The sequence below is a fragment of the Sander lucioperca genome, chromosome 17 (assembly GCF_008315115.2).
Source record: "Sander lucioperca isolate FBNREF2018 chromosome 17, SLUC_FBN_1.2, whole genome shotgun sequence".
NCBI classification, from domain to species: domain Eukaryota; kingdom Metazoa; phylum Chordata; class Actinopteri; order Perciformes; family Percidae; genus Sander; species Sander lucioperca.
The window spans coordinates 30339084-30459247 of NC_050189.1; the positions used below are offsets into that span (position 1 = coordinate 30339084).

Genomic DNA, 120164 nt, shown 5'->3' on the forward strand with positions numbered 1-120164 from the left:
CATCTTGACAGTATGGGTATGAAAGAAATTTAACTTGGTTAAATAGCGATAACGGTCTATTATTTCCCGGTGTTTCGGGATCAGTAGCCCACGGCAGGCTAATTACGGTCTTGGATAGGCTATTTATATGAATTGAATCTCTATACAGTTCAGTAAATTGTGATAGATGCAGTTTGGTATGTGGTGGTTGACTTTGGCTGAAAACATCACTCTAGAAAATTTGTCAGCACCCCCAATTCAAAATATGTTCCCGCGGCTCTGTGTCAGATTGTTTACTTCCTGCACATATCAGAATGACAGGATTGTAATTGTTTTTTTCTTTTCAGTAGCTTAGCTTTAATTGATGTGTCTTTGCAAATGTTCTGTGGTTAATTTGCACTCCTTTTTTAATTGTTTCCACGTTATTACGGTAATAAGAAATTCTAGTATCCAAATCTTCTTCCATCTGTCTAAAATTGCCACTCTGCATTCTTATTCATCTTCCGTCTGTCTTTTTTTTCTCCTCTAAATCATGGCAACATCCCGTTTTCAGCCAATCAAACTTTCATAATTTTCCTTTTTCATCTCGCCTTGAAATGTATTTTTCAGGGAAATGAGTGGGTTGTGTGTCCCTCAGAGAATGCATCAGGCCGAGGTGGAGATAATACTGGAAACAGTGGAGAGATAGGAGGTAAAGGCAACAGTGTGTGTGTGTGTGTGTGTGTGTGTGTGTGTGTGTGTGTGTGTGTGTGTGTGTGTGTGTGTGTGAGAGAGAGAGAGAGAGAGAGAGAGAGAGAGAGAGAGAGAGAGAGAGAGAGAGAGCGAGCATGTCAGTGCGCAACCAAAACAAATGTATAGGAGGTAAAGGTGACAGTGTGTTTGTGTGTGTGCGTGTGTGCATGTGTGCGTGCGTGCGTGTGTGAGCGAGAGAGAGAGCATGTCAGTGTGAAACCAAAACAAATGTCTTACAGCACGAAGGGGGAGAGAGAGAGAGAGAGAGAGAGAGAGAGAGAGAGAGAGAGAGACAGAGAGACAGAGAGAGAGCGAGAGGGAGAGAGAGAGAGAGAGAGAGAGAGAGAGAGAGAGAGAGAGAGAGAGAGAGAGAGAGAGAGAGAGAGAGAGAGAGAGAGAGAGAGAGTGTGAAATAGAGAGAGAGAGAGAGAGTGTGAAAGAGAGAGAGAGAGAGAGTGGGCAGAGAATGTGTAGAGAGGCAAAGGAGAACGTAGTAGCATTAAGCAGCTCAGAGATCAGTGGATGCTGACAGATGCACAGCTGCTGACGGGAAGAGGGGAAACAGAAAGGACAAGATTCTCACACTCCAGAAGAGAGAGAGAGAGAGAGAGCGAGAGAGAGAGAGGAGGAGAGCAGATATACTGTCCATGTTCATTCTCATCATCCCGGGGATTAGGATTGGAGGACAGCAGCCTTTCAGCAGCCACAGACGGACGGTAAGTTACCAACACACACCTGCACGAATCAAAGTTAATCATCAGATTCAGTGAAGGTCAATGCAACCAATACGGTGTTTATGAACAGGTCCAGTTGGAATTTTGTCTTTTTTCCTCTCAATTTTCTATGATACTATTTGAATAGAATGATCAGTGCCAATTAATGTTTTTGGAGATTGTCAATATTACCTGCAAATGCCAGCTCAAACTAATATTCAAAATGAAGATTCAAATTCAAAATGTCTTTTGTATGGGCATTTCATCGCTGATTTCATCAGTGACAAGCTCATACCAGTCTACTGTGCCTTGGTAACTGCTGTCAGAATGCGACTATAATTTGGTCAGTGGAAGTCATTAATTAGACCTGCCCAATGTAAGACTGGAGTGTTCTTTGAAGGACAGCAAATAACAGTTACTGTCTAAAGTGATTAAGTTATTAATCATGTTTATAGTAGAACATAGGTTTCAGGAGTGGAGGGTGACAACATGTACTTAAAAATGTGTATGTGTATATACTAGTGCAGTGCCCATTCAAAGCGTGCCTGATCTCCGGTATTGCTGCTTACTGCGGTCTCGAGAACCGGCCGCTCATCCAAACGAGACATTGTACTTCCTTGGGTCCTGTCATATTTGCGTCCGCTAAGAGAATACTAGATCAGTTGTTCTCAGCCTAGGGGTCGGGACCCCCCAAAGGGGGTTGCGGGATAATTTCTGGGGGTCGCCAGATGGTTTGGGTTAAAATAAATGAAATAACATATTCTAGACTGGGGAATGGCTTTTACATTACGGTGTAAGTTAGGTACATTCCATGTGTTGTATTCAGAGCTTGATTTGTAAAGCAGGAGGTCCTGGAACACATAAAAGTGGTCTAAAGGCGGGTCAGGGGGAGAGACAAAGTCACAAATGCATCAAAAGTCCACAGAGCCTGGAGCACATTGGACAAGGCTAGGTGCTAGCTGCTAAAAGTCAACTGGCATTACAGCAAAGCATTATTTGTTTACATGTATTGATCAGAGCGTTATAGCGAAAAATCCCTGAAAATCAGCAGGGGGCGGCGTGTAGAAACAGCAGTTTGTCAGTCTGTCGAACAGACAGATGGACAGACAGACAGACAGATGGATGGATAGACGGACAGACAGAGACTCCTTCCATTTTAGCTGCATTTAAAACAATTTGAATGTATACATGTTACAAATGCAGGGCATATCTATATCTTTATACTGTATGTATATAGATGAATCAATCTCGTAAATAACACTTCCATAATAATGGTAGTAAATACAAAATGAAATACAAATTAAATGCAAACCTCTGTATTGTTAATGCACTAACACCTCTTAACACCATGTTTACTTTCCTTGGTAGAGACTTGACACTTTTCCATGAAAGAATATATTTAGTACATACACACCGAGTTGCCAGTTTAGCAGTCTAATACAACAGTCCTGCAATCAATCCTTTATACATGTAGAATGCTCAGTTTGTCGTACTGTTAAACCGTATTACATTATACATAGAGGTGTTTGTTATTTAGCCTACCCACATTGATTTATGGGCTGGACAAAATAGTGGAAACTGGATTTATTGCAGGACTGTTGTATTACTCATGTAGCTGTATTACTACACATGTGTAGTGTCTTCTCCTCAGGCTGCATACTGCAACCTCCACCAAAAAGGTAGGCACACTGTATGTAGCTTGAGAGATGGAACCCAGGGCAAAAAAAGAATCCAAGCACTTGCTTCACCTCTTGCTGTTGTACCTTTGTACCTTTGATTTTACTGACAATTATCACAACTGAAGCAATTGTTGTGAGATGTTCATTTGACATATAATCAAACTAGCTGATAAGAATAACAGAAAAATAAACCCATTGTGTCAAGCAAAAATGCCAACCATCCCCCACTTCCAGCTTCTCTTTAGTGATGATTTGCTACAAGAAATATGACCTTGGACTCTCTGAACTTGCAATGGACATTTTCACTATTTTATTGCCCAAATGAATGATCAGTTAATCAAGAACATAATTGTCAGATTAAATAAAAATGAAAACAACTGACTCTAAATCAAACATATATAATGGAATATGAAATAGTCATTTAGCAATTTCGATCACAACTAAATCTCAGCAAAGCTGTCGTGTCATACCAATGAAAATGCTATATCATAAAATGAATTATCTTGTGATCGTTGTCCGTCTTTCCTACCAGGCATATCAAAACCAGACAATTGCTTTGAGAGGTGTGGTAGAAATGCATTACAACAGCATCATGTAGAATGTCCAGCAGTAGCTGTAATCATCCTAAGCATCAACACTGTGTCATTTTCAGCGTAGGCAGAGAATCTGAGCGGGTCAGATGTCATGCTCATCTTCTCCTCAGCTCTGCGATTGTTAGAGATACAGTAGCTAGAATGCAGACTTCTCTCAGTCAGTTGTAAGGATGTAACAATGCCTCCTGAATCTGTCAAAAATCGATTTTAATTTGCAAAGATTACAACCGATTGACAAAAAATAAATCGCGATGCAATTTTTTAAACAGCCCAGGGCGTGACGCTAGCTAACATTACACAGCAGGTTACGTTAGCATACCTTTAGCTAGTAACGTTAACTGGCTTAAACATGGTTAAACGTGCTGACAGTTAAACGGTGTAAAGTGTGACTGTATTTCACTGGAAAGCATTACACCGGGATGTACAACAGTCTGCAGCTAAAGACACAGAGGACTCGCTGCACTTTGAGAAAGCATGACGGGACTTAGTGTTGCGTTTGGGTCCGGCTCCGTAAGCATGTGTTACGTTCAATGTTATTGTAAAATACCCTTCTGCCTTCTAATGTTTCTTCTTTTTGTCGTTTAACAGCAAACGACTGGTAAAAGTAAAGTTGTTCTTAAAAGTTATTCGTATCGAACTGGAGTTGAGTGTATTGTTACATCCCTAGTTAGTAGGCTACTGTGCGTCAGCACTAACATGCTGCTTACTGACTGCAGTTGGTTCAGGTCAGCAAGACTCAACAGCATGCATGTCAATTAGCTTATCGATCAGCTGATCACTTGTATTGACTGACTAGAGTGGCCAAGCATATTCCATGTGCTAGGTCTTGTGTAGCCTGTTTCTGCGATTCAGGGCTGTAGCCCGGATTTTACAAGTCCTGAGGTAGGAACATCAAATAAAGAAACACTAAAGCCCCATTTACACAGGAACAGTATTACTAGGGGACTAGTCTCGCATTGCCAGACCTACCTCCACAGCGCTATGGAGTAAGGTCTGGCTAAACCACAGATACGCTCTGGGTTGTTTGCATTTCTTTAAACCAATCACAATCGCCTTGGGTAGCGCTAAGCTTCGGACGCAGCGACAGTGGCTCTGTAAAATGGTTTCAGGAAGGAACTTGATTTGGTGGAACATTTGTACCCCGCCGTGTTTACAGCAATCCCCGCCAATTGGTAGTGATGTCCAAATGAGGCTTCGTGAAGCATGTTCTGTATTTTCTGAGCCCAATGGATGGTGCTCTCTGTTCAACAAAGGGTTGAGAGCACACTGAATTGCCATTCTTTGTGCCTTTTTTCCTTAAACCAAGAGCGCCATCTAGTTGGGTCAACGAGTACAACTAATGGTTCATGAAGCTTAATTTGAACATCCCCAATCAGTCCCAAAACGTCCCAGTTAGATAGTAAATGTCGTAAACATATTCTTTGTAAATCTTTACAATCATTCCCTGAAAGAACCAAGCAGGCCTTCTTCAAAACTCGCAATATTCAGCATGTAGCTTGCTAGCTCGAAGGTTGTTGTTGTTTCCCAAAGTGAAGGGAGTTTGAGAACAGCAACACACAGAGAGTGGAAGGATGTCAGGCTTTATCTTGAAAATGTACTTCCGTTGATCCAGACTACTAGGGGACTTACGTACTTAGTATTACTAGGAGTGATTTAAAAAGTATGCTGTGTTCTGATAAAATGCAATTCATAAATGCTTTTGTAATGGTAGTTGTTACTCAGTGCATTACATAACATGTATTCTGTATGTGTGCTATGGAGGACATCTGTTCAAGATCATATATGTTTGTGAGACGGAGGCCCCAATGTTTTTGACCTATGACCTAGGGAGAGATGGCATAGCCCTGCTTCTCATGGTCTGGGAAAAACAAAGTTGTTATGATGTGATTTCCTGAACATCTGGAAATCATTTAGATGTTGGACTCTGTGTGCCCAAGCAATATATATATCTATGTGTATCTTTACTGGGAGAGAGAGAGAAACGATGGCAACATGTTTTAACACCATGTAACACCCAGTGCACTGATGAAACTGTACCTAATAGAAGATCTGGAGCTGTAGTGGCAAAATCGAAACTCATATTAAAGCTATAGTGCGTAGTGCGTAACACAGGACTTTCACCCAGGAGACCGGGGTTCATGTTCCATTCTTGTCCCGCGTGTCACTGAAACGTACATTTTATAACCCCACCCACGATATTTTCCTAAACCTAACTGTTCCGTTCTTGTGCCGCATGTCAGCTAAACGTACGTCCCGACTCAAAAAGTGACGCCAACAGTCTCGACCCAGAGCGTCAAAAAGTGACGCCCATAAGTGAAGCCCATAGTCCAGACCCAGAGCTTCAAAAAATTACGCCAAGAGTCTCGACCCAGAGCGTCAAAAAGTGACGCCAAAGGTCCCGACCAAGCGCGTCTAAATATGACACTATGGGAGTGAGAATGTGTTGCATCTTTCGAAAGGTCCCTCTTCTGATTGATTTGAGCTCGTTCTTTCTGCAAATAGGTCTTCATGGTGGGTAGTGACGAGCCTCCTGAATTTGCACCCAAATTGCTGTCGGAACTTTACTTTATAATTGCCAACAGAGCCTCCATTATTCTCGAACGGGAAAGGGGCAGAAAAAAGGTGTGGAAAGAACTATAAAACTTGCAACAACAAAAATACAACCTCAAATTACTGATATGCCAGTTTTCATTATCCCATTACCTCTGTGTATGGCAAAATATGGCATTTAATTTAATTTAATTAGTTTGTCAATTTTCATCACATCCCCATGATCAAGGCCGGCCTGCCGACAATGTAAATGGTGCGACTGCTTTGGGGGGCCAGGCCCCTGAGGGCTCGGACAGGCTTAGGTGTGCCAATGTTTCAGTTGGTTCGTGGCAATTTGATTAAATTCAGATTTCTTTGTCAAAATGCAAATAAATTAGACGATGAAGAATACTAAGCTTACTAAGTGCACTTACTAAAACCAAATTAGAACTTGGATGGACTATGGATCATTATTTCAGACAGGTGTATTGTTTGGTTCATTGTTTGGTTTCTGAGGCTCTGAGAAAAACATAAAGAAGCTGCCATGCTGTAGTCTGCTGTGTGCACTGTAATCGATGGGTACTTGTGGGGAATTTTATAGGTTTAATTTATAGAATTGTGTTTTGTTTATTTTTCATTTACTCTGCAGCATTAACCTACTTCTCATCCTCACAGTACAGGTTTTCTTTCTCTCTCTGGGAAATAGTTATTGGGAAAAACTATACAAATACAGCTCATTCAGTTTGACTGAGGACCTATGTATATTGGAATAATTCAAAGCATTCTCATGAACGGGATCGTGTAATATTGTATGAAAAGTTATGCACAACAAGATATCCTACGAATTTATGGCGCACGTCGGCTGCTCATGTGACAACCGGTCGCGTGAGTTTAGCCGTCTTTACAGTTAAATTTAAACGACAAAAGGTGACTGTGAGCCGGGTACAGTGCACCGTGAGGTTACGGTCGTTTCAGCGGCCGTTGAAGTTAGGTTTAGCTGACAAAAAGTGACCATCCTGTGGCGACGACAGTTAAGTTTAGACACTAAAATAACTACTTAAGATTAGATAGAAGACTGTGGTTTGTATTACATGGGATTTCCCACTTTCTGATCAATATATCCCTGCCTCTGCTGAATTATTTTTATCCCCGGTGGGGATGCTACTTCACCAACAGACCATATATTACATAGCCAAAATAGAAGTATTTTAAACTACGTAACTTAAAGCACTGTAACGTGAACAGTCTATAGTGTGATAAAATCAGAGTTGCTCGTTGTATTTAGCCGCTCAACGCATTCTCATGAACATTCTCTATGATATTGTACAAAAATGTATGCACACCAAAATGTATGATATCCTACTAAATTAGCAGACTGCCGGCTGGTCACGTGACACCGGGTGGTCCGTGACGTCGGCTGGCTATGAGCTCATGAGCTGTTTAAGCCGCTACAGAGCTTTGTGACGCTGGCTACAGACCTCCGTTGTATCAGCGGTAGTTGGTGGTTCAGTTTTCCAAAAATAGGTGACTTGGAGCCGGGTACAGAGCACTGTGACCTGCCAGTAGTTTCGGCGGACATTACGGTTAAATTTAGTCCACAAAATATGAACGTTTTGCCGTGACGAAAGTTAAGATTAGGCTCCAAAACGACTAGTTAAGATTAGGAAAAAGACCATGGTTTTTGATTAAAACACTCCTAGGGAACACTTATTTTCTGGGTGAAAGGCTTTAGTTTTCCCCGGGAAGCAAACTCCACTCTCTGGCTTGAAAGTCCTGTATGTTTTGCTTTTTGTAGCTTTTTGAACGAATGGTTCATGAGAACAGGCTGGGCTGCTCCAGGACGCAGGCTACCAGTGGCAGTTGTTTAGCCTCCAATAGGTGACTGTGAGCTGGCTACAGCCACTGCCAGATGGTAGTGGAGTTTAGCCATAAAAAGTGAGCGTCATGTGGCGATGACAGTTACGTTTTGGCACCAAAATGACTTGTTAAGTTTATTAATAATAATAATAATAATAATAATAACTTTTATTTATATAGCAGCTTTCATGAAACCCAAGGACACTTTACAGAATTATAGTGGCTATACTAAGGGAGGTTGTAGGCTGTGGTAAACAAGTGGTGTTTCAGGAGTTTTTTATAAATGTCCAGAGATGTAGCATTTCAGATATCTGCAGGGAGGGTGTTCCAGAGGGATGGGGCTGCAACACTAAGGTAGAGTCTGGTGTGGGGAATGGAGAGTAGGCCAGACTCTGAGGACCGCAGGTTTCAGAGTGGGGTGTATGGATGGAGGAGGTCGGAGAGGTACTGTGGGGCCAGGGCATGGAGGGATTTGTAGGTGAGAAGGAGGATTTTATATTTGATGCAGGACTTGTTTGGGAGCCAGGATGAGAGTTGGGGCGATGTGCTGCCAAGTTAAGGAAAAAGATGAGACACTACCGAGGAACGAACGAGCGTTTCCTGGGTGAAAGTATTTTGTTTGTGAAGTGAACTCCGCTCTCCGGCTTGAAAGCGCACCATTAAAAGGTACCCTACAGGTTGTCTCATTGGAACTACAGCCGCGCGAGCTGTTGTTCCAATGAGACAACCTGTAGGGGGAATGAAGAGGGAAAAGTTACATAGTATACCTTTAAATACATGGAATACATACGAATTACAGTTAATTACTTTTTGTAGCTATATGTACGAATGGTTCATGAGAACAGCCTGAATAATTTAAATATGAAGTATCTTACATCAGCAGTTGTTAGGGGGAGGGAGTGTACGGAAGTTAATCTGTGACAAAACTATTGAGAAAGCACTAAACACATCTGGATTTCAATTGAAATGTCCAGATTTGAGAGGTCTGTGTGTGCAGAACAGGTTTTGCATCAGTGTAATCAATATTTTAAAACTATAAATTGTCAGATTTGAGTGAGCAGTAGGATTTCCTTTGCTTAGTTTTTTCAGACTTGTGATTGGATAATGTTGTTAATGAAAACACTGATGAAATATATATATATATATATATATATATATATATATATATATATATATATATATATATATATATATATATATATATATATATATGTTTTTTTTATATTTAGGCTACATTATTTTTGTATATCTCTTCTACAGAACTTGATTTAGCTGCTTGAGTTTTTGGGACTAAAGGCGCAATTTGCATTTCAGTCACGCCGCGTCTCTGCCTGTTATGTCAGCTAACGTTGCCAGTTGTTGGATGGATGTTCATAATGTTCCAAAACATAATCAAACAGGAAAACTGTGTGGGGTAATGTTTGCTTCCTCTCAAAAATCAACGAACTGCTCACGCTCTCCAAACATGGATTGCAGCCTAATTATGGCTTCAATCTGCTTCGTGCTCACACAGTAGTTTTCAGTAGTGGAATGTAATTAAGTACATTTATTCAAGTACTGTACTTAAGTACAAATTTGAGGTACTTGTACTTTACTTGAGTCTTTTCTTTTCATGCCACTTTCTACTTCTACTCCGCTACATTTCAGAGACAAATATTGTATTTTTTACTCAACTACATTCATCTGTTACAGCTTTAGTTACAAGTAACTTAACAAATTAAGACTTTTGCACAGAAAAAGCATGTAGTTTATAAAATCTGATTAGACTAACCAACAATGTACAGGCCTACAAGTCCAGCTGAAATGATTAGACCATTAAACACAACTGTTTGGATCCGTTACACTTTCTACAATGTGAGTATTTTTCTGCATTGAGTACTTCTACTTTTAATCCTTTCAGTTCATTTTACTGATGATACTTACATACTTTGACTTAACATTTACTTGTAACTGAGTATTTTTACACAGTGTGGTATTAGTACTTTTAATTAAGTAAAAGATCTAAATACTTCTTGGTTCTTACTGGTAGTTTTGTCATCAATTAAACTCGGCAATGGTGTCCCTCACTCAGGCTTCACACTCATATATATACTCTGCTCAGAAATTCACAAGCCTACATCTTTGTGTCACCAGCCAGTGGTTTAAGGGAGTTATGAGGGGCCCCACTGCACACTATTATGAGGGGCCCTTTTATGTTTGAAAGACATGACTGCTCGCTTGGCTTACAGATTTTCGGTCTTGACAAATTCTGCGCCTAAACTACCTATCGTATATTGTATCATCTCGTCACATTATCAAATAGAGACTTGACATTGGACATCAACATGCATATTAACCAGCAATCATCGTGGCATATCTGTATATGACTCCCGCACACTGTCTAACTTGCAAGAAAACATGTAATAACTGGCAACGTTTTGTATGTGTAAGGTACCAGCAAGATTTGCGAACATGTCTATCTATGAATGCATTTAATTTTTGCAATCATTATACAGAACTCTACATCTATCTATTATATATTTCTCTGGGATGAAATATTATTGTTACTATAGAAAGTGTTATATATGTATATATATATATTTTTTTTTTAAGAAACTTTTTTGGGCATTTTTAGGCCTTTATTTGAACGGACAGCTGAAGAAATGAAAGGGGAGAGAGAGAGAGGGGGAATGACATGCAGCAAAGGGCCGCAGGTCGGAGTTGAACTTGGGCCCGCTGCGTCGAGGAGTAAACCTCTATATATGGGCGCCCGCTCTACCAACTGCGCTATCCTGGCGCCTGAGAGCGTTGTTTTTAAGTTTGAGCTATCTATAGTTATGGAAATGTGAAAAATGTTATCATTTTGCCTTATTTCATGTGAAGATTGGTGATTGGTGCAGATAAACAGTCACCTCCTATAGAAGATGGCTTTTCTGTATGTAATACCATTTGCCTGATGATGGTCTAGTACCGAAACGTTGCAAGCTATTAAATTTATTCTTGCAAGTTAGACAGCGTGTGTGAGTTTCTTCCCTCTAACCCAACTTTTGACCTACTAGCCCCTCTCCGAGGCACCTGTTATATAGTGTGAAGTATTTTTCTGTTCTGATATCTGTATATGACAAAAATATATCAAATTAAGACAATAAGAAATAATTCATCCATGTAAATAGTTTTTATATAGTTCATATGGAATAAGCATATTTTGATATAGATTTCTAGTGGCGGATTCAGTGGCAATCTGAATCGCTCGCAAGGGCCCATTCTGCGCCCAACATTGTTGGCGGGGCTGCACTGTCTACGCTGGTATTGTTTTTTTTTTTTTATTGTCTTTTTTTTTATATATATATGTGTGTGTGTGTGTGTGTGTGTGTGTGTGTGTATGTGTCATCATGGAAAAATGTGGTCTTGGAGACACCTACTGTACATATACGTGAGCATTTTAGGTGTCACAGATTTAGGAGACGCGGACCCAAAACTTTACAGGTGTGTAGTTGAGATCATAATGAAGGCCAAGGTCGAAGATGGGTGTGGTCTGAGCAAAGAGGGGGGGGGGGGGGGTATAAAGTAGAGTATGGGCCATTGACCCCACTACTTTAAGCCCCTGGCTCAATGTGGCGTTGCAGGTGTGATCCCATCGTTACATTGCCTAAAACTTTTTTCAAAGGGCTTCCATCCCTTTGGAAGACTGTTGTTTTTCAGGAAATAGGTCGAGCAGGGGAGGAGGAACATGTTTGGTGAATAGTGGTGTTGACTGATTGGGTGAATGGTATCTGTGTATAAAGCTAAACAGTGTGGTTCCGGAAGTAAAAATCCCATTGATTTTCTCCATAAGGATTTTGATTATTAGCCATATTGTCTTAACCATCCAAGGTAGACTGAAAACGAGCTACGAGATTGTGAAACGAAGGTTTATGTTCCTGTAGAAGACACAGGTCTGTGTGAAATCAACCTTGTATTGAACAAAAACATGTTTTATTTGCAATCTTATGGAGAAATACTGCACTACACCACAATCCTAAGCGTAAGAGCAACATCTCTGATTGGTCCAACTTGCTGTTACCATCTACCATTTGTGAATGCCGAGCACCTTACATGTTTAGGGTTAATCAATGCTATATTTAAACTGGCAAAGCCCTGCGAAAGCTAGATGATGCAACAAATTAAAACAAAATTGTCTTCCAATGGAATATAAAAGCATGGAATTATTATTTTAATGCATGATAAATGTGTTTCTTACTAGAAATTGCATCACTCAATATAATTTATGCTTAACCTCCTAAGATATATTATCCGGTGTAAGTCATAAATAACAGACTGATGGTGTTATTTTAAGGCTTCTCTGTGTTATTTGTGAAAAGTGTGGCAGTGCTTAATTATACAGTTCTGTCGTTTTAAGTGTATCCAGATAAAATCCAGATGAGATTTAAGACATTTTCATTTACAATAATGTACAGGATGTTTTTTTTTTACACCTATAGTTTGTTTTCTCTGGTCTGAATCGGTTCATGAGTTTGTAAACTTGGTTTCGTTTCGTTTCACACATCACACAAACTAAAATGCATTTCTACAAACCACGCAAGAATGTTCACTCCGCTTATTGGTCAGATGTGTCTGGGGCGGGATCAAGAAAGTAACTACAGGAAGAAGGTCCTGTGTTCTGGAATAGTGCATATTTCATATTCCTCCCAATGAGAGGCAAGTGGGCAGGAAGGAGGCGCGAGAAGCGGGCGCAATCCCTTGAAATTGTCTCGTTTGTGCTCATCCCATGCCCGCCTGCTGCAAGAGTTGAATTGTGTGGTACTTTTTCCTACGAGAGCGGCGCGCAGTGCAAATCAATGAACATGATTGACTGATTCTTGCTGTTTGTTTTTTAAACCGTTATCAGGACAAAGACAGTGGGGCTTTTGCTTGTCAGACAGCACAAGACTGGAGCTGTGTTCGAAACCGTTCCCTCATTCACTCACTCATTATTCCCTATATAGTGTTTATTAACTAGTGAACTATACGACCAAACGAGATTTCGGACACTACACTGAAAACACATCCTTGCGTGACTTACGTCAGTAAATGCGCCTGTTGTTTGTGTGATTGAGGCGGGTGCACCCAGCCTCATGTAAACAAACCCAAACTAAAATACTTTAATACGTCCCTGAAACAAACCGAGCACTCTGGAGAATAATAAAAGGTTGTATATTGGTTGCATGTTACATTTCCACTGATTAGAAACGTAAGCCCGCTCCATTTATCCTTTTTAGTTTTCGCGGGTTCTTCCGCTTCTTCTGCTTCTTCTTGTCCTCGGGGAAAACACGGCCGCATTGCATTGTGGTTTACAGTAGTAAAATGTAGGGTACATCGTATGTACACTCAAATTAGCAGTGCATTGTGGGTATTCATTAGTGGACTATATAGTGAATGAAATTAACCGCGGAGAATTCGTACACCACTACAAAATGGCGAACACACTATATAGTGCACTATTTCCCTGATAGGGAACGATTTCGAACACAGTTTGGATGTATCAGTTAGTGTCAAGTTTGAACTTAAATGAGCCTATAGATTTACGGCTATGCTAATTTAGCTAACTTTAGCTATAAAAAACAACAGTCTGTGGTTAGGAAAGATATAGTCTTTATCGACGACGTTTCATTTCCGTGATTGTTCAGGTGCCGCCGGGAATTCCGCCGGATGTCTGTTACCTTCTGCTTTCTTTGTGTTGGCATTCTAAACTACAGTGGTATTAATGGTGACTAACTGCGGTCCGGTAAATCCAGACAGCAAACTAGACTATCTGTCCAATCTGAGTTTTCTGTTGCATGACAAAAACAACTTTTGAAAGTACACACGTTCCACCAAAACAAGTTCCTTCCCGAGGCTATTTTGCAGCGGCACCATGGCTCCGTCCGGTACTTAGCGCCACCCACATCGATTGTGATTGGTTTAAAGAAATGCCAATAAACCAGAGCACGTTTTTCACCTATCCCAGAAAGCTGTGTGGACTAGCAAAGCAAGACTCCTCCGCAGTGCTGTGGAGGAAGGTCTGGCAATGTAAGACTAGGAAAAATTGGATTGCCACTATTTTTTGTAAATCGACCTGTAATTAGGGATATATGATACCACCGCAACTGTCATTCAGTTGATACAGTAGTGCACAGAATCCCAATGATTTCCATGCATTGATCGCCTGGCGTTTACTCACGGAGCGTTATCTGCCTGTCTGTTCACATGAGGGGCACAATGAGACCCCGCGATCCAAGCGACTACGCAGGCGAAGTGTCGCTTACCGTCTGAAAAGACCTTTTTGCATCTTCACTGACACTGCTCGCTTACCCACACAACTAATTACAGTTTTATTTTACTGTACCATGGATGAGTTAAGAGAATCAGACAGTGAGTGGATATTTCAGATCATACCTACTGCTTACTAATGTAGGTGCACAATGGGAGGAGTAAAGTGAAAGAAGGTGTTATATGAAACAATCCGACAGATGAGAGAGGCTTTCTTCAGCGTTTTCACAGAATGGAATGGAATGTATTCACAGCAGTAAGCGTCTTGGAGAGACGAATGCATTTACATCTTTTCAACAAATGACAAATGCTTCTCAAACCATAATTCCTAATACGCAGTTGTCAAGACAACTTGCAGTTGACTGACAGTCTCTAAAACGTTTTAATGATTTAGATTTCTCAGATTATATTTACTCAAATGACTTGATTATATTCATTTAGAAAGGTTGAAAGAATATGAGCCACTTAAGAGGCCCCTCTTGAGTGCCTCAGATTCCTTCAGCCGTTCTAAAGTAGGATCCCCAAAATGAATAGCACCAGAGGGACACTTTCTACAGCACTCCATGCAGACTGTATTGTGACGGGCTTAGATATATTGTCTGTCATTTTGAAGTTATATTTAGACTCAACGTGGTATAAATGCCGGTTCCAATCCCTCTCTGCACTTCGAAATTCAAAATTATTTGAAAGAGAAATTTCGAAATATATGAGAAAATTTGCGAATTCCACAAATGATCTTTATCTAAATGATTGTGGAGTTTAAATATCCTATGTTACAGAATAAACTTCAAAAATAGGAGAAAAAAAAGACTTAAAGCTATAGTGCGTAGTTTCTGTCGCCCCCACGAGGAAGTCTAAGTAATGACAACAACACTGTCGTTGCATCCACATGATACAAGCCTTCCGTGATCGCGGGCCGCCCCCACCCCTCCTCCGAGCAGTTGCTAACACAGAGGATTGAAAAAAAACATGATGAACGCTTCAGAAGGGGTAATTATCTTTACTCAAATATCTACGCGCAAAACTCGCCGGACGCCACAATCTTCTGAACATAGTCATACTGAGAAATACAGAGAGAGTTGTGTGGAGCTGATAGTCTTAATTAGCTTTGTATCAACTCATTTGGCAATGGCTTGAATTTAATGGACGTTCATTAATATGAAATAGTTGCGCACTAAAGCTTTAAACATTTCTACATTCTATTATTCCACACTTCCACAGTGTTTGCATGCATTTGTCCTGTCATTATCCACCTGCTGGTAACTCATTGCAGGTTAGAACAGCTCTGTAGCTCTGCTACATCCTGGATTGAAGTAATTTCCTATTTTAACATGGTAGTAGTTTATTTTATTTATTCCTAAGCCTAAAAGACTGACAACATATGTGTCACTTCATTCTCCATACTTCACTCCTAATCCTGATTTTCTACTGTGAAGTGTGAAGTTTTTACTATTTGGTATCATTTTCAAAAATGTAACTTGCACACAAACAGAGCTAACAGGTTCACAGGGTAATTTTAGGGCCATCGATTATGAACATGAAACTCCTCATGAACCGGTGGCATTCATCAGGCAGAAACGAACGATTCATGAAAAGTTTGCATAGTTAAAGGGTAACTTTGTTTTTATGTTTTTGTGTCTAAGTGACTGATGGAAACAACAATCTTTGAAATTGTTTCAAATATTTTTATTATGAAGCATAAGAAAAACAGTAATACAGTTGTTGTGGAACGGAAATCCTGCTTCTTTTCAAATACTGAACCAAAAGACAAACCGTACAAAGCCATAAAGGCCCAGCATTACACAAATAACACCAACAGACAAACAAAATAAAACAACAACATAGGTATACAAGTAACTGAAAACAAGAACAACAACCACACAAAAAATAAAAAATTACATTAAAAAAATAATACGTTTCTTTGCGCAGAAGAGGCCATAGGACAGGAGATGGAGCTGTGTGGTCTGTAGTTTTTGTGTGAGTGTTCTGATGCACCCAGTATAACCCAAAGTGGATCCGGTCTTATTTAAACTTTAAAAACCTGTGAATAGAAAATATTGCCACCCAGAATTCCTGTAGCTTAGGACATAGTGCATAACTATGTAGTAAATCTGCATCTGCTTGGTTACACTTTTCACAAATTGGGGACACATCTGGGAAAATTTGATGTAACTTCACCTTTGAATAATGCAACCTGTGCAACATTTTGAACTGGATCAGACAGTGTCTGGCATTAAGGGAGCACATATTAACATATTTCAGACCTTTGTCCCAGGTGTCCTCTGCTATTCCCATCCCTAATTCTTTTTCCCAGTCCTTTTTTATACCCTCCATATTCACTTGCTCATGTTCTTGTAACACATCATATATAAATGAAATTGCATGTTTTTCTACTATACAGTCTCTGAGACATTGGTCCAACTTATCAGGTGTTGCAGTCTCAAAATTGTCCAGATGAGTCTTCACAAAATGTCTGATCTGTAGGTACCTAAGGAAATCTTTCTTTGACAGTCCATATTTCTCCTGAAGCTGCTGGAAAGACGCAAACACACCCCGAATATATAAATCCCCAACAAAGCAGAGTCCAAACTCTTTCCATTGATCATAGGCTCCATCCATAATTGAAGGAATAAATGACGGATTTGCTGATACAAGCAGTGTAAAGGATAGAGCTCTAAGCTTAAAATGTTTTGCTATTTGTTTCCAGATCTGAATGGTGCTATGAATTATAATTGTAGTATGATTTTTTGAGACGAATGGGAGACATTAGGATAGCCCCAATCGAGTAGGGAAGACAATCCTCCCGTTCCATGTCCAGCCAGCTGGAGAGCGCAATAGTCTCATCCAACCAGTAGGAGGTGCAACGGACGTTTGCCGCCCAGTAATAACGCATAAAATCCGGAAGGGCCAGCCCACCACTTGTCTTACCTTGTACAGATGCCCCTTCGTGATCCTATGGGATTTATAGTTCCATATATATGGTTTTCCAAAACTCCAATTTATTCCTAAACCTGTTCAATATAGCCATAAAATTAGCTTCAAATAGTTATATTTCTTTGTGATTTCTAACCCCAAATATGTGAATTTGTCCAATTTGAATGGAACCTGTTCAAGCACAGCTGAGTCTCCGCAACGCACAGGCATCAACTCACTTTCCCCCCAGTTTATCCTATATCCCGAGAAGGAACTAATCAGTTCAATTGTCTCCAATAGAACCGGCATAGAAGTCTGTGGCCTAGTTATATACATCAAAATATCATCCGCGTAAAGCGATATTTTGTTTGAAGTGTATTCCGTGTTGTAACCATGAACCTCACCGTTTGCACGAATCGTTACAGCAAGGGGCTCTACTGCAAGTGCAAACAGCAAGGGACTGAGAGCGCACCCCTGTCTAGTGCCCCTGTGCAAATTAAATGCATCTGAAACTGTCCGATTAGTAAGGCATTAGGATTTGTGTATAGTAATTTAATCCATGCAATAAATCTTGAGCCAAATCCAAATGTTCCTAGCACAGCATAAAGGTAAGACCACTCTACACAATAAAAAGCCTTTTCGGCATCTAAACTTAAAATGAGCAAATCTTCCTTAGGGTGTCTGGGGGAGTACATAATATTGAAGAGGCACCTGAAATTATGAAACGAGTGCCTGTTTGGGATAAACCCTGTCTGATCAGGGTGCATCAATTTGGCCATGTGCGGACTGAGTCTTCTTGCTAAGAATTTAGCCAAGATTTTCTGTTCGGTGTTTAATAAAGACACTGGCCTGTATGAACTTTAAGTCTTTCCCTTTCTTTGGAATAAGCATTATGGTAGCTTCATTTAATGTTGGTGGTAGTGTGCCGCTCTCAAAGGCCTTCTTGTACATTCTATGTAAATATGGAGTTATTATGTTACTGAACTTTTTATAAAACTCATTGCATATCCTCTCCGGCCCCGGGCTCTTTTAAGGAATTGATTGTTCTTCGTATCTCCTCCCCTGTAATTTCCAGCTGTATGGCACTCTGATCCCTCTCTGACAGTGTAGGTAAATTACATTTATCTAAAAATTGTTTCATAGCCTCAGGCGCACATGCTTGGGAAATGTAAAATTTTTCGTAAAAATGACGAAATGTATTCTATTATATCCTTATGTGAAGTAAGAGGAGCACCTGATTCTGATGTTATTGTGTGGATGGTCCTATCGCCTTCCCTTTTCCGCAGCTGTCTTGCTAGTAGTTTGTGTGGTTTATCCCCAAATTCGAAATAGGTCTGCTTAATGAATGTGAAGGCTTTACACATTTTTTCATGAAGTATCCGATTGAGCTGGTATTTAAGGGCTGAGATTCTGTTATGTGTCTCCATAGATGGTTGAGTGGCGTTTTCTGCATCAAATTTTTGTATTTGCTCTTCTAACTGTGCTTGTTCTAATCTGCTGCCTTTCTTCTGTGAGGATTGAAAGGAGATAACACATCCTCTCACATACGCCTTGAAAGTCTCCCATAACAGAATTGGCGAACAACTTTATCTGAGTCTCTAAATACTCACAAAACTGTTTCCTTGTTAGGGATCGAACCTCCAGGATATATGAGTTCCCGTCCCCTCCAAGCAGCCCCAACGAAACAGAAACAAGACAGTGGTCAGAGATGATAATGTTGTGATATTTGACATTATTAACTCCAGACATCAGTTTACCATCCAACAGAAAATAATCAATTCTGGTGTATACATTGTGAACCCGAGAGTAAAATGAATACTCTCTACCTGTCACGTTTAATGTTCTCCACACATCAAATAGGTTTGTATTTTTGATAAACGTACTCAAAAAGTTAGAAGCGTTAGATGGTGCTACCCTCTGAGTTGATGATCTGTCCAAATAAGTATCCAGGACCATATTAAAATCCCCCCCAATAATCAGATTTGTAGTAGAAGTATCTGGGATCAGGCTGAAAGTTTTCCTGAAAAATTCTGAGTCATCCAAGTTTGGTCCATAGATATTCAGTAATGTAATTGGTGTGAAGTGTATCTCACCTATGACCAAAATATATCTCCCCTCTTTATCTGCAATCGTAGATTTGTGTAGAAAAGGAACATTTTTGTGAATTATTATAGCCACTCCTCTAGCCTTTGCTGAAAACTTGGAATGGTATACTTGACTTATCCACTTTGTTCTAATTTTCCCATGAGCCTCATTTTTTAGATTTGTCTCCTGTAAGAAGATCACATCCGCCTGTAATTCTCTCAGATGAGACAAGACCTTTCCCCTTTTTACTGGCTCATTAATTCCATTCACATTCCATGAGCAAAAAGTTAAATTTTCCCCCGTTCCTATGTGTCCTTCTACCTCAACAGTGGCTGCAGCCATACTGACAGATCAGTCTTTTATTGCAAATTCTGATGCAGTGACATTTATCAGTATAAAATGTAGTCTAAGTAGCACCCCTGCCCATCCCACCCTGAATAAGTCTAACAAAACAACAAAAACACTCAACTTCCTCTGAACGCTCCTATAGTCAAACTTCTGGAAGTGGGACCAGCCCTCCTTCCCAGAAGTCCAACTTCCCCACCACCTACTAGTCCACCACTTCTTAATCCCAGTCATCCTGTCCGTGTGTAGTTCCACAGATATTTAATAAACCCAAAACCATGATTACTGGTAAATATATTAATTGGGTCATTTAAGGAAACAGGTGTTAATTATTTATTAGTTGGGTCATTTAAGGGAGAAGGTCTTAGTCATATTTCAAAAAATATTATTGTTGTTATTAAGTCCTTCCCTGAGTTTCCTGCTTAAGTAACACCCTTAAATAATTTCCAACTCAGCTTGAAAGATAAGCTTATTTGCCTATCGATAACATCCAGTAAGGAAATCATAAGAGAAAAATAGTAATTATCAAGTAGTTATTAATTTCACGAGAGCCCAAATGCGTTATAAACAGTAACAGTGCACGTTAACCTTACATGTAAACAATAACCCTCTGCAAGATCCGCCTTCCATGTTCACCTGCATGAGGCTCCTGTTAGAGACCTCGTTCTCAGTTTTTCCCCGTAGGAATGAAAAGTCTACATTATCTGGGGTTCCATTATGATGAGTCTTCCTACTCATACTTCACCTGAAGGTCCGAAGTGCCGCTCGGCATACCTCCGGATCCGTGAAGAACCTCTCTGACCCGTTGTGTGACACCCGGAGTTTCGCTGGATACAAAAGTCCAAATCTGACCCCGGGTTTGTCACGTAGCATCCTCCTAGCTGGCGTGAATGCAGCTCGGCATCTTACCACTTCAAGTGGGAAGTCTCTGAAAATTTGGATCCGTTGGCCCCGGAATGTCAGATTTTTGGAGGACATCACCTTCTGAATTATGTCTTCATAAGCATAACAGTAATGTATCCTTGCAACGAGGTGTCGAGGGGGCTCGCTGTTGCCGGGTCGTCTCCAGAGGGCTCTGTGGGCTCGGTCTACCTCTGGTGCTTCTTCAAGGTGTAATACCTCCTTTAACATCTGAGCCACAAAATCCCTCGTTTTTAGGCCATGTTCATTCACCCTCTTTAATTCCAGCCATTCTCAAGTTCTGTCACTTCAAGTGGCCCTCCAGGTCAAGACATTTTTCTGAGAGTCTTCCAGCTCCTGCAGTGTGTCCGAAGTACCGTTAGCCGAGTCAGCTAGCTCTTTCAAAGTTTGGTTTTGTGAGTCCATCTGGGCTTTTAGCACCGATATCGCTTTGTCATTGTCGGCTCTTAGTGCTACTATCTCTCCTCTCAATGTAGTGATAACCTCTGAGATCTCAGCTTCAATTTTCTTACAAATCTCTGACTTGACGAGTGTTAGCTCTGAGTGGAGCGATGCTATAGCCTCCAGCACGTCGTCGTCGTCTGCTCTATGGGCGGCCCCTCCAGCATTTGCTTCTGTAGTCAACCCGAGGCTTCACTTGGGCCTGCTTCATCGTTCAAGTCCACCTTCGCATTGATCTTTTTCGGCATTTTCCACGGTCTTCTTTTCTCTCAGAGGGATTAGGTTATATTTTGATAATTTTCTCAAGTTGTCATTCGCATGGTTTTGTCGAAATTAAGTTTTAAACTTAAAATCTGCCGGAGCTACCGGTGAGTGTGTCCTACTCGCTCATCGCTCGACAGCGCCCCCACAATCTTTGAAATGTATGCAGTATTAAGTAAGATCACTGCCAAAACAAGCTGCAATGTAGCGTTAATGTTTAACGTTAATTGTGCACATTCAATTTACGTCCACTAAAAGTTCTGTTTTTGCCACTGACAGGCTCGGATTATTATTCTAAGTGTCTGACAACATTATGAAAAGGATTCCTACAGAAATAGACCTTTTTGTTAAAGTTGTTTAACATGAAACAGCCCCAAAATGGCTATTGCCAAACCCACCCGACTCCATTTAAATAAACATGAATTTTGTCATCAGAAAATGCACTTAATTTAAAGTTGTCAGAAACAAAATAAATATCAAAAGCCGTCTTGGTTCGTCTTTCCGCTGCTCCAACAATCACCACTCTGGTTTGGTTGAAATAAACCCTTAATTCACCCATTTAACATGTAATAAATATGCTGGCTCTATACACGCTAAAAGTATTGATTATTTAAATGGAGTCTGGTGAGTTTGGTTTTACACAAAAGGATCTTACTCTAAAAGGTCGACCTCTGTAGGGATCCTTTCCATAATGTTGTCAGGCACTTTGTCAGGTTTGCTGTAGTAAAACCCAAAAGCAGATCGGACCATGAGAGTGAGTCAAGCAGTTTATTTACAGACCAGAAGTGTGCAAACAGACTGAATAGAAGAGTCCAGCTGGGTTCCAGTACAGAGATGGCTGGCGGACTTGAGTGTGGGTCTTGATCCGAATGAGGGTAGATCCAGAGGGTGTGGGTAGGCGACAGGGTCTCCAGAACCGAGATTGGAGAATGCTTTGCTATGACAGAGAGATCAAGAGTCAGTTGCAGACAAAAAACACTTGCAAGAAATTGAGAGCTAAACTGGCAGAAACAGGCTGGCATCGAAAGCTATACTGGTAATGGTTTAACAGACGCAGTACTTCATAACAATCCGGCAGGGACTGGATGTCTGGCTGTTCCTTACATACTTCTTTCGACAAGCGGATGAGGTTCAGTTGTGGTGATTGGATTAGCGCCAGGTGTGTGGTAAACCCAGGCCAGGCACGCCCTCTCAGGGGAGAGATAGAGGGAGACACACTCACAGAATAGACATAACACATCAAGCATACTACTAGACAAAGACAAATAAAACAGACACAATCACTCAGTGTTACGGCCGGGGATTCATGACACACTTAGAATAATAATCTGAGCCTGTCAGTGGCAAAAACAGCATTTTTAGTGGACGGTAATTGATGATGCACATTTGCCCTATAGGATTACGTTGCAGCTTGGTTCACCACTGCCGATTACAGTGGTCTTGCTCAATACTGGACAAATTTCAAAGCTTTTTGTTCACATTTGCTCTGCAAGTCCGTCTGGCCAAGAGCCCATTCAAGCCCATTTCCAATTTTTCCAAATCGAGGCACCAATCACAGCCGTTGAGGTGGGCTTTACACGATAACATTGAAGCGTCATCTCTTTCATCGCTCTGATTGGTTTTAGGTCTAACCAGGCTAGACGCAGACAGCAATGCATAGGAAAATAGGGTCCAGATTGAAAAAAACAATAAATTAGCCATTAACAAAGTTTGGTGAAATCGACTTGAAGAACTCGTACGAACATACCTCAGATAAAAGTAAGACAAGTTTATATATAAGAATATGAAAAAGGTCCTTGCATGAGGCCCAAAGATTAAAAAAAATGCTGAAATCAGTCTGTAATGCAGTCACAATATGTTTGTGAGAGTGAAGCCATTAAATCTTACTGACCACATTCCCTATCAGATGCTCCTGAAACACCTCAGCTAAGACGTGAGTAGCTGGAAGGCAGAGCTGGAGCCTTTTCCATATTTAATCACAGGCTGCACTCCAGACTGCGAGCTGCAGATATGTCATATGAAATGAGATGAAAATAGGACCCAGCATACAGCAGCTACCACAGCGGAGAGGGAATGGAATGCAAATGAAAGAGAGAAAGAGCTTTTCAAAGCACCCTCTCCCTCACCGTTCATTTTTCCTGCACTGTGCCACCGGCTACATGATCACGTAAAATGGGGTGAACATTTTTCAAAGGGTGCCAATTTCAGCTCGGCTCTGGGGAGCAATTATCTGATGGAATGCTCCTTTAGGTTTGGCAGATGATCATTAGGGCAGCGGAGGCAGGGTTTCTGGGAGCAATTGATGTTTCAGAAAGGTAAAAAAAAAAAAATCAAATAATGTGTGAAGGTAATGGAACTACAGTAAATGTACCTTAAGACATCAAGTATTGAGAACAAATAACTCCCCTTCATTTTACAAGCAGAAACCAGAAACTTAAAGTGCTCATAGTATGCTTTTTCCCTTTCCTTTATTGTGTTATATATCTTTTTTGTGCATGTTATAGGTTTACAAAGTGAAAAAGCCCAAAGTCCACCCCAAAGGGACTTACCATCTCCAACAGAAAACACTGTTCACAAACTGCTCCAAACAGCTCTATTGTAGTCCAGCCTTTACTTCAGAGACAAACGTGGTCACTTTGGAACACACGTTATAATGCTCGCCTAGCTGCTAGCATGGCACGCCCTCCTACTCTGCTTCTGACTGGCTAGTAGTCCTTACCTAGCTACTGTCACTGCACGCCCTCATACTCTGCTTCTGACTGGCTAGTAGTCCTTACCTAGGTACTGAGCATGTGCGACTCCCAACAAAGATGGAACAGAAGTGAGATGTCTCACTCTGTAGCTAAAACAGAGAGCTCAACACACAGGGTGAAAAGAGGAGCTGCAAACTATGTAAACATATTCTGATATAACCTCTAAATACAATTATGAACCTGAAAATGAGCATTATATGAGCACAAACACTTTGTGTGTGTGTGATGGCAAAAGTGTAGCAACCAAAGCACCACAGTAGTTTCAATATGCAACAGCAAATTTAAATAGTTCCAGCTCATAACTTTCTCTCAAAGCAAACATTGTCATTACTGCTTGTGTATGAATTAACCAAACGAAATAGAACGTTATGCTAATAAGTGAGCTTTAGAGGTGTAGGTGTATTTGTGAACTTTGGACGGAGCCATGCTAGCTGTTTCGAGATGAAACTGTTTTAGAACGTCGCAGAGAAAAGTTTCAGCGGTTTGAACCGGCCCATCTCAGCTCGACTCAAACCAGCTGATGGTTTCGCTGCGACTCAGCTGTTCAAGTCGCAGATGCTGGTGTTAGAACGTAAGGGACGTCACCTGTTTCAACAGCCAATAGAGAAGTCAGCTGGTAAAGTCAGCTATAAACTATAGAAATTAAATTATCCATAATCCATTTTATTTTTATGTTACAAACAGCTGGCCGAAATGGCGACGTTTTAGACAGAGCCTCAACGACCGCCCAAAAGCACGGAAACGTTATACGGTCAAGCTGGATAGAGAGAGACTAAAGAGAGAGAGCACCCAGCAGAGTTAGAACAAAGCAGTGAATCTGAGAAATAAAACGTGTTTTTCGCCGATTCATCACTAGAAATGCAACTGTAGCAAGCATCTCAATATCACTTACATTAACCACATTCATATTTAAATGAAACAAATGACATATCCAGCTACAAAAAAGTCTAAAAGTCGGAAGTTAAAACGGTAGTACAAAGAGGCGTTGCTATGGAGATGATACACCGTCTGGTCTCGTCTCATTGGTGTAATCTGGCAGGTTTTAGAATGCAGCAGAACAGCTCGCTGCAAGAAGCTGCAAGTTTCAACTCGTCTCATCGCACTGGGGATGTACTTGTTGTATGCAACACTAGTGTAGAGGTCTTCACAGCTCCAAACACTTGTGCCGAAACCAAAAAAGACCCGAAAATGTACTACCTGACCGGACTCAGGAGATAGTCCCGATCTGCACCGATTTCACAGCTGATTGCATTAATAAACTAACGCAAATTTTGTCTTAACGTTAGTGGCCTTCTCCCCTGGCCGTGTCGATATAAACTGCCTTCCATACAGTAGAACACTCTGAAAAGACTTTGAAAAGTCTAAAGTCTGACACCATCTCCGTCTAAACACAATATGGCATAATTCCACTGAGTTTTTAGTCCACACAGTTTTATGCAAAATAAGTAATATCGAATGACAAATGCCTTGTGGAAACAGTAAAATTCAATTGATTTTGATGAATATCGACACAAAGTTTGTAAGTTCAACCTCATCGGATATTCTCTTAATCGGGAAACGGCTTATGTGATAAACGCTGATGGAAACATTATTTACAGAGTAAATAATGAATTGCAATATGGTTTATGGTTGCAACCCGCCTTAAAACAAAGAAGAAGAAGTTTTAGGTCATTTCCGCCACGTATTTCCACTTTCTTTGCAGACATGGCGGGTGTTAACAAAGACAGATATACGTAAGTGGATGAAAAAGACGAGAGACTTTTAAAATTTAATTTACAAGTGAAACGTATGGGCTAATTTAAATAGCAAAAATCCTTGTCTTGGCATACTTTGATTTACCTACATTTTTGCAGTTGGTTTGAATGTTTAAGGGAAGGAGAGTTTTTTTTTTTAATCTTAGATTTTTATGTTCTCATTCTGCACGTTTATCTTGTGAACTGTGCGAGTTCATAGGCGTTTTCTTATGTTCATGTTCCTTCATCTGCATTATCACAGTGATGTTTTGATAGCGTTGTTGTCTTATTATAGCTTGATATATCGCTGTCAGCTGGCACATAAGCACTATTACAACTTGTGCAGTATTAATCATTTGTATGTAGACTGCGTGATCCATTTTGGCTAGCAAACTTTGTCTGAAAATGTTAGCTTGAATGTTGTGCAATTCAGTGCGAAAATGAATGGAAACTCCTTAAATTGTCTCAAATTCGCTTTGAAACCGTTGGATGGAAACACACTTTCACCGACTTTATTCCCATGAATGTTTTTAGCGATCTTCAGATAATTTTATTGTTTATAAGTGGATGCAAACATAGCTACTGACTATAAGATTTTACTACCATGACTTAAAACTTGAAAAAGACGAAGACAGCTTGGACTGAGTTTTATGACCACCTTACACCAAACGATTGAGACGACGGGAGCGCGCCCCAACTTTAGCAAGACTCAGGATTTCATTCCGATATTTGAAATTTGTCTGCGACAATGGAATCGCTTGAAAAGTCATTTGGTGTAAGGTTGGCATAACTTGCACGGCAGCTGAATTCTTGCAATACCACATATCACACGAAAATCCATCTCGTCAGCCTTCAAGTAATGCATTTGTGACCGAACAGCAGCTTACTGAACCAATCAGTGCCCTGTGAGAAGCTACAGGCAGCTACAGGCTTGGTTTAGGGGTATGTGATGACTGCGACTGTTCGTTCAAAACAACAATGGCGGATGTGATAGATGCGTTTTTATGGATCCCACTACAGTTCTAGGCAAAACCCGCCCTACGAAGCAGCCCGATTGGCTGAGGTTAGGCATTGACCTTGAGTAGTTGAGATTAGGATGGCCAATTGGTCAGGGGATAGGACCTGATCAAATCAGGTTCCGTAACCTGGCACGAGTATGGTCGCCTGGCCAATCGTCGCGCAAAAGCTATTGAAGGGCGGGTCTTGCCTAGAACTGCAATGGGTTCCATAATAACGCATGACCTGCCAGGTATTTTTTTATGAGATTTATTTGCATTTGATCTCAAAATGCCTTAAAACTGATTGTGCTGTAAATAACACAAAGCAGGTTATCAACTGGCTTGGTTACCTCTGAGCTTTCCAATCTGGCTAGGAGCGTGTTTACGTAAAAGAGGTGTAGTTTTAGTTACATGTAACAGAACAGTGAGTGAAGTGCTTAACATGACATGAGATGAAACGGTGAAACGTGCTGGAAATTAAGGTTGTTGCAAAAAGTGATATTCAGCAAGGTACAATATAATTAAACAAAAACTTTTAATAATAAACTGTGGAAACAGATTACAATACAAATATTCATAGTAAGGTTATAAATACTATTATGGTAGTAATCATATCTGCCTTTCTAAACCTGTAATAACAGATTTGTTTTTGGCCACTTGGAGTCGTGTTTGTGTCCACCTGATGAATGTCCTATATTCTCTTTCTTTTAGCTGTTTTTGGTCTCTTAGAGAAATATCTGACTCTTTAGCTGCTAGATATTCCACTTTGTTCACTAGCTGGTCTCTAACTGTGTCTGTTTGGTGCTCAACAGGTAGAGTACAGTGGCTTTTTAGAGATTATTTATCTAAAAACAGCTGCCTGCTGCGGCTGAAAATTACACTATATGAGAGTGAACCAAAACGGTAAGACTACGGTGGCAGATTCCATGCAGCAATCCCATTTTTATGGAGAGGGGATGGTGAGTGGAGAATATCATCAGACACAGTAGTAGGGTGGATGTGGGGGGTTTACTCTGCTGGAGAGAAGAAATGCAGAGAGGAATGACATATAAAAAGAGACAGCCAGATAACTGTGGGATAATGCAGCATTCTGTGAGCTCTTCGGTTCATTACTTGCTCTTCTAGGTGATTTTAGGCATCGCCAGAAGCTCTGATGAAGTTTCATAGTGATCTGCAGCTAGCTATTTTCACTGATTTTGTATTGACTCTCACATAAAGTATACACTGTTAAAGTATTTATGTTTACAAAGTCGATTGCCTTCGATTGGACAGCACTACATTGTCTCCTTGCAACAGCACCGTGCATAAGGTATTTACTAGCTAAAACATTACTTATAGGACAAGGCTGGTGTTACTTAATCAGGAGGAAATAATGCTTTTGTTGGGGACTATTTTCAGCGGCAGATTAATCCACATTTGTTGCTCTAGTGAGTATTTGGGGCAGCAGGACAGTATATATGGGATTGAGTCAAAATATAATACAGCGTGTGTGTTGTATGGAGCTCTATGGCACATTGGAAGAAGATACATCAGGCTTTGATACACACACAATACTTGTTAGCAGATACATTCATTGTTGGTTTGGGACGAGAAATATGTCATCAGTATCACAAAGCTGGCAGAAGGGAAGTGAAGGTTGGAGTGGAGCTAGCAGCCCGTCAAAGAATGAAAATACTAATTAAGACTTCGGACTCCTTGTTCTTCCTCATACATCATTGATGTTTCAGAGGGGTAGCGTTTATACTGCAGATTAGCAGCTGTTAGATCTGAACCGCAAAACAGACAGGCCCTCTGAGATAAGTGTAGTTCTCTGGTTGGCCACCAAAGGGCTCTGACTCTGTACTGACATGATATTTGGATGCATAGACAGAGCGGGAGTGTACTTTTTGACATAGACCAGCTCTATCAAAACAGATCTAGCAATTCCAAACTGATCTTTTGTTTTTTGTTTAGATTTTTTTATTGGAATTTTAGGCCTTTATTGTATAGGACAGCTTAGACACAAAAGGGGAGAGAGAGAGAGGGGAAATGACATGCAGCAAAGGGCTGCAGGTTGGAACTGAACCCGTGGCCACTGTGGCGAGGACTGAGCCTCTGTATATGTGCGCATGCTCTACCAGCTGGGCTGCTATTTCCATGCATTGTCACCAGGGCCTCAGGTTAACTTTTTTGGCTACCAGCCACTGTGGCAAGTGGATTTTTACTAGGGGTGGGGGGGAAAAATCGATACAACATAGTATCGCGATATCTTCCGTGGCAATACTGTATCGACACAGACGCCAAGTATCAGTCTATTATTATATATGTGTTGGTCAGTTTGTCTGCCTGAAAAATCCAATTGTGCAGCAAAAAAAATTGAAGTGAGATGAACAAACAGAGAAATTTATCTTTTTAGATAAAACAGATGTTGACCAAGTTTCCTTTTGGGGACATAATATAAAATTGGGAAAAATCTGAAGTTGGAAAAAAGTAATAAATTACAATATATTGTAGAATATTGCAATATGTTTAAAATCGCAATAATATCATATTGTGACATAAGTATCATGATAATATCTTATCGTGAGGCCTCTGGTAATTTCCACCTCTAATTTTTACCAGCCCATTTTTTTTGCCTCATAAAAGGTGTAATACAGGCAATGCATGAGCATCGTTCATGAACTTGTTAAGAATACACATTAAGTGTTACTTAGTTACTTTTTACTTTTACTTTTAAATGACTCGTGGTTCTTAAAGCTTTGGTGCGTAACTTTTTTTATATTAATGAACGTCAGTAACATTTAAGCCATTGCCAAATCTCTGTATTTCTCAGTATGGCTATGTTCAGAAACTGGTGTCGTCCGGCGACTTTCGCGCAGAAACTCGAGTGAAGATAATTACCTCTTCTGAAGAGTCCAAGTTTTTTTTAATCCTCCGTGTCTTCCTTGGCCACTAGCAACCATGTGGAGGAGGGGGGGGCAGTGCGCAATCACGAAACGGTGTCATGTGGACGCGCCGAAAGTTTTGTTGTCATTACTAACTATGCCCTGTAGCTTTAATTGCTTCTAATTTTAAGTTTTTATTCCCGATTACAAAAGGATTTTACTTTGCATTCCCTGAGCCTTACAGAGAACATTACTGCAGTTAATTTGTTCTGTACAGGCGACGTAAGTCAGCCGCTCATGATCCTTGCCGTGGTCACCAACTGTCCACTTGGTATTAAAACGTCTTCTTTTACTTTTCTTTGAATCATCCTCATCTGTTTGTTGGTTGTGTGTTTCAGCCTGGCCTCTTCACCCCAGTAATGTGCCACAACATTTTTTAGCTCAAATCCTAGGAAATGACAGACTTGGTTAAAAATGTGAAAGAACAACAGTGGCAAAAAACTAAGACTCAATTCTCATTGGCTACCTGCCAACATGCAGGATTGACAGTTTCACCCGCTAATGGCAAAATTCACCAGCATTTGGCGCATGGCCGGGTGCTAATTTCAGGCCCTGATTGTCATTATACCGGTGCATGATGAAGTAATTCATTTCCTGAGCAATGTTTACAGGCATCTTTTGACTTTTTCAAGTCCTGGTAGTCAAAGTTATTTTGCAGAGAACTGGGAAGTTCTTGACCATGGCGATCAACTTTTCCTCCATTTAGTTTGACCTGTTTTAACCTAGTTGCATGGAGTAGAAAACCACTTTGTGGATCTGCTTAACAAGGGAATCGAAACAAGCTTTTGTCATGTTGTTAGTCCTGTGTACATGACATTTGTATAAAACTGGAACTCTCTCAACCTGCCCACGTTGCACCTCGTGGGCGCCCTTTAAGGCTTTTCAGTAGCGGTAAGTGGATCATTTTTCAAGGTTCATTAATATAATCCTGTTGTGTCTCCAGTGTTCGAGGCTGCATGTGTCAATGGGGGAGTGGGGGGGGGGGGGGGGGGATCTCACATGCTACTGCATAGACTATAATGACTGGATACATTATGTTATGTTAAATTGATCAGTCAATGTCAAAACTCTGCTGGGAAGAAAGCTGCAAAGAAATGTGATAAAATGACTTCCAGCTTTTACTCTCACAGCAGTAATCATTTAGCACAATAAGAGCACATTCAATTTCACAACTCAATTTCTCTCGGGCTGAGTGGAAGTATTTGGTGAAATAAGACTCTTAGGAGCCTAATCTCATGTGAAACCAAGGGGATTAGCTTGCTTCATCCATGAAAGAGAGAGAAATACATATATGTATCGCTACCAGCATCCCATGAAACATTTATGTCACTTTTTACTTATAGTCATGCGCTCTAACTGTATCCTGAGCTAGTCAGAGCATGAGCAGTACACCATCTTGAATACTGAGTTATCTTTCATCGAGCAGGCCAGATCATTAAAAGACTATTAAAAATTAGGTCTGGCAATCAAAAGAGCATCTTAGACCATCAGAGACTGGACAGACATTAAAAAGGTCAGATCAGCGATACCTATCAAAAACAAAGTGAGACTATTAAGTGTACAAGTGTAGACCATCAAAGCATAGGCTGGACCCTCAAAAGGCATCTTTAGACAAACAGAAACAAGGGTTGGCCATCCAAAGACCAGCTTAGACCGCCAACAACAGGTAACATTATCAAAGGAACAGCTTAGACAATTACACTCAAAACTAGACCATCAGCACAAACCACCTGTGCAGACTATCTTGTAGACCAGGGGTCTCCAACCTTTCTTCAGTTTATCGGTGTTTTTTGCCCCCAATGGCTCCTTCCAGGCAGCGCTGCCTGGAACGCACTACGATTAGGCACTGGTTATGGTTAGGGTTAGGGTTAGGTGCCTTGGAGGCAGCGGTCGCAGCACTGCATGGAAGGAGCCGTTGGGGGCAAAAAACACCATCGAGCCTTTCTTCATCTGAGGGCTACCTTAAAATAACGAAAGTGGCCATGAGCTATTTGCATCACATCGTTTAGATTTATTTACATAACACACATAATATCACAACATAATACACATAAGCTGAATTAAGCTACTGTTTGCTGAAATTGCAATAGCCAAAGCTTGTGAAAAATCTTAACTTCAAGTCAAGGTTTATGACTACTTTACACTTCTTTAGCCCACATAGTTAGCTGCATCACTGAAAATATTCCCATCATGGTCCAAGAAAAAATGACCACTTTACACGTCTATGGCCCACAAAGCTAGCTACCTCACTTTTAATATCGTGGTGATTTTGTGTCTCAGTTCCTCAACCTATTGGCAAGCTTCTGGAAACCTGCTCGCGAGGATACACAAGGACCAGCATGGACATTTTCAACACAAGGCCAGACTATCAAAGAACAAGCATAAACCAACCAATGTCTGGCTTGACCATCAAAAGACCAGTGTAGACCATCCAAGACTAAGCCATACACTCAAAAAGCCAGCTTAGACCAACAAAGACCACCATAGACCATCTGGGAACATGCTTGACCGTCAAAAGATCTGCTTGGACCAACAAAAACCAGGAACTAAAAAACTAGCTTCAAAGCATTAAAAGACAATTACAGTGGCCGGGTTGGTTCAGTGGGTAGAGCAGGCGCACATATATTTAGAGGTTTATGCCTTACGCAGAGGTCCAGGGTTCGACAACGACCTGTGACGATTTCCTGCATGCCTTCCCCCTCCTCTCTCTCCCCTTTCTCACCTGTCCTGTCCATTAAAGGCGGAAAAGCCCCAAAAAATAATCTTTAAAAAAAAAAAAGACAATTACAAAGTAATTTGAGCTGCAACCTTTTCATTGGGACACAGGTTAAAATAATTTGGAACTCTAATTAGTTTTTTAGTCTGTGTTGTAGCTCGTGTCTTAGACAATCACTCCCTTGAGGCAGTATGAATGTACTGTACTGCCATTGTGTCTCTCTCAGATAAGACTATTTGGCAGCTGCTCACAACAATGGATGCCTGCAAACTCTCAATGTGCAGCAATGGAACAAGGATGAATCACTGGAAGGCAGAATGAATAATGACCATACCTTATTATGAGCAACATTGCATACACTGATTGCTGGCGAATGTGTGGATTAATGTCCTCTGTCTATTTTTATGTAAATGAATAAAGCAGCGTTCATGCTGTTCATGGACAGACAACAGCAAATCAGTAATTTGCAGTAGCAGCACCATTCTGACATGATCCTGTTATTAAAAGACAACATCCATATACAACAGCCCAGAACAGCAATGTGTTTGCACGGAAGTAATTTGTTTGTAATGGATGCAGGAGGCACTTTGATATATTTTATGCTCCATGAACTTTTTATTTATAATAGCACCATCATTGAGCTATTTTGTCAATTTCTCTTCCGACATGCAGCCTTATCACTTTTTTTGTTTTGTCATAGTGTTGAGTGCACAAAGCAGCCTACAGCTGAAATGATGGCATAGGGATGTCATTAGTGTTGCAGGTATTTGGTCATATACCAAAGAATTGGATGGAAATATATATAAATATATATGTTGAACTGATGATGGCACTTGATAAAAGGTCAGGAGATCACCCAAGTTACTGCAATTCATCCTCTGACGATCCATGTCTGTACAAAATTTACAGTCCATCAAACAGTTGATATATTTCATAGTGGAAGCATGGCTGAAAACAACTCACACAAACGTTATGGGAAATATCGGACAATTACATTTTTTTGCAAACCCAGACTTAATGCCCAGCATCCACAAAAATACAGACTTCCCTTCTCAGCCCACATGCAGGGGCCAAGAAACTTGGAGTATGTTCAAAAAACAAACTTTTTAGCGGTCGTTGTTGTTACGTTTAGCCAACAAAAGGTGACTGTCAGCCGGGTACAGAGCTCTGCGAGAGGACAGGCTTTTATAACCGTAAACATAGCAGCATCTAGCAACTCTGCTGCGCTGTGGAGTAATCTCTGGCAATGCGAGACTAGCATCTAGCTAACATTGACACTGTGGGCCATTGGGTTCAACATTTTCAACCTGGCAACCTCTGTGAACTTCAACGATGGGGAGGAGGATCCGGGGGAGACAACTCTCTCCAGTATTTTGAATTTGAACTGCAGTAACCATTTTAAACGCTAGCTGTTAGTATTCCATATTGGACTTTTACGAGCAACTATAAGCTTTGTAGGTCAAATACCTAAGCTCTCTACACAAACCTGGAATACAAACAGTTTTAGGGACATTGTTTTCTGTGCATGTACAGGGGATTTGGCAAATCAGTGTTCTATGAATTACATTCATATAGAACTCCTGGGCTTACGTTCCATTGTCAAATTTTTGTAGTGGAGTATGAGAAGATGATTCAACCATACAAAGCTGTCAATGTCCAGATTAGCAGTCATGGCTGGCAGTCATGGTTATTCTGCTGAGTTTATTTTAACAGAGCAGCAGATAGCATAGACAGGGCAATCAGTGAAATGTTTCAAGGTGAGGAGGGGAATTCACATGTCAGCAGTTACAACGGATAATGTTAAAGGATGTCCCACGCCTTAGGACAAGTCAGTCCTTGGGAATTGACAATATTATGCATCATTGTGAAATGCCCTTTGTACTCCCACTTATGTAGAAGATTGCCAATTGGAATTCCTTTCTGCTATCTAGAATTGCATTGCAGTGAAAAATTCAATATAGAGGGTGAGGGTGAAGGTTTTGAAATGTGACACTTCAGTACCCAATTATTAGATTTACCCATTTTCAAATCATTATTGAATACATTTCACAAAATTCTGCAACCACACAGAGGAGGGTGTTGGGTTAGATAAAAAGAAACCGGGAAAAAACAGCATGGGATACCAGCTTCCTGGCCTCATACACAACCCATTTTGATGAAGGCAGCAAACGCTGAAATCTGACCCAAAAGTCAGATCTTTGCATTTCATGAAAGCAGTGGTTCTCAAAGTGGGGTCCGGGGACCCCCAGGGGTCCCCAACACAATTTCATCCATAAGTAACACAATGACTGTGATGATTGTATGACTATTTTGCTCATGGGTTTCATTCACTTTCTGTAATAAAACATCTAAAAGCAAAAATTCTATCAGGTAGGGGACCCTGGGACAAAATCTTATCAGATGGGGGTCCATGGTCTAATTTATGTCAGTTTAGGGTTCCTTGATGTAAAAAAAGGAGTGTGTAATAGGACTGGGTTTAATTTTTATTTATTTTTTTCGATTCAAATCTATCTTTATTTAAATGATCCGATATCGATTCATAAAATCCTGAGATCAATCTCTTAAGAGGCTCTGTTTTAAAGCTAGAGTGAAGCTATTGGTAGCATATGAAACTAGATGATCTAAGGAATCCTCCAATATTAGGCACATTTTGGCGAGGGAAAAACTGCCATGGAAATGGCTGTAAAACAATGAAAGTTTATTGAGCATCACAGACACTCAAAACTCTTCTTCCAAATATCACACCATGAGCCATTAGGGTTAATGTAACAAACTAGGTCTTTATTCTTTGTTTCTATCACCATTGTCCTAACTGTTCAAAAAATGACCACCTCGCTCATGTCGTTGCGCTTTCGTGATTTAACTAGGCAAGGCAATGGCAGCTTTATTTATATAGCACATTTCAGCAACAAGGCAATTCAAACTTCTTTACAGCAAACATTAAAGAGCAATTAAAAACAATTAAAATATTCTAAAAATAGAATAAGACAAGTATGAAATACAAGAATAAAACTTACAGTGCAGTGTAAGAAATTAATAATTACTTTTTTTAAAAGGCAGCATCAAACAGAAATGTCTTCAGCCTGCGCTCTACCCTTTTATTACCACGAGTTTACAGACACGGCTCTGCTGACTGTGTATCACCTGTGACATAGCCAAAAAACGAGAGACACACCCACCAATCGAGAGAAAACATATCTCAGAGCAGTTGCACACCATTCCAAGAAACATGTCGTTCAACACGGAAACTGTAGCAAAACGGTGCACACCGTTTTGAGATTGAACGTGCCCCAGGATTTCTGGCATTGTCTGTTGTTTTTAACATTGCCAATTAAATCGTTCCTCTTTGTCTGGAAAAACAACTACCCCAGTCTTGTCTTTGTTTAATTTAAGAAAGTCCCGGGACCGTAAACTGACATATTTCCATGTCATGTTAAAGTAATTGTTCCTAGCAACTAAAAATGACACTTATGGTAAGCTTACGGGGTTAGGGTTAGGGGTTAGTTTCTCATGAGTCACAATTTTACCTTCTTTCTAAAATGTATGCAGGTTTTTTTATGTGTAGTAGTTCAAATTCTTGGCACAGATACCAATGTTTTTGAGCACCCACAAGTCAACAACACTAGCTCTAGTCTGGTGAGCATGAGTTCTACAAAGGTGGTCTGAAAGATACTCAGGGGCACAGTTGTTGAACATTATGCACCACACTGAGTTATAGTTGCACAGCTTGAACCCTCAAGGGTAATTAGTTGTTGAAATGGCTGTTTGTCAAAATGTGCTCTACACAAGCCTGACTAACTTGTTCTAAGATATCTGCAATTTCACTTTCCCTTTACTACCAGTAAGAAAAACTACTACACTAGGAAGCAACACTAATAAAGACGCTACATCCAAGCCTGTACTCCAACTGTAATAATAGTGCCTGAAAACCAAACAAACATGGATGCCTCGTTTCAGCTAAAGTTTGCTGTTCAATGAGATTAAGACAAAGGAAGCTATCAGTTGCATCACAACCAAGAAATTTGACATACAGTCAAAGAGATATCAATCAAGCCCAATCTGCAGATCCACACAGTCCTGGGAGAAGATCTAACCACTAAAAATAAATCACCTGTGTGGGTTTACCATGGGTGTCAGGGGGATTTGTCACACTCTAAAACTGTTCCTTTCAATTATTACTCATGGGCTATTATACAGCACTATGTGCTGTATAAGGTATGACTCATCTTGTGCTTGGTGTCTTTCAGAGGCAGACTTAGTGACAGTTCTTTGTTTTCTTACAGGTTTTCATAATTCAGGTCACAGAAAATGGGAGCACATTGTGTCCTGAAGGGAAGCTTCAGTAGGAACTGATTTCTCCACACTCCGCAATGGCTGTGAGACTCAACAAGACAACATAAGTGCAGGAGCCAAGCAACACAACCTTTAAGTGGACACTCTCCGGGACATCGCATTGCAATCAACAGATTGAGTGATTTGTATCTATCCTTACTGTGTGTCCAAGTGGTTGTAGCTTGGTTTTGATCATAACTCTGCACTTGCTACAACCTGGAACAGATGGGCAATAAGATGGTTACTCATGAAAGAAAATGGAATGCTATATGATTGCCCACTAAGAATCCTGTGAATCAAGGTGTACAGTAGATACCTTGAGAATTCCTGCATACCCCTTATTTCTTTTGTAAAGAGGAAAAGAAGGATATAGGTTGTCTGGACTTTACAATGAAAATTCTCTTGGGTGACAGTGGTAAAGACGTTCCTTTTCATATGAACATTATCCTTTTTTTCTGTGAATTATCATAGAAACCAAAAGAAAAATAGAACGCATAAGTCCTGACACTTACGTTTACACTAGCTGTTGTTCTGTTAGCTCAAGGAATGTCTCATTATCTCACTATATTAGATAAATGAGTACTAATACAGAACTCGCTATTAGGATTTGAACCCTTCATGATTTTAACAAAATAACAAAACAATGATTAGTTAGTATTTGAAAAAACTACAGCCCCTAAGAAGTCTTTTCAGAGTGTCAGCACAAGTATGACGTGTTTTAGATATCTACGTCATTCGGTACACCTTGTCCACTCTCATAGCTGCAGCCATTTGACAAGCTTGGTCTTGTGGGCAAAGGTGTTCTTGACAGGTTGCTAAAATAGAATTATCGAATGAATAATAAAGTATTACCATCCCTGCCTAGACAAATGTGGTAGGCCGCACAACCTACTGTTGATCAAGGTTATGTTTTAGGCCTGGCTCTTTGGCATTCTGTGGTATTACAAATCCAAGAAGCCCAAAAGCTTGACTTTAGCTCTCTGTAACTTCATTAGCTAGCACCATTATCATTTAAACTTAAAGTTAGCATCAAATACCCACCAAAACTGACCATGGATTTCAATGGGAGCCGGGACTATGGGTCCTACCCAACAGGGCTGCCCTATAATACAAGCATGGACTACGAGTACTACTACCCAGAGCTTTACGCTAGTAGAATCATCCTCCCATCTATCTATGCTCTTGTCTGCTGTATAGGTCTTATTGGCAATGCCATGGTCATCTACGTCATTCTGAAATATGCCAAAATGAAAACAGCCACAAACATTTACATCCTCAATTTGGCAATTGCTGACGAGTTGTTCATGTTAAGTGTTCCTTTTCTGGCCACATCAGCTGCCATCCGCCATTGGCCCTTCGGGTCGCTGATGTGTAGGTTGGTGCTGAGTGTGGATGGTATCAATATGTTTACATCAATCTTCTGCTTGACTGTGTTGAGTGTGGACCGTTACGTAGCAGTGGTTCACCCTATCAAGGCTGCCCGCTACCGCAGGCCCACTGTAGCCAAAGTAGTCAATGTGTGTGTATGGGGGCTGTCACTTTTAGTTATCCTGCCCATCATTATCTTCGCAGACACTGTCCGGGCGCCGGACGGTGCTGTGGACTGTAATTTCTTGTGGCCTGAATCGGCGTGGTCAGAGGCATTTGTGGTCTACACGTTTCTGTTGGGGTTTCTGCTGCCAGTTGGAGCCATCTGCTTATGTTACTGTTTAATGGTGGCCAGGATGCGAGCAGTGGGGCTAAAAGCAGGCTGGCTTCAGCGACGGCGCTCAGAGAAGAAGATCACCCGCATGGTGCTGCTAGTTGTGGCCGTCTTCGTTCTCTGCTGGATGCCCTTCTATATCATCCAGCTGGTCAGCGTTTTCCACCGGCCCCCAGACCCCATGGTGACTCAGCTTTTTGTCATCCTCAGCTACGCTAACAGCGGCGCCAATCCTATCCTGTACGGCTTTGTGTCTGACAATTTCCGGCGGTCATTCCAGCGCATTGTGTGTTTCCGGTGGCTGGAGTCTGGGCTGGATGCGGAACAGGTAGATTACTGTGCTGTAGCTTTGAAGAGACAAGCAACATGTAACCCTCTGGATTTTCCCAAGGACTGTATGGCTTCTGATATGGTGTTTCGCAATGGGACATATACCTCCCGTACAACCACTATGTAGTGGTAGAGTTTTATTGTCTTAAGGTTTATAATGGGGAGATTGGTATCCTTTTCATTCATACATTATAAAAATGTAAACTACATAAAGTCCAAATATATCATAATTTGTTTGTAATATCCCCAGGAGTACACAGGTGTGCCATACAGAAATGGACTTGATAAAGTGTAAACTCCTTAATGAGAATTTTGTGACACAGAACACAAAGTTGAGAAAGCCAGAAGAACAACTAATGGATAAGCAGAAAATGTACAGTTCAGCAGCCGATCTGACTGGCTGACATGTTAAGAGAAAAACTGAAAAAGATGTATTTAACTATAAGAATTCCACAAATGTTCTGTTTCCAAGTGGGCAAGGATGTAAAGCACAGATGAATGTAAGCACAAAATGGTTATGCTTATTGACATGTTGATTCTTACTTTAGGTTATAGCCAGCCCTAAGTATAAGAGGCTGCTTGGATACCCCGCAAACTAATTACAAATGTGAAATACCATGGTTGTTTGTCAAAATGTAACTGTTTATTTACAGATACACCCCCAAAAAAGCATCCAATGCCACCCCCAAAATGCACAAATTCTACAGTTCACGGATGTGTTTTAACAATTTAGATTGCACAAACAATTCGGCAAAAACACTGTAAAAAACCTTTTATTCTCAAATGAACACGCGGTAAAGTCAGAGCAACAACAGAGTCATGTCATACTCACCACTCTGCTGCTCTCAGTTCTTTATTAAAATAGTTTGTATTCAATTATTTCCAATTACTTCTATTTTGCTGTGTTTTTTACAGTCAATGAAACTCAACACGGCTGATAAAAACTGCAGATGTTTCAAAATAAAAGCCTGTACTATTAATGCCAACATGCCATTCTGATCATAAACTCACTACAACTTCTTTTTTTAAACATAGGTTTACTTTACAATATTTTACACAATCTTCTCAAGTCCTCTTGGTTTTCCATAGAATGGAAACTGCACTAAACCAATATTGTTTAAATTGCACAATGTTTAAATATCTCTTTCAAACTTTTAAATGTAATTGATTTTATCTTATCACTCTTACATGTAGTTGTTCTGCAGATTTGTTCAACACAAAAATTGTTGACAAATTGATATTTCTGAGAAAAGACAACACAGGCTTAATTTCATAGTATACTAGTGTGCGAGTTTTACTTTTCAGTAACACAGATTGATTTATTAATGTAAAAAAATACAAAAAAAAACCCTTTGGGTGTGGTACAGTGCGTTGCCTGTGTGGGGCTTGTGTTGTCCCTGGATATAGGAGAAAGGTTTAATTAAACGTGTCACTTTCTCCAGGCTTTAAAATGATGTTTGATTTTTTTTCTGTGTACGTTTATGTATTTGATGTATCTATATTTGTTAATTGTTTGTTGGTGGACCTGTTTGAATTTGAGGTTTGTCTTTGCAAACTGGGCAAGAGCTGTTCTGCTTCAGTTAAACAACATGACAGAAATGGCTGAAAAAAAATATGATGTACTGTATATGTTGAGTTCATGTTTCTAAATTTCGAATGCTCACAAAAAACTTTTCACCCGTGATTTCACTTTGTTGTTTTGTGTTTAGCAGTGGCTCTCTAAAATGTGATAAAATGTATTTTATAATGAAATGTTAATTTTACCTTTAAATCTGATAACAATTACTACAAAGTGTGTGGGATCAAAAACTCACTCAAGAATTTTTGATCACTTGTACTCACTGTATTACCAATGTTTCTATCCTCAGACCTTCATCAGGTATAATGTATATAGACAAACAGCTCCGATACCACATATACTTCATTTTCAAAGAGCCCCAAACTGACATATGTTAATGTTTAAGTGACAGCGCCATCTAGCGGCTGTAGTAATGTAAAGTATGACTGTTGTCTGTTGGGAGAAAAGTCGGGTGACGTCAGGGTAGGACTCAAGAGAAAAAAGTCGCAATTACAAATCTGCCTGCTACTTTAGCAACACGGACAGCGTCATGGATTTATTAATACACGGTTATGCTAGTGACATTTCAGAGCCATGGTCGGAGCCATGGATTCTAACATGCACAAACCTCAGTCAGATAAATGATCAATGCCAATGCCAAGCCATTTTCATTTCGTGTCCATGATATTCAATCTGTCTGCTCACACCGGCTGCGATCAGGAGTTGAGCGCCCGTGCGCTGCAGCGAACGTTTCGGCTTCTCCTGTATTTCTTCAGCGAGTGAATGTGTCAAGCTAGGTAGGTAATCAAAAAGGAACACCAGATACTTGATGATGACGATGGTCCTTTTGTTAACAAGGGGAATGGGATGGCAGTCCCCTTAAAACGCCTTCTGTGTTTATTGTGACCATGTCGACGAAGGTCACCTACACTTGTTGACTTTATAATATATATATATATAGCCCCTGAGACACTGTGGATTGTGTACATGTATATGTATTTTTTTTATATATTTTTTTTACCAGTAATGTAGTAAATATCCATATTTTCTTTGATTTTGGCATATTCTTTTTTCCTTTCCTCTCCTTTGTTCATCACTAGGCTCGTTTAAGATGAGCCAGGCCTGCACAGAATCCATCACAGGCAATCGCCGCCCAATGCATGCCGGTTAGATTGTGTCCGACTTGCTCTGACATCATGCACACATAGGCAACGATAACCTCACAAGATTGAGGCGGCTGCAGTTTGAAGAGCCGCTGATCTAGCAGCTAATTGGTTCATAATTGACTCAACACTATAACATTTCACATACACTTTTTGTTGTTGTTTAATTGGAGAGGTTAAGATCGATATTTGTCTTATTTGAAGGTTTATTCTGTTAACAGAATACATGTGTGGCTGATGGTGGCGTTTAGTTTTCAGAGAGACTAAATACAAAAAGTAAGTGAGACTAAAGTTCAGATTACAGATCGTCTACAGTCTGTTGTATATTAACATAAGCAACAGATTGCCTGCACATCATTTTAACAGGCTACTGTCAGAATCTAATCAATCGGAGACTGAGCACGAACTGATATGGGTCTGATAACATTTTAATAAATCGTAATCGGACCTAACAGGATGTGAGTGTTTCTGTGACTTCTTGTACAGACTGAAGGCTGCTTCAAACGGCTGTATACTCTCCGACTTGGCTGCCGCTTTTTGTCAACGCCCCCAGTTGCTGCTGCTGCTGCCTGCTCCCGTCCTCTTTTCAAGCGAGGCACAGCTCATCTTGAACGAGCCCATTGATTAGTTCTTGCTTCCACCCTTTCTCACACTTAATTACCTCATTAAGTTCACCAGGTGACCCCATATCAAGAAACTGCACTCCCTATCATTCATTAGCTGTGTTGGAAACCGTTCCCCATTATGGAAATAGTGCATGTTTACCCTACATTTTACTCCTGTATGCAAAGTGGCCGTGTTTTCCCGTAGGAGAAGAAGAAGCAGAAGGACCTGCGAAAACTGAAAAGGAAAAATGGAGCAGGGTTTCGTTTCTTAACAGTGGAAATGTAACATGCAACATCAATACAACCTTTTACTATTCTCCGGAGCACTCCGTTTGTTTCAGGGGCGTATTAAAAGTATTTTTGGGGTTTGTTTACATGATGCTGGGCGTGCACACCTCCGTCACACAAATAACCGGCGCATCTACTGACGCAACAATGTTTTCAGTGAGTGTCCGAAATCTCGTTTGGTCGTTCCCTACATAGTTGACTATTTAATAAACACTATATAGGGAGTAGTGAGTGGGTGAATGAGGGAACGGTCTTGAACACAGCTACTCTCTGTTTACCTAGCATGGGGTGGCAGTTCTGAATCACCAGCCCATGTGTGGTTTTGTACTCCTTTTCATTTGCAACCATTTTAAGTTTTGGAAAATAAATCTTTGTTGAGTGGACTGAAGTTTCCTGGCTTACTTGTGCCTTCTAACCGATGCCTATGATAAACCCAAATCTCTTTTACAAGGGAGTCCTGGCAAGGACAGCGACAATAAAAAGTGTCACATAAAAGAATAAACAACATATTTTTATCACATCAATTACATCAAACAATGACTTATCTATTTTCAGTAACAGGACATGTGCATTCAGTGGTCAAATAGTCCTTATGGTCTTCCATGTTTATATCAGATCAGAGGTTATCAGCAGCAGCTCCCTGGTATCCAAACAAAGTAATGAGCTCTTCTAATTGTTATTTAATATTTGTTAATTATTCCAATTAACAGACATAGTACCTCTACCAATGTTGCTGCTTAGAAATATAGGAAATATTGGATAGGATAGAACAACACAATGTGATTCTGCTAAATAAAATATCACATTCATTATTAATTTCACTTGTTTTGGAATGGAACTTTTGCTCTATTTATTTGCCCGTCCAGTGAGAGAGACTGATGGGAAATGACACAAAGTTGAAGCTATTTTAAAACCCTAAAATATTTGATGGCTTTTGAGAAGCTCTGGGCTGGAGCCCATTTAATTTTTGAAGTTTTAGTCTGTTCAGAGTTCTTATAGCTGTGGGGGGAAAGCTGTGTTTGAGTCTGTGGTGCTTCCCAGAGGGCAGCAAGTCAAACAGATGTTATCCTGGGTGAGTACAGTCTCTGGTGACGGTTGAGGCTCCGCTGAGGTAGCGAGTGTTAGCAATGTCTTCCAGGGATGGGGAGAAAATAGACGTTGATTTTTTGTGCCGTATTTATTACCCTCTGCAGAGCCTTTTTGTCTGCTGCTATACAGCCGGCGTACTAGACTATAATGCAGTACACCAGGATACTCTTCTATCATTATAACATTTATAGGGTGATTTTGTTTTTTTCAACCTAGACCCTATTTTTTAAATGTTTTTGTTTCCATGTAACTGATGGGATCAAAAATCTTTAAAATTGGTCCAGTATTAATCGAGACCGCGAGACAATTCAATTCAATTTATAGTATCAAATCATAACAAAAGTTATCTCAGGACACTTTATAATTTACAAAGACCCAACAATTCCAGTAATTCCCCCAAGAGCAAGTGGCGAGGAAAAACTCCTTTTAGGAAGAAACCTCAGGTGGTGAGAAAAACTTTCTTTTAGGAAGAAACCTCGGACAGACCCAGGCTCTTGGTAGGTGGTGTCTGACGCTGCCAGTTGGGGGGTGTGATGAACAATGGCAATAATAGTCACAATAAAGATACTGGAACAATGACCAGAAATAGTAGTTGTAGTAGTTCATAGCATAGCAGGGCACTGCAGGGCACTGCAGAGCGTAGCAGGACATAGCAGGGCACTGCAGAGCGTAGCGGGGTGTAACGAGGCATAGCAGGGCGTGGAGCAGGACCACTGGGACAGCTGCAACCATGATTTAGATGCCGCCCTAGTCCAAGGAAACATGCTGGGCAAAAGAAACACATAAGGACTCTGGGGAATAAGCTCCCCAGAGCTAAGTTAATAACAAGCATTTCTGGGGCAAGGATGCACACAGATGGAAAGAGAGAGAAGAGAGAAACTCAGTGTGTCAAAGGGTGTCCCCCGGCAGTCTAAAACTATAACAGCAAAACTAAGAGAGACAGGTTAAGGAGAGGAGCAGGGTCGGCCTAGAACTCTACCCCGCCGGATCAGGCTGGACTGGCCTGCCTCCCTCTATTTTGATTATATGGTAGATTAATCTGACGACTATGAAAAGAAGCAGAGAAAAGAAGGGGTGCCATGTCTGAAGCTATACACCCTCCCCCGCTGGTCTAGGCGAACGCTGCAACTCCTCACTCCCTAACTATAAGCTTTATCGATGAGGAGAGTTTTAAGTTTACTTTTAAATGTGGTGACGGTGTCTGCCTCCCGAACACAGACCGGAAACTGGTTAAATTAAATTAATAGCCTAGGTCATCGAACTATAACAACCTTATCCACGTTGTCGAAATAATTTAAATATTAAGCTATTACATTGAAAATCTTTTAGATAACAGGATCCTATATTTTCTGTAGCCTACTCCGTAACAACAGACTACCTGGACGCCTTTTTCTCGTCTCTATCCACACCGCTGTCTCCAGACTTTTGCGTTTTTATCCTTTAGACGCTAAGCGTTTTTAAGATTTCCACTCTGGAGGGTGATTTCACTTTTTTGTGTTTTTAAGCCCCAAAAACGCCGTCACCATATAATCGAAAGGCACATCCGATAAAATATTTTTTCATTTTCACCTGCGAGCGTTATCTTGTAAACAGGACCTTAAATTCAATCCTGGATTCTGAAACCTGGTAACAAGCTGCAATGTATCGTTAAGAGCAATTGCGAACCTTCAGTTTACGTCCACTAAAAGTGCCGTTTTTTTCCACTGAAGTTTCTGACAACATAATGGAAAGGATCCCTACAGAGATGACCTTTTTCTTAAAGAGTAAGATCTTTTTTGTTTAACATAAAACATGAAAAAAATCGATAATAATCGCTATCGCCAAAACCACCAGACTCCATTTAAATAAACCGTATTTTTCTCATCGTAAAACATGCTAAATTCAAAGTTGACAGAAACAAATTATTCACCCATTTACAAAAATATGCTGGCTGTATACACGCTAAAAGTATTGTTTATTTAAATTGGGTCTGGTGAGTTCGGCGATAGCGAATTCGTAGCTGTTTCTGGTTAAACAAAAATGATCTTACTCTTTAACAAAAAGGTCTATCTCTGTAGGGATCCTTCCCATAATGTTGTCAGACACTTAGAATAATAATCTGAGTTTCTCAGTGGCAGAAACAGCACTTTTAGTGGACGGAAATTAATGATGCGTATTTGCCCCTATAGGAATACATTGCAGCCCGGTTCGCGGCAGCCGGTTACAGCGTTCTCGCTCAATACTGGTCCAGGTTGAAAAAAAAAAGACATTTCCCTTTAAGCTAAGGTATTGACTTTGGCATCATATTAGTGCATACATAACCTTCATAACCTCAATAACTCCATTATTTATCTATTGGTCACACTCACACTAAAAGTAGTCCTTCTCCTGCTTAAAGTCAGAGCAGGAAGCTTCATTCAGGAGCTTTCAGACAGCGAGCACTCGCTGCAGCAGCCTGTTTTCAACACAGTGGCAAAGAGAGGGAGGAGCGGCTTCCGCTCTAATGACCGTGCACAGGTATTTGCTGATGCATTCGGAGTTCAACGTGGTTTAACTTTGTCAACCTGCTGCCGCGGCTCGCTGCGGGAACCATGGCAACCACAGAGAACCACAGCAAGAGAACCATACGGGAGCTGATTTTACTGTATCTGAGTTCTCTGGATAGATCACCTCCTCACCAGCATAGAAGAGACATCAATGAATATTTGGCATCTGGGAGGCTTCCAGTTCTCACTCCAGGCATGTTTGCAGTGCTCCAGGTTCTGACAGGCTGACAAATCAAATTCATGATTTGATATGAAATTCCAGCAGCAGGCTGGAGGCTAATATCTCAGGACACACACACACACACACACACACACACACACACACACACACACACACACTCACACACACACTCACACACTATTATCCAGTCCAGTTTCTGTAGTTGACATGAATCAATCAAGAGGCATGTTGCAGCTTGAAATATTCCGAGAGCTTACATCACTACTAGGCTTCAGTCCATTATGATAATGGCCCATGTGTTACACTGTAGTCAAGCCTCTAATGCACTGTAGAATGTAACAAACTGCAGCTTTTAGAGATTTAGAAATGAAGCACATATTTTGAGTCGCTTGTTGTGTTTTCAAGGAGACACCAGACATTTCACAAAGCCCCTTCAGGCTCGTGTCTTGGTTTTACACGTTTTATGTTAAAATGTTTTATGCCACTTTATTTTCTAAATAGCGTGCTAAAAAGGTGCCACACAGAGAGCTTTATCAATATTCTGGTGTCAAAATGTTTTCTTGAAAAAAGCTTTAATGGATCTTTAAGAGTACCCCAGGTCTTTTCCCCCAAACATAATAGCATGGTGCACACTTAGGCAACAGTAACTTACATCAAATGTGTAAAGCAACATAGCAGAATAGTTCTGCAGTAAGAACTATATATAACTATCTTATATCGTTTGAACTGTACTATTGAACTATATATTGAACTATATATATATATATATATATGAGTATGCTATAACATGACATGAATTTGTGTAGATGTGTGGCAATGTGGACCTGCTGTGTTAGAAGTCCAAACAGAAGTAACCGAGAGTCCAGTGGTTACAGGAATGAGGCAGAGACAAGGGTGCAGGCAGGCAGACAGGTACCAATTCATAGTGTATTGGACAGGTACTTCAGAGAGTTGGGCCCGCACTGCACAATAACTACACAATTGGGTGTGAAAGGCTCCTTAAGTACTTAGTGAGGTGGATGAGGGCTGAAGTTGTGATGTTTCAACACCACTCTGATTTAAATGTTTTAAAATGTTTTACTTTTTAATGTTTTTAATTCTTATTTTCCCTTACTTACCCTTACTTACTTTCGATATGTGTAAGATGTAGCTTATAACCCAGTACAATAGGTAGATACACATTAAATATAAAGGCCTACATTGAGAGATTAGAATTAGTTTGAAAAAATAACACTTTTTGGATTTGAACTGAATAAAAGAGGGACAATTAGATTTATGTTGCTATTTATTTTTGTTGATATACTATTCTAAAATATTTACAAGCAATAGCAAATAGAATTAAGGCTTAAACATGAAAGATATTTTCTATTCCAAACACTGGAAGAGAAAACATTTGTGTTCATTTACTGGCCAGAGAGGCATAGTTGGAAATGAGTCATGGTCACACTGAAATAACCTTTTCTTTCTTTTAAGAATTTTACAGTCTAATGGCCTATTAAAATGACAGACAAAATGCACTCTGTTTTGCATCATGTACTTTTGACCTGTTTGGTATGAGTACAAATTACTTAAAATAGATATTTTTCAACCTGGAACCTATTTCCCCATGGACTTTTGTCTTATGTGAATAGGAATCTTTGAAATGGTATTGTATTGAGCGAAAACGTTAACCGAGCTGCACTGGAACCCTATGTGGCAATAGCAACCCCCAATGTACATCCACAAAGTGGTTGTTCTTGCTGCAAGCTCAGATTGTTATTATAAGTGTCTGACCTCATTATGAAAAGATAAAGAAGTTGCGGATATCCTGCCATGCTTTCATGTGTAACGTTACTGAACCAGGTCAACACAGTAACTTTAGCTAATAGCATTAGCTTAACTCCTTAACTCCTGTGGGGTGGCACAGTGGGAGGGACCAATAATCAGTCAGGGGCAAGGCATCAGAATACAGTGTAGAAAATCTGTATAGAAATGTAATTATGCTAAATAAAACATCACATTCAATATTAATTTAACTTTTTTTCATTTTAAACTAATTGTAAATCCAAATACAATACACATTTTCTGTAGGCTCAGTCTGCCACAATTGCAGTGCTGGTTCCATGGCATCAGAATTTTGGATAGTCGTCATGGAAACATTAATTGGTCTTGTGACAAGGGCTGGGAAGATTGGCATAACAGCCAGTCAAGTGACAGTACTCACTGACTGAACCAATGGAAATCACAATTGTCGAATTGACAGCACTCTAGCCCAATAGAATGGGGGGGGGAAATCATTTCAGGGAGGGCCACTGCCACCCCGTGCCCCCCTTATAGCCCTGCCCCTGCTCTCTGCACTCTTGCAACAGCATTTTTCTTTAGGAAAAGTTGCTTTTGGACTAGGATTTCTTATTCTCTTTGGCTGGCAGTAGTCATCCTCGATCAAAATGGTCACCGTGGATGGACGGGAGTGTTAGGATCCATTTGTAGTTGTCTGCTAGCACAACTAGCCACAACTTCATGTTGTCCGTATCCAAAAACAACGTCTATGAAAGCTGTTCAAAATGTAGCTCAACATTTTGTTGGCCAAATTTTGAAATGTGCAATTGAAAATCTTTTAGACAATACAAAGCAACGCTTTCTGTAATCCATACAACAATGATTCTACATGCTGACATGCATGATCCATGTCTATAATGCGACAAGAAGAATGCATAGCCAAGATAAATTTCAAGATTGTAATGTGTTACCTGACCCAGCCCTGCACAATTTATTGTTGAATGTATGTTACAGTTGACTTTGTGTAAAACATAAGGCCAGTGTGCATACAACATCTGTCCTTTCTGCCACCTTTCCAGAGCTGTAGTCCTTGTATAGGCTGTAGGGGTGACAGACATTTAAAAAAGGCTTTGAAAATGTGTACATAGGTGCACTCTATGGCCCAAGATAATTCATAGTCAATCATAAAACACAATGGGTTATAGAAGGAAGACGAAAATGTAGTGTATTGTTCATGGCAGGAGGTCAGGCTTCAATGACTGCCATCTGGGATACAGAGAGTAGGGAGCCAAGTTTCCGCTAAAGGTCATATAATCTTGTACATTTGTGCTTCGCTGTGCCCAGAAAGGTTTCAATTTTGTCAGCACTTTGCCAGCAACAGGTTCTCCACCTGTTGAAGGAAAAGACAAAAGAATGTTCTTGATAGGTACACCAAGACACACTGTCGCTGCTGTCTTATGAAATACTATCTGCACCAAAAAATCCACCATTTTCTGTTCCTGCCTATGTGGTATGATATAAATATGGTATGATTAGGGTTAAGAAACTAAAACACTTACCATTAAGGGGTTTGGGTTAGAGGAGGATGGATAATTTTTATTTGCATAGGCCTACTGATCTTATGATTTGATACTATAAATAAAATTTAACTGAATCTGTATTGTATGGTGAAAATGTTGGTTATTGTTTTGTTAACTAAGGTAAGCTCTCTCCCTGCTACGCATCCCAGCCCAGCCGGATCCTGTTCCACTGCCCCCCAGGGGGTCCACATGCTTTTCTACTGGGGAAGGAGGAGGACCAAGAGGCCGAGACGAGGGCAGCATTAGCAACTATCGGTAGGTACGTGAGTAGGGAGCTGTCTCCAAACTCGGGTTAACTCAAGGTCAGGGCTCAAGATCCGGCAGTGGCTCCAAGGGGCCAACGACAGCACAGGCAACCGCTATATCCACTTTGAACAAAAAGCTGTTTGTTTAAAAGGACGAATGTGCCAAGGGTGATAACGTTTAAAATCAGCTTAGTAAGAGCCATCTAAGGACTACGGGACAAAGATTCAGGAGAAAATGTATCCTTCAAAATGATAGACAAAGAAGAAAAATAACAATATAAATGCTAATAATAAGTGCTCAGGTAAAACCAAGCAAAGAAAACCCACACAATATGATAAGTGTAAGTAGATACGTGCTGGGATAAAATTCATGCAAAAGGATAAAATATTAAAAAGCCAAACAAGAATATTAATATTTACAAGGATAAGCAGATAAGCGGAATCCAGGACATTTTTTATTCCAAATAAATGTCCTGAAGAATGCTGTGACACAAGAGTGATATTATGAAATAAATACATGAATTTAGTCAATATTTTAATTTTGAATATATTTATTTTCCCAATCATAGGTATAGGCATTCACCTTTCTATAGATTTATGTACTGAGTTCATTATGATATAGTTTGTTGGGGCTATAGTTTCCAAATAAGGTGTTATTTTGATGCCCAAATTTGTAAAATTAGATGAGAGCTTGAAAGTATAAAAGTATTGGTTTATTTATTGTCTTTCATTTCCGTTAAGTAGCATTAGTGATGATTTTGAAGCATTTACTTTATATCCGGAGATATTGTTATAGGAATAAAATTACATTGTCAGCATAAAGAGCTATTCTATGGTCTCTGTTGCCAATTGAATCCCCCTGTATTTGCCTACTAGTTATCACTATTGATAGTGGTTCAATAGCTAGTATAAACAGAAATGGTGATAGAGGTGAACCTTGGGGGCAACCTCTTGTAATATTGAAGGGTTCAGATACCACTTAATTTGTCAGTACCTCAGCTATAGGATTGAGATGTAATATTTTGAGTAGTATTTCCAGCGTATTAATCTTGTCTTCTGTTGTGGCTATGCATTGTTCAGCCTCAGCAATGCGGCCGCTGTATTCTTTAATGTCGGTTTGAACATTCTGAATTGCTGTCAGTACACCATCTCAATAAAAATCTTGTTTGAATGATTGTATAGCTTTCATGATGTCCATTGAGGAGGGATTGTCCATGATTTCAGCGCTGTCGGTACCTGACTCTGCAACGCGTCCACCCCCTTTCTCGCTGGATTCCCGTCCCGCTGGCTCGTTTTATTCATTAACGAATCCACGTGCTGTTTTAAATTTGTCCTTGGTTACTTTTCTTGACACATTAACTTGTATTACAACTATTGTTTCAAGTTGTGATACTTTTACTCTAAGTGGAATTATTTAAGTAGTATTTGTTTTAGGATTAGCAACAGAGCACAAGAATCCACGTCTGCTCAGCGCCATCACCGAAAGGCCCCAGTTGCTAACTTTTATAAAAAATAACTTGCAAATACCATTAGGAGCACGAGAACATGATTTTTCTTTTTCACCAATTATCTGTGTGCTGTGCTGTCAGGATATAGTGACTGCAAAGTTACTGCTAAAGCTACCGAACCTTCAAGTCTTGAGATCAGAATTCAGAATGCTTTACATCACTCCATCAACCAAAAGAAATACACAACTAGTGAACATTTTAGTCGTGAATGCATGTCAACAGACGTTATGACTAAACAGAAGTCATGACTAACGAGTTTATCTCTTTAATTTAGCTTTCTTTTGTGCAGGATACAGTTGTTCCTCACTATTCTGAAATTCTAATTTTATTCAGCAGATATGCCACATTCTCTTTAAAGCAGCAGCACAGCAGACAGAAACATGCCTCATGTCACCACGGGGAAAGTATCCTGTCAAGCTAAGTGACAAAAGAACACGAACAGAACAGGAGGCTTCTCTGGCACATAAATGATGTAGTATATGGAGAATACACTGCCACTGCAAAGCTCAGAATTCAAATCCACAGCCCCAGCAGAGCCATAAAGAGTTGGATTTAGAATTATACTGTGATGGCTGATGGCCTATTAACCATGTGCAAATGCACATAATCTGCACAAACCTTTACCTGGCTCTAATTAACCTGCACTTGTCCCACATTGCCATTCTAGTTGAGATCTATCATTTAGTTTCCAAACATGAGAACAGACACATTTTTTATTTTTTTATATATATTATTTAATTTAGAGGCCACCAGCTGGCAACAGACAAAACGTGTGGTTTTAGTGGTACTGAGTAACATGAAATTAATATAATGAATGCATCATATGAAAATCCTGGCATGTTCTGTTATTTATTTTTACTCTACAGTTTAAGGTCAGTGGCTGATATAACAGTTCTAGCATGATGCACTGAAAAAAATGGTACTTTGGATCAACTTAAAAAAATTACTCTAATTTGTTACAGGTATTTCTTTTAGTTTTGCTCAAATTATATTTCTGATTTAGTCTAAATATACATTTTTATTTATTATGAATTAAAATATTTATTTATCCGAAGTTAAAGCTTTACATTCACACAATGTAAAAATATTATTTGTTATAAAGACCATAAACCATTATTTTACATTGTTCAAAATTAACTTTTCAATTTAGAAGAACTTAATATTACTATTACATCCAAGTATAATTTTTAGTTTAGAATAAACTAATTAAAACACTCTAATTTTGTTACAGGTAATTTTTTTAGCTCTTCTCAAGTTAAAGGTTTGATTCAGTTCAAACTATAACTTTTACATATACCTTAATATCATTTCTTTAGTCACAAGCAAAAACATTACTTAATGTAGATCAATATAGTAACATCTTATGCATTTTTACAACTTCAATTTTACCATGAACAAAACTAACTGCTATAATATAAAACTAGAACTTTGACTTCAGCTAAAACATGTTACACTCAATGCTTAAATGACTTTAAATAAAGACAAGAATATTCTCATGAAAAGATCTTTGTTTAATGGGATGTCTTTTAAATGTGCATCACCTTTTGTAAAATAAAAAATAAACCTGCAATGCATTTTTCAGCATGTTAAGCTAGCTGTTTCACACAATCACTTGAGGGAAAAAAAACCTGTATAGAATTAACCCTTGTGTTGTCTTCTGGTCGACCATGCACTTGTTGTCCTTCTGGGTCAAAGTTAACGTTTAACGTCTTTGTCCCTTTTGTAAAGCACTTTTTTTCTGTTTTTCTCACTTTTTGACATTTTCGATGCTATTTTTCACTAACTTATTGCCACTAGTTTTACACTTATTTTTGGAATACATGGTCAATACATGTCATTTACAGGAAATTATACCTAACTTTGAAATGATGAATTATTTTGACTAATATTAGAGGAACCTATGTTGATGGATAATCACAGATGTGGATCTTATAAAGTTTAGTCAACTTTTAAATCCATTTCAATTTTTTTTCAAATGCTATAAAATTGTTTTGGGTAATTTGGTTAAAAAAGAAACCCATATTTCTGATAAAGTTTTGAGAATGGGTCAAATTTGACCCGAGGACAACACAAGGGTTAAGTGAAATATGGTCTTTGAGAGTTTTTTTTTTACAACCATATGCAACCTTAATCACCTTTACAAAATCATGTAATGTAAACATGTAAAACTGGTTTGTTTATCTCATTTTAAACTTGAGATGTATTGTGTAACAATACTTTCTAACCGTGCTAAAACGTGGCAATCCATCGAGAAAAGGACTATAATGTATGAATGTCACATTATTTTGAACTATTACAAATAACAGGAGTTTTATAAGTAACAAGAGACCAAAACAAATTGAGAAAATACAGTTCAACTGCTGGTGGTGCAAACTATGAACAGCAGCAGTCATGTTCTCATAATTGCTGTGTAGTACCACGGTCCACATTAGCTTTTACTATTCTCTAAAACCCCACTAGGCTTCTGACACTTGAAAACAGATCGCAATCCTTTTGTCTTTTGTACCAGAAGACATTTTAGAAATTAACATTCACCACACAAAGTGATGTTTTCCATGCAAGTCTACTTTTTCCTTCACCGTTTACAGAACAAATTCTTAATTTCTCAATTTGTTGAACTTCTATTCTTTTTTTTTAACTTGACAACTCCACCAGAACCACACTGACAGCGTTATGTTACCAGACATAGGTAACATAAATTCTGTAAATGAAGTATGTGTCTCTTATTTACATTTAACAATGACCCCTTTTATTCTCCTGCAAGGTTTGTGAATACAAGCTAGAACACAGAACAAAAACATGCTGTATCCAAATGTCTGTTTCTTTGAATAAGCCATTCTTTAGAGCTTGACACTCAGACTGCACACTCTGCGTCTCATTGTCTTTGGTTCAATCTCCATGAAGATTTTCTGCAGCGCATCAAAAGTGTATTTGAGCTCACCTGGATAGCTCAAGTTTAGAGCGTAGATGAGGCCAAATAGCATGGCACATGCATGTGTAACTGATGGCAGCTTGTTAAGGACTTCCACACCTTCTATTACAACCCCAACATCCTGTGGTGGCTGGAGAGGATCCTCCTCCTCCCTTATAACAAACACTGCCATTGTACACCTCTCGAGCTCCGTTTCAGCTTGGTCCTTCTGAGCAACCTTATATAAAGACAAGAGATTTATTTTAAAAGTTATTCTGATTAAACCTTTGTGTGGTGCAACAATATAAAGAAATACCCATTTTTTTTTTTAAATCAAATTTGTAAATACAAATTAATTAAATTAATTGGGGATCTTTTGAAAATGTAATGACTTGCAAATTCCAGCAGATAGTAAATGGCAACTCCAAGTATTTTTCTCATAGCAAACATTTGACTTCATCACAAGTAAAGCATTAGTAGAAGTATTACTATTGCCTTCCAAAACATAACAAAAACATTAACAGTACATACTTCTAGGGTTGCACTATAATGACAACTGCCTTGTGCTTTCATATTTTCAATAGTTTCAGAATCTGTCCACAGCTTGATACCTTACACAATGCAATATTTGGAATGTCCAGGCTTCCATTGCTCTGTCTGCACTACTGCTCTGAAGAGAAATATTTTATGTAATATATTTTGTCTTTTTTGACCAGATTCTCTTCTATGTAGCTTGATGCGGCAAGGTTTTTTTTTTTTTTTATCTCTTACACTCATCTATGCTGAGAAAACAGGGATTCAATCAGTTCTGCTGAATTCATTCTTCCCTTAACACTCAGTAAGGGCACTTCAAATCAAACTGTAATAGGAATAAAATTAGAGGAATAAAAGTTACCAGCACATGCTTTATTTTAACAAGTTTAGAATTTTTTGGGATTTAAAAACACCCAAAAAGTTTGCACTCATAAATATCGAAAGACATTTCAAAATAAAAAAATTAAAAAATGCTGCTACTAACATCTAACGTTCAAATACTATACGTTGGATAATTTCTCATTGATAAACACCCTCAAAAGTAGTTATAATTTTTAAACAGTACATTACCATTGAAATCTTTACAATGTCAGCTCTACCTCCCACCAAATTTAAATTGACTCATAGCGCCACCGTTTGTTGTGGGGGAGGCTAGCTACGCTAAACTGGATAGCCACCTAGCAGACGGGTTGATTTTTGTTTTGGAAAGGGGAATAAATGTATTATGTCCTTCAAACCTCGCCAGGTAACGAGTATCAATATCACACATGATCTAGGTACAACATTTAACCATTACTAGCCCAAAATCCACAGAACCAGCCTGAAAATGAATTAAAAAAAAAATAAAATGATTGTATGCAACTCTACGAAGCATAGCTGTGTAGTTGTCGCACCTGTTCGACTTTTGTTTATCTTGTCCAAAGTGATTATTGCATATGACTACTTACCAGATACTCCTTGATAAGTTTGTCCACATCCTCCCCAAGGTACACAATAAGAGACTTCAGCAGGCACTCTCTCTTTACATTTACCTCAAGACTCTAGATGAGAGCACAAACAGTAAAAAATCATGCCGTTCAGTTTTACAACTTGATTGAAGATGCAACTGCCACACAATGCACATGGGTTCTTTGGTTAACAGTAATTGTTATTTACAAATGCTTTGAGTAAACCAGTTAAAAAGTCAGTCAAACTCAGAAGAGAAGCATGGCACATCTTCCAAAGTGTATTCTAACTCTACAAATTTGATTTGATGTACTGAGCGAGTACATACATACATACCTGATCCAAAACTCTCAGTATGTTCCGGGTCTTCTCTCTGACAGCTCCTCCCTTGTTTCTGATGATATCAATCATCTTGCTGTGGTGCTTGTCCAAGGAAGCCAGGAACCGCGGTTGAAGGGGAACAGTTGTAATCCTCATGAATTCAGCATTGATCTTAAAAAAAAAAAATAGCACATTACAAGATGTGGTGTGTAAGATCTTATTTTGACATCTAGGGCCTAAACATGCATTATGGCTCATTAGCAGATTTCTAATGGTAGGGGAGAATATTATAGAACAGAACTATTGCAATGGATTTACAAAAAAGTTACTTACCTCATCCATTGAGAACAATGCGGGCCATCTGACTTTTAAGTCCTCCACTCCTAATTCCTTCTCCACAATTTCATGTCTCCGCAGTGAAAAAGTCTTGGCCATTTTGTCCTTTATCAGTGCACGGTTGTTTCGTTTCATCACCTCACTTAGAAGTAACAGTCTCTCGTTTTCCAACTTGTCTGGGGTCTCTCCAGTTGGAATGTCAGGTATGTGGTTGGCTTCTCCTCTCTTAGGTCTCTTTACTTTTTTTGCTGGCAATGCATCCTCTGGAGCTTTGGACTTAAGTGAATTTGCAAGTAATTCAGAACACCCAATGCCCTTTAGCTGAGTTCGGTAGTTGCCCATTTTGGTCTTCAACCGCTGCTTCCACCCGTAACAACCGTTGTATGAACCAGGTTCAGAGAGGCATGGATGCTTCTTGATTAGTGCTTCGGCAACGTCACTGAAGTCAGAATCTGTTGGGTAGGCCTTGTACTTGAATATCTCTTCAGCTACCTTTTCCAGAATATCAGATTTTGTTTTTGAACTATGTGTCAACCTTGTCATGTTTGACCTATACACCACATTCCCCTTCTCTAACTGCAGTTCAGTGTCATAGGAGAACGTTGGTATCGGAAACTCTCTTGGCCACATCTGAGTTCTTATAGAGACAGAGCTGGAGGGTGTGGAAAGGAGCTCTGTGTCATCTGATTGAGTTGACAAATCATCACAGACAGTAAGATTAAGTCCTTGGCTGCAATCATCAGTTATTGGGATGACCTTGACAGTTGCCAAATCCTCAAGTTCAGCAGTAGATGTCAAGTTCACTAACGCATCTCCAAAGTCTCTGTCTTGGTACTGCAGTCTGAAATTCCCATTTAACCCACACACTTTCCGGACTTCATCCATAAGCTGCTCCATTGTCTCTGGAATTCCATCAGGCAGAATTAGCTTCCTGGTGTCATCAGGATTCAAAACAACTCGCAACTTGGCTGGCCTTTTCACTGTCATGTCCGCCCATCAAAAAGAATCTAGTAAAAACAAGAATAAAAAAAACATTAGTATTAGTTGTATGGTCCATAACTTTCATCTAATTACTCATCAACAATTTTATGATTAACAATCCCCCTTATCAATATTATAGTGATAGAAGTTTTACACTTTCTGAAATTCCCATAAATTTGTGTCAAAAGTTAAACTGCTATGGCCTTTAAGCAGTGTCTTTTTTACATTATGAGAGGACAGCAAAAGAAAGAAGCAAGGCATTCTCAAACATTTCCAATCCTACATTCATTCATATTCAACCTTATGCATGTATGTATCTCTTCAGAGAGATGAGGCGCCGTCCATCAACCATGTAGTGAGCCAGAGGGTAGGGATCTGTCAGTTCATGCACCCCAACAAGCCTTAGTTCCCTAGCTGTAGATGTAGATGTGACCAAGTCATAAGCTCTGTAATGTTCCAGGTACCAGGCATCCCATTTTTTGACAATGAAAATTAGTCTCTCCTGTAGAACAATCATATGAACTATTTCCCAGAACTCTGGAAGTCCAGCCAGCGACCCATGGGCTACCACCATTCCAATCTTGTAGTTGAAGCCATCATAGGATGCACTTTTTGCAAGGTTCACAGTGTCCACATGTTGATGTCTTTGCTTTACTGCCAATGCAATGTCCTCATTAATAACATCAAGGGGAAGTGTTGAAACATCAGTCACCTCCAAAGATGGCTTAAAAAATCTACACATGTGCAGATTATATGCAGTCTGAAATTGGTGCCTTTGAGCTAATGAATACAGTACATTTTTGTAACAATTTGTATGACGAATTACTCTTTTAAAGAAGCTATGTTTTGCTTCAAATCTCATAGTCCATAGTGCTACAAGGGGTCCGAAATGGCGTATTAACCCTGGATAATGCTCCAAGTAATGATGTTTGGGCCGAATTCTTTGATCAGGGAAAACTTCTTGGAATACCGTCCTGTGTTCAGATATCTTGAAGTCAAGATAACAAATAGAGTCCTCCGTGTGAAAAGGTGCAACAACCAGTTCCACAATGTCCTTTAATTCACAGAGGACTTGCCAGGCTGGTTCGTTTGAAGGAACTCTGGTCCCGATGAAGAAAGGAAGAAACCTCAACAGGCTCCAATTCTCGTGTGCATTTCCTCCAATTGTTGTCTTTGCCGCGTAGGTGAGGGGCACAAAATGGGGACGGTTTGTCTTATCAGTCCACTTAAATGGAAATGTTGTTATTGCTTCATTTAAATTGGCTAATGTGAAATATTTTTGAAATTAACACAGTAAGACAAAGAGCAATCTCAACAGGGATAATTCCTTCAAACAGATCATGAGCTATATCTGGGGGGAAACTCTGCGTCACACTGAAATATGACAGATTTTCTGACAGCACACACTTCCTTTTTACACCAAAATGACTAGACAGTGAATTTTCTTCAGTAACTTTAAGATGAGCAGTATGGATATCCTTGCTTCTTACACAAAATGCTCCGGACTTGACTTCTGTTGTTTGAATGTCTACATTTTCTGCTGTACAAAATCTGCAAACATATTTACCTGCAAAACTTTCCACAAAACCTGCAATACCATGGGCTCCGAGATTGTCTGCTACTACACAATGAACAAAGCCTTTCAGAGATTTCCCCAACTTGGCAATGAATAGTCCTTGTTGTTCTAATATAATAAGATCATCTACTAAGGGCTTCAAAACACTCTCAAATCCATAGCACTTAACATCCTCACTATGAATAAGTGCAGCTAAATATATATTAGAAAGCGATGAGTGACAACTAGCAGGCAAGTTCCCCAATGCCCAATATACACCACAAATTTTATGTTTTTTTCTGGAGGTACCAAGGGGATTACATATTTCAAAATCATCTACATATAAAATAAGTGAAATAGCACACTCCTTTGACAACGGCAAATTTTCTCTGTAATTAATACCATCATAAAAAGACTTATACCAAATGTTATCAGATTGAATTTGATATGAAGATTTTAAATTAGTTGCTTTGTCCAAAAAAGTTTCACAACTTAGAATCTGCTGTAAAGATTTTAGAATAGAGATATACTGAAATGATTTTTTGTTTTGGTAGTCAAGCACAAATTCTACAGATTCTACAATATTAAAATGTTTTTTGTAGTAAGTCTTTCGCTTCCAGGCAGTGGAAAGAGGGCCACGGCCACTACAAGAAGTAGTGATTGGATTTGACTTACAGAGAGTAGATGCTAGGTCTTGCAGAATAGTTTCATCTACTTGACAGTTACCATTCTGTAAGTGCTGAGCTAAGGTTTGATGGATAAGAGGGACCGAAGCAGTGCCTATTAAATAGTCAAACTCTTGCAAAAGTTCATCAACAGCCAAGATAAATATGTTCTAGCTTTAGTAAAAGGGAGGCAACTTTGAGCTCAACATTACATGTCAAGTCATTTAAATCCTGCACATCAAAACTGGAATCACCCAAGTCATCTGTACTTAATTCATCTAAGGGCTCAGTACCAACAATATCAATCTGGATACTGCTACAATGACTTTCAGCAGAAAGATTTACGCTTGACTCCTTTTTCTCAACTACTTCAGGCTTTAGGTCAGTTTCAGAACAATCCTTATGATTTCTGCTTCTGTGAGTTCGGAACAAACCATAAACATTTGTTTTGTAGGAACACCCCTGAAACACACAAACTACTGTTTCATGTTTTTTCAGGTGCTCCGCTATATGTTGAAAATAATCTTTTAAATTTGAATGTTGATTGCAACTGCATAAAAGACATTTAAATGTGGTAAGTTCCGTTTTTGAGGATTGCTGATGACATCTTGACAAGTGGCTCAAAAGTGCATTCCAAGTCTTGCAGGTACATGGACAGTTGAAAGAGATGCAGTGATAGGAATGGTGACGTCCATAATGTCTGTGTTCAAGCTTATAATGTTTAAGTAGCTCAGATCTTCGTGAAACAGATGTACCACAGTCTTTGCATTTCCACATTCATCAGAAGACTAGGAAAGAAAGAAAAGTAGACCCACCTTACCAATGTGCCACTTAATACAGTTTGCATGATGCAGAATGGTACATTTGCATGCAGTTTATATAAACAGTTGTGTTTTTGTCATTTACTTCAGCAGGAAAGCAACGCCTTTTTAAAGCAACAGATATTTCATTTTACTAGTTCATGGTGGTAGAGGTATCATTACTTGTCACCATATACCTCTACAACTGATCACACTATCCAGAAATATGTCCCTACTTTGCAATTATTCAAAAGCTGTAATACGTGAATAGGTTTATACAGTATGAAACACAATAAACTGATGTTCTTACAATTACTGCAATCATTTAAATCAATTGAAAGGTTACTTAAACTGCATGAAATGACTTACTATTTATTTAATAGTTTATTGCCTGGTCAAATGAACTTACAGTAAGGTGGGTAACTTTGTGATATTTGTTTTGACTAGAGATGTGACGAGACACTTTCATACTGCCATTCACTATATTATAAATGTAACTAAAGCAATTTTAAATTACTAATACATATTACATTAGTATATTGAAATATATTAGGCTATCAGCTGCATCTCTATTTTGGGTTTTTAATTCGTAATTGAACATACATGCAAATGTTCACTTAATTCCGGGACTTACCGAATTCAGTAATGGCTAAAATTGTGACCTTTTCAGGAAACAGCAAACCTGTAAAGACAAAGAAAAAGGCGAGATTTCACATTTAGTTTTACATGGGGATATTAGCATTATCCATTATTGTCACTAAAAACTATCAATTAAATCAGAAATATTAGCGGTATTGTATACAGACATAGAATTAAACAAATTCCTTTTTAATCAGTACTCATGGAAGAGCAAGAGGACCAAAGTTATGATATCCCTCAAAGTAAAACTGTAAATCTGGATTAAAAAGTCTCTATGGCACAGAAAACGGTCACCTATTAATCCCTCTGTTGCTAAACTGAACAGATGCACAGGTAGCGATGTGCAGAGCACTTCTTTAAGTGTCATTAATCACTAAAACTAGTTAATTAAAAGTTGTTCAGTGCTTGAGCGGAGCTCCGACTGCGAATTCCAACTCATTGAACTGAAATACTCCCGTTTATAATTCTGGACGTTTTTTTTCCATCGACTTTTAAAAGAAAATTGACCAGGGTGCATTTTATCAGACATGAAGCCGACACGTTAAATTGCTGTCGGATTAACACAAACAGACCACGAGCTGTGGCTGTGTATCTGCGGTGGATTAAAGACAAGGCGGGCAGGCAAACGTCTGTGACCACAGTCAAACTAACGTTACATTTTTATTTGTTAAATACACTTTTTTAGTAATTTGTTCTTTAGTATTTTACTCCGAAGGTTTATGCCACTTACAGTAACATGCATTTAAGCTGTCAAATGCGACAAAATGTCGACGTTGACGAGTTTTACCTTCTTCGCCTCACTGTGCTCTGCTGCCAGCTCTGTGTGTACGGCGTGTGCGAGCCGCTGTTGTGTCGAAGTCTGTTCCACCGTCGAATAGTATTTCCCTCCTGTTTAAATGCATATAGACACAACTGTGATTAGCGATAAGGTGGTTCAAATTCAGGTATTGTTAGGGGAAACATATCGACGGGGGAATAGTATTCCACATACAGCTTAATTTATGGTAGCGGCGGTGTTCCGGTCGTGAGGTGCACACCTCCCCGCCCTCAGTAAAAACACGTTTAGAGACCAGAACAGGCCCTCTCCTACTTTTTAAGCACGATTTAAATACGAGCATTATCATACTACCATTATTTTTTTCACACAGATGCAACAAACGAATCTCCCTGTGCATGTGTAAAGAATGCAAATAACTTCGTTTAGCTAACGTTACCTAGCTAGCTAGCTAGTGTTAGCTAAACATGTGCGCAAATTACAAAAGCAGTTGTAAAGTAGTTGCCCTTCCTTCCACTAACTTTAAATGAACATGGAAAACAAACGCTACCATTAAAACAACACAATAAGACTTCTTACCTTGTTTAAACGAGTTTCCTTGAAAAAAACCAAACGACGTCTTCATCGAAGCGAGGTAATGGCGGACAGTAGCAAAACTCAGAATGATGCGAGGTCATGGCCATGGGGTTACGCATAGGGGTTACGTAGGTCACATGACATGAAAACCTCTGGTTTAAAGTGAAAATATAATTTAAGTACAATTGTTGCTTTTAATTTTTTCTATGGGGAGTGTTATCTGCTTTTATGCAAACGGAAATAAACAGGTTTATCCTAGAAACCATGATTTTCAACTAGACTAACATAAAAATGCACTTTAAATAAATGACATAGTGGTTTCACTTTTTTCAGTGTGTTTTAAATGTGCTTGGCTTAACAGGCGACTGTGTGGGGAAAACAATACAAATGCCCAAATTGTTTGGCAATGAAAGGGGATGGCATGAATTTGATGCAAAGTGTAGCTGATTGGCTTTTCCACACTGCAATATGATTGGCTGTTTGCCATGTACTGTTGTCGTCATTTGCCTGTAGCTAAAAAAAGACTGGGGTCACCATGAACGATGTGGATTATCTTCCACAGCACAAATTTTAAGTCTACATTTTGAAGGAAAAGAAAATCCAATTAAACATCTTGGTAACCACCAGCCACTGTGAATATTGTAGTTTTACACCAAAACACTGGTAAAAATAATCAGATTTGAACACAGTGGTTCTCTAGAAAACATGTCTAACTGCTTACCACCTGACGGTAATTGGGAGTGGATGGTAATTGGTCAGGAACAGGCTTTCAGGACCTCAAGCTTATTTACATCTTATATTTATTATGGTGTTTGGTGTGAATCAGAAAGTAATGTTTTTTTTTATTTTATCAGGCTGCGTTGGAGAGCAGGTACGGCATATCGGCGTGATTTGGTAATCTCTCTGCTCAGCTAAAATCTAAACTCGCTCTCCAGGCACAGTCTGCCATGAAGGTGATGGGGAGGACTGGAAACCGGATTGAAGTGCGCCAGCTGTTAACACCACTAGGTAGCAGTGGCCCGGTCAGCCAGGCCTGCTGTAGCTGGTGGTGTGGTGGTAGAAGTCAGCCAGATGATTGCAGACAGGAAAGTTGTGTTGAGAATGCTCGGGAGGGGGTCCAAAGAGGGAGAGGGGAACACCTCCAAAAGGTTAAAAACAGGTCCCTGTGGCCAGAGCCACTCCACAAGTGGTTAAACATGCACTTAAGTAGGTAGGGCTGTCAAACGATTAATTTTTTTTAATCGCAATTCATTGCTGAATTTCTATAGTTAATCGCGATTAATCGCATATTTTATCACATGATTAAAATTCTATTATTTTGCATTTCAGAACAGTTTTTAAGTACATATTAACAATCGAAAGCAATTTTTACCAGGGTATCTTGATTGGGAATCAAATGAATGCTAAGAAAGTTACTTTATGAACTTGATTTTAAGATTTATAATTATTTATTTATTGTAAACAAAAGAAAAATGTGTGAATCTGTCATTATTGCACAATTCCTCCAAGTACCTAACTAAAAAACTAAAAATCCCTATCCTTACTAGAGTCAATATAGTGTTTAGTAACTCCTAAATAATGTTGATTACTCACTGACGTCCAGTGATCACCGGTTAATGAGACAGCGTTTGCACTTTGCAGCAGTTCCAGTTGGGCTGCTTTCTCTGTGTCGTACAGGCTGTGTATGCGTGAAAACTACTGTCCCCCTCGACAGCAACGAGACAGGTCAGAACATGCCAACCGTAGTACGTCTTTAAGACCCGAGTCCTCTACGATGCTGACAGGTCTGCAGTTAGTTGCCACCCGTTTCGCAAGAGCTGTAATAATTTTTTGGGATTTGGTTTCATCCACAGGTCGGCTAGTAGCACTCTCCAAAATAGTGCTTTGCCTGAGTGGGTAGCATGCTAGCAGGTAGCATCACGTTAACTGTACTACTATGCTTAGCTCTGTAGGCGGTAGCTCAAGCTTGACGTACTTCGGTGATATTTTAATTTGGCTTTACACAATGTGCATATGGCTTTCGACTTGTCTAGGAGCTGTCTGGGAGTTTTGGAAAATAAGAAGCGCCATTCAGGATTTCATTGCTGCTGTCTTTCTCAGGATTATGGTGACAGTTAAGCCATTATTTGCATGTAACGATTCGATATCCCCAACCCTTACTTTCTGCCACAGTACATAGAGGGCACATTCCTTCCTGAATTGGCATAAATCATAAGGTGTGAGATCATCCTAATTTCAATATGGTGGAGTCGCTTCCTCTTGGTCAGAAAACATCAAATGCCTGTGAAGGCATCCACCTCTGCACCTCAAACAAACTAAAAACTTGTGAATGTCCAGACTGGAAGGCTGCCTAGAACTCCTGCTGTCATAGCCTCCTCTTGGCTGTATCCCAACGCGTTCCTAATCCCTCTACAAGTACTCTGTCTTTGTAGTCTAGACAAGATGAGTACCTCAAATGGGGATAATTGCACTCAAGTTTCTCCTCAAAAGGATGGTGTTGCACTCAGTAATACACATGAAAAATGCCAGAGGCACTCAAGAGTGAAAGATGGAGAAAAAAAAAGAATTCAAACCTGACTTACTTTCTGACCTCCCAGAGAGCATTATCAAGGGCGGAGCCATCAGCGCCATGCATAACTGCTAAGTCTATGATGAGTGTTCCTGACTGAACTGTCAATCACTGCGTAAAGTGCATGCTAATGTTAGATTGTCTCTTTCACTCTTTCAGTAACTTGGAAAAAATTGTTGAACGCAGCCCCCCAATTAAGATGGTGTAAAGTTGTAGGGGGTTTTACTGTTTGATGATCTAATGTCTGACAATGCCTCTGTCAAAAGTAACGAGAACAATCGATGGTGAGAGTCTAAGTTTCACAACTTCCCTGATATGTGTTTGTGAGTCACATGAATTATAACAAGCGACTTTTCCTACATTGCAGTGTCCGGTATTGTCCGAGATGTACAGTGGAAGAACAATAGGATGCCGTGTACTTGGAAAATTTAAACAGGAGGTAAGGACTACCCTAAAACATTCTGCAAGTACAACAATTAATTAAACAAAATAGTCCTGACCCTAAGATAATTTAACATGCTTTTTTTGCTTTTCAGGTGTAAAACGTTGCTCGCCACCACCACTACTGTAACCAGAGTGGACCATCCCTGGAGTTCACCAGGAACAGACCAAAGCTCAGGAGCAGACGCCGCAAAATTGTCTCAAAAGTTTAAAAAGGTTGGCAGCATTTGCTTCTGTGTTTTTGTTCATATCAACCACTTGTGTGGACAATAGTTGTAACCGACATGAGGCGGGATGACAATGAAGTGTCAGGAATGCACACACTTTATGGATTTTTGTTGGATCAATGCAGGCATCCTGCTCCAAGAAAGTGAGCAAGGAAATTGTCCAAAAGAGGTAAGTTTAGTTGTTTACACCCATTTAACTGGATTACACTGCAGATATGTGAGCAATGGGTCAAGTAAGGTTATTATTTATTCATACATTTGTTTTGTTTTTTCCTCATAGTCATGCCATTTTGACAATGAATCAGATGCAGTCAAAAGACTGCTGGCCAGCCAAGGAGGACTTAAAAGTAATCTGAAAGGTGTACAAAGACAAAAATGCCACCTTGGAGCTGACAAAAGCAAAAATGACTCTTTATTCCTATTTTTCTCTGCCAACAGTCGTTTGATGTGTATCACACAAGGGTGCAGCCAATCCTTCTGAAGTCAAAGAAGAGCTAGGGGGTCAGGCAAATGGAGAAGAAAGATTTTTAATATCCACCATGGTGAGGCAGATCTGCATGCCTCAAATGATCTTAACCAGCTGCAAACAAAGTAAGCAAACCATCATAACTTCCCTGTCCATTGTGTACTTTGGTACCATTAATAATGGTACATGACGGTACGACGAAGGTATGAATTATCATGGATTCATGCATAACTTCATGCATGAAAAAGCAGGAATTCATTCATGTAGTACTTCACGAACTATCAGTAATGTCCAAGGATTAATAAAATCTCCTGCATGACTTAATGCAGGAACAATATGTTATTAGTGCATCAATTAAACCCTTGTGTTGTCTTCCCTTCAACCTTGAAAAAAAATTCACAATTTGTTTTTGCTTTTTCCAACGTTTTAAATTTTTCTTCTACACATTTTCAGCGCTTATTTCTACGTCCAATATTTTCTGATATAAAACAAAAATTTAAAACGGGCCAATGAGACCCGAAGTCAACACAAGGGTTAAGGTGTTTGAATCATCATGATTTCTGATTTATTGATGATGTCGTCTTCAAAAAAACTGACCAGTCACAGCAGTGATCATATATTCTGAAGAATTGTAGTGTTGTAATCATTGTTAACTAAACAGGGACATCCAGGTTGTGATGAGCTGCCGTTCCACTATGGAGTAGAAGGCTCAGACCTCTGATTTCTCTGTGTCTGCCAAGAAACCTGCTAGCAAGGCCAGACTCTCACTTTGGTGAAGATCCCAGACCTGGGGCCTCGTTTACAAAACTGTGCGGCGGATTTGCGTCAAAAGTGGCATACAGACGAAACATATCACCAATAACACACCGCACGCTGAAGCGCCACAATAGCTGTGAAGCGCCACCAATAGCTGTGAAGCACCGTGAAGCGGAGCTATTTTCATTTCGGCGCTCATGTAATCCAATCCATCCGGCCATACCGGCTGCGATCAGGCGTAGAGTGGCCGCGCCGGCCCGCTGCAGCAATCATTTCGGTGTCTCCTCTGTCAAGCCAGGCAGGTAATCACAGAGGAAGGCCACAGTGCACTACTTTACAAAATAAACCAAATTTCAAAATAAAACACCCAGGTTTATAGTGATTTTGGCTGTCTTGACTTCTCAGCTGTCTACAGCAAGACACGCGATTAGGCGCACAGAGAGAGAGACCGACGGACTAAATGTGGCGCAGCTTTGTTGGCTTCATGTTACGCCCATAGTTGTTTTACTGACATTATGAGACGAGAGAAAAAAGAAAGATGTAGGTTTTGAACAATATGCACAAAAACAGTTAGCCAGCTAGCAAGCCTTTTAGAAGGTTGGTATCATATTTCCTAAGCCCTTCAGTGATATTTCCAAGTAAGGTTAAGTTAGGAATGTGAATGTTGTACTGATACTAAAACCCAGATTTTTTTTTTTTTTTTTTTTAAATTGTATTGTTACTTCCGTCCAGAAGTTCTGAATAAAAAGAGAACTAAGAAACCATTAGCATGGTCAACCAGGATCTCTCCACACTCCCTCCAGCACAGCTGCGTGTCAGTTTGTTTAGACTTCTGTTTGAGAGTGATGAAAAAGCCAATCAAGTTTTTCCAGCAGAAGTCCCTCTAGGCCTGGGAGTTGGTAAAGGTCAAGTGTGCTTCCCAGGCATTAAGCCACGTCTTTAGTTATTTCAGTGTCCAGCTCTTTTCCCATCGTTGTTTCACACAATCTGTATTGTCCTTATTCAACGATGTGAAGCCGTGGTGTAACTTGCTTATAATACATTTTTAATAAGTATCATTAATTATGTGAATGACAATAGATGGTTCACTTGGATCAATACCTTTTACAAATATTATAATATATTTATATAAAAAAACTTACTTTGTTTAACAATCAGGTGATAACAGAATAGGCCCATTGTCTCATGTCTTGACTCATTGCCCAAAACCACGCTCCCATTAGGCATTTTATCTATCTAAGCAATTGAAACTCTTAGTAGTTGGAAGCGATGAATGATTTCTACCCATACTTTTAGTGTGAACCATTTGCTTGATGTTTGTGCATTGCGTGTGTGTGCACCTGCATGCAGATTTTCACTGTAGAAATGGTGGTCTGACTCCAGCTCTGTACTTTACACACAGACACAAGATCACTATCAATATTCTCATATATCCTTTGGAAGTAAGCAAATACGTGTATTTCCCAAACGTGTTACTAGTTACCTACTAAGTGTCTGAATGTTAGATTTGTTACTTTATGTTCTAAACATTTTTTTAAATTTGAAGAAAAGAAAGTGCCGTTGTGCATACATGCGACACAAAATGCAAATTTGCCTGCAAAATGCCTACACAGGATCAGAGTTCCTTCTTTTATAAGAACAGACTGTTGTGTTTATTGGACAGTTTGTACTGGTGAAGAAATAAAATGTCCCTGAGGTTCAAAGCTAAAGGTTCATTTTTATGTTATTGTTATTGGTATATATGGAACTCCGGATACAACTTAGTTGGAGCCAGGGGAATGCTAAAAATACACTAGTGGTGAGAAGTCCTTTACCCCAAATCCCAATTTTTCCGATGCCAACTGTTCTTGTGTCATAAATCTAATCACCCATGGGAAGTTCTGTGCTTTGCCTGGCCACCATTTACCCCAATCACATCCACACTGCTTTTGTTAGACACAAGAATGAAGAACTTTGTGGAGTGGGGAAAAAAAAAAACATTGTGGTGAATTATCCAGAAGGTAATTTAGTAATATGAAGATCAAGTTATAAGGTAAGATCACAGGGTTGCCCTTTAAAATGTATCTGACAAAAATTTTCCTTTAAATAATTATGTCGTTAAGGGTAATGAATGCTAACCTGACACGCCAGATGGTTTGTAAATACAGAACCATCCAAGAAGCAGTCATTAGAAACTGAAGTTTGTTGTTGTTTCACGAAGCGAAGGGAGTTTGAGAACGGCAACACACAGAGCAAAAGGCCAGGGACATCCAGCGTGTAGCTCATGCAGTTACTGAACCCGTGGCCGCTGCGTAGAGTACTCAGCCTCTGTATATCGGCGCACGGTCTTCTGTTGATCCAGACTGCTCAATACCAGACCGTGATTGGTTCGGTCCGCTGCTCTTCGGATTTTGGTTTTTTTTGCATGGTTTTACTTGCATGTTTTAAGTCTGGTTGCTGTGCTTTTGTGTAGTGTTTAACAATGTGTAGTATTTTGTCCAACGGCCGAGAGACGGTGGGGGGGGCGATGGACGTGGGGAGCAGCCTTAAGCCTGTCTGTGGTCCAAGGTGAGGACCAGGTGTGTGTGGATCTGAAGCGTAGCTATGGGCGCACTGTGATCACGGCGTCGGGGAGGAGCCGCAGCCCCCTCACCCTGACATCTCTCCATTTGGGCATGTATAGGACCTGAGCATGTGTGTGTATTTCATTCAGTCAATACTATTATTAATAGTATTTCATAATATTTTATAATTTATAAAAAGTATAAAATAAAAAATAAAAGACACCATGGCGGCAAGCAAGGGTGTAGCAGACACGGGGTACACTTTTTATGTCGGTGCCCTCCGTCCCTCACACTTATAACACGTCTGAGTTGATTTGAATGCACCATAAGTAGGCGAGTGTGCACGTTACTCAGGTTGCATCAGTTTATCGATAGACTCATTTAGATATAGGCAATAATAAAAAAAAAAATATACAAAAGAATATAGGGAGAAAACTCATTAAACTATGCAATAATTAAGAGCAGTGTATATGATGGAATAGTGGCATTAGAATGTACCAAAGGCCACCAAATTTAGGCTATTACAGCCAAAGTTTTCTCTGATGGGGCATGCCCTCGGACCCCCCCCCCCCTATACTACGCTACTTGGAATCCACGATTTGGAGAGACAAATGGGAGTGGATCTTTTCAATTAAAAAAAAATCATCCTTCTGAACAGTCTGTCACCCTCACTTGTGAAATTACGGCTACGCCCCTGGTGGCAAGTGAGCACAGACAGAGAGGTGCGTCCCGGGCTCCGCAGCAACCTCTTCTGCATTCACTGAGGAACTTTTACCTTGAGTGAGGTGTGTGAGGCCTATCTTCTGTTAGTGACAGAGAATGGTTATACTGGGACAGAGAGGCTGAGTAGACTGGTTTGAGAAGAAACGAGCAGAGAAGTTGAACCTGGAGCAGACTTAGGACTTTGTAACACTCGCGTTCAGACAGGAGGGTACAACAACTCTCTCCAGAGGAGAACATCCATGTTGCTCGGATCTTTTGTTATCTTATTTTATTCTTTATTTTCTTATTTATTATTTCTAATATATGTCTTGTATTTTCTGTAAGTGTGTGAGTGAGTGTGTGTGTATGTCCTTGTAACTTGCTGCTGTAACACAGTAATTTCCCAGTTTGGGATTAATAGTGTCCATCTACTTATCTATCTAGGCCTATCTATCTAGTGTATCTATCTAGTGTATCTATCCATCTATTGATCTACCTACCTACCTAGGCCTACCCATCTATCTACCTATCTATCTAGGCCTACCCATCTAATCCATCTATCCATCTATCCACCCACCCATCCATCCAACATAGTGTTTGTGTGTATGCACTACAGATCTGTGCAGTCTCTCCTTTGCTGTAATATGTGTTTGTGGCGGCAGCTGCTGTGGCGTTTATACTGTTCTGACAACTTGACATTAAACCTTGACAACGTAACCGTCATAAATGTCATAGCGGGCATAATTATCAAAGAAACGTTTAGCTTTATGAGTTAACATCACATTGAACTGTCATAAGTGGTTTGGTTTTGACATTGGTTGTCATGAGACCGTTATAATTGCGTCATGAATGTTTTCCTTGCCCTCAAGTAAAGTGAAACAATGTGGACTTGTCATGTATATATCATGAAGTTCGATCACACTGTCAAATTCTCAGTATGAGGTGAAGTTACTGTTTAAGTATCTCAGAAAATGTTCGTAAAAACCTGATCTGTTCTCTGGAATTTATGCTTTTGACTATGTGGGAGCGTATAAATCCTTAAAAAGGATTGGACAAAAGTGGCAATAATATAGGACTCGATTCCATTCAGACTCTTTGTCTTGTCAAAAACATTCCTTTGCGAAGATTTCCATTTCTTCATGGGTTATGTACAGAATGTGGCCTCAATGACATATGACGGCATTTTAATATCTTAACAGTTTCAAGGGGATTTTATCTTGTTTAAACAATTTTCATTTTTAAATAGTTACTTTTCATGTGTTAAAATAAATTATTTTACTTTAGGTTACTATGCATTGCTCTCCCTTGTAGAAAAGAACCTAAGCCTACCAATTAAAGTGTTTTAAAAGATTTTAAGAGTTCCTAGTCTCCCAAACTAGGTGGCGTTGTCGGTCAACATTTAAAGTAATCGACCACTCACCTGGCACCTTGCCACATTCGGCGTTGTCAGCAGGATACAAGTTGGGAGCAGTTCTGGTCCCCAGGGATCATAGACAAAATGATGATGTGGTTGTGTATGAGGTACAGTATAGGCCAGATGAAAATGAAGGTGTCAGGGACTGCCACCATTAAAGGAGAGGGGGGGAGGATGTCACAGAGAGTGGCAGAGAATTTGTGTTTGGTTATAGTTTTTTGCAAGTATGTTTTATTTTGCTGTGCTTTATTTATTGATTCAATTTCTGTTTGCATGTTTGCTAGTTGCTTTTGGGATTTGTTTTGGTTTGTACAATTGTTTTCTGAGTTTCTGCCGTGCACCCCTGTGGACAATTGGAGAGTCGCCGCCTGCAGAGTCCCAGAGTGGCTGGAGGCTGCTGGACACAGATTAACGTTCCAGGACGTGGAGTATCGCTGCCTGAGAGTCCCAGAGCGGCTGGAGACAGCTGGACACAGACCAGTGTTCCAGGATGTGGAGTTTATGTGGACCTCTGGGTTGGGACATGTTCTTTTAATCTTTAGTTTTTTTACATTTTGTCCTTTTTAAATTGTTTTTGTGCTGGCCTTTTAACATGTTAACACAGTTTTAAGGGGATTTTATGTTGTTTAAACAGTTTTGATTTTTAAATAGTTCATTTAGAAAATTATTAGTTTAGCATATTCTTCCTTTAAGGTTACCATGCATTGCTCTCCCTTGTAGAAAATAACCTAGGCCTACCAATTAAAGTGTTTTCAAAGAGTTTAAGAGTTCCTAGTTTCCCAACAAAACCTGGTGGCATTGTCGGTCAACATTTAAAGTATTCGGCCACTCACCTGGCACCTTGCCACATTTAGTGTTGTCGGCAGGATGCAATTTGGGAGCAGTTCTGGTCCCCAGGGATCATAGACAAAATGATAATGTGGTAATGATAATGTGGTTGTACAGTATAGGCCAGATGAAAATTAAGGTGTCAAGGACTGCCACCATTAAAGTAGGGGAGGGGTGTCACACGGCAGATTCAATCAATTCAATGTTATTAATAGTATCAAATCATAACCAGAGTTATCTCAAGACACTTACAGATAGAGTATGTCACGCCCCCGCCTGCCATGACTTCTGCATGGTGACAGTCTGGTGTGTGTGTGTGTGAATGTGTTTTTGTTTATTTCTGCATTTCGTTATGCCTGCCGTGTGTTTGGTGTGTTTTGGCTGTCTCTCTGTGTTTCTGTTTTCCGCCTGCATGTTCCACAATGTGTGGACATGCCCCCCCCCGCTGACTCTCCTCACACCTGGCACCAATCCCAATCAGCGCACCTGCTAGTCATCCTGCTCCATCAACTTCAAATACCAGCCTGACATTCCTCTCCAGTAGGAGTTAGATTTTTAAGTGGCATGTGGCAGCCACTTTCGTAAGTGCCACTTTCCTAAAGCCAAGTGGCGTGTTATCACGAGGCTATGTGTTATTGCGAGGCTACGTCACACGCGGGTTGCGTTCAACCCTGCCTCCACATCACAGGCCAATATAACAAAGATAATGGAACTATGACTAGAAATACTAGTTGTAGTTCCTGGTGTAGCAGGGCACTGCAGGGCATAGCAGGACATAGCAGGGCGTAGCAGGACACTGCAGGGTGTAGAAGGGCATAGCAGGGCAATAAAAGCAATAAAATCAGTTTAAAAGATTTGAATGCAAAACAACCACAAAAGGCAAAAAGACAATAGACAACTAGACAGACACACAAAACAGCCACAAAGATAGAAAATGACCAAAGAGACAGAAAATGATCACAAAAAAGCAAAATTACCCCTGAGGGATGTGTCTTGTGTATGTTTATCTGCTTTATGTATTTTAAGTGGCAATGTTTAAGGCCCTTCTAGGGACAGGCATTGGAAACCAGCAATAGCTTTAAATGCTGTGATGCTGTACATTGGAGATTTGTTGCACAAATGTTTATGTTGTAACATCTGTCCCTATTCAAATAAACATGAAATGAAAAAATATATTATTATTATTATGACATACTATTTAGGGCCTGAGCGCCGACAGTGGCGAAGACCCTATTGAAACTGAAGGAATTATTATTCTATCTTTCTTAAATAACATACTCAAAAAGTCACCAAAATTGCCGGTCGCATCAGTCTGGTGAAAATGTACGTATTTTAAGGGTTTCGGGAATAGGCGCACAAAAATGGCCCGCTAGCGCCCCCTACAATGTTAAAATAAATTGAGCCCCTGCAGTGCGTTTAACGTAGAATAACGAAACGTGGTACACATATGTAGCATGTCAAGACGTACAAAAAAGCTCATTGGACCCATACCCTTAACGCAACAGGAAGTCCACCATTTTGAATTGAAATTTTTGCCATTTCCACATGTTGTACTTTAACGAACTCCTAGAGATTTCATCCGATGGACTTCAAATGTGGTCTGTACCATCTCAACACCTTAAAGATGAAAAGTTATTAAAATAAAAAACTGTTCGTCGAACGGTGTGGGCGTGGCGGCCATTTTGAGCATTTATCGATGAACAAAGAAGTTGTTGTAACTTGAGTGTACATTGTCATATCCGCCCGAAATTTCTCAGGTTTGACAAGGGTCCAGGCCTGAGGACATTTACAGGCCAAAATTGACTTTTGGTCATAGTGCCCCCCGCTGGCAACAGGAAATCCGCCTTATATGACAAACATTATCCTATTTACATGAAACTTATAAGTTTATATTATTGAATTATATTATGAAGTCTACATGTGATACTGAGCCGCCCCCTATACTTTAACCACGCCCATGTACTTAGGACACGCCCCACTCTTATGGCTTTTGAACCATTTAAGGTAGAGTCTTGTGTGAGGTATCATTGAACTCAGCAGAGAGTTCCTTCTTCATTGCATGCGTTAATGGACAGAGAGGGGATGGGGGCTATGGGGACATTCTGTGAATGGTTTGCTGATTGTTGTACACTCTCCCCCCAAAAACAATATAACAATAAAATAAACATTCCTTGGCTTTTTGGTGAAATTGTGCCAGACGAAAAACCAAAACTGGAGTTTGCTACTGCTTTTACTGCAGATAATCTACATCATATTTTCACAATGGGCAGACCTATCTCCCCAGCGCTGCGGAGTAAGGTCTGGCAACTCCAAGCATATATTCCTGGGCTGAATCTCATGTCTCTTATTTGATATCTTCTCGCTTGAACCAGAGGTTGTTCTGGCTCTTCTTTGTGAAGGCTGTCTCAAAGCTCTTATTCCTGCCCCGAGGAGCTAGGATGGAGGAGGGATCTCTGAGGAGCTATGAGTGAGTATACGAGAGCACCCTTCCCGGAAGCTGTGCAGCTAAAAGCAAATGTCAACTCCGCCCATACAGCTGACAAATTTGAAATGCAATGGTGGAGAGAAGCAGCTGCACAAGTGCCAGTTTTGCTTTGAAATATAACGTAATGTTAATGCGTAATGTGTTTAGGTGCATTTCATCCACAACACGTTTCAATTATGTCAGGATCCCTGTTGCGTTTCTGACGTTCCCACAGTAGCAAAACCGTCACGTAACTTTTTATATCTAGCTTCTCTTTTTAAGAACCAAATGCAATCATCACCGAAGTTGTTCCTATCCAAATCAAATTTGTCACAACTCCTAATTACATGTTCATTTTCAATTTCATTACATACATCACATTTATCTGACATTTATATGCACTTATTCATTAAAGTAAAACTTTGTGTAGTCGTTTTGCGTTTGTGTAATGCGTCTCTTTGATAGTGTTTTGTGTTGCTATGTGGTCGTTTTGTGTCTCTGGTTATTGTGTGTGTGTGTGTGTGTGTGTGTGTGTGTGTGTGTGTGTTTTCAATGTAATTTTGCATTTTGGTGATAATTGTTTTGTCTCTTCGGTCATTTTCTATCTTTGTGGTTGTTAGTTGTTTAACGTCTTTTTGTGGTCGTTTTGCATTCAAATCATTTAAACTCATTTTATTGAGTAATTACCATTAAAGGCTACCCCCCCCCCCCCAGTATTGATGACTTTTCTCATTTTCTATTGAAGATCAGTCATTAAATAAAGAGTTGACTTTAGTCCTGTATGTCCAAATCTAAATCTTAAGAAAATCACTTCTTCTCTTCTGCATTTTCCTTTGAAAACCTTCACAGTAATTGTTTTCTCTATGCTGTAATAGTGTCTCCCTTTTGTATGTGTGTCCCACCCCTCACAGCTTCTCTTGTCATCTGAAGGTTCAGCACACTACTGCATATAAAGGGAGAGAGTAATCAGACCAACAAGCACCAGCTGTCTCAATTGATACACCTGGCACTGCTCTCATTAGCTATATCCCACACCTCTCTCTCCCCTGCAGCTGAATGCAAACCATGGCCCCCTCCACATGTACATTTAAATCATTTAATAATGGAACATTATGTCTTGTTTAAACAGTTGAATTCAGCTTGGAGACTCAAAGACTTAAACATCACTAAATAAAAAAACAAAACAAGGTTTTCTTAAGTCTTTAAAAAATCTAAAATTTCAAAAATCAAAACGTTAGGCCTTAAAAAGTCTTAAATTTGCTGTACGTATTGTGTTCTTGGGGTGGGACTCACCAGAGGCCTCACGATACGATATCATCATGATACTTAAGTCACGACACAATATTATTTTGATTTTTAAACATATTGCAATATTCTGCGATAAATTGCAATTTATTAGCTTTTTTCCAACTTCACATTTTTCCCAATTTCAAATGATGTCCTCGATACTATGCTGTATGGATTTTTTCCCCCACCCCTATTTGTTCTTGGTCTTTTTAACTGGTCTTCATTTTCCTACATCCATGTAATGCTCTAATGTGTATTGAAATGCTTCCGCTTAGCTTGTATGTCAGATAAATATGATTAAGATACCCCGTTTACACATACATGGTTATTTTGAGACATTTCCCTTTGTTTGTGCCCTTTGTTTACCTTTATTGCTAATTCTTCATTATGCCTACCATACATTAGAAGACTGTGAAAAAACCTTGAAAAGTCAGACACCGTCTCTCATGTTAAAACAATCCGTCACAATGAGTTGCCCGGCTTAAGAATATTTTTGGCCATAAAAGCCCAAATTTGTAATCCCAATCAAGTTTTTGGCCCTGCTCCCAATCTGAGTCCTTTAATTGTGGGTGTCTACTGAGTTGTGTTCAATTAAGAAGAAGAAGAGATACTTTATTGATCCCCAGGGGGGAACATTTTACATGTCTGCACTCTGTTGATATATATGTATATTACACACAGGCCAGGAAATACACACATATGCACAAACAGGACCTTAAACATGCAATAATGGAGAGATGTCAGAGTCAGGGAGTTGCCCATTAAAGCACACACTCACTCTAATGAAAGAGAAAAAACAGAGCAAGACAAAATGATTAGTAGAGCGGACTTTTTATTGAAACAGCCACACAGAATGACTGACTGAGGAGAACTCACATGCGCTGACACAACTGTCCTGAGGTCTGTGAAAGTTGGCCTCCCGGGTAGGTCCATGTCCAGCCAGACCGACTGTACACATCGCCCATATTTTTGACAGGCCCCTTGCCAGATGTAAAAAAAAAAAAAAGACAAGATTGTTGTGAGAAGAATACTCCAGCCACCTCTCCATCCACTAAAATCTTGCTGCTCCAGAAAAACCTGCGCAGCGCCAAACAGAAAACATATCCACGCTGCTGTCAGATGATTGTCAAATAAAATGCTGTAATAAAAAAACTGTAATTCGGTCCAGTCATACTTTCATGTATCACAAAACCCTCTTCCGTTCCCACCGTCCTTTGCTGCCAGGACCTCTTCCATCCTCACGTTCACCCCTGGCCGGTGGCTGTAAGAGCAAGTTCAGCTGAAGAAAGGACAAGACAAAAGAGAGAACCGTTTCAGCACCTTGGAGAGAGACAAACACATGGTTGTGTTAGAGGAAGAAGAAGCAGAGAGAGAGGGATAACACTTACTCAGTGTCTCAGGGATTTTTATTTTGGCTTTGGTTGGTTGGTTTTTGCAACTTTGACCATTCCATTTGTTTCCATGTGCTTTAGTGATAACTGGATCTTCAAGCACTTAGAAAAGTATGAATTTCAACCAGATTTTAGTGAACTGCGATTATTCTGTTTCCTCATTTGGAGAAAAAAGAAGTGGTGGAGCTTCGTTCCCGGTGCGCTCGGGCAGCCCTGCCCTTAATCAATCACGTAGAGATTGGAGTTCCAGAGTTGAGCTGAAAAGTATTCTTTATGTTGCTAACAATAAGCTGAAACAGCACTCTGGGCATTAGTGGATGGATTACAGGGTTTTTCCTGCATAGAGGAATTTTTGGCGACCCCCAATTATATTTTTTTTAAGCAGTTTTGTTGATTGGGGTTTCATTCACTCAAGTATGATAGACATTTTTAAGGTAACGCAGACTCATTGCCTTTAATGTACACAGAGCGATCATGCTTACTGTTGTGCGTAGCCAAGGGCGTAAATCCCAGGGGGGTCGGGGGGGTCAGGACCCCCCCCATCTAAGGGTTGTCCCCCCCTAGAAATATCATTAAAACAATGCTGTGTATTGTAAATAACATAATGATGTATACTTATATCTGTGTAAGCAGTAAAACAATACAAACCCCAAAAAATGCTTTTTAAGTTTAGAAACATTTTGAGTCCCCCCTCCCTTGCCTCACAGTGGTTTGGTCCACTGCATGCTGTAGGATCGGCGCTAGAGTCGGCTAGACTCACAGTCACATCGGTAGTGACAGGAATGTAGTAAGTTAGTAGGCGGTTCAAGGCTATTTCATTCACATTAAACATCGGATTAAGTTTTTCTTTTCTCAAATAGAAATGATGCTGAGTAATTAATGAATTAGTCATGACAAAAAAGTTTGCCATGTTAGTGTAATATAATGTAACGTTACCTAGCTTATAGCTTGTTGGATAGAAATGCACCCACTACAACTACCGTTACCACAGCGATAAGCCTAACGTTATGTATGTGAACTGATATCAGGGTTAATATTGAAGATCTACAGTTGTGTTTTGCTCAATATGAAATTAAGTGGCTGATTAGTTAAATATATATCCTCTGTCCCAGAAGAAACCTAATATTTATGTGGAGGACGCAAGATCATTTTATAATTATAATATGACCGCGTGGTGAACCTATGAAACTAACTCATATTTAGACATCTGACGTTAAAGAGTGTTGTTGTTAAAAATGACAGAGAAAAGAAAAACAGACATAAGATCCGTTTTCAGTGCACCAAAATGCCAAGTACAATAAGTCCTCATATCAAGACAATTTGGTAACATCTTTATAAGAATGGGTGCTTATGGAAATACTAATGTCACTATGTCACAGGCAAAGGAGACAGAAAGACCTCAGGAATAGGGAGACCAGGGACAATTAGGTGTAGAGTCTCAGGAAGACCAGGGAGAGTCAGGTGGAGAGTCTCAGGGAGACCAGGGACAGTCAGATGGAGAGTCTCAGGGAGACCAGGGACAGTCAGGTGGAGAGTCTCAGGAAGACCAGGGACAGTCAGGTGGAGAGTCTCAGGGAGACCAGGGACAGTCAGGTGGAGAGTCTCAGGGAGACCAGGGACAGTCAGGTGGAGAGTCTCAGGTAAGTGTGTTGAGCTTAGTTCATATTTTTGGAGCTGTGTGGCTGTCAGGGTTAGCAGATGAGCTTTACCAGTGGCTCACTAATTTACATTATGATCAGCTAATTTAGTGTACAAAAGCATTGTATTTCTTTTATATGGGGACACTTTTTCAAAATAAGTCATTATGTTTTAAGGTATTTTTGTGGCTTGATTATAAACAACGTAAAAATAAATACATGGTTTTAAAGAAGAATATTTAATAAATAAATTTTCAATTTATTCAGCTTTTTCATTGAATCAAGAGAAACACTGAAAAGAAGGATAATGGTACAGTCTCCATGCTACACTAATGATAGTATTAAGGCTTTCCTCTGTGAACACATGTCCTCTACGAGTATAACTGGCTGTATTATTTGTGTCCCCTTCAAAAATTGCTCTTCAAAAATTTTGTTTATTGTCCCCCCCTACTGTTAGATCAGATTTACGCCCATGTGCGTAGCCCCCCCTCCCCCACCCCCTTTAAAGGCCCATTCTGAGTCTCCTACTCTCCCTGGATTAGTGAAATTATGCAGCAGGGCGCTTGAAGAAGAAATGTGATAATTACTGTTGTTTCGCTGTTTTAACATGCTACGTGTAGTCCTATGTGAGCTGCTGTTGTCTGCATCTGCATAAAGAGACAGAAAACCAACACACACACAGCCTCCGGGCGTGAATACATTATACATCTTGGTCTGAACGTGTTGTAAACACTGTGATGCAATTTTCCCCAGAGTGTTTCTGGAGGCAACCAAACTGTGCTAAGGATGTGCCATTGAATCACATTTTTCAGAGTACAGCTTTGAACACATCCTGTACAGTACACACAGAGAAAACATGCCGGGACTACAGCTACTGCAGATGCTGCCTTGTTTTCAACCCCAAATGCATTGCCTTCCATTTTCAATTCTAATTAAGCATGAGTTTATCGATTCCATTAAGTCAGGCCGTCAAACACTCTCCTGATCATAAACAGGGTTGTGTCAACAGAACCCAGCGGACATTTAATTGTATCTCCAGCAGACAGAGATTAAGTATCAGTAATGAGAAAGGGGTGGGGTGGTAGAGGGGACAGCCATTATCAGCAGGTGTGTGGCTGGGGTGAACGAGTAGCTGACACTGCCACAACTATGCATAGGATTATGCCCCCCCTCCCCTCTGGCAATCCTCTACATATGTAGATACAAGACCCAGACTTAAAGAGACACAAAACCAGGGGAGGGGCTAGAAGGGGGGGCACAGGGTGGCACCAGCCCACCCTGAAATATGGGCTAGAGTGCTGTCTGTGATAGTGATTTCCATTGGATCAGAGTACTGTCACCTGGCTGCCTGTTCTGCCAGTTGTCCCAGCCCCCAATTAATGTTTCCATGACGACTATCCAAAATTCTGATACCATGGATCCAGCACTGGAAATGTTGTTTTTTTTAAAGAAAGACTGAACCTGTAGGAAATGTGCATTGTATTCGGACATACAATTTTTTCAAAATGAAAACAAGTGATACTAATAATGAATGTGATATTTTAATTAGCAGAATAACATTGTGTTGTTCTATCCTATCGTATTTCTAAGCAGATTTTCCATGCTGTATTCTGATGGACTAGTTGTTTTGTGTCTGTTTGCGGTTGTTTTGCATTCAAATCATTAAACCTAATTTTACTGAGGGGATATTAAGCAATAAAGGCTATCCTTCCGTCAGTATTTATGACTTTTGTCCTTTTTCTATGGTAGATTTTTAATGATTGGTTTTCTGGCTAAACAAAGAGTTGTTGTTTTTTGTTGACGTCTCAATGAATATTGATTAAAGCTCTTAAAAACGTGGATTCAAAATTTGCTTATTTAAACAACATCAATTTCCGAGAAAAAGAACCCTGTTGTTCAGTCGTTATTATCTCTTAACGCTTTGAGACAGGATGAATGACAACATATTGACTTAATATGTACTGTACATGCTGTTCTTGATGCACTGATAAAAACTCCGAAATAGCAGGCTGTTGGCATTTTAAAGTGCTGCATATGGGTACATACAACATTAAAGTAAAATAGAAAAAACAGAGGTATCATAAAACCACAAAATAAATTTAAAAATATATGTGTATGCATACATATATACATACACACATAAATGTACATATACACAGACATACATTATAATAATATGATGAACAAATAGCAAATAAATTGGCTATATACAATAACACTACTATCTTCAAAAATTCCATCACCAATTTTTTGTTTGGTTATGCAATTAAATTCAGCATTCGTTCTCTCTAAACTGAAAAATATCTGCTATTCTTACCCTCCTCTAACCATTTTCTTTGTGAGCGAACAAAGGCTCTTTTTGCTCTCCCTGCATGAATTTACTTCTGGCCCGTGGCCTTCCATCCAGATACATTTTGGCCCTTTACATGAAATAATTTGGGCACCACTGTTCTGAAGCTTCAAGCAATGATAAATGTAATGTGGGAGAATAGTATTCATAGATATTGCCCACAAACTGATTACCTGCTATCTCAATAACAACCATAAGCCAGTGACCTTCTTGACTCTAATATGTTATCTCTCAGAAGGGCTACCACAGCTGAGTGGTTTGTGCCATGTGACAACAAAATATCATTGCACCACTGATTCTGCTATAGTTTAGTCATCTGTGCATGTGACAAGTACAAAAGATTTTAAGTTGAATCAACTTGGCATTCAGTGTATTCAACTTAAAATAACAATTCCAGCCTTTCAAGCATTTAGGTTAAATGCACTTTCGTTTTCGTTACACATTACTTCATCATATCCTTTAACACCCACTTAAAAAAAACCTCAAGAACAGCCTTTTTTCACCTTCATAACATTGCCAAAATTAGGAACGTCCTGTCTCAACACGATGCTGAAAAACTAGTCCATACATTTGTAACTTCCAGGCTGGAATAATGTAATTCCTTACTATCACGATGCTCAAATTTTAAGACCTTAGCCCTTAAGACTCTCCTGTCACGATTGAGTTTCTGTTGTTAGTGTTTCCTGTTTTATTTTGAAGTATCTGTTTTTCTCCCTAGTTATGTCTAGTTTTACTTCCTGTCTTGTGTTTTCCCGCCTTTGTAATTTTCTGCCTTATAAATTTAGTCTCTGTGTTTCCTTGGTGCCTTGTCGGATCATTGTGCTGTTTGTATTCTGTTCTGTATTCTGGTCTGTCGTGGATTCTGTTCTGTTGTGTCGTGTCATGATACTCTTGCCTGGTTTGGTATGTACTCAGTGTTACAGTTTGTTCCGTGTTCCTGGTTTTTGTATCATCTGTATTTTTGGGATATCTTGCCTATTTTTCAAGGACTCTTTCTGTTATTAAATCTTTTGAACTCGACACTGCTCCGTCTGACCTGCATTTGGGTCCAAGCCCCCCGTGACATCTCCAGCTGATCCAGAATGCTGCAAGAACGTGTTCTGACAAGAACTAAGAAAAGAGATCCTAAATATTTATCCTGTATTAGCTTCTCTGCATTGGCTTCCTGTAAAATCCAGGATTGAATTTAAAATCCTTCTTCTGACCTACAAAGCTCTAAATGGTCAAGCACCATCATATCTTGAAGAGCTCATAGTACCTTACTGCCCCACTAGAGCACTGCACTCCCAGAATGCAGAGTTACTTGTGGTTCCTGGAGTCTCTAAAAGTAGAATGGGAGCCTTCAGCTATCAGGCTCCTCTCCTGTGGAACCAGCTTCCAGTCTGGGTTCGGGGGGCAGACACCGTCACCACATTTAAGAATAAACTTAAAACTATCCTCTTCGATAAAGCTTATAGTTAGGGAGTGAGGAGTTGCAGTGTTCAGCCAGCAGGGGAGGGTGTGTGTCTACAGACACGGCAGCCCTTCTCTTCTGTGCTTCTCTTCATAGCCGTCAGATTCATCTACCATATAATCAATGATATAATCAAAGTAAAGGGAGGCAGGCCAGTACAGCCCGATCCGGCGGGGAAGAGTTCTAGCCCGACCAGGCTCCTCTCCTTAACCTGTCTCTCTTAATTATGCTGTTATAGTTTTAGACTGCCGGGGGACTTCCTTTGACACACTGAGCTTCTCTTTCCATCTGTGTGCATCCATGTCCCAGAAATGCTTGTTACTAACTTAGCTCGGGGGAGCTTATTCCCAGGAGTCCTTATGGTTGCAGCTGTCGCCGTGGTCCAGCTGCGCGCCCTGCTATGCCGTGTTACACCCTGCTATGTCCTGTAACGCCCTGCTATGCCATGACCTACTACAACTACTATTTTTAGTCACTGTTCCATTATCTTTATTGTGACTATTATTGCCACTGTTCATCACACCCCAACCGGCACTGTCAGACACCGCCTACCAAGAGGTTTCTCCCTAAAAGGAAGTTTTTCTCACCACCGAGGTTTCTTCCTAAAAGGGAGTTTTTCCTCGCCACTGTCTTGGGGGAATTACTGGAATTATTGGGTCTTTGTATATTATAGAGTGTGGTCTAGACCTACTCTATCTGTAAAGTAGTAAAGATAACTCTTGTTATGATTTGGTACTATAAATAAAATTTAATTGAATAAGGCAACCGGTTTCCTCAAATCGGTTTTCTTATGCTGGCTTACATTGTAGACCTACTGTATATTAGTTTTGTTGAAAGTCACTACAGATATGACTGCATTATATTTGACCACGTGTGAAACTATGAATATGTGAACATGTGAAAACATGTGTGTTTGTTTCTTTGTGTGGCTGGCTGTGCGTTGTGTATTTGGCCTTCTGCATGACTCTTCTGCAAATATGAGCTCCTGCCGCCGTTCTTGTGCGTACTATGAAATAAAATCCTGCCGGCGCCACTGATGTAACATAGTTAGTTGTTTTAACTTCGAGTATCAAGTTTAGGGTGAGGGTGTTTTCACACACACACACACACACACACACACACACACACACACACACACACACACACACACACACACACACACACACACACACATGATTTTGGCATGCTCTGATATTGTCAAATTAAACAAATCTAAGCAGTACCATGACTTTTTTCTATTCAGCATATTGTTCAGCTGCAATGATATCTAAGTAGAATGTATTTCATGATAGTACTTTACTGGTAAATAAAGAAGTTGTGTAAAGTAGTTTTAGAAGTTTGCAGTTACGTTACCCATTGTGACAAACTGCTTTGGTCACTTGAGGTGATTGTATGAAGTCTTAGGTATGTCACAAGCACGACCACTTTCATCTGCTCTATTGCTTTATACAACTGATTTGCAATCTAAAAAAAAGTATGGCTGTTAAGGGCCAATGGGTCGTTTCACTAAATATACATAAGGACTGTTTGCAGCTGATCCCAGGTGAATGGGACTGCAGAGAGCTTACAGCAGCCTATTCAACTATTCTGTTCATGCAGGGGGACAAAGAAAGCTCAGTGCCCGGGGCCTGAACATGTCCCTGAGCTATTAACAATCTGTAACCTGAATCTGTAATCTGAAAACCCAGGCCATTTTTGAGCATTTTCAGTTCCTGTCACATTATTACTCACCGTGAGCCCATTTTTCACTCTATCTGCAAGTTTTGTCTCTCAAATTAAAAAACACAACCATGGGCAAAAGTAAGAATAACCCCTAAATGTCTTTTGAGCAGTATAACAAATTCATAATGCCATAAACATAAAAAGGAAAAACATAAGTTACATTTATTTGATAATTTATTTTAAAAAAAATAGAAAAACTATTGAATCAGATAATAACCCATTTCCCTAACTGTACGTACACACCGCCGCCGACTTGAGCTGCAAAAGAAGCTCTAGCCGCCCTGTCAAGGACGCTTGTCAAAAAGTACGGGGAAACTTTTGACGCTTTGGCCGCTCTGACGTGACGCATCTGTATATAGGCCTATATGTATATGTAAATATTAGTTATATTCAACCTATTTTCATTTATATATTTGATTACAATATCACATAGCTCTGTTACACTTACGCTAGTAGATCGTTGATCAGCTGTTTCTCTGTGAGGAGAGAGAGTGAGAGAAAATGGTGTGCAACAGATTAGCTGTTTTTCCGAAGGGATAGTCAACAAGTCGGCTCTTTAGATGAAATTGTGGTCAAATTGTGGTCACCACTACGTATTTTCTTGTCTTTGTTTTTGTAGTTGTGTTTGGTGTAGAACTGATTTCAAACTTTGGAAACTGCTCATTGTTGTGCAGTTATTCCCTCCTAGTTAAAAATAATAAAAATCATCATCACGTACTTCACCAACTCACCGGAGACACCAACTATCCCAGCTATTTTATACCATGCCTCGTTTTTTTTTTTAACTGGTCTCTATACGCAAACAAAGTCATATCATAAATTAGAAGGAACCCAGCAACAGCAATGATGAGCTTTTCCTCCATTTCATATACAGTGTGTACGTACAGTAAAGGAACACATTTATATACAATACAGGAAAAAAAGAATTGTGGCTGTAAATCATTCAAACAAAGAATTAGTGATATTTTTACAAAGGAAACACCAGTGGTGGAACGTTAAAGCTTACTTAACTAAGTTACTTGTTTTGCATTGAGTACTTTTACTTGTAATACTTAAACTACATTTTCCTGATGATAATTATATACTTTTAATGAAGTAACATTTTCAATGCAGTGTACTATTACTATTACTTTTACTTATGTAAAGGATCTGAATACTTCTTCTACCACTGTTCGCCACCAGAACCAGGCTACCATTCAGACTTCTTTTTGCACTGTTTTTGCATCTTGCACATGTTTGCACAGTCAATGTTGTTACACTGTTTCTATATGCATATTTACGTTTTTATATGTATTTGTCATTTATGCCTGCCCTGTCAAAAGACAAATTTTTGTCAATCGTGACGGACAATAAAGTTTTTCTTATCTGATTTTATCTTGCTTAAACAGTGCCCTTAATCCTTATAATAATTTTAGTTACATATTCATACATAGCTATTGAACCCCAACCCTAACAGAGGACATTATACACATAAGCACTAAAGGTCATCTAGGTCATAATAAATCTTTGAACAAACATCCAACATACCAGTCTTTTCCAGTGAAGTCATAATAATACTGTCAGAAGGTCAGTTATTTCAAAAAGTACAAAGCCACCCTTGAATTCCCCAATAAAAAAAAAACTAATGTTGGGCCAACTATGACTCATTACTTATTCAACAAATGCATTTCCATTGCTACTCATTGCATTTTTCATCAGCAAGAGTTCAGTTTCAAGAGACTATGAAAACATTTTAGCAGCCCAGGAGGTTATACTGGCTTCTGTCATTTCCATTTGATTTGCAAATGGAGCCAGAAGGAGAAAGAGACGGTAGACAGAGTGGATCCCTGCACCTTCCCTCCTCCCCTCTCTCTTTCTCTATCTTCTGTCTTCTCCAGTTGGGAACAAAGCAGTCTGAATGAAGGGGGTAGTTCTGGACGTAAACTCCACACATCTGGTTTTAATATCTCCTTTTTCCGGTCTGTCTGCCCCTCTGTTGTCATTTGACCAAGGATTGATTGCAGCTCCAGTCCTGCAGTGCAGCACATAGACTTACACACACACGCCACATTTTATCACATGATGAATGTTTACATCACACTTTCAGGTGGGAAAAGACATTTAAATGCTGAATGCTACACAGTAAATGTGTTGGATTTTTTGCACTATTATTAGTTATATAAGTTTGTAAGTGTTCAGAGTAAACTGACCCAGTCCAGGTCTTGGACCCATATTTTCTCAGTTACCTAAGGTTCAGGTCTCTGTGCTAAATGCTCATTAGACTGGACAGGCACTTAGAGAGGACCTGAGTAAAAGGCTGATGAACAAAAACATAAAACATGATTAATGTCTATGTGAGTTCATGTGACTGTGACTTTAAGAGACAGCCAAGGGTGAACACCCACAACCGAATGAGTCAATTGCTGCAGGGTCAGTTTACTCAAGTCACAAACTATGTACTTTCAACTACATATTCCACGTGCATATTTCTGTTTAATTAAGCAATAGACGTTAAAAGTCCAGAATATCTGGGTGAAGCAAAATCAGTGATCTCTTTCCAAACAAATTCTGTTAGAAAATACTTGTAGGACAATATGTGAAAAGACTGTAAACTGTATATTACTGCCTTGTGGAGTTAGACCGTTAAACTTTTTTTTTTATATATATATATATACACCATTTCTGTGTCATGGATTTTTTTTGGGCGTCTGAAATTGTGGTTCGATGACGCACTGGAGTCATCCTTAACATCACCCCCTCTGTGAGCGGCGCAGGTACTCTGGTTAGCCTAGCTTAGCATAAAGACTGGAAGCAGCGGGGAAACAGCTTGCTTGGGTCTGACTCTTAAGTTCAACATACTAACCTTTCAAATGCTGACCAGTTTTACTGCGAGTTACTATTGGAACAATTTCTTGGTGAACAATATTTAAACAAAAGTGACTATGTGTAGCTTCCTGGTGTTTTGAGATTTGGTACCAATGTGCCTGTATGGAGACCAAAACCAAAGCATGTCCTCATTGAACATATCAACTCTTGCTGCAGACACTGCACAGATGCAGATGGAAACGTTGTTCATCAAGAAATTGTTCCCCACATATAACTTTAAACTCAATGTGTTTTTGTACAGAATAAACAAGTGAGATACAACGTGGTAATCAGTGAGCTTTAGAGGTGTTGTACATGTATTTTGGAACTTTTGACATAAGGTGAAATGGGATGCAAAATTAAGCTAGATGATAAAGCGAGTCCATGTCAGCCAAAGTTAGCCATTGTTCAGAATTAGAAATGATAAATTGATTTAGCCATTGAAAAAAAAAAAAGTTTTTCAATTGAAAATGTTTTTCATTTAGCCTAAGCTAAATAGTTTGGTGTCCTTTTTAACCATCAGTGACTGTCCCATTTTAAATTACCAGCGGCCCTATTTTACTTGGCAAAATATTTCCTAAGTTAAGTTGCGAAGTTCTAAAAGTGACACTTAAAGTAGTCTTCAGAATTTTAGGGTTTTTTCTTGGTAAAACCTACCAAAAAAGCGTCCTAAATTACCTTACTTCACCCTTACCCATTTCCACCTCAGGGGCTGGATTGGCAACTAGGCACAGTGGACAACTACCCCGAGGCCACAGACATCCACAAGCCATGCTTTTTTTCAACTTTTGTGATAATTTTTACTTTATTACTCATACTGCATGGAGAATGGGATAAATGGGGTGGGGGTTAATAGGGGCCCTATAGCTCACTGTTGCCTGGGGCCCCCTAGCAGGTTAATCTGGCCATGTTGCACCTGCTATACTCTACCTCCTGAATCTCAATGAGATGTGGGAACGTATGTTGCAAGTAAAAACAGAAATCCAAGGATAAGCTCAATGGATAACATAGCAGGCACCAAACTCAACTTGAATTTTCTTCTTTTTAAAGCTTCTTGGAGACTTCATCCTGTTTCCTAAATCCTACAGAAATATCCCATGGTTGAGCTGAATCAAAATATGTAATATAAAGATAAAAGATGGCTCAACTGATCTTCATGGGTCCAAAATAACTAACCTGACCCAAAACTGGACCCAGCACAAACAAAATCACCACCAGTTTTACACCTGCAGTTACATCACACAATTAGTATTCATTTCTAAAGTTGCTTATTTAGTCGCTCTGCAAAAGAGTCTTGGAACTTGTGTTGGTGGAACCCCGCAAAAGAAAACGCCACATAGTATATATTAAATGAAGTTAACAGTTGACACAATACAGTAACATGGGCTATTTAAATTGGCTGGATACATGGTTAAACGCTATTTGCTCTTACCAGTGTATCGCCGTGTGAGTTAGATAGGAAATGGCGTAAACATTACATAATCTTTTTTGTAAATGTCAGGGTATGTGCAGGCATGGACCCAAAATGCAGAGGGTTGAGACAAGGAGGCAGCGTGAAGGTTTTTGATGGTTTATTTAAATCAAAAACAGCTATAACAAAAGGTGTCCTGAAGCAGGCAGGTAAAAAACTGTCAAAATGAACATCCAAATAAAAATCCAAAACACTCAGAAACCAAAAGACTAGGAAATAACCAAAACACTAGGAATCAAACTCAAGGGAGAGACACAGGGATTAACGCAGGAAGGGACATATGAACGACAACAATCGGACAACAGACAAAGAAAGCACAGAGACTAAATACACAAGGTAATGAGGGAAGTAGTCTGTATTGCCACATCTTCCTTCACAGCGCTAAGCAGGAGTGTCTGGCTAGTCCACACAGCATTCCGGGATGGGAGAAAAACGTTCTCTGTTTATTGGCATTTCTTTAAACCAATCACAATCATCTAGTCCAGCATCGGGAAGGAACTTGTTTTGGTGGAACGTGTACGTTCAAAAGGTTGCTTTAGTCGTGCAACAGAAAACTCAGATTGGACAGATAATCTAGCTAGCTGTCTGGATTTACCCTGCAGAGATCTGAAGAGCAGGTAACCATAGTCCTCAGAAATCCACCGGGGTTTAATAAAATGCCAACACAACGGAAGCCCAAGGCAACGGATATCCTGCCCAAATGATTGAAATCCGGCGGAATTTTCATCGGCAACGGAGCAATCCCGGAAGTGGAACGTTGTGGATATAAACTACGAGCGTAGTAACGAGTGACAGGTGACAAGAGGGCTGATGAACACATCAGGATGGGGCAGACAATCACAAAGGCAGAAAAACACACAAGGCAGAATGTCAAACAAGACATGACACAGAAACAGACACTACAAAATAAACCGGAAACTAAAGCATGAAAACATAACAAAGATGGAATTAGGAAAACAAAACAGAACGCAGAAAGAACATCGGTAAAACATAACCATGAACAAATAACAGGGAAACAGTAACAAAACAGGAAAAAACACAACTGAAAACCACAACCATGACAGTAAATCTTTACAATCGAAAGAACCAAGCAGGCTTGCGTTGGTGCACGATGAAAATGTTCTTCAAAACATGCCATTTTCACCGTTTAGCTTGCTAGCTTGAAGTTTGTTGTTGTTTCCCGTAGCGAATGCAGTTTCAACACGGCAACACACAGCATCAGGTAATTATCCTGGAAATGTACTTCTGTTGATCCAGACTACATTAAGTACGCTCTTATACTTGTTTTTATCTGGAACTCGGATGGTGGGTCCAAAATATTGCACCAGTCCTGCCCCTAAGCAAAGGATGACTCAGTGGATATCAAACCAGTGTGTGGAGAATCAAATATCAACTGATGATTGACTTGGCTGTAATTACATTACATGCTGTAGTTGAAATTGTAAAAAAATGTCACAAAAAAACACACTTGGCTGGTGGAGTGATGTGGGGGATATATGTCTGCAAATGATTACATTTTCACAAGAGCCTCATGTTGTGTTTTTTTGGAAAAGGAATGTCATGTCCATTTTATTTATATAGCGTCAAATCATAACAGGTTATCTCAAGACACATATAGAGCAGGGCTTTAATTTACAGAGACCTGATGACAAATAGGGCAAGGAAAAACTCCCCTCTAACGAGACGGCTCTAGGGGGATGGCTATCTTCCTCGACCTGTTTGGTTAGAAGAAAGAGGGACAGAGAAAGAGGAGGGGGTTACAGAGAGAGAGGGAGGGGAGGTTGAGGGAGAGAGAGACATATAGCAGCAATATATATCATTTATAATAGCAGTCCTCAACAATTTATTCACAAAACAACAAATAAAATGTGCAAAATGGTGAATAACTAGTGAACAGGGCATATAAGCAGGGTAGCAGGTGAGGGGGGATCTGAGCGAGGACAGTGGTTAACAAAGATGAGGCTGAGCGTGGCAGACAAGCAGCTGAGAGTGGCAGGGCTAAAGGGAACATAAAACAAAAAAGGTCAGTCGAGCAGGAAAAAAGGAGAGCAAAATGCTAACAAGCAGGATACCAAAAAATGCTGCCGAATGATTACCATGGAAGTAAAGCAAAATGTTTATTGAAAATGAAACGGGGGATCAAGCAGGACCATGGCCAGAGCAACCATGTTCCAGGTGCCACCACAATCCATGGACTCAAGGGAAGAAACCCGTTTGGAGCGGCCTGCTCGGAATGGGCCGGGATTGCTTGGTTCCAAGTATATTTTCTTCTGACAACTTTATGTCACTATGAGAGGGGTTCAATCAGGTGCGGCTCGGCTGCGACTCATCTAGAGATTTGGAGTGTCCCCTTTTTTTTTTGTCTAGCTGGTAGCTATCGAGGTAACGATGTATCCCGGAGCTAGGAACCAGGGAGCCGCACAGAACGGCCGGAGAAATGTGCGCAACTGCCGGCAACATGTAGTGGAGAGGCCGTTCATCTAACTTGTTTGAGTAGGATTAATTTTATTATTTGCATGTAGGGTAGAGAGCAATCAGTGTTTGGCGGATGATCACTTTTTGGCACACAGGTTGCAAAGACATGCTTGTGCTCTTCATTGGTAGCAGAGCCAGTCTGCAATCAATGTCCCCATTTTACCTGAATGCATTAGGTAAAATGAGACGAAAAAAAAATAAGTCAAAATGAAACATAATTCTAAAGTGAAACCAGCATGTTTCTCACATGTTAGGCAGTTCTTGAAGTTTGTTTTATCTGGGTGTTAAAGGTCACATCCTGATCAAAGATAACTGAGATTTCCTAATGTAGGGGTCAGCAACCTTTATTATCAAAAGAGCATTTTTTTGGCCCACATATTATTTGAGCCTTATAATGAAGTATATAACATCTAAATTAGCCTATCAACATTACTAATAGGTCTAAATGAGCATTCATTACATTATTATGGTGATTTTTGTTGTTGTCTTTGTGAAAAGGGGTATATCTTTAAAATCTTCTTAAAAGTACATTTGCTCTGCTCTGCTTTCTGCAGCAGTTCCAAAATTGCTCTCTTTCTCTCATCCCTAGCTGGATACATTTCAGCAAATGCAGCGTGCTTTTTCTGAAAATCTTTCAATTTTAAATGTTTTGTCGTTTGCTAAGTTCTCACCACAGATCAAGCATAGCGGTAAGCCAGCAGCATTGATGGTAAAAAAAAAAATTAATCCATCCACGCACTTTTACATTCAACACGTCTCTTTTTTTGGATTTGGAATCTGTAGCTAGTATATGGAAACTCAAGGCCGTATTGATGTTTGGCAAAATAAGAAGATAGACTATAGACGTACGTAGGCTATGACGCACACTTTAGTTAACTGAAATGTTATGTAGCCTAAGTGAAGAATATAATAATCACTCTAGGTCTTTACCAGTAATCAATTCAATTTAAAATAACCATTCATTTCGATATACCACTTTTTAAAGCCATCGGAGAGGGGCTAAAGAGCAACATGTGTTTCTAAAGCCGCAGATTGCCCAGGCTCTAGGTCAGCAGTGTCAAACTCAATTTCACTAAGGGCCACACTGGAAAATGAGACTCACATCAAGGGCCAGACATGTATAGTTTACTGACATGCTTTTATTTAAGAGAAAAAGTCAAATATCTTAGCTGGATTTGTCCCTCGGGCCTTGAGTTTTGACACATGTGCTCTAGGTGATACTGGAGGCCAGGGCAATGCCATCCAGAGTAGCTATTTCTCTAGATGTGTTTCAGAGGTGTTAGGGTGGCCAAGTATGACTTCAGTTTTTTTTAAGTCTTTATGTTCATGTATACTGACTGGTTTCTTCTCGCTGGATCGATAGTTATAATCAGGTATCATAAGCAGGCTTAGGAGGCTGTAAGGTGAGCTGTGAAGAGAGAAGCCTGCTGATCCAAACCTTTGAGAATTATCTACTTCTGAGCACCAGTGTGAGCTGCTGAAACATTGTTTTTCATCCTGTCAGCTCCTTTGACACTTGACAGAGGTGATCGGATCACCTGCATGACAAGCAGAAGAGTGCACCAGATAGTTTTCTTCCTTCTCAGCAAATGTAGTTTTATCAGGAGCTGATTTCAGAGATTGACAGATAATGATACTGAACTGCTGAAGTGGAACTCACACTGTCATATCAGCACAGACTGCGAGTCAAAGCTCATTGCTGAGGCTAAAGCACCATTACTGCCAGTATGACCTGCTGATTGATTTCATTACTATACTTGTATACTTCATACTTTATAGTATCGTATTGACCCGAATATATAACCCTGATGACGACCCTGATTATAAGACGACCCTTTCTTTCAAAACTCATTTTTGGAAAAAGACTTTTTGAAGACCAAATCTCATTGTAATAGAAAAAGGTTAACTATTGTTTGTTTCAACCTGGACCCTATTTCCTGTTTTTGTGTCTAAGTGACTGATGGGAACAACAATCTTTGACATTGGTCCAGTATTAAGCGGATCTCTGCAGTCGGCATCGTTGAAACAAGCTACAATGTAAGTTAATAGGGCAATTGTCCAGCTTGTATTTACCTTCATAGAAGTGCTCGTTTTGCCACTGACCAGCTCAGATTATTACAGCTCACATTAGTTGTCTGACAACATTATGGAATAATGTGCAAACTCAGGCTGTTCTCATCAACTATTCATACATATAGCTATGAAAAAGTAAAGCACTGCAATTTGTATGTATTCCACGTATTTATTGCTGTATGCATTACATTGACTGCTCCTGTGTAGGGAGGAGGTTGGGTGGATGACTGAGTCATAAAACACTGCACATTTAAGCAGGGGAGCAGAGTTCGTTTTCTGGGGAAAATACAAGACCTTCACCCAGGGAACGTGTGTTCAATCTTAACAATCATTCTCCAAAAGAACCAAGCAGGCTTGCCTTGTTGCACCATCCACATTTTCTTCAAAACTTGCCATTTTCAGCGTGTAGCTTTCTAGCGCCGAAGTTCTGGTTGATGTTTTCCAGATCGACTAGAGTTTAGAATGGCAACACAAAGAAAGCGGAAGATGAGGGACATCCAACGAAACTTCCGGCGGCACAGGAAAAAGCCTGTAAATGAACGTCAGGCTACATTTACATTGCTACGTTTTGGTTTTTAAGCAGAGGTTTGAGCCAAAAGTGATCTCTGTGCACACAAGTGTTTTTAGCTCCAGTAGAAGAACTAATCTGTTTAAACTAGCACGCCCAAACTGCATATCTCATCAACAATCTGGTATACTGGTCATGCATGTGCTGGGGTAAACAGGAGGCAGCATGTATACTCTGCCCATTGCTGGTAGTTGCCACACTGTAAAAAAAAAAGTTATTTCACTGGAATTCACTGTATAATTTTACGGATTTTTTCCGTTTTTTCTACATTAAGTGTTAATGCCAGAAAAATACTTTTATTTAAAAAAACCCCCATTAAATTAAGGTTTTAGTCTGTAAATTGATATAATGAGATAATATAGTTGTTTAACAGGATAATTCCATTGCTTAACGGTCTTGAAAGTTAAATTACATTAAATTTTATGTAAAAAGACAAAAAAAAACCCATAATTTTACGGTGTGTAAAATTGAGGCCTCTTTCTGGTTTTTTACTGTTAAACCTTAAATTTAATGTAAAGAAACGTTAAAAAACAATCGTGAAAAAACGGTAAAAAGTCTGGCAGCAAAAGTTGCCAAACACTTACCGTGAAATGACAGTAAAAAACCTTATGTTATTCTACAAAGAATTTATTTTTAAAATACAGATATCTACTGTACATTTTCTGTATTTTCACAGTCCAACTACTGTAGATTTAAAAAGAATTGTAATCAAAAAACATATTTAGAATGTTAAACAAATGTATAAATCTGTACAAACACTGAAAAATATTGCAAAATACCTTAAAATTACATAATTTAAATGAAAACTGCTGTTTTCATACGGTTTTCTTTGGTAAATTCACAAGATTATTCAATCCATCCACAAGAACTCCCTGTTAAAGTACAGATTCCTGGATGTAAAACACATAAAAATTATGTAAAATGACTTTCAAATACGTTGGCATAAGTGTTGGTGTTGCCTCCGTTTGCCAAAACGGGGTCAGAAGTGTTTTCAAATGTCTCCGGTTTAGGGGCTCTGAAACGCAAGAGCAGTGGGAATGCGAGGTGTAAACGTAGCAAAAGATATTCATTTTTAAACCAAAACATAGCAATGTAAATGGAGCCTCAGGCTTCATCGATCCAGACTACAGTCTCAGTAATCAGGGCTGCATAGCAAAAAGTATGCCTACAGAAAATGAGAATGATTTTGTCTCAGAATGACACCTTACAAAGAATTTACTTGATCTATATTCTGTTTTTTGTCATTTAGATTTACAATGAACAATGTTGAATTTTAAATCTTTCCTACAAAGACGGTCATGATTCTCTTGGCTTACAAAAGAATCCACTTTAATAAACAGTAGGCTCTGTGACTCAGTGTGAGAGAACTGTTGATTTCAAGCTGGACAAACTTTCCCTCACTCCATGGTTCCAGATCTTGTTTTTCAGTTCAGGTTTCCATAGTATTAAATAACTTCAATGGTGATAATATGAAAACACAATGTTCAGTGACCTCCGGAGAGTACCAGACTATCTATTGTTCCATACAGCCAGATTTATCCACCTGTTTAGGGAAGGTCGTTGAAAAGAATTTTAAAGGTATTTTGGTCTTCTATCAACATATCACACACAAAATAACCACAAAATAATAATCTCAGGTTAAAAATAACCCAGTGTTTTTCTCAACTGTCTCTAGGGAACATTGAAGAGCTCTCAGCATCTCAGGGTCTTCAGTGTGTTACCAAACATAACTACAGCCCACACAATGTCAACTTTGGCTTGAACACTAATTTCATGATGAATTAATGAAAACATTTTCTAAAATGAAACCGGCATGTTTAGGTTAGGCAGTTCTTGAAGTTTGTTTTATGTGGCCGTTAAAGGTCACTCCTGGTCAAAGATAACTGACATTTCTTAAGGCAGGCGTCAGCAACCTTTATTATCAAAAGAGACATTTTTGGCCCACATACATTATTATTTGAGCCTTATATTGAAGTATATTAAATCTAAATTAGCCTATCAACATTACTAATAGGTCTAAATGAGCATTCATTACATTATTATGGTGATTTTTGTTGCCATTTTTATGGCATTGTCTTTGTGAAAAGGGGTATATCTTTAATTTTCTCACCGTCTGTGAATGGCTTTCCTTTCTATCTCAACTAGCAGCAGCAGTGGAGCTTAGAGATTTCATCCAGTTTTTAGAAGTACATTTGCTCTGCTCTGCTTTCTGCAGCAGTTCCAAAATTGCTCTCTTTCTCTCATCCCTAGCTGGATACTTTTCAGCAAATGCAGTGTGCTTTGTCTGAAAGTCTTTCAATTTTAAATGTTTTGTTTCTCACCGCAGATCAAGCATAGCGGTAAGCCAGCAGCATTGATGGTAAAAGCAAATTAATCCATCCACTCACTTTCAAATTCAAGACGTCTCTTTTTTTGGATTTGGAATCTGTAGCTAGTATATGGAAAGTCAAGGCCGTATTGATGTTTGGCAAAATAAGAAGATAGACTATAGACGTACGTAGGCTATGACGCACACTTTAGTTAACTGAAATGTTATGTAGCCTAAGTGAAGAATATAATAATCACTCTAGGTCTTAACCAGTAATCAATTCAATTTAAAATAACCATTCATTTCGATATGCCTCTTTTTAAAGCCATTGGAGAGGGGCTAAAGAGCAACATGTGTTTCTAAAGCCGCAGATTGCCCAGGCTCTAGGTCAGCAGTGTCAAACTCAATTTCACTAAGGGCCACACTGGAAAATGAGACTCTTTCCTCCTAGCTCTCACCATCTTAGAGTCTTCAGTGTATTACCAAACATAACTACCGCCCACACAATGTCAACTTTAGCTTGAACACTAATTTCAGCTAATTTCAGCTGCCACCCACATCAAACACAAAAAAACTCCTGAAGCCTGATAATACTTCTTTTGAGCAGACATTTCCCATGACTACTCGTTTTTAGATGTTCTTAGGGACTTGTAAATTGGCATTTAATACAATAATCCACATTTCATCTTCTCTCCCGATGATTTCTGATGAAGGTTTACTTGTAGTGATATTGCCACCTTTGTAAGGCACATTTTACTCATGCCTAGTTGACACTACAAGACTGAAGCCCTAATATTTCCCTTGCTGACAGTTTTTGGAGCTCCCTAAACCACAACAACAAAAAGCATGACTAAAGGCAGAAGCATGACTAAAAGTAAAGTTCCGTGATTTGCTTGAACAAAAAAAACATGTCTCACATCATAGTGTTACCATACCAGCTAACACTCCCTGTTTTTACCATTTTTCTCCCGTATTTCAAGGCCATATCCTGGTGCCCTCCCGTTTTGTTGTTTCTCCTGGGAGATTCCCAAAATTGGCATGGCCCTCAAGCTTTATTGTAAAAAATCATCATACACGGATCCATACGTTTTGTATGTTTGTCTGACGGCAGCCAAGTTGCCAGATTGATATGAAATGATTGATATGATGAAACACAATCTACACACACCACATACAATTTCAACCGCAACCTGGCAACCCACAATCCCATCCAAGGGGCGTGTGCAAAGCTGAAGTCTGTGGAGGGCGCAGGCGCACGGGCCAGCTAACTCCACAAAGCTGTAGCTGTTGTCAAAAGGGATGGCATTACGCCTAGAAGAATCTAAATATACCTGCAGATTTAAGCAGAGATTAACTAAACAGTTTCCATTTCTATCTGCTAGTTATCAAGATAGTGGCCTGTAGAGTTGATTTTTTTATTTAGGGCATGGTGTGAAGAATGACGTGAGCTAACAACAACACACATACTTGCGAATCCAACAGACTGTAAAAAAAATAATGGACGTAGCAGCTGTGATGTCACCCATTGGTTTGTGGCCTGACTTGAAGATCACCCCACTTGGTGCCTAAACTTAACTGTCATTGCCGCGTGGCGCTCACTTTTTGTCTGCTAAACTCAACCTGGCTGAAAGCTAAAACTGCAACAGCCGCTGAAACGACTGGTACCCCACGGTGACCGGTACCCGGCTCCCAGTAACCTTTTCTCTGCCAAATTTAACTAAAACTAAAACTAACTAACTAAAACTAAAACTAGTATGCAAATTTAACTGTAAAGACTATGAATTTAATATAACGTACAAACTCTCATGGACTGCCGTTTGAAGCCAGGAGTTTGGCAATACTTCTTTTTTTGCAACCGGATGTGAGTAATTGTTAGATCGTGGCGACATGATTAGGGTTTAGGCGTGAGGTGTGGGGATTCATTAGGGTTAGGGTTAGAATATCAGGGTAAGCCAATCAGAGGCAGATAGGGGGTCCACGATGCACGTCCTTTGACGTTGACTCATCTAGCGGATCCGATCAACCATCTACTCCGGATGTGACGATTTTTGACAGGAGGGTGGAGCTGGGGACAATGACAGGGGCAAGCAAGTGTTGTTTATGGTTGCAATGGCGCTGCGCTAAGCTAATTGCTAAAGTGAGTCTTCAAGCAGAGATTTACCGGCGGTCAAACGCAGACCTCCGGGTACTGTCTTTCATCTGCATGTACAGCAGTACAGAAAATCTGCAGACTTTCCCTAAAGTTATCAACCAACACTAGCTTTAGCTACCTAGCTTTCTTGGCAGAATGCTGAACAAGATCCTTCAAGGCGACCAAATGTTCCAATTAACTTTGATGAACTCATAATGAATATGTTTACTGATATAATAAATCAAGTGAGAATTAGGGTCATTTTCACATAGACTTCTATAGAAACTGACTTTTTCTTTTTGTAGCCAGTGGAGTCGCTCCTGCTGGAGATTACACAGAATGCAGGTTTAAGGCACTTCAGCATTGGCTTTAGGCCCTGAAGCCTTGTCCAATATGTTTACAGTCTATGGAATAAAATGCATACATAGATACACATACAATAATATCATGTTCATGAAATGAAAAATGTAAATTTTAATGGATGTTTTGTACCACAGAGCTGAACTGCAGTGTTTCTGTGATAAACTGATCAGAGAACATAAATACAAATGTTAATTTCTTTATTATAGAATAATATTTTATTATATGTTTATTTGTAGAGACAGAGTGCATTTAAGTCCCACCTACATCGGAGGGGAACACAATTCATCGCTCTCCATAGACTTTGCATTGCGTAAAGGTGCCTCCTTGTCAATTCCATCTGCTAGGAAACAGAAAAATGCCTACAAATGCTGTTGTGTGATGATATGCACTACTAACTACAATGTAAATAACCCATAAATTAAGTTTTTATAAGTTGCTGAACCAAAAAACTTAGCTTTTATGAAGACAGAAGTGGATACAGGCAATAAGACGCGAGGCATCTGCAGGAAGAATGGGTAGCCTATGGGATCCTGACAGTCAGTATGCCTAACGTTACATTTAGGCTACCTACATTACTGTAAGTGAAGCTAAAGCATTTTGACAGTATGCATCTTGTGTTATAGTGGAATGTGGATAAATCAGAAAGCTATGCGGTATTATGTTTACACATAGCTAACATTAGCTCACTACCAGCTAACATTTCCTTCGGTAGACATAGGTTGCTCTAAAACCGCTGGCCACTGTAGTTTTTAACAAACATTACTCAAACAGGACAAAATAGTGCATTTGTTGGGGACTGGTTTCTTTTTCTTGGCTTGGGTGCCACTTAGGATTGCACCAGCACTGTATCCAGGTAAGATGAAGATTAAATCAAGTAAACAAAGTTAGAACAACATCCCCGGCAGCATGCCACATGCCACAGCAGCTGTTTTCAGACATGGATATTTTGTTTGTTACAGTGTATAAGCTGGTTCACATGGCTTTGGTAAAAAAAAACTAAAAAAAAACTGTCAGTACATATGGTGCATATATCATTTTGGAATGAAGGTCTTTCTCATGCTCAGGCCTCATGGGAGAACTTAAATATATACACACACATTGTACAGATAATTCTTTGGGTTCTCGTCACACACTCCCAAGCACTGCATGCTTTTATTTCCACTGGGACTGACGCAAAACAACCACAAGATGTGTGTGTGTGTGTGTGTGTGTGTGCATGCATATAGTCAATCAGGAAAAACAATACAGTACATTCTGTATGTACATAGCTTTAAGCATTGTAGAAACTCAATCCCCTCCATGTTGTATTAATTAAAGGACTACGGGAAGACATGCACTGACAATATACAGTGTAACCGGATCCTTCCTTCGTCTGCTAACAACACATCCTCCTTTTTTCATGGCTCTGTGTTGTCCTTCTCCCCCTCCTTGTTTTCTTCATCTTCTCTTTGTCCTATTTTTCGTCTGCCTACAACTTTCTGCTTTTTTCAGAACAGCAAGTCCTCCAAACCGGATTAAACCGGAAATGTCTAATTACCTTCCAAAACAACCTATGTAAGTGTTTTCTCACGACCCTAATGGCATGCCTCAATGATTTGTCAGTGCCTTCCACAAATCACTTGGGATGCACCAATATGAAAGTTTTGGGTGATACGATAACCGATATCAACATTGCTGGTTATCACCAATAACTGATATTTACCAATGCCTATATATTTACCAGTGTCGAATTCTATTTTGTACCTGCTGTACTGAAAAACACATGAAAACACTGTGAATTTAAAAAAGGAAATGTCTTTATTTATTTGCAAAACATTTGGGAAAGCCCATGAATTATAACTGGCCTGCTTTGTTTTCTCTCAACAAGGTACAGGTCCAGGGGTTAAAGTGGGCCGGCTCTAAAAGAGTAACTGTGTGTGAAAGTGTTAAAATCAGCAACTTTCTCTCTTCAGCATTTAGCTTAGCACAGCGTCATTTCAACCATTAACAACCCTGGCTTCCACTATACGCCCTCCCGTCAAAAAAACGAAATGGTGGAGCCTGTATCTCCAAAATCGAGGTTCCAATGGTTCTCAACTATCTTTACAGTGTAAGGTTGCTTCTAACTTCATATTCATATTACTATGATAATGAAAGACATGTAATGCAGTAATCTGTTAATGATGCATTCACCTTGTAAATCATGACATTGATCAATGTCCCAATTTAAAAAATACTGGTAATTCTGACCCTGGCATTACTTAGTATTGGATCAAAACCAAAGTGTGTTGTATCCCCATGCCCCCAGATCTAATTAATGACATTGATGAGTAAATGTCATAACTGATAGAAATTATGGACAAAACTATAAAATCAGGGTTTCCCCCAGAAAAGTTGTTTAGCCCGGTGGCAAGTGTCTTTTTCGAAGAGGGTTGGGGTCAGTCACAGACTGATGGCAGCTAATATAGAGCCCAGTAGTTTCTGTGATAACAGAATTATGGATGGAATCGCAAAATTGAGAATTTAAAAAAAGCTGTAAGACAGATCCCATAGGGCCCTGCATTAAGTCAGTGCTAAAAGATAACTGGAGATTTAAAAAATATGACTACGTCTAATATACCGAGCCGCCTGTATTTAAAAAAACACATACATTAAAAAATAATTCCCAGTGGCTTAGGCCTGGTGGGGGACAACCTAAGCCCGGTGGGCCACCAGGCTTGCAATACTCTGGGGGGAACCCTGAAAATGAATATCCAATTTGGTCCTTTAAAAGAAGGCACCATTCCACTTAATATGCATTAGTGTTAACATATTTGTGATTGTTACTTACTTGGTAATACTGCTTATTTTTGCGCAGACAGAAGCAGTGCTACAATAAGGGATGATCACTGTTGCCATGGAGCCTAAGGATTCTAACTTCAGAATTGTCCAGGGACTTTGTGTCCAGAGTTTGATTCCTTATTACACACTCTGTGTGCCCATAAGTGTGATTGTACTTGTGAATGTGTCAACCTAAGGCTGCACGATATGAGGAAAATATGTGATAACGAATGTTGAATTTAAAACAAATGAAAGGAAATTATTTCTAACATTCTTTTATTGAACATATTGAACATAAAAGGCACCACTAAAAAATGACAGTTACAAAATAAAGTGCCATTTTTTACTGATATTTTCTTTCAACTAAACACAAAAAATCTCTGAGTGTCTTTCGTGGTATGCCTTTTGCAATATGTATATTGCGACAGTCGATAAAAAAAAGGATATATTGTGCAGCCCTATGTCAACCCTTCAAATACTGCCGACCTGTCCAATCTGTACCCTGCCCACACCCAATGCATGCTGGGATCCCATCCCCAGGAACACTGAAGAGGATAGAAATGGATGGATTTATGGTGGACATTATTTTGAAGAAAAAGGAAATGAAAAAATTAAGAGAAGAGCACGTATTACTGCAGAAGAGAGCAGCATGGGTACAGTGACAGTGTGTACTTGCCAAGAGCATCATTCCTCCACCTGTTGAAGGAAAGGTGTTGACATGATTAACACCTTTGCAGGCACAAAGAAGCACAAATGTGCAGGATTGTGTGACCTCCAGAGGAGACTTGGCTCCATCTTCTCTCTATCCCAGATGGCTGTCATTAAGGCCAGGCCTTCTGACTTGTTCACAGAGCACCATCATAAATCGACTTCCTAACACCCACTGTGTTTTATGAATGCCTATGAATTGTCCTGGACGTTTTTGTTGAGTTTGGTCAATTCTGTTGTGAGCACATTGGCCATACATTACACCGCAAGTCAAACGTGGGTTCAACGATACATTGTGCAGAGCTAGGACTGTTACTCTGATATACTGGAAATGTTCGTCAGATGCTCGGACAAGTCAGGAGACAGATTACAATCTTTGGATGGTCTCTGGATTCTTTATGGCATGTTATAGTCATGGATCATGAATACCAGCATGTGTTAACAGAAGAAACTTTACAGACAGTGAGGCAGAGAGAAGCTACATTTTTGCTAATTTTGCAAACAACAAACGTGTGTTCAGACTGAACGTGAAGTTAATTTTGCCTGTAAAGTCCAGATAAATCGATGTATGATGTAAAATTGCTTGCTGAGTGCATCAGCCAAAAATGTTTTCTACCTTCCTAGTGCTTCCTCCTTACATTACATTTTACTTCACATACCGAAAAATCGCACTCTTGGAAAGTTTAACGAATACAAAACATATTTTATAATAAAGGTCTACGAGGAAAATGCTTTGTGGGCCAAAGAAGATTTTTTTCACTGGGTGTAATTGGCAGTCAGGCTGAATCATATGAGAATTGCGGAATCACACGAAAATCAATCTTGTCAGGCTTCAAGTAATGCGTTTGCATTTGAACGAGTTTACCAAACCAATCAGCGTCCAGTGAGGAGCTATTGGTAGGTACAGGCTTGGTTCAGGTGTGTGTGATGGCTGCTACTGTTCTTTCAAAACAACAATGGTGGACGTGTTAGACAGATGGTTCATCCAATCACCTTCCAGGTATCTTTTGAAAGTGCCTGCATATGGTTCGATGTAATAAACCATCTGGTGTGTCAGGGTAGAGTGACAGAGCTGTTTCCAGCTCTCTTTTTTACATGGTAGAAACAGATACAAATACACTATAGCCAGCATTAATTGAGGCAAAGATATGTTGAAAATGTTTCAACTTGAGAAAATGTTGCGCTTATCTCAAGGTTTAATGACTCCACTTCTATCGTATAGGGACAAGAAGGGGGAAAATTAGACAATAAAAGGAACGGAAGTTCAGCCACTCTCCACACAAGGGCAGTGTATTCAATTCTAGCTAGTTACAGCTAACATTGTTCAGTTCAGTTTTAAGATTTACAGTCACTAACCATGTTGTTGTTTCACTTCACTTTCACTGTCACTGGTGAGGAGCTACACTGCTTAAAGCTACTGATTCAGTCAGAGACTATGGTGACTTCATATAGTCAATTCATTGTTTGAATATGTGTTCATGTCTGTACTGAACACCTTTGGCTGTTAGATCAGGAGATGGGGGCCAAGAGATGCTCTTACGTAATATGAACATAGTGTCACTCTGCAGGCAAACAAAATCAAGTTTGATTTTATATGATGGGAGAGAGTCAGCTGGACTCCCCAAATCACGTTGGATTTAAAAACGACATGTTTCACAGGGAAAAAAAGAGACAAGATAAGTCTTTGGGAAAATGTGTTTTTGAAGTCATTGCATACTTTGGGAAATGAGCAAACCAGTTTGCAGACACATTGTTTTTTTTTTGTTGAGCACCTAAGACTTCATTTCTTTGTTAATCATGAATGTGCCACCAATGAAAGCAAAGAAAAGAGTATATATATTTGAAATAGGAGACAGGATTTGAAAAAAAAATAATAATAACTTAATTTCTTATACCACACCTTGTCCAGAGATGACTCATGTGGATTTGGAAGGTGCACTTGTGGACATCCTGGCCAGATAAGAGGTTGTGGAGGACCACTCATGTCTCTCCAGGCTGTTACTAATGGCGTCCATCCAGAGAACGCATCTGTATGGAGACTCAGCCTTGGAACACCAACTCTATTTGCTCAGTGGCACTCAGCCTGCTGGAGTCATACAAAGGAAAGATCAAATCGTCTCACTTGTCCTCGAGCTTGTTTATTATTGGAATTAAATTCATTGAAAGATTATAAGTAACTTGTTATGAAGTCTCTGATTGGGTCAGAGACAAGCTGTTGCCTCCTTTTGTGCCTGACATCACTGGACTGCTTCTAATAAAGCGGCTACCTGGTCCCACGCTCTCTTCGCTTTATTAAGCCAGGGGGGCTGACTCGTCCAACGATTTGCTAGTGTGTAAATGTGGGAGATTAGGTTTTCTTCTTTCTTCCTGCCCAAGTTATTGTCACCAGCTGAATTCACAAATTCCCCGGCACCTTAATTACCAGAGATGGTCATGGAACCTTAAAGTTAAGGACTTGGGGAAAGTACAATGTAAAAAGTATTCAAATATGGTAACTCCCTTTTCACTACAATTGCACTGTAAAGGGTATGCAGGCTGTCTTTTTCATTATACGTAGAATGTTATTACGGGGTAAGCCTACTATAAATTAAGCTGTTTTTATTCACTTCACAAAAGGTGAGTGTTGGGTATGCAGGCTGTAACATGTAACATTCTAATGCATTACAGTGTATCTCCATTATAAATACTCTGAAACAGAAAACAAAATATGACCATCTCATTGTTCAAAAAGATGTTGAAGTGTAAACAGTACAATGTACAACACTGTGGAGTAAGGTCTGGTTACACCACAGATACATTCAAGTACAGTAGGTGTGGCTTACCAGGCTGGCGTCAATACTTGCAGATCGCTGGGGCCTTTAGTAATGACTACAATTCTGTCGGTGCATCTACAGGATACAAGCCTTCCTTGATCGCGCTTCACCCCCCCACCCCCCTCCGCCACACAGTTGCTAATATTCAAGGAGGACACGGAGGATTAAAAAAAAACATGGACTCTTCAGAAGAGGTAATTATCTTCACTTGAGTCCTGCGTGCGAAAGTCACCGGACGACACCATTTTCTGAACATAGCCATACTGAGAAATACAGAGAGAGTTTTGTGGAACCGATAGTCTTAATTAGCTTTGTATCAACTCATTTGGCAATGGCTTGAATGTAACGGACGTTCATTATACGCTCTAAAGCTTTAACCTGCTTCCGCTGTTTCCATGGCAAGCCCAAGCAAGGAAACTGCTTCGCCACTCCGGGTTAAGCGGTGAGTACAGTCTTTTCTTCAAGGTATAAGTGATAATAATATAATAACGTACAGCTTTTAGAAATGCTGTCCTGGTCGATCAGCCAACACTAAAACCATTGTCCTTTTCCTTCAGATCCACAGGTGTTTTTAGTTCTCCTGCTGTTCCTGGCCACACACAAACCCAATGCCCCTCTAGTCCAGCCAATACATGCATACTCCTGGTAAAAAGCTGCCCTTAGGGAATAGTCTCAGAGTCTGTCCAGCTGGAGTTTACAGTGAGTGGTGGTGGGGGATATCAAAAAGCTTTGTCTCAAAAGAAAAAAACTACCACAGTGAATGGGACATTGTGTCTTCCCCCACATCAAAGTTTCACTCCACAGAGCAGCCTGTTAAATAGTGTTCCACACAACCAGAACGATGCAGAGACTAAAGGAGAAACCAAAAACTCTTTTCAGCTGGTTACACTTTCTTTACTTGACAAAATCCCCCCCTGAAACATTAGAAATACTGCACATTGTTTTATCTAAGACCCTATCCTGTCCGTGCAAAAACACAGCACATTTTACATTCATCAGATGATATGTCATAATAGAAAGCCTTTTTCGTTCAATGTTTTCTTTTTATAATGTGTCAGTTTTAGAAATAAACTGTGATGCTGGCAGTACATCTGGAAGTAAGATGATGAAAAGAGGTGTAACATGAAAGTTGTTTCATTTCAAAGGGTCAGAGCTGTTACAAAGTTCACAGAGTCTGAAAAGCAAACATTGTAACAAAAACATTTTACTGCCACAACAAATAACTATATGTAAGTTATAAGTTATGACATGAAGTTAAGAAAAGCAAAATGCTTTAGACCAGGTCTTGGTACAGTAACTGCTGATGACTTTGTTAATTTGTACTGTAGAAGTGACATTGTTTTGCATTCTTTGTAGATCTGTCCAGGGATTTTGACACTGGATGGAATCATTTTGTTAAGTGCTGTGCTTTCTTTTGTCTTGGATAATTTTCCTTACAAACCAATCCTTCTGGTAGAGATTAGACTGTTGTTATAGATGGTTTCAAATCAAGTCCATAAAAGGGGATCAATATTAGGCCCCTGCCATTTACTCTAGTAATACAACCATTTTCCAATTTAGCTTTGAAAGGTAATTTTTTGAGTGATTAACAATTAAAAAAATTTCACAATTCACAACATTAACATACCCCATCCCCCACCAAGAAAAGATGACACAGCAACTACAGTATACAAAACCAAACCATTCAACAAAATAGACAATAAACCAAATAAACATATATAAATGACAATACAACAAGCCCATCATACAAGTCTCTCCCCAGCACAAAGCTTCTTAGGAGCCCTCCAGAAAGCTCCAGTACTTGAAAGGTCCATTTTTACGCTGATGAAACTATCTTGTAGGTCATCAACTGCCCCACCAACCAGGCATTCTTCAGGTTAAAGTTTGCTTAGTTGACCTCCAGACCCTTTTTGGTTAATTCAAAGCTTGATAACTAAGAATGTTTTATTACCAATCACTGCTTCACTATTTCTGTATATGACAATAAAGAAACGTGAAACTTTGTGAACATATTAGTATGCTGATGTTAGCAATTACCTCATTGCACTTTAGACTTGGTTTCCCTTAAATGAGATACGTTTATCTGCAACAGCGCATTGAAGAAATAGATTTGAACAGTATAGACTTGCTAACATGCTAATGTATAACAGGTATCATGTTCACCTTGTATCCATCTTTGTACCACCATATGGAGCCATGTCACTAGCAAGTACATAAACTAAGTATAGTTTTGCTTAATGCTAAATTGATGACTGCCAGTATTCATTTCTATTTAACTACCTCAGCTTTACTTCTCATTCTATGTCTTCTTTGTTATTCTTTATGCATCGCACCTCACTCCAAATGCTTTTTTCTATCTATCCTTCAAATCTTGCTGACAGAAAACCTTTACAGCTGCAGAGCCTCAGGCGATGAAGGAACAAACCTATCGGAGGGAAGCAAGGTCCAGTTAGATGGCCTTGGGGCCTCACACTCTGCCAGAGATCTGTGGCCTTTAAAGATGGCTTCTATTTTAAGACAGATTTCTTTAAATTGGAGAGGTCTGGATAGCACATCATGACAGCTTTAAGAGTGTTTAACAAGACCGTTTGTACCAGAGAGCATTGATCTCTGAGAAGTGCAATGTTGTTGATATGGATATTAAAATGGCTATACTGTATAGATGGTGGGTGTGTGTGTGGGGTGTCGGTGGGTGTAGTCGTGCAACAGAAAACTCAGATTGACCAGATAGTCTAGATGTCTAGCTGTCTGGATTTACCCTGCAGAGATCTGAGGAGCAGTTAACCATAGTCCTCTGAAATCCATCTGAGTTCAAAATTCCAACACAAAGAAAGAGGAAGGTATACAGCTGAAAAGAGTGACATCCGGCGGAATTTCCGTCGGCAACAGAGCAATCCCAGAAGTGGGTATAGACTATGTATGGAATCAAAAAGATGGCATCGATTTGGATCCTCGTTTTAAATTGTCTATCATGAGTAATCCAGTGTTAGTGAGAAGTGCAGTGCTAAAATACCACGATGGTATATAAACTGCCTGCCAAATCTTTAAGTCTGACTTTGACTTCAAGCTTGCGGCCTTGTTTTTATCCAGGCACAGTCCAGGAATCTGAAGGTCATTGTCTCGCACAGAGAGGAAATGGAGGGGCAAGATGAAGTCAAGGGCCCAGATCAAGCTGCAAGAAAGAGAGGGATACAGTTACCATATCCAAGTGTAGTGAAGAGATGTCCATGTGTTTATCTGTCAGGCCAAACATCACATAACTTCTCATTTGTTGATTAAACTAATACAAAGAGAAGAAGATTATTCAGAGACGAGGTCTGGGTTACGGTTACTTCAGGTTGCAATAATACTTTTGTTTGTCCCACATGCACACATCGCATCTCATATTCTCACGACACAAACATACCTCCGTCTCTGTTGAACACATTTCTGACTATACTGCAGCTTCAGGAATGTCTAATGAAGAAAACTGATGTCGCTTCTCGAAAAACAAAGTGTTCCCTGTGTGACTGCCTCATCCTTTATCCAGACAAACCCAGCTCAGTGAAAAGAAGAATCACACGTCTGATGGTTCTGAAAACTAATCAAATGCTCGCATGAGTAATTATTGATTTCCTGACGTCAGCTAAAAGAGAAGTGCAGAGTACAATTATGAGGAACAAAACTGCAATCATTTTGTCCACCTGGCTGTGAGTCATTTCTTTCTCTGTATACCTTTTCAGATATCAGATAGACTCCCTTGTGCCTCCACATGAAAGTGGTTGATTACTTAAAGACCATAATTTGCCATTTACTTCTCCATTTTCAAAAAGGCTGTGTGTTTGGACTGTCAGTGTGCGGTGAGTGCTGTGTTAAAAATGCTATACCATTAACAGACAGAATGTTTATTTTTTCTTATAGAAAATAGGGCTTAGGGGGATTATTCTTTGGAAGTACTAGATTCATATGTCTGCAAAATAAGCCAACCAGTTCTTGGCCTCAGATATTCGCTTTCCTCTTGCAAATAATCATATTGTGAACAGTCAAGGTCATTGCCATTGCTTTGGAAGTATTGGTTTCAATATTTCCAATTCTAGCTATTCATATGACACGTAGGCCAGACATTGATATTAACTCAATAAAACGGCACAGATGAAACAATTGTAACATTCTAATGCATTAAAAAAGTTATGACACAGGAAAAATGTATTGAACATGCTAACTAAAATGCATTTAATATTTGGTGGAGAAGCCTTATTAGCCTTAATACTAATGTCTCCCAGTGTTCAAGCAGGATTTTGGGCCATTCTTCCACACAGACAGTCTTAAAATCCCAACACAGTCTCACTTCCAGCGCTACAAAAAACAACGCTTGGTCAGGTGCCTTTGGTGTTAGCTACTGACGCAAAAAGTCACCATTGGTGTCTCACAAACACACAGTGGGCTTTCAACTAATTCCAATATAATCCCATCCGCAGCAATATTTGACGCTCTGGGTACCCTATGGCGTCATTTTTCTACAGTGTTGGGAACGTTACTTTAAAAAAGTAATTAGTTATAATTACTCACTACTTGTTCCAAAAAGTAACTGAGTTAGTAACTGAATTACTCTATGATAAAAGTAACTCGTTACCAGGGAAAGTAACTATTTGCGTTACTGTTAAAAAAAAAAAAAGTTGCTATATGTCAAAGAATTTGGATTTTTTTTTAGCAGTTTTTTTGTCGTGAGGCAGAAAGATCTAGCTTTTGCTGCTTGGAGGACTTTGCTTCGAGTCCTTCTTTGCTAGTGGATGGCGAACTATCCTCTGTGGTGGAGGTATCAGTGTTTTTGGCCACTAGCTTTGTAGATGCGTGTGTCGTTGTGAGATGCTTCATTAAATTAGAGTTGTTTACAACGGATGTCGACAAAGTCTTCTCTCCTGGACATAATGTACACATTACATGCACGTTCTTGCCTTTGACCACAATTAATTTGAAGTAGTGTTTATATCTCCACCTTGAAAATGCCAACTTTTCATCAGATTGCTCCTGACTCACCATCTCTGCTGCTTCATCGAATCTCTGTTTAGCTGTTGTGTGTGTGTGTGTGTGTGTGTGTGGCGCGTGCTGGCATGTGTGTAAAAACACTGGCTCTGATTGGCTACCATGAAACATGACTCTGCCTTAGCCAATCATAATCGCTTACCTCGTTATTAACCCACCTCCTCACTAGCTGTGAGCCAGGGGTGCGTTCGGATTACACAGTTTTTTCAATCAATGCATAGTAACGCACCGCATTTAACGTCCAGTAACGTTAACGGCGTTGTAACGACGGGAAAAGTAATTCGTTAGATTACCCCGTTACTGAAAAAATAACGTTGTTACCTAACGCCGTTCTTTTAAAAACGGCGTTATTCCAAACACTGTTTTTCTACGTGCTTGGTCAGGACCCTTGGTGTCTCTTTTTTACGCTCTGGGTAGGCACCGATTTGGCGTTAAAAAATGTACGTCTAAGTGACACGCAGGAGACAAAAACAGGACAGTTAGGGTTAGGAAATGGGTGGGGTTAAAAATGGCACGTGTAATTGACACAGGGGACAACAATGGGACACGAACCCCAGTCTCCTGGGTAAAAGTTCTGTGTTGTTTGATCCATCCGCCACCCCAACCTGTCTCCTGTTGCAGATTTTTGGAGTTTCATACTACTCGCTACCATTGTCACTCTTCATACTATGTCACCTTACAGGGAGCAGCTCTCTCTGCCTGGTGCGTGCCATACAGACGCTAAGGCCGGTTACACACTGGATGCGTCGCGCAAGCGTGGCGTTTCTGTTGCATCTCAAAAGCGTGGCGGCTGCATGTATTTTTCTGTGTCCTACCACCAGAAGCGTGTCTGACGCGGCGCTGCTCCTGCTGCTAGGTACAGGGAGGGCTGATCTCGGGACATAGCAGCGACAGATTCAAACTCTGAAAAATGGGTAAGCGGGCTGTCTGTTTATGACAACTTTTTGTAGCTGTAAAGAGCCTACATAGCCTATCTGATGTTGGACCATCACTCAGAACACACACTACGTTGTTATTGTAGCCTATCCTACCTACCCTTTATATATAGGCTACATAAATATGTTACTATGGAAAATTAAAACGCTATTTGTTCTTTTTCAGTTCGAGTTGTTGACAGAAGAAAAGCCATTGCAGCCCTTCTTCTGTTAAAAATTCGCCAGAGGGGAGAGAGTTGTTAAACATAAATATATAGCCTACTGATTTGATTGAAGCAAGACAATGTCGGCAGTATTGACTGCAAAATATGTTACAGAATATTTCGTTCTGTATGACAGGTGAAATATTTGAAAATCATTTTTTAATTATTTTTTATCATTTTTTATTACATTTCTACATTGATGTCAAAACCTAGAGACTTTCAAACATCAAGATGTCATTTATATATATGCATTTGTGTCTAAATGACATATAAACATATTTTCCTATTCTATTTTGCCTGGAAACGCTTTCAACACGCTCGCGTCTCGCGTGAAAAATAGGTGTTTGTTCTATTTCTAGCAGGCACGCGTCGCGCCTGAGACGCGCGTATCACGCAGGCAGTGTGTAAGCTCTAAACTGTTAACATGGGAGCCGAAATATAAACGGACACGCCACGCGGCTGACACGCTCGCGAGACGCTTCCAGTGTGTAACCGGCCTAAAGGGTGCCTTTTGCATCGCTGTCTGACGGTGAGAGACACTGACCAAGCTTCAGTGTTTGATGTGTTGGGAGTGAGAACGGGTTGAAAATCCTGAAGGTTGTACAACTACAAAAAGCATTGTTATTCTCCTGAACAAATTAGGCACTGTAAGATTATATTAAAGGATCTGCACAACCATGGTAAACCAACACAGGTGGCTTTTATTATTTTTGCCTGATTAGACTCTTTCTCAGGACAATGTGGGCGTGCAGAGTGCATGAGATCTGATTGTTCAAACCACCTACACAGAGGTTAATGCCGACCTCAAACAACTTTTCAAGCGATTCCATTGTCGCAGACTATTTTCCAATATCGGAAATTAAATCATGAGAGTCTTGCTAGAGTTGGGGCGAGCTCCAGTCGCTTCAATCGTTTGGTGTAAGGTTAGGGGGATGTTTTTTTCTGAATCCCAAAGTACAATTACATAGAGAGGTTACATTAATCTGATTTCTTGATTATAATTGATTATATGGCAGACATTACAAGACATTAACTTAACAATAAGAGTGTACTTTTTCTACCACAGTGGTCATAAAACTCAGTCCGAGTCAGTCTTTTTTCCGTCTTGATGTTCCGACAACATTAAACGTTTTTGATAATATCCTAAGTTTTAAGTCTTAGTAGTAAAGTTAAATAATGTGAACATTGTCAACAACCAATGGGTGCGCTCCCTCCAGCACCAAACAGGAAGCAGCAACAGCTAGAGCCAGGGTTGTTTATTGTAGCTATGTGGCCGTGCTAAGCTAAACGCTAAAGTGGAAAAGTTGCGGATTTTCAACCCTCTGAAGACCGTCATACTGCAGCCATTCATCTGCATGTATGGCAGAACAGAAAACCTTCAAACTTTTCCTTAAAGTGGACATATTATGCTTTTCTGTATTTTCTGTCATATCTACAATGTTATAATGTTGGAATTTCATGTTAAACGTGGCCAAAAAATAATGAGTTAAACGTATTTTAGAGAAATTCCTGTGAGCTAAAACGTTCAGATTTGCAACTGTTATGAACGCTCCGGTTTCAACTGTTTTTTCTACTCTCGGCTAAGTGTTACGCAACTCTAAACCGGCCTTCTATGATTGGTCATCTGCTCCAGGTAGGCAGGACTGGAGTGTTTTTTTAAGGCATGTTAACATTGTTGCATGTAATGTATTCAATGGCTGCCAGTGTTGTTAAATTCTCCCCAATTCTGGGTCACATTACTCCTGAAACATTTTCTATTCATGTATATATTTTTAATAATATTTAATAATATTTGGTTTAAAAAGCCTTTATCTGCGATTTGTGACTGTAGAAAGTGCTGCTATATTCTATTAGTGTCCAGCAGCTACATGGCTAACGGCAGTAAACAATGTCATCTGGGCTGCCAATGTTGTTAAATTCTCCCCAATTACTGCTGAAACATGTCTGATTGGGTAGTGTTTGGTTCAAAGCCTTTATCTGCTGCTGCTTCGTTCCATTACAATCTAACGTTAGCATAACTATTAAGTAGCTGCATGCTAACGCGATATAATCTTGGCAGCCAATCCTGGTCATTTCTCCCCAAATTCCGGTCACTTTACCCCTGAGACATGTCCGGTTGTGTAATATTTGGTTTAGAAGCCTTTATTGGTGATTTTTCACAGAACAAAGTCCTGCTATATATACGCTCTATGGTGTTTTTTTGCCCCCATCTGCTCCTTCCAGGCAGCGCTGCGACCGCTGTCTTCAAGGCACCTAACCCTAACCTAAACTTTAACCCTAACCATAACCAGTGCCTAATCCTAGTGCCGTTGGGAGCAAAAAACACAGATAAACGCTATATACTCATTGCAGTAGCTCCAGCTGATAATAGCTAATGAAACAAAACTGGAGAGCTCCGGAGATTCCAGGAAACACTCTGGCCAATCAGAGCAGACTGGGCGTTTTCAGGAGGAGGGATTAAAGAGACAGGCGCTCCTACAGAGCGTCTCATACAGACTCACCCTCTGTATGAGACGCTCTGCAGGTGCAGCAGTCATGGGTTGTATGAGAAAAATAAAGTGTGTTTTTAACATTAAAACATGTAAACATGTTCTATTACAAACACAAAATGCAAGTTTTATCCTGAAAATGCTATATAATAGTTGCCCCTTAAGTTACCAGCTAGCGCTAGCTAGCTTGGTTTCATTTTTCTAAATTAATCTAGTTGTAGTTGTGCAATTTGTGACCCTGCAAGATCTCCAGTCTTTACATATTATGACAGTCTTTAATGTTAGATGTGAGATGATTGTCTTTAGATGTGAGATGGTGTCAGACTTAAGTCTTTTCAAAGTCTGTTCAAAGTCTTCCAGTGTATGGTAGGCATAAGATGCATTCTAGCCATGTGTTGATAGGTGTAAAGATGCAAAGATGAATTATCAATCTAGGAGAGAATCTTTGCTCTTCCCATCCTTTCATATACTGGCTTGTTCTCTGCGAGTTGATTCTGAAAGCAGTTACAAGCTCAGAGAACAAAGTGACACGCAGAGTTCAGTTCAATGTTCTAACCTCTTGTACAATGTTCAGAAGGTGTAATAAGAAGCACAAGAATAAAAACATTTTCTAACAATTCGATCCATTCACTTCGATGACGTGATGATGGATAAGAAATGGGCACCAGAGGAAAGGATGAATGGTTCAAGGTAGGTTCACACAGGAAGGAAAATAGTGTAAAAAATGTTGATATCAATTTATGACAACAGAGTTTTTACAGAATAGAATGTAACAGAGAAACAACAAGCAGCGAATGGAAATAACCATTTTTTTCTACACTGTTAATTGTGTCAGCTATATAAAGTCTTAGTCCTGAGACCAAAAGTCCATGTTAGTTTTAGTCATATAGCCAATTTTCAGCTGACAAAGTTTAGTTAAATTGACAAAAATGTTTTGAACATTTATTCTACTTTTAGTAAAGACCATGGACAAACAATTAATAAACGCAGCATCCGGAATGCTGTTTTGAATCATCGAATTTGGCAATATGGGCGTTGCCATCTTGTTGTTTTTTTTTGCAAATGACATGATGGTTTTTGATGAGAGGGTGGAGCCAAGCAGCCAAGCCAGTGTTGTTTATGGTTGCATTTGGTGCTGTGCTCAGCTAAATGCTCAAGGTCGAAAGTCGCAGATTTTCAACCCTTTTGAAGCGAGTCTTCCGGCAGAGATTTACCGTAAGGCAAATGGACCTCGAGTACTAGTACCATTCATCTCCATGTACAGCGGTACTAAAAATGGGCAATCTTTCCCTTAAGTTACCAGCTGACGATAGCTAGCTAGCTGGATGACAGATTGCTGACAAGACATTGTTATGTGACCAAATGTTCCAATTAACTTTGCTGAAGTGAAAACCCACAGTGAGAGGGTCAAAAACACAGACAGACAACACCCTAAGACAAGCTCACTACTATTTTAATGTCCACAGTGCCATGGTTAGCATTGCCAAACCTCGGTCCTGATTGACAGGTTGGTGTGTATTCACGCCCCTAAAGCATCCCCTGCTTGAACGTCAATTTTAAAATAAATGGGACCATTATTTACAAAATGAACATCATGCTGTATTGAAGAGACTTGAAACTACCCATTGAGGCCATAAACTCATTATGAAAATGTTCATGGAGCTTATAAATCAAGTGAGAAGTAGGGTCAATTTCTCATAGACTTCTTTAGAAACAGACTTCTTTTTGCAACCAGTGGAACCACTGCTGGAAATAAGATAGAATGCAGGTTCAAGGCACTTATACATTGGCTTCACTTTTCAAGCCCGGAATCTTCATCCATTATTTTTACATATCCATGGTAAAGTACAAGAAGTAGCATTTCCAACAAACCCCAAAAGACCTGAGGGGTATTTCACAAAACGAAGATACAGGATTAAGCCAGGATTTACCAGTTATCCTGGCTCAATTTAGCCTTGACTCGGCATATTGACTGCATATTGGTGTTCAGTTAACTACTGTTATTTAAAGTTGTGACCATTATTTTTTATAATTATTCGTGTGACATTGTTACATGAATGAATGAATGAATGAATGAAGACTGCTGTTCATATTGTTGTTAGAAGTTTGATGAATATAGTACGGCAGCTGTTGAGATAATTAGAAAAGGCTGATAAAGTTGCCAAATGTGTTTTAAATGAAGTCTGTTACTAAGGGCAATACATGCAGTGCTGTACATGTGTGTTTCTATAGTGGACCAATGCACATTGAATTATTTTAGTTGATTCATTTTTTTCAAATTCTTTAACAATAAGGATCATGTTTGTTCTGCTTCCATGTGCATTGTATTTGGCATTCTTAGCACACAATTTGTGTTGCCCAGTAAACTGGGACTATAATTTGGGAGGATTGTAGGCCTACAATTTTAAGAACACATCCAAATTGTACAATCCTCCCAAATTATGTAGCTCTGCGTAAATTCTTTCAGGAAGACCTAACAATAATCAGTCTCTCCTAAAGCAAATCATGAGGCGCTCTCCTTCTGATAATCCAATCAGGAAAGGCCAAAGATTTCATAGGCCAATCACAGCGTCTCAACACGTTTAAAAGCGCTTTCTCTCCCTGTGCTATCAGCTGTCATTTCAGAAAGGCGTCGTCCCTCCTCCTCCCCTTCCACCTCCCGTCCTGGTGGTTCTACGGCTGTCACTCCAGTGCCCCCTCGGCCTGGTCTTCTGGCCTTCTCCACCGCCACCGGTGTCTGGATTCCATCGGGGGGTTACATCATGGTTCCCTACCCCTATATTAAATGTATTAATATATCTAATGTATTAATACAAATGTATGTACGTGGCAGATAATACCAGACCGACTGAATGATATATCTAAAAATATACATTTATGAACTACTGCTATTAACTGAAACCATTCAATGAGTCACTTGTCATTTGTAAAAACGAACAGTTGTACACTTTACATTAAAAGCGAGCAGTGGAAGTTAATGACTTAGATAATTTATATTTTAGCCCATGAGAGAGAGAGGGAGAAACAGAGTGAAAGAGATATTTACGCATCATATTCTAGCATTATAGAAAATTGATAAATTTCCTGAGTAACATTATCTTCTGCTTACTTTTAAGGCAAATAGTACAACTGTTAATTTGTGCAAATGATTAGTAACCTAACTCCTTGAATGGTATGATTATGACAGTTTCCATTCAGAGCAGTGGTCAGTTAATGTATATATTTAGGCTACACACGCATTCAGGTGGTTTGCGATCGTCTGCCTCGCTTTCTCTTGCTGTTTAATTACAGCGGCCGTGTTTCTTTTTTTATATAAAAATAATGTGTTTCACGTTATCATACTTACATAAGAAGCTGCTGCTCACTCTGTAAAGTATGTACAATACATATTCTCCATTTTAGCATCAGTAAATCTGTTATCGACATTGTGGTCTGTTAAAGAAAGCCATGAACGCGCATCTATCTGAATTACTTCATCCTGACTCGACCTAGTCGCTCCTCCTCAGCCTGGCTTGGCCTTCTTGAAACGCACCAAGCCAGGATGCACAGATTAGACTAGGTCAAGCCTCACTTTATCATTTATCCTGGATTTATAAATTCTGTTTTTGTGAAACAGCCCCTTGCTTTCAAATAAGAATGTATCCATTTGATTTAGGCATAAAATGCCAGCTTGTATAATGACGAACGCAGCTTTGCTAAGCAGCTGTCTGGTCTGATGTTATCAATTTAAGCAAATAATGAAGGGTTTGTTTATCAAGCAGATATCTCTGCTTTTTCTAGTTATTTTCCTAAATCATGTTTTTTTGTTTTGGTGCAATCCAGGGCATATAAATCAAACTGGTGTTTGGTTATTTTGACAAGATCAAGACAATTTATTTTGAAAGTTCATAATCTTTTTTTTATTGTGCACTCAGAGAAAATCAAACTGGTGTTGGTTTACTCATTTTAAAAAGATTTGTATCTGTTTTTGCAAATGAACTCTTCATTTCCAGACTGAAAACATGTTCTGATTTGCATATTTATTTTAAACCAACACAATTTAATAAATGAGGCTCCTGGATGGAATAACAGAAATCAACACCACATGTTGATTTAATTCTGTCAGTGTTTAGGCCTTGTAGCTGCAGGGTTTCTGTCCTGACAATATTGTTATTAGGCAGTTGTTTTTTTCCTCTCCACGGTATTGTATTCAAAGTGAGTCCAAATGTGAGTTTGTTTCTGCCCATGTCCACTGTTGTTATCCTGTCCTTTTTCCACCACCACCTGGCGTTAGGGTGCAGCTAGTCTCGCATTGCCAGACCTATCTCCACAGCGCTGCGGAGGAAGGTCTGGCTAGTCCACAGAACATTTTTGGATAGAAGGAAAAGAAAAGAAACGCACTGGGTTATTTGCATTTCTTTTAACCAATCACAATTGTCTTGGTCAGCACTAAGTTCCGGACGCAGTGACGGTGGCTCTACAAAATAGCTTCGGGAAGGAACTTTTTTTGGTGGAACATTTGCTCCCTGCAAAAAAAAATGCCACATACAATAATAAATTATGTTAACTGTTCACACCAAAATACGTGAGGCTATTTAAATATAGCTGATACATGGTTAAACGCAATTTGCTCTTACCAGTGTATTGTTGTGCTCATGTTAGGATGCCCATTAGTTGCTTTTTAGGGAGCCTATTGTAACATCTGGCCAGGGACTGCAGATGAAAACTAGCCTTTTGGCTAATCCTGGCGTGTTTACAGAAGTGTTTATTAATATGCACTGTCCCTGTCAAATAAAGATTAAATTAAAATGTATTCTTTTGTTCATAGCAAATCCCTGCCTGTCAGTCCCAAAACGTTCCAGTTAGAGAGTAAATGCCGTGAACATATTCTTGGTAAATCTTTACAATCATTCACCAAAGAACCAAGCAGGCCTGCCTTGTTGCACGATCCAGATTTTCCTTAGGACTTGCCAACTTCAGCCTGTGACTGTTACGTTTGGGGAAATGGCAGACCCAAAAATGCAGAGACAGCAGGGCAGTGGTGAGCTTGAGGATTTAATAAAATAAAAAGCGATACAACAAAAGGAGATATGAAGACAGCAGGCAAAACTGGTACCAAACCCCATTGAGGAACCAAAAGACCAGGCATCCAAAATAAACTGGCACACCGAGACAAAGGCAGTAGACTTTCACACAAAATCACACACAATGATCTGACAACAGACTAAGACAACACAGAGACTAAATACACAAGGTAACGAGGGTGAAACAAGGGACAGGTGACACGAGGGCTCAGGAACAGGTGGAACACATCAGGGTGGGGCAAAACAATCACAGAGGCGGGAAAACACAAGGCAGGAAGTAAAACAAGACATGACATGGGAGAAAACAGACTACAAAATAAAACAGGAAACATAAAACATACACAAGGATGAACACAGGGTAAAACACAACAGAGAACACAAGAGACAGTAAACAAGGAAACGGGGAATAATTTAACACAATAAAACAGGAAAAGCTATAACAGAAAATCGCAACCATGACAGTGACGTTGTTCAGAGGTTCCAGTGAATGTTGCTCGTTGCGAGCAGAGTGACATCCGGCGAAACATCCGCCGGCACCAGAACTATCCCATAAATGAACCGTCGTCGATATAGACAAGGGTGCAGCTAGCTGCAGGCGTTAGCACTGTTGGTGGTTACAGAGAAGATAATTTTGGCGCACATAAAGGGAAAAGTGCAGCCATCCAATGACAAGAGGGATATTTTATATTATAAGTATGATTGTTTTTTTTGTCAACGAAAAAGAATGGGGATTTTGTTATATATTTCTTTTTTAATTACATTTTTGTCACTTGCTTGCCCATCAATGATATTGTATGGAGATATAGTCAGTTATTGTTTAATTAAGTCAGTTTAGTCTCGCCCGCGTGGCATATTCATCATGGAAAAAAAATGTCAATGACGAACATCTTTTGTCACAATTCTTGCAGGGAGCTGTTTGCAGTGAAAAAGCGCAGACAAAGCAACTGAGAGAGAGTCATTCAATCAATGACTGATGTCAGAAGGAAGCTGAGGATGGACAGAGCAAACAGCGGCCACACAGTGTCAACATCAGGGTTCATTTTCCATTATCAGATTTTTCCTCAGCTGACCACTTATTCTCTAACATCAAGATGAAGCAGGTGGAGCTAGAGGTTATTAAACCAGTGGTTATTGTATCCCTCCTGCTGTTTTCTATTTGCTCTGGTCAGATTTAAAGACATCTAATCTGCTATATATTACGTTTAAATGCAACTGTTTTGCATTAGAAAAATACATTTGGGGGGAAATGACCAAACAGATTCAGACAGAATATTTACCAAGTACATACATATCTGCGAAACATTCACT

The 120164-nt window shown here is 39.7% G+C and overlaps 2 protein-coding genes and 1 long non-coding RNA gene across 6 annotated transcripts; 2 read left to right on the top strand and 1 right to left on the bottom strand.

Annotated features, from left to right (window-relative positions):
• Nucleotides 1-1144: 1144 nt before the first annotated feature.
• On the top strand, nt 1145-40145 carry sstr1b (somatostatin receptor 1b). Of its 2 annotated transcripts, none has more exons than XM_031290855.2 (2): nt 1145-1483; nt 36723-40145. In XM_031290855.2, the coding sequence occupies exon 2, from the start codon at nt 37824-37826 to the stop codon at nt 38928-38930; it is 1107 nt and encodes a 368-aa protein (XP_031146715.1). In that variant the 5' UTR covers nt 1145-1483; nt 36723-37823; the 3' UTR covers nt 38931-40145. The 2 variants fall into 2 exon arrangements, with proteins under 2 accessions (XP_031146715.1, XP_031146724.1); XM_031290864.2 differs by having other exon boundaries at nt 1145-1427.
• On the top strand, nt 34741-51190 carry LOC118493526. Its single transcript, XR_004895482.1, has 3 exons — nt 34741-34874; nt 48669-48677; nt 51180-51190. It is a non-coding gene; the product is annotated as an uncharacterized LOC118493526 (long non-coding RNA).
• Nucleotides 51191-54038: 2848 nt separating this feature from the next.
• LOC116043824 lies at nt 54039-62439 on the bottom strand. 3 transcript variants are annotated; one of them, XM_031290790.2, is made up of 6 exons: nt 62345-62439; nt 60986-61033; nt 56348-57357; nt 56030-56185; nt 55696-55788; nt 54039-54452 (listed from the first exon to the last, which is right to left on the bottom strand). In XM_031290790.2, exons 3-6 carry the CDS (start codon nt 57335-57337, stop codon nt 54144-54146), a joined length of 1548 nt encoding a protein of 515 aa, XP_031146650.1. In that variant the 5' UTR covers nt 57338-57357; nt 60986-61033; nt 62345-62439; the 3' UTR covers nt 54039-54143. The 3 variants fall into 3 exon arrangements, with proteins under 3 accessions (XP_031146650.1, XP_031146659.1, XP_031146668.1); XM_031290799.2 differs by lacking the exon at nt 62345-62439 and adding an exon at nt 61778-61870; XM_031290808.2 differs by lacking the exons at nt 60986-61033; nt 62345-62439 and adding an exon at nt 57632-57740.
• Nucleotides 62440-120164: the final 57725 nt, after the last annotated feature.

What these genes read in the sequence shown, in the direction of transcription:
- LOC116043824 (XM_031290790.2), bottom strand. Translation starts at nt 57,337, where the DNA reads ATGACAGTGAAAAGGCCAGCCAAGTTGCGAGTTGTTTTGAATCCTGAT. An exon ending in CATTGTTCTCAATGGATGAG is followed by an intron (nt 56,186 to 56,347) that starts GTAAGTAACTTT and finishes TTTTTTTTTAAG; the next exon opens with ATCAATGCTGAATTCATGAG. An exon ending in TACTGAGAGTTTTGGATCAG is followed by an intron (nt 55,789 to 56,029) that starts GTATGTATGTAT and finishes GCTCTCATCTAG; the next exon opens with AGTCTTGAGGTAAATGTAAA.
- sstr1b (XM_031290855.2), top strand. Translation starts at nt 37,824, where the DNA reads ATGGATTTCAATGGGAGCCGGGACTATGGGTCCTACCCAACAGGGCTG.